General features: G+C 46.0%; 1 protein-coding gene across 3 annotated transcripts; it reads right to left on the reverse strand.

Annotated features, from left to right (window-relative positions):
* Positions 1-6429: 6429 nt before the first annotated feature.
* On the reverse strand, positions 6430-121369 carry tada1 (transcriptional adaptor 1). Of its 3 annotated transcripts, none has more exons than XM_072511570.1 (8): positions 121193-121369; positions 105509-105600; positions 94564-94629; positions 92250-92347; positions 91116-91325; positions 88868-89019; positions 84133-84292; positions 6430-7291 (listed from the first exon to the last, which is right to left on the reverse strand). In XM_072511570.1, exons 1-8 carry the CDS (start codon positions 121264-121266, stop codon positions 7142-7144), a joined length of 1002 nt encoding a protein of 333 aa, XP_072367671.1. In that variant the 5' UTR covers positions 121267-121369; the 3' UTR covers positions 6430-7141. The 3 variants fall into 3 exon arrangements, with proteins under 3 accessions (XP_072367671.1, XP_072367672.1, XP_072367673.1); XM_072511572.1 differs by lacking the exon at positions 6430-7291 and adding an exon at positions 47772-47912; XM_072511571.1 differs by lacking the exon at positions 94564-94629.
* Positions 121370-144179: the final 22810 nt, after the last annotated feature.

Genomic DNA, 144179 nt, shown 5'->3' on the forward strand with positions numbered 1-144179 from the left:
ATTAAAACAAATGCACCTCAGACCACCAGTCCCTTTGCATTCATCATCTGCTCCCTGCCTACTCTTCCCTAGTCACGCTGACTTCATGATCTAGTTCCTTACAGGCTTTAGTTACTATCTCCTTGCTGTCCACTAACCTCCTCATTTGGTTCCCATCCCCCTGCCACATTAGTTTAAACTCTCCCCAACAACATTAGCAAAAGCACCCCCAAGGACATTGGTTCCAGTCTGACCCAGGTTTAGACCGTCCAATTTGTAGTAGTCCCACCTCCCCCAGAACCGATCCCAATGTCCCAAAAATCTGAACCCCTCCTTCCTGCACCATCTCTCAAGCCACACATTCATCCTGCCTATTCTTTCATTTCTGCTCTGACTACCACGTGGCACTGGTAGCAATCCTGAGATCACTACGTCTGAGGTCCGACTTTTTAAACTTGGCTCCTAACTCCCTAAATTCTGCTTGTAGGTCCTCATCCTGTTTTTTACCTATATCATTGGTGCCTATATGCACCACAACTGGCTGTTCACCCTCCCCCTTCAGAATGTTCTGCAGCCGATCTGAGACATCCCTGACCCGTGCACATGGGAGGCAATATACCATTCGGGAGTCTCGTTTTCAACCACAGAACCGCCTATCTACTCCCCTCACAATTGAATCCCCTATGACTATAGCCCTTCCACTCTTTTCCCGCCCTTCTGTACAGCAGAGCCAGCCACGGTGCCATTAACCTGGCTACTGCTGCCTTCCCCTGGTGAGCCATCTCCCCCAACAGTATCCAAAACGGTATACCCGTTTTGGAGGGAGATGACCGCAGAGGACACCTGCACTGCCGTCCTGCTTTTTCTCTGCCTTTTGGTCACCCATTCCCTTTCTCCCTCAGCAATCCTAATCTGTGGTATGACCAATTCGCTAAACGTGCTATCCACGACCTCCTCAGCATTGCGGATGCTCCAAAGTGAGTCCATCCGCAGCTCCAGAGCCATCATGCGGTCTAACAAGAGCTGCAGCTGGACACACTTCCCGCACGTGAAGGAGCCAGGGACATCAGCCACGTCCCTGAGCTCCCACATTGAGCAAGCGGAGCATAACACAGGTCTGAGATCTCCTGCCATTTTTTATCTTAAGCTTAACTTAGTCCAACTATAATATCAAATAGTAGATAAATGAAAAAGGAAAAAGAGAAAAGTTGTTACGAATCACATGATAAAAAAAATATATAGAAAAACCCTACCTTATCAACACACCACAGGGAAAAGAAAAACTACTTACCAGTCACCACTTATCTGCTGGCTGTGATGTCACGGTTCAACTTCTTTCTACTTCTACCTGCTCTCGAGTCTCCCTCTTGATCTTTACTCGGCTTGGATCCTTAGTGATTTTTTTTTTTTGGTTAGAGGAGGTAGAGAGGGAAACACTGATACACTTTGGGATTCTCTAAACCCTGACCCATAACATACCTAAATGCGCGCAGTATACGGAACAAGGTAAATGAGCTTGTTGCGCACATTGAAATTGGCCGGTACGATGTTGTGGGCATCACAGATACGTGGCTGCAAGAGGATCAGGGCTGGGATCTAAATATCCAAGGATATTTGTCCTATCGAAAGGACAGTCAGCTGGGCAAAGGGGGTGGGGGTTGCATTGTTAGTAAGGAATGAAGTTAAATCAATAGCAAGGAGCGATATAGGATCAGAAGGCACAGAATCTCTGTGGGTAAAGTTGAGGAATCGCAAAGGTAAAAAGACCCTGATGGGAGTTATGTACAGGCCCCCTAGCAGTAGTCAGGATGTGGGGCAGAAAATAAATCAGGAGATAGAAAAGGCATGTAAAAAAGGCAATATTACAATAATCATGGGGGAATTCAATATGTAGGTGGACTGGGAAAATCAGGTTGGTAGTGGATCCCAAGAAAGGGAATTTGTGGAATGTCTAAGAGATGTTTTTTTGGAGCAGCTTGTGACAGAGCCTACTAGGGAACAGGCAATTCTGGATTTGGTGATGTGTAATGAGGCAGACTTGATTAGGGAACCTACGTTGAAGGAACCCTTAGGGGCAGTGACCATAATATGATAGAATTTACCCTGCAGTTTGAGAGGGAGAAGCTGCAATCAGATGTAACAGTATTATAATTAAATAAGGGTAACTACAAAGACATGAAAGGGGAGCTGGCCAGAGTTGATTGGAGAAGGAGCCTAGCAGGGAAGACAGTGGAACAGCAATGGCAAGAGTTTTTGGGGGTTATTAGGGAGGCACAACAGAAATTCATCCGAAGGAGGAGGAAACATGCAAAGGGGAGGACAAGACATCCATGGCTGACGAGGGATGTCAAGGACAGCATAAAGGCTAAGGAAAAAGCGTACAAAGTGGCGAGGATTAGTGGGCAGGCAGAGGATTGGGAAGTCTTTAAAAGCGAGCAGAGGACAACTAAAAAAGCAACAAGGGGGGAGAATATGAAGTATGAGTGCAAGCTAGCTAGTAATATAAAGGAAGATAGGAAGATAATTTTTCAATATATAAAAGGTAAGAGAGAGGCAAAAATAGACATTGGACCACTGGAAAATGTGGCTGGAGAAGTAATAATAGGAAACAAAAAAATGGCAGACAAACTGAATAGTTACTTTGCATCAGTCTTCACGGTGGAAGACAACAGTGGGATGCCAGAGCTCCAGGAGAACCAGGGGGGAAGAGGTGAGTGTAGTGACCATTACTAAGGAGAAGGTTCTGGGGAAACTGAAAGGTCTGAAGGTGGATAAGTAACCTGGACCGGATGCACTACATCCCAGGGTCCCAAAAGAGGTAACTGAGGAAATTGTGGAAGCAATAGTGATGATCTTTCAGGAATCACTGGAGGCAAGAAGGGTCCCAGAGGACTGGAAGAGGGCTAATGTAACACCGCTGTTTAAGAAGGGAGGGAGGCAGAAGACGAGAAATTATAGGCCGGTTAGCCTGACTTCGATCATTGGTCAGATTTTAGAGTCTGTTATTAAAGATGAGATCGCGAAGCACTTGGAAGTGCTTGGTAAAATAGGACTGAGTCAGCACAGCTTTGTCAAAGGGAGGACTAACAAATCTGTTATTCGAGTTCTTTGAGGACGTAACAAGCAAGTTAGACAAAGGAGAATCAGTGGACGTGATTTATTTAGATTTCCAGAAGGTCTTTGACAAGGTGCCGCATAGAAGACTGTTAAATACGTGAAATGCCTATTGTGTTGAGGGTAAGATCCTGGCATGGATGGAGGATTGGCTGACTGGCAGAAGGCAAAGAGTGGGGATAAAGGGGTCTTTTCCAGGATGGCAGCCGGTGACTAGTGGTGTGCCTCAGGAGTCTGTGCTGGGACCACAACTTTTTACAATACACATTAATGATCTGGAAGAAGGTATTGAAGGCACTGTTGCTAAGTTTGCAGATGATACAAAGATCTGTAGAGGGACAGGTAGTATTGAGGAAGCAAGGGGGCTGCAGAAGAACTTGGACAAGCTAGGAGAGTGGGCAATGAAGTGGCAAAGGAATACAATACAATGTGGAAAAGTGTGAGGTTATGCACTTTGGAAGGAGGAATCTAAGCATAGATTATTTTCTAAATGGGGAAATGCTTCGGAAAGCAGAAGCACAAAGGGACTTGGGAGTCCTTGTTCATGATTCTCTGAAGGTTAAGGTGCAGGTTCAGTCGGCAATTAATGCGGCAAATGCAATGTTAGCATTCATTTCAAGAGGGCTAGAATACAATAGCATCGGTGTACTTCTGAGGCTGTATAAGGCTCTGGTCAGACCCCATTTGGAGTATTATGAGCAGTTTTGGGCCCCTTATCTAAGGAAGGATGTGCTGACCTTGGAAAGGGTCCAGAGGAGGTTTACAAGAATGATCCCTGGAATGAAGAACTTGTCGTATGAGGAATGTTTGAGGACTCTGGGTCTGTACTTGTTGGGAGTTTAGAAGGAAGAGAGGGGATCTTATTGAAACGTACAAGATACTGCGAGGCCTGGATAGAATGGATGTGGAGAGGATGTTTCCACTTGTAGGAAAAACTAGAACCAGAGGACACCATCTCAGATTAATTTTTGCAGCCAGAGAGTGGTGAATCTGTGGAACTCTTTGCCGCAGAAGGCTGTGGAGGCCAATTCACTGAGTGTGTTTAAGACAGAGATAGATAGGTTTTTGATTAATAAGGGGATCAGGGGTTATGGGCAGGAGGCAGGAAAATGGGGATGAGAAAATATCAGCCATGATTGAATGGCGGAGCAGACTCAATGGGCCGAGTGGTCTAATTCTGCTCTTATGTCTTATGGTCTAAGAGGATGCAATTTTGTTTGTAATTGATCCGTATCTACAAAAAATACCATTTGCTCACAGTGGTATCTGCCTTTGGGGGCCCAGGGAGTACGAAATGGATACTTCAGTCTACATAACTCTCCATACAGACGTGGGGTGACACCACATGACCTTAATCCAATGGAAGAGGTGAATTTGGACTAGAAGAGGTGAATTTGAACTATTTCCAAATAAGGGATGACAGAATAATGAGAAGTAGGGATAAAGGTTGGAAAAAACAATGTCTTTGTTGGCAGTTTTACCACGATGGCGGTGGTATGATTGTTCTGAGACAAGGTAACATTACTTCAGGGACAGAAGAGAAATACATCACCTGGACTGACAGCATTTGAGGAATCCAAGACCTTGAAGAATGAGAATCCTCTATGTTCTCTTTACTGTTTTTGGTTAAGTATATGCAAGATCTTGCTCAACAAATTTTACTTGATTCATAAATACTAGTTATTCACACCTCGTTAGGTCAGGCACAGTGAAGGATCCTAGTGTTAAAAATGAAGAATTCAGAATTTACGAGATTTCACTCAGACCTCCCATTCCTCCTCTTCCTTGGAGGTGTTGTCACATTCCAGGACCTCAGCATCCCCACAGTCCACAACTCTCTGAAGGACTACATTACAGAGAATGCAGCAGACCATCGTAATGGGGGAGACCTTATAGGAGTGTATTGCTGACCTGACTGGTACAGCTAGAGGAACTGCATCTTCAGAAGTCCAATAGTCTGCTCATTGGTGGTCCTAGTAAGCAGATGTACGATCTCCATGCACTGTCTAGGATTCTCATAGAGAGGTGAGTAACTATCTCAAAGTGATATCCCTGTCCCTGACTGGGGCAGTCTGGACTGAAGGATGAAGAAGTCACAGTATCTGGCAGAAAAGCGAGCACACACAAGGAAGTAGACCAGCTGAATATTGAGGGAGTTCAAATCCTTCCTGTTGATGAATAAGTGGGTGGTCATTGGGTACCTTGGCAGTTAAGTGGATGCAATTGTTGATGCCCTGAATCTCGGAAAATCCAGCGGAGGTTGTGAAACTGTCAGAATGTCCAGCTCCAGCAAACATCAGTAATCTACAAAATCAGTATCTTTCAACTATTTGAGATTCCACCAAAGTTCACAGTTGATTCTTGGAAGAAGCTCGAAGTGAAAAGATCCAAAGCCACAGCGACTTTGACAGCTACTAATTGCATCCTTGTAACCACGAAGCTACCCAGTGACCATCCACTCATTCAACTGGTCTGCTTCCTCATGTGTGCTTGCTTTTCTGCCAGATCTTTAGTGATGATAGCAGAGACCCGTGAGAGAATGCATTGCTCTCTATGAGGCAACATCGATACCTCGATGGGCCCATCCATTGAAGAAAGCAATGAGGTAACTGTGGACTTGCCCGAGGAGGATTTAATGCTGGAACAGGGGAAGACCAGTAAGGCAAAACAGTATTGATGCATTGCGATCAGGGAATGCAAAGCAAGAGGGGAGAAGCAAAATGTTGCATGATTGGTTGACAAGGAGGAGTCAGAATTGAAGGTTCCAAGAAGAACCAAACCAGGGGGAAAGGAAAAGGAATAGAAGCAATGAAATGGTGATAGAAAGTACCATAACATGACAATAAAGTATGACAATAACTAATTAATCAACTGTCGGACCACAGGTTAATGCCAAACACTAAAGCACTTTCTAAGTCATAGCCAACAATCAAATACTTGTGTATCACCAAGATAAACATAGCTTTAAAAGGAGAAAGTTTAAGAAAAGCAAGCATATTATTAAGTATAATCTGTTCATCAGTAATTCAAAAGAATGAGCCAACTTGAAGTTCTTTTTCAGGAAATGACTCAGCAGAATGGAAAGGGATACATTCTGGGAAAGGAGGTCTGTTAACAATTGTATTAAACTAATTTAACGGCCAACATTGTCATAAATAAGTATTATAAATTATAAGAGATTGCATTCAAAAACAAAATACAGTGGAAAGTTACAGGCTTTGAACACTATCTCCCTTGGATTAGATTTTTAGGCAAACTGATAAGAAATCACACTTTATGGCTGTGCATTCCAAATTCAGAGATAATGTTTAGAAGCTTTTCACCAACACCTAAATGTGTGTTTTTTGTATATTTACATTTTAATGAATCAATACTTGCAGTTTTACACATAAACTACAAAATAAAAATAAAATTATAAATACACAAAAGGTAAAAAAAAGCACCTGCGCATACAAAAAAGACATACTTGCATTCTATCAATCAGTTGTTACAATTTTTTGTTGTACAAAAATAAAATGATTCCATGGTGTTCATTGCATTGGTAATCTTGAACCTGTAACCATTTTGCACATTGATAAAGAGATCTTTGTTGAGTTAGAAGAAGAACTAGCAATGGCAAGTAGGGATCTGAAACTAACTAGCAAAGTTAGTTATTGTTCGTCTCATCAATAGACTGGTATTAAACAAAATAGTCAAATAGGCCTTTAAATTATGCTGTGGGATACATTGTACAAATCTTTGCTCAACCGGTTTTGTCTGAAATTCTATCCTAGGTAACCTCAATGTAGACATTTTAGTGGATGAGATACAAACCCATTCTAATTGATTTATGAGAATATCTTATCAAAATTGTCAGACTGAAATTAAATACCAACTTCCATTTGTTTCAATTTACAGCTGTAATGACATGCTGCCAATGATGCTCATCACTATAACAGATTCTACCCAGTGATGACAGAGACAGAATGAGGTTGAGATGGTATCGCATTCATTTGAAGTGGAGGCAAAGCTCTAGCAATCTGAGCTCTAACAATTGGGACAAAATCAGTCAACAAACAAGACCCTCCTTGACCGCCAGCCTCTGACGATGGATCTTATCCTGCTCTAATTCCTCATGGCTAGGATGCCAGAGTCTAGCCAATATCCTTTCTATATTCAAGGCGTAGACTGTGTGGGCTGGTATCACTTCCCTGTGTACCTAGAAAAGAAAACAAACGGTGAGTGCAAAATAAAGGAGGGACAGATAAATTAGACAATTTCAAATTTAGAACAAATTCCTGATAACTTTGCTGATTTCCAAGTTGGATCCAAGAGTGAACTCCAATGAATGTTAATATTTACTATTGTTAAAAGCTGAAAAACCAAGGTGCAACAATATGTTCAACGGTTATGAGACCAGGTGTCAAAGTAACGGTTTGTAATGATCAAGACCCACTCTGATTGTCATCTCCAGGTTAGTTAAACTTGCACATACATCTGTCCCTCAATAGAACACGGCTCTCGACAGTCAAAGTGATACCCAGCTGCTCCATTTAGGATTTGGAAGAGACTTCCACCAGTGAACTAATTTAGTCTTTCTCTGCCAGGCCCCTATAACCAAATTCTTCAGTCAATTATTTCAAGCATTTATTATACCAGAAGTAACAAAAAACAGATTCTAGGGAGATGCGAATTAAAGTAGGCCATTCAGCCCTTGGGCCCGTTTCTCCATTCAGCTAGATGATGGCTGATCTATACCTCAATTCCATTTACCCGCCTTTGAACCACATGCTCAATGCCCTTGTCTAACAAGAATACATCAAACTTGAAAGCTCTAATTTCAGTATCTCTCCTTGCTCTTATTTCCTTATACTTTTTCCACATCGGCCCTTTCACAAGAACACAAGAACTAGGAACAGGAGTAGGCCACCTGGCCCCTCGAGCCTGCTCCACCACTTAATGAGATCATGGCTGATCTTTGTGGACTCAGCTCCACTTTCCGGCATGAACACCATAACCCTTAAACTCTTTATTCTTTAGAAAGGTATCTATCTTTTTCTTAAAAACGTTTAAAGAAGGAGCCTCAACTGCTTCACTGGGCAAGGAATTCCAGAGATTCACAACCCTTTGGGTGAAGAAGTTCCTCCTACACTCCGTCCTAAATCTACTTCCCCTTATTTTGAGGCTATGCCCCCTAGTTCTGCTTTCCCCGACCAGTGGAAACAACCTGCCCGCATCTATCCTATCTAATCCCTTCATCATTTTATATGTTTCAATAAGATCCCCCCGCATCCTTCTAAACTCCAATGAGTACAGTCCCAGTCTACTCAACCTCTCGTCATAATCTAATCCCCTCAACTCTGGGATCAACCTAGTGAATCTCCTCTGCACTCCCTCCAGTGCCAATATGTCCTTTCTCAGGTAAGGAAACCAAAACTGAACACAATACTCCAGATGCGGCCTCACCAACACCCTATACAATTGCAGCATAACCTCCCTAGTCTTGAACTCCATCCCTCTAGCAACAAAAGACAAAACTCGATTAGCCTTCTTAATCACCTGTTGCACCTGCACACCAACTTTTTGCGACTCGTGCACCAGCACACCCAGGTCCCTCTGCACAGCAGCATGTTTTAACATCTTACCGTTTAAATAATAATCCATTCTGCTGTTATTCCTCCCAAAATGGATAGCCTCACACTTGGCAACATTGAATTCCATCTGTCAGACCCTAGCCCATTCACCTAACCGATCCAAATCCTTCTGCAGACTTCCGGTATCCTTTGCACTTTTTGCTTTACCACTCACCTTAGTGTCGTCTGCAAACTTTGACACATTGCACTTGGTCCCCAACTCCAAATCGTCTGTGTAAATTGTGAACAACTGCGGGCCCAACACTGATCCTTGAGGGACCCCACTAGTTACAGGTTGCCAAACAGAGAAACACCCATTTATCCCCACTCTCTGCTTTCTGTTAGTTAACCAATCCTCTACCCATGCTACCACTTTACCATCAATGCCATGCATCTTTATTTTATGCAGCAACCTTTTGTGTGGCACCTCGTCAAAAGCTTTCTGGAAATCCAGATATACCACATCCATTGGCTCCCCGTTATCTACTGCACTGGTAACGTCGTCAAAAAATTCTACCAAATTAGTCAGACATGACCTACCCTTTGTGAACCCATGCTGCGTCTGCCCAATGGGACAATTTCCCTCCAGGTGCCCCGCTATTTCCTCCTTAATGATAGATTCCAGCATTTCCCCTACAACCGAAGTTAAGCTTACCGGCCTATAATTACCCGCTTTCTGCCGACCTCCTTTTTTAAACAGTGGTGTCACGTTTGCTACTTTCCAATCCTCTGGGACCACCCCAGAGTCTAGTGAATTTTGATAAATTATCACTAGTGCGTTTACAATTTCCCTAGCCATCTCTTTTAACACTCTGGGATGCATCCCATCAGGGCCAGGAGACTTGTCTACCTTTAGCCCCATTAGCTTGCCCAATACTGCCTCCTTAGTGATTACAATCATCTTAAGGTCCTCACCTATCATATCTTTATTTCCATCAGTCACTGGCATGTTATTTGTGTCCTCCACTGTGAAGACTGACCCAAAAAACCTGTTCAGCTCCTCAGCCATTTCCCCATCTCCTATTATTAAATCTCCCTTCTCATCTTCCAAAGGACCAATATTTACCTTAGCCACTCTTTTTTTGTCTTATATATTTGTAGAAGCTTTTACTATCTGCTTTTATGTTCTGAGCCAGTTTACTTTCATAGTCTACCTTACTCTTCTTTATAGCTTTTTTAGTAGCTTTCTGTTGTCCCCTAAAGACTTCCCAGTCCTCTAGTCTCCCACTAATTTTTGCCACTTTGTATGTTTTTTCCTTCAATCTGATACTCTCCCTCACCTCCTTAGATATCCACGGTGACTTCCGGGTGCGGCGATGACCAGCTAAGTCACACGTTTCGGCAGCTCCCGTTGGAACGGACTTTTGGGCTCTTAATAGGAGCCCCAACGGCAATTTAAACGGCCAAAAACACTGTGCGGTAAACCAGAAGGGAATCCCCCCGGACACGCATGGATAAGGGAGAGGATAGTGGCTGGATTGCGGAGGATCCTCTGGAGCAGCGGCAAGGAAGGCAAGCTCAAAGCAAGATGGCATCGGAAGGTGGCCGTTTGTTATGGGGCCCGGACCAACAAGAATTCCTGCGGCGCTGTGTGGAGGAGCTGAAAAAGGAGTTGAAGAAGGAGCTGTTGGCCCCGATATTACAGGCGATTGAAGGGCTAAAGGAGGAGCAGAAGACCCAAGAGCTGGAGCTTCGGGTCGTGAAGGCAAAGGCTGCTGAAAGTGAAGACGAAATACAGGGCCTGGTGGTGAAGACAGAGACGCACGAGGCACAGCACTAAAGGTGTGTGGAAAGGCTGGAAGTACTGGAGAATAATTCGAGGAGGAAGAATTTAAGAGTTCTGGGTCTTCCCGAAGGCGCAGAAGGGGCGGACGTCGGGATGGTTCACTCGCTAATGGGATCGGAGGCCCCGACGGGCCCTTTGAAGGTGGAGGGAACTTATCGAGTTTTGGCGCGAAGACCGAAGGCTGGAGAAATACCTCGAGCTATAGTGGTGAGGTTTCTCCGCTACAATGACAGAGAGGCGGTCCTCAGATGGGCGAAGAAAACTCGGAGCTGTAGGTGGGAGAACGCGGTGATCCGCGTATACCAGGATTGGAGTGCGGAGGTGGCGAGAAGGAGGGCAAGTTTTAATCGGGCTAAGGCGGTGCTTCACAAAAAGAAGATCCAGTTTGGAATGTTGCAACCGGCGAGATTGTGGGTCACACACCAAGGGAAGCACCACTACTTTGAGACGGCAGAAGAGGCGTGGACATTCATTGTGGACGAGAAGCTGGAATAGTCTGGCGAGTGAAAGAACTTTTGGGACAAAGTGGTGGGGTGATTATGTGGGTCGAGGAAAAAGGGGGGGGGGATGATTTTTCAATTTGTTAATCTTGCGATCCTGTAACTTTTCTCTCTCCCCCATGTTGGGGGGGGGGGGGGGGGGGGGATGAGGAACTGTGGGCGCCGGCCATTAGGGGTGGGGCGGAGTGGGAAACGCGGGCTTTGTTCCCGCGCTATGGTAATTATGGCGGGAACAGGGACGCAGGAAGGAGGGGGCCTCGCACAGTGGGGGCCGGGGATAAGGGGGGAAGCCGAGGTCAGCCAGAGTTCGCTGACTTCTGGGAGCAACATGGGGGGTGCAACTACGCTAGAGGGGGATCTAGCGGAGGGGGGGGGGGGGGAAGGGGGGGTTAACTGGGTTGCTGCTGCTAAGGAGAAGGGGGAGCTGTTATGGGATGGGGTGGTCGAGGCGGGAGGGCGCCGTCGGGGGGGATACACGGGTACGTGGGAACCGGGTGAGGAGCTGGGTTAAAAAAGGGGATGGCTAGTCGACAAGGGGGGGGGGGAAAAAAGAGGTAAAGAGCCCTCCAACCCGGCTGATCACGTAGAACGTGAGAGGGCTGAACGGGCCGATTAAAAGGGCACGGGTACTCGCACACCTAAAGAAATTAAAGGCAGATGTGGTTATGTTGCAGGAGACGCATCTGAAACTGATAGACCAGGTCAGACTACGTAAAGGATGGGTGGGGCAGGTGTTTCATTCGGGTTTAGATGCGAAGAACAGGGGGGTGGCTTTCTTAGTGGGGAAACGGGTACTGTTTGAGGCAAAGACCATAGTGGCGGATAGTGGGGGTAGATATGTGATGGTGAGTGGCAGATTGCAAGGGGGTGCGGTGGTTCTGGTGAACGTATACGCCCCGAACTGGGATGATGCAAATTTTATGAGGCGTATGTTGGGACGTATTCCGGACCTGGAGGCGGGAAAGTTGGTAATGGGGGGAGACTTCAATACGGTGCTTGATCCAGGGCTGGACCGGTCGAGGTCCAGGAGGAGGCCGGCAGCGGCCAGGGTGCTCAAGGACTTCATGGAGCAGATGGGAGAGGTAGACCCCTGGAGATTTAGTAGGCCTAGGAGTAAGGAGTTCTCATTTTTCTCCCATGTTCACAAAGTATACTCACGGATAGACTTTTTTGTCTTGGGAAGGGCACTGATCCCGAAGGTGACAGGGACGGAATATACGGCCATAGCTGTTTCGGACCACGCTCCACATTGGGTAGACCTGGAGGTAGGAGAGGAAAAAGAACAGCACCCACTCTGGAGAATGGATATGGGCTTATTGGCAGATGAGGGGGTATGTTTAAGGGTGAGGGGGTGCATCGAAAGGTACTTGGAGCTTAATGACAATGGAGAGGTTCAGGTGGGAGTGGTCTGGGAGGCGTTGAAGGCGGTGGTTAGAGGGGAACTGATATCCATAAGGGCACATAAAGGGAAGCAAGAGGGTAAAGAAAGGGAGTGATTGCTGAAAGAACTTTTGAGGGTGGACAGGCAATATGCGGAGGCACCGGAGGAGGGACTGTACAGGGAAAGACAAAGGCTACATGTGGAATTTGACCTGCTGACCACAGGTAAGGCAGAGGCACAGTGAAGGAGGGCACAGGCTGTACAGTATGAGTATGGAGAGAAGGCGAGTCGGCTACTGGCCCACCAATTGAGGAAGAGGGGAGCAGCGAGGGAGATAGGTGGGGTGAGAGATGAGGAGGGAGAGATGGAACGGGGAGCGGAGAGAGTGAACGGGGTGTTCAAGGCATTTTATGAGAGGTTATATAAGGCTCAGCCCCCGGAAGGGAAGGAGGGAATGATGTGTTTCTTGGATCAGCTGGAATTCCCTAAGGTGGAGGAGCAGGAGAGGGCGGGACTGGGAGCACAGATTGAGATGGAGGAGGTGGTAAAAGGGATTGGGAGCATGCAGGCGGGGAAGGCCCCGGGACCGGACGGATTCCCGGTGGAATTTTATAGGAAATATATGGACTTACTGGCCCCGCTTGTGACGAGAACCTTGAATGAGGCTCGGGAAAGGGGGCAGCTGCCCCCGACTATGTCGGAGGCAATGATATCGCTCCTTTTGAAGAAGGAAAAAGACCCGCTGCAGTGTGGGTCCTACAGGCCCATTTCCCTTTTAAATGTAGATGCTAAGCTCCTGGCCAAGGTGATGGCGACGAGGATAGAGGACTGTGTCCGGGGGGTGGTCCACGAGGATCAAACTGGGTTTGTTAAGGGGAGACAGCTGAACACGAACATACGGAGGTTGCTAGGGATAATGATGATGCCCCCACCAGAGGGGGAGGCGGAGATAGTGGTGGCGATGGACGCCGAGAAAGCATTCGACAGAGTGGAGTGGGATTATCTGTGGGAGGTGCTGAGGAGATCTGGTTTTGGAGAAGGGTATATCGGATGGGTACAGCTGCTGTAGAGGGCCCTGGTGGCGAGCGTGGTCACGAACAGACAGAGGTCCGATTACTTCCGACTTCATAGAGGGACGAGGCAGGGGTGTCCCCTGTCTCCGTTACTGTTTGCATTGCCGATTGAGCCCCTGGCCATAGCACTGAGGGGCTCCAGGAAGTGGAGGGGAGTACTCAGGGGAGGAGAAGAACACCGGGTATCCTTGTATGCAGATGATTTATTGCTGTATGTTGCGGACCCAGTGGAGGGGATGCCTGAGATAATGCAGACACTCAGGGAGTTTGGGGAATTTTCGGGGTACAAATTGAATATGGGTAAGAGTGAGTTGTTTGTGGTGCGTCCGGGGGAGCAGAGCAGGGGAATAGATGACTTACCGCTGAGGAAGGTAACAAGAGATTTCCGGTACTTAGGGATTCAGATAGCCAGGAGTTGGGGAACCTTACATAGGCTTAATTTAACAAGATTGGTGGAACAGATGGAGGAGGATTTTAAGAGATGGGACATGGTGCTCCTGTCACTGGTGGGTAGGGTGCAGGCGGTCAAAATGGTAGTCCTCCCGAGATTCCTCTTTGTGTTTCAGTGCCTTCCGGTGATGGTCACGAAGGCTTTTTTCAAGAGAATTGAGAAAAGTGTCATGTGTTTTGTGGGGGCCGGGAAGACCCCAAGAGTGAGGAGGGGGTTCTTGCAGCGTAGCAGGGATAGGGGGGGCTGGCACTACCGAGCCTAAGTGAATACTACTGGGCCGCCAATATCTCAATGGTGTGTAAGTGGATGGGAGAAGGGGAGGGAGCGGCGTGGAAGAGATTGGAGATGGCGTCCTGCAAGGGAACCAGCCTACAAGCAATGGTGATGGCGCCGTTGCCGTTCTCCCCGAAGAAATACACCACAAGTCCAGTGGTGGTGGCAACACTAAAATTTGGGGGCAGTGGAGACGACATAGGGGAAGGACGGGAGCCTCGGTGCGGTCCCCAATAAGAAATAACCATAGGTTTGTCCCGGGGAGAATGGATGGGGGATTTGGAGCATGGCAGAGAGCTGGGGTTGTGCAACTGAGAGATCTGTTCGTAGACGGGACGTTTGCGAGTCTGGGAGCGCTGATGGAAAAATATGGGTTGCCCCAAGGGAATTAATTTCGATATATGCAACTGAGGGCTTTTGCGAGGCAGCAGGTGAGGGAATTCCCGCAGCTCCCGATGCAGGAGATTCAAGATAGAGTGATCTCAGGGACATGGGTGGGGGATGGTAGGGTGTCGGATATATACAGGGAAATGAGGGGCGAGGGGGAGATCATGGTGGATGAGCTGAAGGGGAAATGGGAAGAAGAGCTGGGGGAAGAGATTGAGGAGGGGCTGTGGGCTGATGCCCTATGTAGGGTAAACCCATCGTCCTCGTGCGCCAGGCTAAGCCTGATACAATTCAAGGTTTTACACAGGGCGCATATGACCGGAGCAAGGCTCAGTAAATTTTTCGGGGTAGAGGATAGGTGTGGGAGATGCTCGAGAAGCCCAGCAAACCACACCCACATGTTTTGGTCATGTCCGGCACTGCAGGGGTTCTGGGTGGGGGTGGCAAAGGTGCTTTCGAAGGTGGTGAGGGTCCGGGTCGAGCCAGGCTGGGGGTTGGCTATATTTGGGGTTGCAAAAGAGCCGGGAGTGCAGGAGGCGAAAGAGGCTGATGTCTTGGCCTTTGCGTCCCTAGTAGCCCGGCGAAGGATATTGCTTATGTGGAAGGAAGCCAAACCCCCGGGCGTGGAGACCTGGATAAATGACATGGCAGGGTTTATAAAACTAGAACGGATAATGTTCGCACTAAGGGGTTCGGCTCAAGGGTTCACCAGGCGGTGGCAACCGTTCATTGACTACCTCGCAGAACGATAAAGGAAATGGGAAGGTAGCAGCAGCAACCCGGGGGGGAGGGGGGGGAGAAAGAGGGCCCGGGCGGGTCCTCAGGGATGTTTGTGTATAGATATTTGTACCAGGTTATGTATATTGGATTGCTTGATTTTATTTTTGGAGAGTTATTATTTTTGATATGGCAGTTGCCAATTAGTTTATATATTATTTGTTTATTTGTTAAAACAGCCACTGTTATTTATACTGTTTTATTGTTGTAAAAAGGAAAACCTTTGTATTGTTTTGTTTGGCCGAAAAATTTTGAATGAAATATATATTTTTTTAAAAGATATCCACGGTCGATTTTTCCCCTTTCTACCGTCTTTCTTTTTTGTCGGTATGAACCTTTTCTGAACACTGTGAAAGATCGCTCGGAAGGTTCTCCACTGTTCCTCAACTGCTTCACCATGAAGTCTTTGCTCCCAGTCTACCTTAGCTAGTTCTTCTCTCATCCGATTGTAATCGCCTTTGTTTAAGCACAAAACACTAGTGTTTGATTTTACCTTGTCATCCTCCAACTGTATTTTAAATTCCACCATATTGTGGTCGCTCCTTCCAAGAGGATCCCAAACTATGAGATCATTATAATCAATCCTGCCTCATTACACAGGACCAGATCTAGGACCGCTTGTTCCCTTGTAGGTTCCATTACATGCTGTTCCAGGAAATTATCCCGGGCACATTCTATAAACTCCTCCTCAAGGCTGCCTTTACCAACCTGGTTAAACCAATCGATATGCAGATTAAAATCTCCCATGATAACCGCTGTACCATTTCTACATGCATCCGTTATTTCTTTGCTTATTGCCTGCCCTACCATCCTGTTACTATTTGTAGCCTATAGACTACTCCTATCAGTGACCTTTTCGCCTTACTATTCCGGATTTCCACCCAAATTAATTCAACCTTGCCCTCCATAGCACCAATATCATCCCTTACTATTGCCCGGATGCCATCCTTAAACAACAAAGCTACACCACCGCCCTTACCGTCCATTCTATCCTTTCATATAGTCTGATACCCGTGGATATTTAACTCCCAGTCGTGACCATCTTGTAACCATGTTTCAGTAATGGCCACTAAATCATAGTCATTCACGATGATTTGCGCCATCAACTCATTTACCTTATTTTGTATACTACGAGCATTCAGGTAAAGTACACTTATGCTGTTTTTTATGTCTTTGTTATGAATCCTAACACCTTGATCAGTAACTTTTCGCAAACTATTTTTCCTCTTACCCTTTCTCCTAATTTTCCTTGTCTTTGAACTCATATCTCTACATAATAACCTGTCATGTAACCTGCTGCCTTGATCTCCATTAACCATTATACTGTCCATAGCTTTACACTTCCCCTTCCCCCCCCAACTTGCTAGTTTAAAGTCCTTGTGACCAACCTATTTATCCTATTCGCTGGAACACTGGTCCCAGAATGGTTCAAGTGAAGACCGTCCCAACAGTACAGGTCCCTCCTGCCCCAGTACTGATGCCAATGCCCCATGAAATGGAATCCCTCTTTCCCGCACCACTCCTTTAGCCACGTGTTAACTTCCCTAATTTTCTCAACCCTATGCCAATTGGCACGTGGCTCGGGTAGTAATCCAGCGATTATAACCCTGGAGGACCTGTTATTTAATTTAGTCTCTAGTGTTTGATAATCCCCAAACAGGTCCTCTTTCCTAGTCTTACCTATGTTGTTAGTCCCAACGTGGACCATAACAACTGGATCCTCCCCCTCCCTCTCCAAAATCCTTTCAAGCCGGTCAGAGATGTGCCTCACCCTGGCACCGGGCAGGCAACATACCATGCGGGACTCTCGATCTGGCTTACAAAGGATGCCATCAATCCCCCTAATTATAGAATCTCCTACAACTACCACTTGTCTTTTTGCTCCCCCCTCTTGAATGGCTTCCTGTACCACGGTGCAGTGGTCAGTCAACGCATCCTCCCTACAGCCCTCTTCCTCATCCACACAGGGAGCAAGTACCTCATACCTGTTGGACAAGGTCAAGGGCTGAGGCTCCTCAACTCCTAAACTCAGGATCCCCCTACCTGCCTCCCTTGCAGTCACACCACTCTGTCCCTGACCACTGTCCAAATTACCAGTACTTATTCTACCGGGTGTGACTGCCTCCTGAAACAAAACATCCAGGTAAGTTTCCCCCTCCCTGATGTGCCGCAGTGTGAGCAGCTCGGTCTCCAGCTCATCAATTCTGAGCCGAAGTTCCTCGAGCAGCCAACACTTGCTGCAGATGTGGTCATTGACGGTCTCAATGGGATCCACCAGTTCCATCATCATACAGCAACAGCACATCACCTGTCCAGCCATATTCAATTAGTTAATTAATTTAAATAATATTTTAAAAACATTTTTTTAATATAACCTCAAGGATAAACCCGAACACCAACAAAAACACAGCCCTCTCTCGCCACTCACCCAAACTCAGTCACTCACCTAAACTCAGATGCACTCTGTTCCAATCAGCACTCCGTGACTAAAGGCACTCCTGCCACACCTTTTGTGCACTCACCTCTCCCAGCACTGTGACCCTTTTAACACGTTAATGACCTTGATTAGATTTCCCTTCAATTTATTATACAAAACAGAATACAAGTTACTTTTGCGTAACATCTCTTCATAATTTAACGCTCCCAACATCATTCTAGAAAATCTTCACTGCACCTCCTTCAAGACCAAGATAATTATTTCCTGAGTTGAGGTGCGTAAGATTGAACACAGTTCTCCTGATTGGTCCAAGAGGCTATACAACTGAAATATAATCTCTTTCCCTTTGTATTCCAACCCCTTGAAATGAAGAAGCAAATCAGCAGTCTTTTCTCAATGACTTCATTAATGCAAAACTCAATATAATATCACTGTTTGCAAGTGATTCTGAATTTTCTTTCAAGATGGCAGAACCAAAAACAGAAATTATGTTGTAGCCATCTGGGATGGCCACTTCCAGAATACAAAATGGATGTTTGCAAAGATTGCAGGGAACTATAGACAATGCTAAGAAAACAAGCAGGCACAGAGCCTGAACGTGTATTGGGACGGCAGCTCCCAGACGAGACTGAAACTGTAGGTCTATTAGCATATTGGTGGCCCATCTCCGGGAACAAAGGGGAGATACTCAAGTAACCGATCTGGCTCCAGACCTCGCGGCGCCAGTTCCCCAAACCGAAAGCACAAACAAAGCCAGGCCAAAGGCCACCTAGCACATGCCCAGCCATCAGGGCACCCACCCCTTTATTGGTCAAGATCAATACGAGTGATCAAGATACGACGCAATTGATTGGGGCCAAGTTCAAGGTCCGCCCAAAAGCGCGTGAAACCCTTTCAGGTATAAGAAGAAGGCCCCAGGAGAGAATCGCTCTCTTCGACTTGGCTCTCAAAGCAGAGAGACCCGTCCACCAGCTGCACTAGAAGCAAGTACGTCCAAGGTCAACGCTCGCTACCAGACGGATGACCTTAGCTGTTCTCCTGTACCACTTCAAACCCAACAACCTCAGATCCGAACAACGGCCATTGTTCCTCTGACTGAATGGGAACCCGAAGCCAAGTATAGGCATTAGCGTTAGAGACAGCTTAGTTTGTAGTACTTTGTGCATGAGTAGATATTACTGTGTGTGTAAATAAATTGTATTGACTTTGAACTAACTAACTGGTGTATTGGCTCTTTGATCGGTATTCGGGTTGAACCTTGTGGCGGTATCGAGAGATACCTGGCGACTCTAAAGTAAACATAATTAGGATTAAGGAAGGCGACCACATTGACTGCCATATTCATAACCAGAGAAACAGAGCAACAGTGTGTGCAAAATCATTGATTAATGGCTCTGCAACTCTTCAAAACTCATAATTACAAAGGTTTTGATGATTACTCGCTTTTGATTTTACTGATGAGACCAAAAATAGTCCAGAAATCAAGCTTTTGTTCCTTGTAAGCAGATGACCAATGGAGATAAGTGCGAATGACTTTTCGCAAATGATCATTATCATTATCAAGTCTGTGAATTGACCTTTTAGTAATGCCATCTTGGTTTCCCATTTTTGTTTCTAGGAGGAAATGGGTAAGCTAAATTCCAAAATTTGGAATTTTGTATAAATGCCAAACGCATTGTGCAAAATATATCCTGCAATGCCGGAATTCCGAAACATTACTAGCTCATATGAAATAATGAATACTGGTCCAATTAAAGAGTTTTGAGCGCTGATGTATTTGTATTACATGTCTGAACCGCAGGCAGACTTGCAATTCTTTCAGAAAGTGTGCCGAGGGAGTATTGCTGGAGCATGGAAGATACATCTACACGGAACCTGCAGCAAGATCTAGACAATATCAGGGGAGCTGATTTCAATCCGGGCGTACAGGGACAGGACAGATAAGGCAGAGACGGACCGACTGATTAAGGAAATTCTACGGATGGACAGGAGTTACGCGGAATCCCTGAGGTCAGAGTTACTCAGGAAACGACAGAGGTTGCAGGCCGAATTTGGGGTGCTGACTACAGGCAAGGCTGTAGAGCAGCTTACAAAGGTAAAAGGCGCGATTTATGAGCATGGGGAGAAGGCCAGTGGAATGCTTGCGCAACAACTAAGGAAGAGGGCAGCGGCTAGGGAAATAGGGAGCCTTATGGATGGGGAAGGTAATCTAGTGGGTGACCTGGCAGGGCTGAACAAGGTCTTTAGGGACTTTTATAGGAAGCTGTACACTTCAGAACCACCCGGGGGACATGAGGCAATTCCTGGATGGACTGACCTCCCCAAGAGTGGGGAGGGGGTTGGTGGACGGACTGGGGGCCCTGGTCAGGATCGAATAAGTATTGGGGGGGGCCTGAAGTTCATGCAGTCGGGTAAAGCCCCGGGGCCGGACGGGTATCCAGTGGAGTTTTACAAAACATTTGTCGGGATAGTGGGGCCAGGGTCTTTAACGAGGCAAGAGACAGAGGGAGTTTACCCCCGACGATGTCGCAGACCACCATCTCACTCATTCTGAAACGGGATAAGGATCCGGAGGCTTGTGGGTTATACAGGCCGATCTCTTTGATCAACGCAGACGCCAAGTTACTGGCCAAGATCTTGGCGACTAGAATTGAGGACTGTGTACCGGATGTAATTGTGGAGGATCAAACCGAGTTTGTAAAGAGGAGGCAGCTGGTGGCCAACCTAAGAAGGCTGCTCAACGTGATTATGATGCCCCGGGAGAGTAGGGAGGTAGAGATAGTGGTAGCCATGGATGCTGAAAAGGCTTTTGACCGGGTCGAGTGGGATTATCTGTGGGAGGTACTAGGACGGTTCGGGGCGGGGTTCATCGACTGGGTTAGGCTATTATATCAGGCCCCGGAGAAGAGTGTAAGGACGAACAGGACGACATCGGACTACTTTAGACTGCACCATGGGACAAGACAGGGCTGCCCTCTCTCCCCACTGCTGTTTGCGCTAGGGGCTGGAAAGGGCTGGTCCGGGGGCATGGGGGGGGGGGGGGGGGGGACGACGACATAGAGTCTCGTTATACGCAGATGATCTGCTGTTATATGTATCGGACCCAATGGTGGGGATGGACAGTATTATGGCAACCCTGAAGGAATTTGGCCGGTTCTCCGGATACAAACTGAACATGGCTAAGAGCGAGTGGTTTGTAATTCAGGCGAGGGGGCAGGAGAGTAGGCTGAAGGGGTTGCCGTTCAGGCTAGTGGGGGAGAGTTTCCGATATTTGGCGATTCAGGTGGCACAGGACTGGGGCAAGTTGCATAAGCTCAACCTGTCCCGACTAGTGGAACGAGTGAGAGAGGAGGTCCGGAGGTGGGATGCGCTCCCGCTGTCATTGGCGGGGAGGGTGCAGACTGTTAAGATGACGATTCTCCCACGGTTCTTGTTTGTTTTTCAGGGCCTCCCCATCTTTATCCCGCGGTCCTTCTTTAAGAGGTTGAATAAAATTATTCTGGAATTTGTATGGGCAGGGAAGTCCCCGTGGGTGAAGAGGGTGATGCTTGAAAGGAACAGAGGAGAAGGGGGGCTGGCATTGCCGCCGAACTTCAGCAGCTATTACTGGGCGGCCAACATAGCGATGATAAGGAAATGGATGGTGGGTGCGGGGTCGGTTTGGGAGCGGCTGGAGGCTGCTTCGTGCAGGGACACTAGCTTAGCAGCCCTGGTCACGGCGCCTCTGCCGCTTCCGCCGGCACGGTACACCACTAGCCCGATAGTGGTGGCGGCTCTTCGGATCTGGGGCCAGTGGAGGAGGCATGTAGGGGAGGTAAGAGCATCGGTGTGGACGCCAATCGGCGGCAACCACCGATTTGCCCCGGGGAACATGGACGGGGGGTATCGGCCGTGGAGGAAGGCGGGTATTGTGAGGATGGGGGATTTGTTCCTGGAAGGGAGCTTTCCGAGCATGAGGGCGCTGGAAGAGAAGTTTGGGCTGGCGAGAGGGAACGCCTTTAGATACTTACAGGTGCGGGATTTTGTACGCAGTCTGGTGCCGTCCTTCCCACGCCTCCCGCCGAAGGGGAGGCAGGACAGGGTAGTTTCCGGGGGAGAGGTGGGAGAGGGTAGAGTCTCAGACGTCTACAAGGAGCTAATGGGAGCTGAGGATTACGCAGACCGAGGACCTGAAGCTTAAGTGGGAAGAGGAGCTCGGGGGGGGGAGGGGGGGGGATGAGCAGATTCATCGGGCTGGAGGACAAGTGTGCTAAATGCGCCGGAGGGCCGGCTAACCATGTACACATGTTCTGGTCGTGCCCTAAACTCAGTGGGTATTGGCAGGGGTTTGCAGATGTCATGTCCCGGGTATTGAAAACTGGGGTGGTAATGAGCCCTGAGGTGGCAATCTTTGGGGTTTCAGAGGACCCGGAAGTCCAGGAAGAGAGAGAGGCCGACGTTCTGGCCTTTGCTTCCCTGGTAGCCCGGCGACGAATACTGTTAGCATGGAGGGACTCAAAGCCCCCCCCCCCCCCCCCCGAGGGATGGCTCTCGGACATGGCGAGCTTTCTTGGCCTAGAGAAAGTCAAGTTCGCCTTGAGAGGTTCGCTACTAGGGTTCGCCCGAAGGTGGCAGCCATTTATTGACTTCTTCGCAGAGGAGTAAGCGTCGGGGGGGAGGGGGGGAGGGGGGGGTCTAGGGTAGAGTAGAGTTGAGTAGGGGGATATTGAGGCAGGTCCTTGCGTGAACAGATCCGTGGTTTGCACTATGTTTAATGTGTGTCTTGACTTCTTTTTTTTTGTACTGTACAATGTCACTTTTTCTATATGCCTAAAGTACCTCAATAAAATTGTTTGTTAAAAAAAAAGATCTGGACAATATAGAGGGTTGGGCTGACAAGTGGCAAGTTACATTCACGCCACACGAGTGCCAGACAATGACCATCTCCTACAGGGGAGGATCTAACCATCGCCCCATGACATTCAATGGCAGTACCATCGCTGAATCCCCCACAATCAACACCCTGGGGGTTACCATTGATCAGAAACTGATCTGGACTAGCCACATTAATACTGTTGCTACCAGGGCAGGTCAAATACTAGGAATCCTACGGCGAGTAACTCATCTCCTGACCCCCCAAAGCCTGTCCACTGTCTACAAGGCACAAGTCAGGAGTGTGATGGAATACTCTCCATTTTCCTGGGTGAGTGCAGCTCCAACAACACTCAAGAAGCTCAACACCATCCAGGACAAAGCAGCCCACTTGATTGCTCTTACTTCCACAAACATTCAAACCCGCCACCACCGACGAACAGTGGCAGCCTTGTGTGCCATCTACAAGATGTACTGCAGTAATTCACCAAGGTTTCTTAGACAGCACCTTCCAAACCCATGACCACTACCATCTAGAAGAACAAGACCAGCAGATACCTGGGAACCCCACCACCTGAAGGTTCCCCTCCAAGTCACTCACCATCCTGGCTTAGAAATATATCGCCGTTCCTTCGCTGTTGCATGGAAAAAATCTTTGAACTCCCTCCACAACAGCACAGTGGGTGTACTTACACCTCAAGGACTGCAGCGGTTCAAGAAGGCAACTCACCTACACCTAGGGCAACTAGGGATGCACAATAAATGCTGGCTTAAACTAGCAACGCCCACATCCCAAAAATGAATTTAAAAAGCTTTTTGTCACTTATGAAATCTGATTTTCTATTTCGTCAAACAATCCCCCAGATACTTATGGATGAGTGGCTCTTCCTTCTCCCTGCTGTGGGATACAGTTCATAGCACTGTGGCTCAACACTCTTCAATGTACTGCCATCAAATTGTCTGTTTTATTTATAAGCACATAGACATGAATCAACTGGCCCTTGAATATTCTATTTTTCTCAACCCAAAACATCAAATTTGTGGTTAATATTTCATGTTGTTTCATAATATTTCAAGATGACAAATAGCTCCACACTTCAGGAAGCATCTGTAATAGGTTAGTATTAGATCACTGCTGATGGCATTCACAGTAAAAAAAAAACACTATTAACCCCTATAACAATTAAAATGGGTCCAATTAAAGAGTCTTGTGAGTTTATGTAATTGTAGGGCAGGGTTTTTCAAACTGCGGGTCGCGGTCTGCGGGTGGGTCGTGGGCAGGTGTCGGGAGGGTCACGGAGCGATCGGTCGTGGCTTTACCAATCGTGACAGAAGCACCCAGCGGCCGCGACCGGCTTTTAAATTGAGAATGCTGGCCGCGACCTGCCTTTAGATAGGAAGGATGGAGTCTTCCCGCCTGAACCGGCGGCAAAGAGCAGGTCACGCACACGGCACGTACACTGACATCATGTGCCCTGTCGGTCTGTGCTTTGGGCGCAAAATCATGGAGGAGAAATTCCTCCATATTGTAGTTGCCAGAAGCAACAGGACTGTGAAGAACTGAATGTGGATCATTTTGTAAAAAGGAAGAGAGGGCCAGAGATGCAAACAGGTCAAGATCTCACAACTGATTCTGCTGGAGAGAGCTGCACAGGAGAGTCCACAGCAGGATAAAGCAGTGCTGGTGTGAGCTGTGTACAGAGCACAGGGCATCTGGTGAACAACCCATTAAGAAACTGAAATTGGCCACGGACTTACGGTGGCGGCCATGGAGCAGGAGGTTGCACATTTGGTAGTTCCCGCTTGTGACAAGACTTTTGGACCTTTTCTCCCATTGTTTTCGGAATTTTATTGGCTAAATCAGTGGACAGTGAGGAGAAATCCCCCAGTGTATGGAGCAGTGGACGAGAAGTGGCCGTGTAAGGAGACATAGTCAAGCAAGGAAGACGCGTGCAGAGTCGGCAGCGCAGGAAAACATGGCGGAGGTGCAGGATCCTGGGGTGGTGGCACAGTGGTCAACGGTACAGCTGGTGAAGTTCTTTGAGGAGGCTTCGTCAAGCTAAAGAAAGATACGCTGGACCTGATTAAGGCACCGATTGATTGGGTGGAACAGGGTCTAGAAACCCACGGATGGGCGATTCAGAAGGTGGAGGAAATGGTGTCCGAGCAAGAGGACCATTTAACTGCTTTGGAGGCCGAGGTGGGGCTGATGAAGGACCACCTGAAAAGGTTGCAGGAGAAGTTGGAAGACATGGAGAACAGGTCCAGGAGACAGAACCTAAGGTTCGTCGGCCTCCCTGAGGGCAGTGACAGTTCGGAGGCGAGGGCATATGTAGCAAGTATGCTGGAAAGGTTGATGGGAGATGGAGCATTTACGCGGCCCTTGGAAGTGGACAGAGTGCATAGAGCTCTTGCAAGGAAGCCGCAAGTGAATGAACCGCTGACAGTGATGGTGGTGCGAATGCACCGGTTCCTGGGCAAGGAACAGATTTTGCGGTGGGCCAAGCAGGTACGGAGCTGCGTGTAGAAGAACTGTGAGTTGCACATCTACCAGGTCGTGGACGCGGAACTGGCCAAAAGGTGAGCGGATTTAATAGGGCATAATCAGCTCTCATCAAGAAGGGGGTGAAGATCGGGATGTTATACCCAGCACGTCTTTGGGTCACGTTTGAGGGCCAGGAACTTTATTTTGAATCACCGGATGAAGTTGTGAACTTTATCAAGGACAAAGGGCTAGCAGGGGATTAAGGTCACTGAACCCTGGGGGAGGGCATTGCGGTGGCGATATGGTCAAAATCACTTCCGTGTTGTTTTGAATATGCAGTGCTCTCTGTAACAAGGAATTATTGTGGTTTCTTGTTCCCTTTTTTCTTTTCCTTGGTTGCTTTTGCCCCTTCCTTTTTCTTTCCTTTAATTTTCGTTGTGATAAGATGTTTGAGCAGCTGCTCAGAAATGTAAAGATAACTCTGTTCCATTGGAAGTTGGGTGGAGGGATTTTTTCTACTGTTTGTTTACTGGGGACTGTGATGCTTTGAATATGTATGTCCAAACCGGGGGGGGGGGGGGGGGCTGCTCTGCTGACAGGGGAGGAACTGTTGCTAGGGAACAAAGGGGAAGTTGAGGACGGCGGATGCCCGAGGGCGGACCCGAGGAGGCGAGGGACGCAGGCTGGCAGCTGGCCTAAGAAGGGTGATGGCTAATAGGCAGGGGGGAGGCCCGACTTGGCTGATTACTTGGAACTTCAGAGAGCTAAATGGGCAGGTTAAAAGGGCTCGTGTGTTCCTGCATCTGAGGGGGCTGAAGGCGGATGTGGCAATGTTACAAGAGACACACCTAAAGGTTATAAACCAGACCAGATTGAGGAAAGGGTGGGTAGGCCAGGTATTTTATTCAGGGCTGGACTCGAAGACCAGGGGGGTCGCGATCTTGATTAACAAACGGATGGCATTTGAAGCAGGGAGAATCGTGTCAGACGCAGGGGGCAGGTACATTATGGTGAGTGGGAAACTTGAGGGGATGCGGGTGGTACTCGTGAATGTATATGCACCAAACTGGGATGATGTGGAATTTATGAGGCCGGTGTTAGGTAAGATCCCGGACCTAAAGTCACACAATCTGATCATGGGGGAGATTTCAATACAGTCGTTGATCCAGGGTTGGACCGGTCAAAATCTAGGACAGGGAGGGTGCCAGCCATAGAAAGGATTTAAAGGGGTTTATGGAGCAGATGGGGGGGGGGGGGGGATTAGACCCATGGAGGTTTGGACGGCCAAGAGTGAAGTTTTCTTTTTTCTCCTATGTCCACAAGGTAAACCCTCAGCGGCTGTTTTATCCTGAGCAGGGCTCTACTGCCGGGGGTGGTTGATACAGAGTACTCTGCAATCGCGGTGTCGGATCATGCCCCACATTGGGTGGATCTACGGGCTAGTATGGAAAGAGAGCAGTGCCCGTTATGGAGGTTGGATGTGGGATTATTAGCAGATGAGGCTGTGTGTGGGTGGGTGAGCAAGTCCATCCAGAACTATTTGGAAATAAATGATGCGGGGGAGGTCTCGGCAGCAACGGTGTGGGTAGCTCTGAAGGCAGTGGTTAGAGGAGAGTTAATTTCGATATGGGTCCATAGGGAAAAGGTGGAACGAGCAGAGAGGGATAGGTTGGTTGGGGAGATACTCCAGGTGGATAGGAGATATTCGGAAGCCCCGGATGCGGGGCTACTGAAGGAGCAGCGGAGGTTACAGTTGGAGTTTGGGCTGCTATCTACAGGGAAGGCCATGTAACTAGGCCATGTAAAGTCTAGGCCATGTAAAGTCACAGTGTTGGTGGTTGAAGAAAAGCACTGGGAAGGCTGATGTGGTAAAACAGGATAAGACTGTCGGGTTTGTTAAAGTGGTAAAGGAAAACCCAGGTGAAGCGAAGAAGGTGTAAAAGATTGATCAAGAGTTGATTGATAAGAAGGTGCCAGATCTTTTGAAATAATTTATTTGTGTGGGTAAAGTTTACTCATGTGTATCAGGAGGAGCAGGTAATGAAGTCACAATTTTAAGAGATACGGGAGCTAGTCAATCCTTGATGGTTGGAGATGAGGAGTTATGTAGTCTAGGAAGAATGTTGCCAGAAAAGGTGGTAATATGTGGAATTCAGAGTGAGAGGAGTAGTGTTCCATTATATAAGGTAAGGTTGGAAAGTCCAGCGGAAAGTGGTGAAGTGGTAGTAGGAGTAACAGAGAAACTATCTTGTCCAGGAATACAGTTTACCTTGGGTAATGATATAGCTGGATCGCAGGTGGGAGTGATGCCTACTGTGGTTGATAAGCCAGTGGAAAATCAGACAACTGAAGTATTGAAGGACGAATATCCTGGGATTGTGATACCAATGGGTATTAACAGTGACAGGGGAACTCATTTCACTAGCAAATTGACCAAAGCCCGAACAGAAGCCATGGGATTTGATTGGAAGTTGCATATCCCATATCAGCCACAATCCTCAGGAATGGTGGAAGGGGCAGATGGAATAATTAAAACTGCAGTTACAAAAGTGTGTCAACAAAATGGGCTGCTATGGCCAGATGCCATACCATAGTAATGTATGTCCTGAGAAATCAGAGAAATCGTAATACGGGTTTAACCCCGTATGAGAAAATAATTGGAACGTCCCATGACAACTGGAACTAAACCCCCAATGACTCCAGCGGCAGTAGCCATAATATGGGCAGACGAGGCATCACTAAAGTATGCCCAGGCCATGTGTGAAACCGCTGAAAAAAAAACAATGAAAAAAAAAACATGAAAAGGTGCAAAAGGGTCAGATGCATCCAAAAGAGGGAAATACACAGCCTTTAAGCCTGGAGATCAAGTATATGTGAAAGCACTAAACAAAGATTATTTTTCTCCTAGGTGGAATGGACCCTACCAAGTGCTGCTAACAACCCGAACAGCCGTTAAAGTAAACGAAAAGCCAGATGGGATCCACGCAATTCGGTGTAAACTACATCATACGGAACTTTGAGAGTACTAGCGAAACGCTGACCTGAAGAGAATGATGGCGTTGATGTTTTTATATTATCATATTAATCCAACATCGTAGAGGGTAAATTGCATACTGACACCTTAATATACATGTCTCACTCATACGCAGAGAGGGTAAATAAATTCAGTTGTTGGGTTTGTACACAAATTCCCAGATGCTTGGAGGAGGGCTTCCCTGTGCGACCTATCCCATTCGGCAGTAAAGAGATAGCAGAATGGGCTATAGCAGATAGTACAGGACGCGGAGAAGATACACAGAATATGTTAGATTGGAGATTAGCTGGATACGATATGAATAGGTTTAAAGGATGTTGGTGGCCTAGATTTAATGTGACACGCCAGCCGCCCTGTTTGATCCTTCCCAATTATACCGGAGTCCCAAAAGGTAGCACATGCTTTAGTAAACATAAAACATATGGGACCTACCCAGTCGGCACAAGTCAGTGCGACCAGACCTTGAATTGGCAACCCCCTATGCCCCGCCTTACAGTTAAAGGACTATTCATCTTTGACTGGTCAGCGGTTGAAAATCGTACTAATGGAGGCCCCTGGAGAGGGAATCTGATTAGACTAATGATGACTGATAGTAAAGGAAACCTGACCGCATATAACGGCACATACTTTATCTGTGGACGCAAGGCGTACCCATGGTTACCAGAAAATTGGGAGGGCTCCTGCTATTTGGGATACGTAGTCCCTCATGTACATCACGTCCAACAACTAAAGGACCATCCCCATCACAGGACGACACGCAGTGTTATGACATAGGCACAAATGCTGGGAATAACGATGCCACCATTAGGAATAGCCGCTAACGCATACGAACTACGCAAATTAAGAGACATCCTTGAGCAGGTAGCTAATGACACTGCGGAAGCGGTTCACCAAATAGAGACTGAGATGGTTGCGATAAGAGCAGTTGCCCTACAGAATAGGATGGCCCTTGATTTCTTGTTAGCAGCGAAGGGAGGTACTTGTGCCCTGATTGGCAGTGACTGCTGCACATACATCCCTGATAACTCAGAGAAAATTGATAACCTGGTGGATCACATTCGTCGAGAGGTGGCACAGTTGCATGAGGTTGAGGGATGGGACTTTGGCTTTAGATGGTTGGGAACATTAGGACAGAGGATTCTGATTTGGATTATATTCATTATTGTAATCCTGATTGTCGTATGGTTACTGTTTAAATGTTGCTCGGGATGTTGTCAGGGCATGGGGGCGCGGATGTCAGCTTTGTCTCCATGGTCCCAGCCACTTAACAAACAGGTGTCTATCATACGCCCATTCCCCGTACATTATAACCCACCCTTTGCTGCTGAGGACACTGTGATGTACTAACAATATGATCAACAAGGAGGGAATTGTAGAAGGAACTTTAGTTGTCGGATTAGTTGCCTTAATACCCTGTACTCCTTCTTACCTGGCTGCTTGACTATATTTCATGGCAATAGGCATTTGGCAAAGCATTATGGATATATTAGCTTTATTTCAGTCAAGAAGTTCTGCATGTAATAGGCAGAAGGCCAGACTGTGTAAACAAGTGCACAGCTGCACATTTTGTTGAGAGTAGGCGATTATTATTGTCCTTGGGCTGGGAATTCAAGGCCTGTTGTTTAAATCTGCTCGCTTGTCTGTGTCTGGGCTTATCAAAGGAATGCCTCGTTTTTCCATAATATTGCTTATTAAACCATATAAAGTACTGCTATACTCTTGTAAGGGGGGGACAATTAGAAGGACGGTGGTCACTCTAACTCCCTCCACAAACTTCGTGTTATAATAAAAGACCTTTGCGAAACCTCGAAGTTTTGGCTAGTTTTTTCCGTGACAGCCGTGGATCAACTGAGGAAGGCAAGGGGAACGGTGTATGTGTATGGGGAAAAGGCCAGTAGAATGCTAGCACACCAGCTGAGGAAAAGGGAGGCGGCCAGGGAGATAGGGAGAGTAAAGAACAGAGGTGGGAATGTGGTCCTGGACCCTGTGGGGGTGAATGAGGTGTTTAAGGACTTTTATAACAAGTTATGCGAATCGGCTGATGTCGGTCTATTTTACACTGCACCGAGGTATAAGGCATGGGTATCCCCTCTCCCCGCTGTTGTTTGCTCTGGCCATAGAGCTATGGCTATGGCGTTGGGAGCATCCAGGAACTGGAATGGTCTGGTCGGGGGGGGGGGGTGGAGCATCGGGTCTCACTTTGCGCGGATGACCTACTTCTGTACATTTCGGACCCTTTAGAGGGGATGGGGAGATTATGCGGATCTTAGGGGAATTGGGCAGATTTTCAGGATATAAATTGAATATGGGAAAAGCGAGATGTTTGCGATCTAGGCGAGGGGGCAGGAGAAGAGGCTGGGAGAGCTGCCATTTAGAATCGTAGGAAGGAGCTTTCGCTATCTGGGAATTCAGGTGGCCTGGGAATGGGAGATATTGCACAGGTTAAACTTGTCCCGGCTTGTAGAACAAATGGAGGACTTTAGGAGATGGGACATGCTCCCGCTATCACTGGCGGGGAGGGTACAGACTGTGAAAATGACGGTCCTCCCCAGATTTCTATTTGCCTTTCATTATCTCCACATCTTTATCCCAAGGGCCTTTTTTAAACGGGTGAATAAGGTGATTTTGGGCTTTGTGTGGGCGGGTAAAACCCCTCGAGTGAAGAAAGTGTTGTTGGAGCGTGGTCGGGGGGACGGTGGGTTGGCGCTGCCGAACTTTTGTAACTAATACTGGGCGGCTAACATAGCCATGATTAGGAAGTGGGTAGTGGGTGGGAGCATGTAGGGGTGGCATCGTGCAAGAACTCATGTTTGGGGGCACTGATAGCGGCACCTCTGCCATTCTCACCGGCCGGTACTCCACAGGCCCGGTGGTAGTGGCGGCTCTGAGAGCGGAGGGAGCATCAGTCTGGACCCCGATTTACAACAACCATCAGTTTGTGCCAGGAAACTGGATAGAGGGTTTCGGAGATGGCAGAGAGTAGGAATTGAGACGATGGGAGATTTATTTATAGATGGGAGCTTCCCTAGCTTGAAGGATTTGGAAGAGAAATTTGAATTGCCAGCAGGGAATGGGTTTAGATATCTGCAGATACAGGATTTTCTGAGAAGGCAGGTTCCAACCTTCCCACTCCTGCCACCACAGGGGTACAGGACAGGGTAGTTTCCAGAACATGGGTGGGAGAGGGGAAGGTATCAGATATCTGCAAAGAACTTATGGAGTCGGAGGAAACTCAGATAGAGGAATTAAAGGGCAAGTGAGCCCTTTAATGAGCTAGGGGGAGAGATAAGAGGCGGGTCTCTTGGCGGATGCCTTAAGCAGGGTTAACACATCCTCATCATGTGCCAAGCTTAGCCTGATACAATTTAACGTAGTCCACCAGGCACACATGACGGTGGCCCGGATGAGCAAGTTCTTTGGGGTAGAGGAGAGGTGTGCGAGGTGCACGGGAGGTCCAGCAAACCATGTCCATATGTTTTGGGCATGCCCGAAGCTTAAAGGGTTTTGGCAGGGTTTTGCTAAGGTTATGTCCACGATACTTAAAACACGGGTGGCGCCGAGTCCAGAGGTGGCAATCTTGGGAGTGTTGGAAGAGCCGGGAGTCCAGGGGGCAAAAGAGGCCGACGTCTTGGCCTTTGCCTCCCTGGTAACCCGGAAACGGATCTTATTAATATGGAGGGACTCAAAGTCCCCGAAATTAGAGACCTGGGTTAGTGACATGGCTGGGTTTCTCAGTCCTCGGCGAAAATGCGGGGAGGTACTGGCAAATGAGAGTTGGATGCTAACTATGTCTTACCTTGCAGACATCCTTTCAATTCTAAACAAACTGAGCCTCAAATTGCAAGGGAAGGATGATGATTGCTTTCGGCACTGTGAAGAAATAGATGCTTTCTTTCCTAAAGTCATTGAAAGTTTGGCAAGTGCAAGTAAAAAGCCAGAACTACTATATGTACTGCTATGATACATTGAAAAAAAACAGTGTTAGTAAGGGAACTGTCAGTAAGGGAACTGTCAATAGACTGGCAAGCCTTATTCAGTCGCATCTGGCTGCACTGATCAACAGTTTTTGTCGCTACTTTCCAGAGGAGAAGTTTCAGACATTGAAAGTGGTGGGTGAACAATCCTTTTGAGTTTGAGACCCAAGAGTCAATTATTAACTTTCAGCTGACTCCAAATGAAGAGACTGAACTTTTGCGCTTCACCTGTGACAGGACATTTAAAACATGCCACATGTCCACGAGGTTGCCTGCATTCTGGAGTAGTGTCTCTGAGGAGTATCCAGTGCTGAGTAGAGTCATAGACGTTTACAACCCTTTCTGCATTGGTCAAATATAACCACGTAACTATTCGAATCCCATTTTATAGCATTTGGCCCATTGCTTTGTATGTCTTGTGTCATGGGAGTGTCCTTTAAGAAATGTTTTTGTCTTATCACATGGCTTCAGTGATATCATTGTATGGGTGGACCTGGGCTGTGGCTCTGGGAGTTGGTTTTACTTTCATTTTGGTTTGGGGCTTCTTTGTGGCTCTGAGTTTTGGCTTTTGTTTTCACATTTGGCTGCTGTACTCAGAAAGAGAAGTATCTTGGCATGTCTCTCTATCTTCAGTTTAAAAGCTGTTTCCAGTGTACTTGACAACTTAAAAAGTGATAACTGTTGTCTGGACAGGATTTAAACCTGCTGTTCTGGAAAGGAAACAGGTGTATCCATACCAAGTCTTAAAGATAGAAAGGTGCCGTGTGTTGGGCCACACCTTTGAAAAGGGGTTTCTGGCTTATGGGAGCTTGTTATTAAATTGGAACAGCAAAGGGGGGATTTATTAAGGGTGATACATAGATTACTATAGTTGTGTGGGGTATTTATGTTGGTAGTTGATAAAAATGCTTACTGTGTGTGTTTATAAAAATGTTAACTAAATTCATAGAATAAAGCTTGTTTTTGATTAAAAGTGCTTAAGGCCTCTGTTGAATAACACCTGAAAGGCAGGCCCTTGTGCTCCTCATAACCAAAATAAATAAACAGTTGTAGGTCAGGTGAACTCCATGATATAACAGCTGGCCCATAACAAATGGCATTGCAAGTGCACATCTAAATACTTCTTAAATGTTATGAGGGTCTCTGCCTTCACCATTCTTCCAGACTCCCACCACCCTCTGGGTGAAAATGTTTTTCCTCATATTGATTCTAAACCTCCTGCCCCTTATCTTAAATCTATGCCCTCTGGTCATTGATCCCTCGACTCTATGCTCTTAAACTCTATGCCTTGGCTACTAAAGGCAAGTATCCCACGTGCCAGATCGTGAGGACCAAGCAGGCTCACCTATCGCATTAAAGTTAAGTGAAAATAATGAGTCGCAAAGGTCGGAAGGCGCAGGTCGCAAAGGTCGGCCGGCGCGGGTCGCAAACGTCGCCCGGCACAGTTCGCAAAGGTCAGCCGGTGCTGAGGCACTGATGATACAACTCTGTTGACCATGTTTTAAGATAGAGTCTATTTCGCTAAAGCTAAGGAACAAAACAAGTACAATTACAATGTTCAGTGTAGTCTACAGGCCGTCAACTAGTGGGAAGGATGTAGAAGAACAAATTTGCCACAAAATCACAGAAAGGTGCAAAAATTACAAAATACTTATAATGGGGGATTTTAGTTATCCAAATATAGACCGTGATAGTAGTGCAAGGGCAGAAAGGGATGGAAGTTCCCACAGTGCACTCAGGAAATATTATTATTCATTCATGGGATGCCGGTATCGCTAGCTAGGCCAATGTTTCTTCCCTATCCCTACTTGCCCTTGAGAAGGAGGTGGTGAGTTGCCTTCTTGAACCGCTGCAATTCAGTTGCTGCAGATACACCCACAGAGCTGTTAGGGAGGGAATTCCAGGGTTTTGACCCAGCGGTATGTTTCCAGTCCGACGAGGATGGAGGCATTGTTAGACCTGGTTCTTGGAATGAGGTGGATAAAATAGAAGTGTCAGTAGGAGAACATTTAAGGGGTGGTTCACTGTATCATACATTTTAGGGAACTATGGAAAAAGACAAAAGAACAATGCAGAGTTAAAAAAAATAACTTGGGGAAAGCCAACTTCAATGGGGCAAGGACGGATCTGGAATGGAAAAATGAAGTCCAAGGTTAGCAGAAAAAATGGTAACTGAATAATGGGCCTTCTTCAAAGAGGAAATGATTCAGGCAGAGTCAAGGTATATTCCATCGAAAGGGAGAGGTGGAGGAAACAAATCCAGAGCTCCTTGGATGACAAAGGAGTAGATTATTAAGATGAAGAAAAAGTGTGCTGATGGCAGATGTCAGGTTGAAAGCACAATTGAAAACCAAGTTGGATGGAGAAGGTTCAGAGGAGAGAGGAAGAAGCAAGCAAGAAAACCAAGAATAGAGATGGGCAGCTAAAATAAAAGGGAATCTCAAAGTCTACTAGGCATATAAATTGTAAAAGGGTGATAAAAGGAGTAAGGTCTATAAGGGACCAAAAAGAGGATTTACACAAGTAGCAGAGAGCATAGCAGAGGTATTAAATTAATATATTTTTCCTTACCAAGGAAGAAGATATCACCCAGTCCATGGTAAAAGCGGAGATAATTCAGACAGTAGATGGATTTAAAATTGATAAGGGGAAGTATTGGATTGGTTATCTGTACTTAAAGCTGGTCAGGTGTCAGGGCCAGATGAGATGCATCCAAGGATAGTTAGGGAAGTGAGGGTGGAAATTGCAGACACTGGTCAAATTTTTCAGTGTTCCTTAGACTCAGGGGTGGTCCTGGAAGAACCTGGAGGACTGGAGAAGTGAAAACATTATGCCCTTGTTCAGAAAATGGGTAAAGATAAGCCCAGTTCAGTCAGTTAACTTCAGTGGTGGGGAAACTTCTAGAAACAATAATCCAGGACAAGATTAATAGCCACATGGACAAATGTGTTTAATTAAGGGAAGCCAGCATAGATTTCTTGCAGAAAAATCATGTAACAAATTTACTAGAGCTTTTTCCAAGTGGTAACAGAGAGGGTTGACGAGGGCAATGCTGTTGATATTGTTTACATGAACCTCTAAAAGGTGTTTTAGTGGTCGATGGATGTTTTTCAAGCTCGAGCAAGGTTTTGTAATGAATCGCTTCAGGTGCTGGATCAGTGTTGGGACCCTTGCTTTTTATGTTTTTGAAGTATAATCATTTGTTGCAGACGTTTGGTAGTACAGAACTTGACTATTGCTGAAAGTAGTGACATGTCAAATTTTTTCATCTTGCACTCATCAGGACAATTTGAAAGAATAGCAGTATAAATATTTATCAGAACAGCAGGTACAACCCTCCTGATCAGCTACAAAATTGTACTGGGGGATTCTTTTACATCCACCTGGTGGCCAGGGCCTCAGCTTAAAGTCTTATCTGAAAGGCAACACGCCCTCATTATTGCTTTGGAGTGTCAGCCTAGACGTTATTGCCCAAGTCCTGGAATAGGATTTAAACGCACAACCTTCTGACTTAAAAGCTGAGAATGCTATCAATTGGACCACGGTTGATATTTAATACCAGTATAAGGGGTAAACAATTTATACTGTTTCAGAAGAGAACGCGGATTGTGTAGCCTCCTTCTGCACTGTAGGAATTCAATGGTTCTAAGAGGACTCTCCCCAAATTTTCGGAGTTCTCTGAAGAACTCCTGCAGAAGGAGTTCAGGGAATTAGGCAGTAAGATAAAAAGCAGGACCTCTGGGGTTGTATTCTCAGGATTACTTCCTGTGCCACGTGCCAGTAAGGCTAGAAATAGGAGGATAGTGCAGCTAAACATGTGCCTAAACTGTTGGCGTAGGAGGGAGGATTTTATATTTCCAGATCATTGGGATCTCTTCCGGAGCAGGTGGGACCTGTACAAGGACGGGTTGCATCTAAACTGGAGGGGCACCGATATCCTGGCTGGGAAGTTTGCTCGAGTCACTCGGGAGGACTTAAAATTAGTATGGCAGGGGGGTGGGGACCAGAATGGTAGCTTAGAAGGTGTAGTAATTGAAGGAGAAATAGAGAACCAAAGTAAAAGAACAACATCACCCTCAGGCAGAGCACAAAAGGTGATAAGTTTGAGAAGGGAGGTGGTCGATGCAGGACTGAGGGTGTTGTACCTAAATGTGCGTAGTATATGGAACAAGGTAAATGAGCTTGTTGCGCACATTGAAATTGGCCGGTACGATGCTGTGGGCATCACAGAGACGTGGCTGCAAGGGGATCAGGGCTGGGATCTAAATATACAAGGATATGTGTCCTATTGAAAGGACAGGCAGATGGGCAAAGGGGGCGGGGTTGCATTGTTAATAAGGAAAGAAGTAAAATCGATAGCAAGGAGCGATACAGGATCAGAAGGCAGAGAATCTCTATGAGTAGAGTTGAGGAATCGCAAAAGTAAAAAAGACCCTGATGGAGTTATGTACAGGCCCCCTAGCAGTAGTCAGGATGTGGGGCAGAAAATAAATCAGGAGATAGAAACGGCATGGAAAAAAGACAATATTACAATAATCATGGGGGACATCAATATGCAGGTGTACTGGAAAATCAGGTTGGTAGTGGATCCCAAGAAAAGGAATTTGGGGAATGTCGAGATGTTTTTTTGGAGCAGCTTGTGACAGCCTACCAGGGAACAGGCAATTCTGGATTTGGTGATGTGTAATGAGGTAGACTTGATGAGGGAACTTAAGGTGAAGGAACCCTTAGGGAGCAGTAACCATAATATGATAGAATTTACCCTGCAGTTTGAGAGGTAGAAGCTGCAATCAGATGTAACAGTATTACAATTAATTGTCGCGATTGTCACGTGATGTCCGTTCATCCGTTGTCATAGTGTCTGCATGGTCTCGCCAATGTACCACACTTCGGGACGTCCTTTCCTGCAGCGTATGAGGTAGACAAAGTTGGCCGAGTCGCACGAGTATGTACCACGTACCTAGTGGGTGGTGTTCTCACGTGTAATGGTGATACCCATATCGATGAGCTAGCACATCTTGCAGAGATTGCCATGACAGGGTTGTGTGGAGTCGTGGTCGCTGTTCTGAAGGCTGGGTGGTTTCCTGCAAACAATGGTTTGTTTGAGGTTGCACGGGTGTTTGAAGGCAAGTAGTGGGGGTGTAGGGATAACCTTGGCAAGATGTTAATTTTCATCGATGACGTGTTGAAGGCTGCGAAGATGATGTCGTAGTTTCTCCGCTCCGGGGTAATACTGGACGACGAAGGGTAGTCTGTCAGTTGTGCCCAGTGTTTGTCTTCTGAGGAGGAAAGGATGTCCCGAAGCGTGGTACATTGGCGAGACCATGCAGACACTACGACAACGGATATCGCGCGAGGCAGGAATGTTCCCTTCCAGTCGGGGAACACTTCAGCAGTCAAGGGCATTCAGGCTCTGACCTTCGGGTAAGCGTTCTCCAAGGCAGCCTTCAGGACGTGCGCCAACGCAGAATCGCCGAGCAGAAACTTATAGCCAAGTTCCGCACACGAGTACGGCCTCAATCGGGACCTTGGATTCATGTTGCATTACATTCATCCCCCCACCTGGGCTTGTGAAATCCTACCAACTGTCCTGGCTTGGGACAATTCACACCTCTTTAACCTGGGGTTACCCCTCTCTCTGGATCTGTAGACTTAATTACCTGCAAATGCTCGCATTCAAAGTATCGTCTTGCATCTTTGACGTTATTTATATATATGTTTCTGGAACCTATCTCTTCATTCATCTGAGGAAGGAGCAGTGCTCCGAAAGCTAGTGATTTGAAACAAACCTGTTGGACTTTAACCTGGTGTTGTAAGACTTCTTCCTGTGCTCACCTCAGTCCACCGCCGGCATCTCCACATCATGGCTACAAAGACATGAGGGAGGAACTGGTCAGAGTTGATTGGAAAAGGAGCCGAGCATGGAAGACAGTGGAACAGCAAGGGTTTGGGGGGAATATTCAGGAGGCACAACAGGAATTCATCCCAAGGGGAAGGAAACATGCTAAGGGGAGGACAAGGCATCCATGGCTGATGAGGGAAGTCAAGGACAGCATAAAAGCAAAAGAAAAAGCATATAAAGTGGCGAGGATTAGTGGGAAGGCAGAGGATTGGGAAGCCTTTAAAAGCAAGCAGAGGCCAACTAAAAAAGCAATAAGGGGTGGAGAAGATGATGACGAATGTGATATAAAATAGTTACTTTAGAGATATTAGTTAATATAATGTAGAAATAAGCCACTTTGATTCTGGCAGATAGAGACAAAGGGATTTGAGACCGCATGGAAAAAGCAGGAAGAGGTGTGTCTATGAGAGTGATGCTGCATTGATAGGGGCCAGAGAAAGGGATTGGAAGTGAGCCAATCAGAATAGATCAAACAGGTCAGGAGGGATATAGGCTGACCTATGGGCATCGAGTATGTGAAACTTGATACCATTTGAATTGATTTGCAGAGATCCCTTTGTCTCTTTGTTCATTCGCTTTCTGGGATGTAGGAGACTGGATGTCTCTTATGTTTCTGTGAGATGAATTAAGCTTGCAAGCTAAATAAAATAACTTCTTTTTACGTGCAAATCCATCTCGACTTTTCTAGAGGTCAGACTGACGGAGAAAGAAATTTGGGAATCAACATTTGGTGCCGAAAACCGGGATTTCTCAGGGCGATCCTGATCCAACTGCGAAATCAGAATTAGACTGATTATGAACAGGAGGATGGGGAACAAAGGGCCCTCAATGTAGAACTGGAAAACGACCGCGCATTGATTGTTCCCCTCTTCTTATCGTCTGATTAGTCTGGTCACTCGCGGTTGGCACAGAAAGACCGCCTCGACGAAATCACAGGTCAGTCTGGGGATTAGCAATTTAATTGATGGGATTTCATATTGTTGTTTCGGCTTGGGTTAGGGGTTTGGGTTGATGTGACATCGCAAATGATGATTCAATTCCAAGTATAAGGGTTCAGAGGCTGATGGGACTTCAGTAATGAAGGTTCAGTCTATTATATGGGGTTCAGGGGCTGATGGGACTTCAGTAATGAAGGTTCAGTCTAGTATAACTGTTTTTAAATCTGAAGATGGTTCAACTCTATGTGTGAGTGTTTTAAATATATAGTTGATTAAGCTAAAATTGTCTCCTTGGACTGTATTGGCGAAAAACGCAGTTCCGAGGGCTAGTTGAGATTGTGGGGAATGCTGCATATTGGTTGAAGCAGAAGTCTCTCAAAGGGTTAACAGCAGCAGGCAAAGTCATGCCAGACAGTGCTTCTCACTCAGGCCTTGAGATAACAGCGCCAGTCGCGAGTGTAATCGGATACCTTTCCTTTGAGTCAGTGAACTCCAGCAAAGTTACGTTTTGAATTAATTAAAGGAAACCAGTGGGTTTCTCCACCTCTTTGATAAAAGTTATTATTTTCGAAAGCAATTGATTGAAATTGCCAGAATCTTAAGTTTTACTTACTTGAAATAAGGTTTATCTCATTTTATCTGGAGATTAATAGAAACTTAAAGAAGATCATGGACACCATTTTAAAAAGTGTCAATCTGGAGATGATAGTTGATTTTGCTAATACTTATGTGTATGTAAAAGAAAAAAAAAACTTGTTAAAAGAAAAATTGTTAAGATAAAGAAATAATTAAGTTGTAAATGTCATACAAGTTTGTGTTAAGCAAATTGTAAATTTAGTTCTGAGTTGAGATCAGAGCTAAGCTTGCAAGTTGCAGTAATTCAATTTGAATTTTCAAACATTTTTAAGTTTAAAAAAAAAAGAGCAAATAGAGAAAAGGACACAGATCTTGAATGCGTTGAATAGCACATTTCAAAGGCCCATAAATCTTTCTGTTATCTTAGACCTAAAACCTAGGAAGACTGAAGAGCCAGAGGAATTTCTGGAGCGTTTTAATGAAATCTACCGGGGGCAGTCAGGTGATTTGCTGTATCAAAATGGTCAGAATTCCCCTCAATACTGTGCTATGTTAATGCATTGCCTACCACCTTCTGTGGTTACTGCTGTGAAATGTAATAACATGAATTGGACAGAGAACGACCCTTCCCAGATGGCAAGGGCAGTCAGATTTTACTGGAAGGAGGGTGTAGGCCAAGAAGGAGGCTCAGTTACAAAGGTTAAGACTGAGTATGTAATGAAAAAGGATGATCTGCGACCCCAACAAGCGGCAGAAATGGTAGTTTACCAGCAGGAGCCCCAATATAGTGACTTTGGGTGGGTGGATCAGCGAAGAGGAGGATGAGACAACAGTGCTATATTTCTATCACCCCCCCAATGGTGGACGTTAGACGTTGAACAGTCACTGCATCACATTACCCTGGCCTATGACAGAACTGGACGAAACAGGGAGTTGGAGGACAAATACCGGCCATTACTTGAGACCGAATGGCCAGTCAAGGTTACAGCCACAGTCACGGGAAAAGAAGGTACAGCCGATTTTGTTACAATATCACCACATTTATGGCCACAGTCAGCTTCGGTAAGCCCTCATATTACACGTCAGGTCCATGACCAGTACCATGCCAGGGATATGGGGCGAATGGTCAGGAGGGCAGTGGATCATTCGGATCCAACAGACTACGCACTTCAAGTCATGCCGGACGGCACTACCATAAAATATTTTGAGGTCCCTGAAACGATTAACACTCGACTGCAGCATCACAGGGGACATGTGTTGGAATATGTCAATCCACAGGTCTGGGCGGAATACCCATCACAAGTGGGAAAGACAAATGTTACACCTATTAAGGTGATGATTAAGGATCATGTAAAGCTACCTTCCATTCGACAATACCCCCTGAAATCTCAAGCTGCTCCATCAATAGATAAATTAATTCAAGAGCTGTTGAAACAGGGTATTTTGGTCCCTTGCCAATCAGAATGTAACACCCCCATACTTGCTGTGCCTAAACCAGCCAAACCAGACCAGTACCGATTAGTACAAGATTTACGTTCAATCAATGCCATCGCATAGCCATTACATGCTCTCACCCTCCAACAGGATATTACGGTGTATAGCTCCCACTCGGTCATCGCACTACTGAGGCAACTGTAGACTCAGCATCTTACCGCAGCTCGTCAGAATAGGTATGAGATATACCTTTTGAACAATCCACGTCTGACATTTAAATACTGTACCACTATCAATCCAGCCTGTTTTCTTAGCGGTCCCCCTGTCCATGAGGACGCGCCTGGTCACGACTGTTTAGCCTTGATTCAGGAAACTACCACAATAAGGTGCGATTTGAGTGACATTTCGTCAGAACAACCTGACATGATTATGTGTGGTCAAATATCCCACCGGGGTTTAGTTAATGACCTACTGCAGGCCCTCCTTATGCCCGCGCAGATTTGCGTTATTAAATGCGCTGCCCACACGAATAGTACAACCCCAGTTGACGTTGGTAATGAACGAGCAGATCGTGCAGCGCGAACAGCCGCGCAAATTCAGCAAGTGATGGTGCCTAAGATGTTAAGTCAGACTAAACGATCTACTAGAAATATGTCTGCTTCTGACAAGTCAATGCCAACCATCCAAGACATCATAAGGTTACAGGAGGACGCTCCTGAGAGTGATAAACAAATGTGGAAACGGTTAGGTTGTACATATGATTCTGTTTCCTCTTTATGGACCACACCTGCACATCAGACTTGTATGTCTGATGTGCTGGCTTTATGGGTGAATGTGTACACTTTCCAACTCATTGTGGGGCTCGAGGGACTAGTGATTTGTTGCTGGACACTTGGTGGCACCCTAAAATGCAGGGGTTGGCCCAAAGTATCAGTAATCGGTGTTTGATTTGTCAGCAATATAACACCGGAAAAGGTATCCCTTGTGGGAAGGGGCAAACCCTGTTGCCCAGTGGTCCCTTTGAGACGCTCCAAATGGATTACATTGAGTTGGAAAGGTGTCAATGTTACAAATATGTTTTGGTCATTGTGGATGTGTTCAGCAGATGGGTTGAGGTGTATCAGACTATCGATAATAAAGCTGCTACTGTGGTTAAAGTCTTGATGAGGGAAATCATTCCCCGGTACGGTATACCAGCTCAGTTAAGTTCTGATAATGGGCCTCATTTTATTGGACAAATTAACAAGGAGTTTTGCTCCCAGTTGGGCAGACGCCAGCAGTTACACTGTGCTTACAGACCGCAGGCGGCCGGGTTGGTTGAGAGACACAATCAGACCCTCAAAACTAAATTGGCTAAATTAAGAGCAGACATGGGACTGACATGGCTGAAGTTGCTCCCCGTTGCCCTCTTCCAGCTGCGGGTTACACCTGCGGGACCGGCCCGGCTCTCTCCCGCCGAGATTCTTTATGGCAGGCCTCTTAGAACTCCTTGGAGCCTGCAGGTTCCCAGACGGGTTCAGTTTCATCAGATGACTGAAGAAATGACCACCTATGTTCTAGCCCTTACGCAAGTGCTCAAGGAACTCCATGGCCAAGTCCGCGCGGCTCACCAGCCATTGCCCCCAGTACCTAGCTCACTTTCAGTCCAGCCCGGTAGTTATGTCATGGTCAAAAATTGGACTAGGAAGGGGTCGGAGCCGCGATGGGACGGGCCCTTCCAAGTTCTCCTTACCACCCCCACAGCAGTTAAAGTGGAGGGGCGAAGTGCTTGGGTCCACCTACATCACTGTAAATTGAGTCCATCTCCACTACTGTAAAAGGTCGGATACTAACCTGCCTCCCTTCTCCAGTGCTATTTTACAGGTGTGGAGCATGATGGAGTGGTTACGCATCGTCTGTCTGATATTTGGCCTCACTTCGCTTGGCGTGTTATTGGCGATGGACATGGAAAAGGGGAATATTATGTATCTGTGTAGCCCCAACCAATCTACAAGGTTACATCACCTCTGCAAAGGTGATGTTCTTCGCTGCCCCCATATACGAGGACATGGTATCGACTCATGGAAGGTCATCAAAGTTAAGGAGAATGCAGGAGTCATGAAGCAGTTGCACCGGTCCCGGCGATGGGAAGGGAACATTATATGGACATTGCCTTGTTTTTGGAATACATGTAAATTTGATTTTGGATGTGTTAGGAGTGGTACAATAAAGGTAAAATCAGGCTGTCAGAAGAGTGTAGGCAGAGGCTATGAGAAAGAGAAAGGGACTAGAGAGAGGACGGGGCGTATGAGAAGGGAAGTACAGCTGGAACGTAGGTTACCGGGAGATACACTTAAGTTAATTAAAGGCCAAACTGAGGAAAACCCGGGTAGTATGAATCTCTTCTCCCAGATTTACCACCGCTTGTATGGCCAGGGACGGGTTGTCTGCTACCCAAACCCCGCAGCGGTGTCTAGGTTATTTTCTGTTTCACCGCTTTGGGGCACTCCCCAAACGGTGGTTCATTGTCAGCATTCCGAACCACTGCCCGATCAGGTCACTCTTCCTTACGATCCGGGTTCAGCACCACCGGCTATTTGCCTTCCCCTTCCTCGGGATAATTCCCATTCACAGTACGATAGGCTGCGACGGTGGAGGGCGTACATACCTAGCCACTTCACTCCCAATAGGGATTCCCGGTCGTACGAGAATTGCTTCAGCAGTGAAGGATATGGCTGTTTGCTGGTAGAGGTGGACACAAATATAACATGTCTGTTTCCCACCTGTACGGACAGGAGGTGCCATATCACCCAGGCGTCTGGCCAATGCGTTTGTTACAACACCACTTGCGTTCCATTGAACGCCGGCCTCCAGCTCCTCTGTGGCTGGGCGAATATCTCTCATATCACTGTTGGGACTAGGGCTTTCCGCATTGCTGGGCGGCCCGAATGGGCATTTCAAAGTTGGATAAACTGGGATGTGTGGGGGGTTCCTTGGCTGTCAGTGATCGGAATTATTTTATTTGCGGCCTTACCATCTTGGGAAATGAAACCTTGGGAGCCCTCGAGGCAATAACCAAGGAGTTGTCTCAGCTATGGTTGTTTGCAATGCAGAACCGATATGCTCTTGACTATCTTCTGGCCCGTGAGGGTGGGGTATGCGCCATAGTACAGGGCAAGTGTATCATGGGAGTTCAGGACTTGACCGCTAACATCACTAAATTTATGGATCGCATACGGGATCACTTGGACGGGATGCAGGATCCTGGCTCTTGGGGTAACTGGGGATTTGGAGGATGGAAGGACTGGTTGATAAATATGGTCATGTATCTAGTGGTAGCTATCGGCTGCATCTTTGTGGGCCTGGCCATCCTTAAATGTGTGATGGGTAGAATGCGGGGTGCACTGGATCAGATCACCGCCCCAATCACGGAAAAAAAAAATTTAACTGTTAAAATCCATGAGGGTGAGGCAGATGAGGGCGGGCTAAGACAGGAATTGGAAATGCAGCGACGGATCTTTTTAGATGAGGAACCGTAGCTATGGATTGGATAGTTCGGTTATCATGGAATGATAAAAGGAGGGAATGACGAATGTGATATAAAATAGTTACTTTAGAGATATTAGTTAATGTAATGTAGAAATAAGCCACTTTGATTCTGGCAGATAGAGACAAAGGGATTTGAGACCGCATGGAAAAAGCAGGAAGAGGTGTGTCTATGAGAGTGATGCTGCATTGATAGGGGCCAGAGAAAGGGATTGGAAGTGAGCCAATCAGAATAGATCAAACAGGTCAGGAGGGATATAGGCTGACCTATGGGCGTCGAGTATGTGAAACTTGATACCATTTGAATTGATTTGCAGAGATCCCTTTGTCTCTTTGTTCATTCGCTTTCTGGGATGTAGGAGACTGGATGTCTCTTATGTTTCTGTGAGATGAATTAAGCTTGCAAGCTAAATAAAATAACTTCTTTTTACGTGCAAATCCATCTCGACTTTTCTAGAGGTCAGACTGACGGAGAAAGAAATTTGGGAATCAACAATGAAATATGAGTGCAAGCTAGCTAGTAATATAAAGAAAGATAGGAAGAGTTTTTTCAATGTATAAAAGGTAAGAGAGAGGCAAAAATAGACATTGGACCACTGGACAATGTGGCTGGAGAAGTAATAATAGGAAACAAAGAAATGGCAGAGGAACTGAATAGTTACTTTACATCAGTCTTCATGGTGGATGACACCAGTGGGATGCCAGAGCACCAGGAGAATCAGGGGGCACAGGTGAGTGCAGTGACCATCACTAAGGAGGTGGTTCTGGAGAAACTGAAAGGTCTGTAGATGGATAAATCACCTGGACTGGAGGGACTACACCCCATGGTTCTAAAAGAGATAACTGAGGAGATTGTGGAAGCATTGCTGGTGATATTTCAGGAATCACTGGAGGCAGGAAGGGTCCCAGAGGACTGGAAAGTGGCTAATGTAACACCGCTATTTAAGAAGGGAGGCAGAAGACGGGAAATTATAGGCCGGTTAGCTTGACTTCAGTCATTGGTAAGATTTTAGAGTTCATTATTAAAGATGAAATTGCGGAGTACTTGGAATTGCATGATAAAATAGGACTGAGTCAGCACGGCTTCGTCAAGGGGAGGTCATGTCTGACAAATATGTTAGAGTTCTTTGAGGAAGTAACAAGGAAGTTAGACAAAGGAGAACCAGTGGACGTGATTTATTTAGATTTCCAGAAGGCCTTTGACAAGGTGCTGGATAGGAGACTGTTAAATAAGTTAAGAGCCCATGGTGTTAAGGGTAAGATCCTCTCATGGATATAGGATTGGCTGACTGGCAGAAGGCAGAGAGTGGGGATAAAGGGATCTTTTTCAAGATGGCAGCCTGTGACTAGTGGTGTGCCTCAGGGGTCAGTGCTGGGACCATAACTTTTCACAATATACATTAATGATCTGGAAGGAGGAACTGTAGGCCCTGTTAAGTTTTCAGATGATAAGATCTGTAGAGGGACAGGTAGTATTGAGGAAGCAGGCGGGCTGCAAAGAAGGACTTGGGACAGGCTAGGAGAGTGGGCAAAGAAGTGGCAGATGGAATACAATGTGGAAAAGTGTGAGGTTATGCACTTTGGAAGGAGAAATGGAGGCATAGACTATTTTCTAAATGGGGAGATGCTTCGGAAATCAGAAGCACAAAGGGACTTGAGAGTCCTTGTTCACGATTCTCTTAAGGTTAGCGTGCAGGTTCAGTCATCAGTTCGGAAGGCAAATGCAATGTCAGCATTCATGTCGAGAGGGCTAGAATACAAGACCAGGGATGTATTTCTGAGGCTACATAAGGCTCTGGTCAGACCCCATTTGGAGTATTGTGAGCAATATTGGGCCCCTTATCTAAGAAAGGATGTGCTGGCCTTGGAAATGGTCCAGAGGAGGTTCACAAGAATGATCCCTGGAATGAAGAGCTTGTCCTAAGAGGAATGGTTGAGGATTCTGGGTCTGTACTTGTTGAAATTTAGACGGATGAGAGGGGACCTTATTGAAACTTATAGGATACTGCGTGGCCTGGATAGAGTGGACATGGAGAGGATATTTTCACTTGTCGGAAAAACTAGAAGCAGAGGACACAATCTCAGACTAAAGGGACGATCCTTTAAAACGGAGATGAGGAGGAATTTCTTCAGCCAGAGGGTGGTTAATCTGTGGAACTCTTTGCCGCAGAAGGCTGTGGAGGCCAAATCACTGAGTGTCTTTAAGACAGAGATAGATAGGTTCTTGATTAATAAGGGGATCAGGGGTTATGGGAGAAAGTAGGAGAATGGGGATCAGAAAGATATTAGCCATGATTGAATGGCGGAGCATACTCCTATGTCTTATGATCTGATTGGGAGAGGCGTTGCCATGGGGAATGCACCAGTTGATGACGACTGACTGCCAAACAGACATTCTGCCTACCACAGAAATGATTAATGTAGGATATGAATTTCAGTGCCAGTGTGATGCTATGTATGTATCCCAAAGACTGGCAGATCGTATCAAACAGCATATCCAGCTGCTGTTTGCAATGGGAAAGTACAGGCAGTACCCAACCAGCGCCTGCTGGTAAAACTCAAAAAACAGTGCCCAGCGCCCCAGTGGCACAGTGGTTAACACTGTTTCCTCACAGCACCAGAGTTCAATTCCGACTTTGGCTGACGGTCTGTGTGGAGTTTGCACTTTCTTCCTATCTGCTTGGGTTTCTTCTGGGTGCTCCGGTTTTCTCCCAGAGTCCAAAGATGAGTAGGTTAGGTGGATTGGCCCTTAAATTGCCCCTTACTGCCCAAAGGTTATGTGGGATTACAGGGATAAGATGGGGGAGTGGGCCTGGTCAGTTTGCTCTTTCAGAGGGTGGGACTCAATGGGCAAAATGGCCTCCTTCTGCACTGAGAGATTCTATGATATGACTATGATTAGATGTGATCCTGTAATTGGACAGCATTTGCCAAATTACTCTCAGCGTGCTAAGAATTACACTGACAACCAATTTAACATTGTCAGTCGGGCTTAGTGTGATCCATTTGTGTACTGGAAGCTGCATATATTAATACACTGAGCCATGCTCTTTGGAGACAGAAAGAACACATGCACACATTGTGCCTGTTTGTGCTAAACAAAATAAGTGGCAGGCATTCGCCAATTCATTCCCCAGATCAATACCTTGACCAATCAGGGTCCACTTGTCAACCAATCAGCATTCTCTTCTGATAGTGCAAATTGTTCTTTTCCCCTTATACTGCTATTCTTGCAAAGTGTCCTGACGAGTGCAAGACTAAAACACCTGACGTGTCTCTTTTTTCAGCAATATTCATTTTTGTAACATAGTAATGAACACAGGTACAAAAATGTTTTGAGTCTGTACTGTCAATCTCCAATTCCAAATTCACCCCATGCTGAGCCATGATTTATCTCTTGGACGAATTTGGTTGAGAGGCTTCCTGTGTAAAAAAAATGGAGAGACAATGTAATTATCTCAAAAGGGGGACCTCATCCAAACTATTTAATTAACAGACAAACTTCAAAGGGGAAACATTTCACACACATTCCTACAAAAAACTTCAATATTCCCAGTGCTTTTTATTGTGATGTGGGCGGCATGGTAGCACAGTGGTTAGCACTGTTGCTTCGCAGCTCTGGTTCTTTTTCAAATTGGCAGGCGGTAACTAGTGGAGTACCACAGGGATCAGTGCTAGGACCCCAGCTATTCACAATATATATTATTGATTTAGATGAGGGAACAAAATGTAATATCTCCAAATTTGCAGATGACACCAAGTTGGGTGGGAGGTTGAGCTGTGAGGAGGATGCAGAGAATCCTTCAGTGTGATTTGGACAAGTTGAGTGAGTGGGCAAATGAATGGCAGATGCAGCATAATTCGGAGAAATGCAAGGTTTCTGGTCGCAAAAACAAGGCAGACTATTATCTAAATGGCCATTAGTTAGGAAAGGGGAGTGTGCAATGAGACCTTGGTGCCCTCGTACACCAGTTACTGAAGCAGGCGGTAAAGAAGACAAATGGTTGTTGACCTTCATTGTAAGAGGATTCAAGTACAGGAGCAGAGATGTCTTGATGAAATTATGTAGGGCCTTGGGGAGGCCACACCTGGAATAGTGTGTATTTTTGGTCTCCTTATCTGAGGAAGGATGTTCTTGCTCTAGAGATAATGTACAGAAGGTTTACAAGACTGATTCCTGGATGAAGGGATCAGTGTATAAGGAGAGATTGGTTCGGATTGTATGCGCTGCAGTTCAGAAGAATAAGGGGGATCTCATAGAAACCTAAACAATTCTAACAGGACTAGACAGGGTAGATGCAAGAAGGATGTGCCTGATTATTTTTTTTTTGGGGGGGGGGGGGGGGTCCAGAGCCACACTATAGGAAGGATGTGGTTGCACAAGATGGGATGAAGAGATTCACCAAAATGATGCCTGGGCTGGAGGATTTCAGCTATGAAGAAAGGCTGGTTCGGCTGGGATATTCTCCTTAGAGCAGAGAAGGCTGAAGAGGAATCTGATTAAGGTGTACAAAATTATGAAGGACATAGATAGGGGTACAGGAGGAAACTCCCCTTAGTAAGGGAGTCAATAACCAGGGGCATAGATTTAAGGTAATGACAGGAGATTTGGAGGGGATTTAAGGAAAATCTTTTCACCCAAAGGGTGGTGTATATCTGGAACTCACTATTTTAAAGGGTGGTAGAGGTGAGAGCCCTCACAACATTTAAGACGAGTGCTTGATATGCCATAGCATACAAGGCTAAATGCTGGAAAATGAGATTAGAATAGATAGATGCCCGATGGTTGACGCAGACACAATGGGCCAATATCTTTAATGTCTTAATTGCTAGCAAGAATTGGTTTCTTCCTTGCTGCCGGTCTATTAAGTGTATGGTTTAGATTAGATTATTCTTGTCTGTGTGATAATTCCACCCTCTCCATTTCTTCATACAGGAAGCCTCTCAGCCAAGAAATATCTTTATTCTGCCAATTGTTAATGCCAAGTCTCTTTAGTCCAAAAATGGCAGCCCCCGAGAAGTATTAATTAGTTGCAGTGCCCAACTGTCTGACTTTGTATAGACATCCGCTAACTCATTAACTACTTTCTGCTGAATTGAGAAACTGCTGTGTCATGGAGAAACACAGCAGCCAGAAAAAAATTCAAAACACATTTTTAAAAACACAGTTAATCTGTTTTAAGGACGTCGACGGAGGCATCAATATGTCGGGGCAACAGAATTTCCCTTTTCTTCTTTGAAAGTCTTACCTCAGTGGTAGCACACCTGCCCCAAGTCACGTGAGAAACATGCAGCTCTAAACGTAAATTAAAAACAAGTGGAATGGCATTACAACTGTGACTGCTACTCCTTGGAAGCCCTGGCCCAATATACTGAAGGCCGAGGTAGGCAGATTTTTTAATTTCCAAGGAGTCAAAGGTTATGGAGGCAGGCAGGAAAGTAAAGTTCAGGCCACAATCAGATCAGCCATGATCTAACCGAATGGTGGAGCAGGCTCAATGGGCCTACAACTGCTTCTCACTCTCATATTCTTATAGTAAGAAGTCTTACAACACCAGGTTAAAGTCCAACAGGTTTGTTTCGATGTCACTAGCTTTCGGAGCGCTGCTCCTTCCTCATTCACCTGAGGAAGGAGCAGCGCTCCGAAAGCTAGTGACATCGAAACAAACCTGTTGGACTTTAACCTGGTGTTGTAAGACTTCTTACTGTGCTCACCCCAGTCCAATGCCGGCATCTCCACATCATATTCTTATGTCCAACATTTCAGTGTAGTCCAACAATTTGCCTTTATAAATATATAATAAATTTAACAAAGTATTCTAAGGTGCTTTACAAGCAATATGTGATGGCAGATCATTTGAGGAGTGAATTCCAATAGTGCACGTATTTTTGTGACCAGACTTCCACATGGAGATATGTCAATCACTGGTGCCTGTGGATCATTTTCTCAGGAATCACAGTCAGAGAATATAAAAGTTGCAGAAGCAGAATGGCACTGTTCACTAGGTCAAAGCAGCACTGGGAAGTCACCATTAGAAATTCCAGATACTGGGGTAGTTACAGGCAGTACAGTCTTTGACAAGCTTCAAATTGATTTAGGATGCTGAAACTGATCCCTGTGAGCGCCAATTGATATTGTTTCCTTTTGCTGAAATCCAATAAGTGAAAATCAGGTCTGCCCTATTAAGTCAAATTCTGCAGCTGAAAATTATTTCCCCATGCACACAAACAGACTTTTCTTTCAATTCTATTATTCAATAGTCCTCTCTTCAATAGCTAGGATTAGTAATGTAATTTCCTCAGAACACCGCCATACTTAAAATCATTTCTTTACCCCCCTTTACAGCAGCTATTTTAGAGATACCGAGAGAGGGAGGCATTGTCTGAGGTTCCGGCTCATCAGCTGAGGTGTTAAACAGAGACTCTGTCTGAACTCTCTTGTTATAAAAACAAGCAATTTGTCAGCCTCTCGAGCAATCTGTAAAGTTCTCTCACACATTTAAAACATTACTGGTCCCAAGTGACAGGCCTTTCGCTCTGGTTCTGAACACAGGATGTTTAGATTGGGTGGTAGCTATTAAAAATGTCTTCAACGGACTTCCGGTTGCGGCGATGACCAGCTAAGCCGCACGTTTCGGCACCTCCCGTTTCAACGGACGTTTGGGCTCTTATCGGGAGCCCCAACGGAAATTTTTTACGGCCAAACCCAGTGTGAGGCGACAAAGGAAGGAGTCCCCCAGGTGTGGATGGAAAGAAGCGATAGTAGTGGCCAGATTGCGGAGGATCCTCTGGAGCAGCGGCAGAGAAGAGAAGGGAGAAGCAAGATGGCGGCTCAGGGAGCCCAGATGGTATGGGGCCCGGAACAGCAGGAGTTCCTCCAACGATGTGTGGAGGAGCTCAAGAAGGAGGTGCTGGCGCCGATGTTGCTGGCGATTGAGGGATTGAATGAGACACAAAAGACCCAGGCGATGGAGCTCCGTGGAGCGAAGGCAAAGGCAGCCGAGAATGAAGACGAGATACAGGGCTTGGTGGTGAAGACGGAGACGCACAAGGCTACATAAGAGGTGCATAGAAAGGCTGGAAGCCCTGGAAAATAGCTCGAGGAGGAAGAATCGAAGGATTCTGGGTCTTCCCGAAGGGACAGAGGGAGCTGATGTTGGGGCGTATGTGAGTGCGATGCTCCATACTTTAATGGGAGCTGAGGCCCCGACGGGCCCCCTGGAAGTGGAGGGAGCATACCGAAGACCAAAGGCAGGGGAAATACCGCGAGCTGCTGCTGAGGGTAAGGGGAAGCTGATACAGGATGGGATGGTCGGGACGGGAGGGCGCCGTCTGGGGGACAAACGGGTGCGTGGGTCCCGGGTGAGGAGCTGGTTTAAAAAAGGGGATGGCTAGTCGACGATGGGGGGGGGTAAAGGGCCCCCCAACCCGGTTGATCACATGGAACGTGAGAGGGCTGAATGGGCCGATTAAGAGGGCAAGGGTATTTGCGCACCTAAAGAGACTGAAGGCGGATGTGGTTATGCTTCAGGAGACGCACCTGAAATTGGCGGATCAGGTCAGATTAAGGAAAGGATGGGTGGGACAGGTATTCCACTCAGGCTTAGATACGAAAAATAGAGGGGTGGCAATACTGGTGGGGAAACGGGTATCGTTTGAGGCTAAGACCATAGTGGTGGACAGTGGGGGCAGGTACGTGATGGTGAGTGGCATATTGCAAGGTGAGGCGGTGGTGCTGGTGAACGTATATGCCCCGAACTGGGATGACACGGGTTTTATGAAGCGTATGTTGGGGCGCATCCCAGACCTAGAGATGGGAAATTTGGTAATGGGGGGGGGGACTTCAACACGGTGCTGGACCCAGGGCTGGACCGGTCCAGATCTAGGACCGGGAGGAGGCCATTAGCGGCCAAGGTGCTTAAGGGGTTTATGGAGCAGATGGGAGGAGTAGATCACTGGAGATTTGCTAGACCGAGGAGTAAAGAGTTTTCCTTCTTCTCCCACGTCCATAAAGTATACTCCCGGATAGACTTTTTTGTCCTAGGAAGGGCGCTGATCCCGAAAGTGGTAGGAACGGAATATTCGGCTAGAGCCGTTTCAGATCACGCCCCACATTGGGTGGATCTGGATCTAGGAGAGGAGAAGGAGCAGCGCCCACTTTGGAGATTAGACATGGGACTGTTGGCGGACGAGGGGGTATGTGGAAGGGTGAGGGGATGTATTGAAAGATACCTAGAGGTCAATGATGATGGAGCGGTCCAGGTGGGAGTAGTATGGGAGGCGCTGAAGGCGGTGGTTAGGGGGGAGCTGATTTCCATAAGAGCCCACAGGGGGAAACAAGAGGGTAAAGAAAGGGAGAGACTGATTGGGGAGATTCTGAGGGTGGATAGGCAATATGCGGAGGCCCCGGATGAAGGGCTATACAGGGAAAGACAGAGACTACAGACGGAGTTTGACCTGCTGACCACGGGTAAGGCGGAGACGCAGTGGAGGAGGGCACAGGGAATACAGTACCAATATGGGGAAAAGGCGAGCCGATTGCTGGCCCAACAACTTAGGAAGAGGGGGGCGGCGAGAGAGATCGGAGGAGTTAGGGACGGGGAGGGAAGGGTGGAGCAGAGAGCGGGGAGGATGAACGGGGTGTTTAAGTCATTTTATGAGAGGCTGTATAAGTCCCAACCCCCGGAGGGGAAAGAGGGAATGATACACTTCCTGGACCAGCTGGAGTTCCCGAGGGTTGAGGAGCAGTAGGTGGCAGGTTTGGGAGCGCAGATTGAAGTGGAGGAGGTGATTAAAGGAATTGGGAACATGCAGGCAGGAAAGGCCCCAGGACCAGATGGGTTCCTGGTGGAGATTTACAGGAAATATGTGGACCTACTGGCCCCACTCCTGACGAGAACCTTCAATGAGGCTAAGGAAAGGAGGAGACTACCCCCGACAATGTCGGAGGCGACGATATCGTTGATCCTGAAACGAGACAAAGACCCGCTGCAGTGCGGGTCATACAGGCCCATCTCCCTCCTAAATGTAGATGCCAAGTTACTGGCCAAAGTGATGGCGACAAGGATAGAGGACTGTGTCCCAGAGGTGGTACATGACGACCAGACAGGGTTTGTTAAAGGGAGGCAATTGAATGCCAATATACGAAGGTTGCTGGGGGTGATGATGATGCCCCCACCAGAGGGGGAGGTGGAGATAGTGGTGGCGATGGATGCAGAGAAGGCATTTGATAGAGTGGAGTGGGACTACCTGTGGGAGGTACTGAAGAGATTTGGATTTGGAGAGGGGTTCAGCTCCTGTACGGGGCCCCAGTGGCAAGCGTGGTGACAAACAGGCAACGATCCGACTATTTCCGATTACATAGGGGCACAAGACAGGGGTGCCCCTTGTCCCCGTTACTGTTCGCATTGGCAATCGAGCCATTGGCCATAGCGCTGAGGGGCTCTAAGAAGTGGAGGGGGGTGCGCAGAGGAGGAGAGGAACATCGGGTGTCATTATATGCGGATGATTTACTGCTATATGTGGCGGACCCAGTGGAGGGGATGCCTGAGATAATGCAGACACTCAGGGAGTTTGGAGAGTTCTCGGGATATAAATTGAATATGGGAAAGAGTGAACTTTTTGTGATGCACCCCGGGGAACAGGGCAGGGGGATAGACGATCTGCCGCTGAGGAGAGTAGCAAGGGATTTTTGATATCTAGGGATCCAGGTGGCCAGGAACTGGGGAACCTTGCATAAACTTAACTTGACGCGAGTGGTAGAGCAGATGGAGGAGGACTTTAAGAGGTGGGACATGGTGCCCCTGTCATTGGCGGGCAGAGTACAGGCGGTTAAAATGGTGGTCCTCCCGAGGTTTCTTTTCGTGTTTCAGTGCCTCCCCATACTGATTACAAAGGCCTTTTTCAAGAAAGTGGACAGGAGTATTATGAGCTTTGTGTGGGCTGGAAAGACCCCGAGGGTAAAGAGGGGGTTCCTGCAAAGCAGTAGGGACAGAGGGGGACTGGCACTGCCGTGTCTGAGTGACTATTATTGGGCCGCCAACATGTCTATGATGTGTAAGTGGACGAGGGAAGAAGAAGGGGCGGCGTGGAAAAGGCTGGAGATGGCGTCCTGTAAGGGGACAAGTTTAAAAGCACTGGCGACGGCGCCGTTACCGTTCCCCCCGAAAAAATACACCACAAACCCAGTAGTGGTGGCGACTTTGAAGATTTGGGGGCAGTGGAGAAGACAGGGGAGTGACGGGTGCCTCGGTGTGGTCCCCGATAAGGAACAATCACAGGTTCGGCCCGGGGAGGATAGATGGGGGATTCCAATCTTGGCAGCGAGCAGGAATTGGGAAGTTGAAGGACTTGTTCTTGGACGGGATGTTCGCGGGTTTGGGAGCATTGGTAGAAAAATACGGGTTGCCACCTGGGACTGCCTTCCGATATATGCGAGTGAGGGCATTTGCGAGGCAACAGGTGAGGGAATTTCCGCAGCTCCCGGCGCAAGGGATCCAGGACAGAGTGATTTCGGGGGCATGGGTCAGTGAAGGTAAAGTGTCCAATATATACAGGGAAATGAGAGACGAGGGGGAGACGATGGTAGAGGAGCTGAAGGGTAAATGGGAGGATGAGCTGGGGGAAGAGATTGAGGAGGAGCTGTGACCAGATGCCCTAAGTAGGGTAAATTCCTCGTCCTCGTGTGCCAGGCTTAGCCTGATCCAATTCAAGGTTCTACACAGGGCGCATATGACGGGAGCAAGGCTGAGTAGATTTTTTGGAGTGGAGGATAGGTGCGGGAGGTGCACGGGAAGCCCGGCGAACCACACCCACATGTTTTGGTCATGTCCAGTATTGCATGGGTTCTGGGTGGGTGTGGCAAGAGTGATCTCAAAGGTGGTGGGGGTCCGGGTCGAACCGAGCTGGGGGTTAGCTATATTTGGGGTTGCAGAAGAGCCGGGAGTGCAGGAGGCGAGAGAGGCCGATGTTTTGGCCTTTGCGTCCCTAGTAGCCCGGCGAAGGATTCTACTTATGTGGAAAGAAGCCAAACCCCCGGGCGTGGAGGCCTGGATAAACGACATGGCAGGGTTTATAAAATTGGAGCGAATAAAATATGCACCAAGAGGTTCGGCTCAAGGGTTCAGCAGGCGGTGGCAACCGTTCCTTGACTATCTCGCAGAGTGATAAGGGAAAACAGGAAAGACAGCAGCAGCAACCCAGGGGGGAGGGGGAGGGGGGGGGGGGGGGGGGGGCTTGTATTCGGTGTTTGTTTTTTTGGGGTTTTTTTTTTGTTCTTTTCTTTCTTTCCATGCTAGTTGTTTATATTTATTTTTTCAGTATTATTATTTCTCTTTTCTTGTTCTTTTTCTGCACTTGTTGTTAGTTTAATTTATTGTTTAAATAACGGTCAATGTGCATTTTGTTACAAAGTTGTAAAGATGGAAAATTCTTTTTGATCGAAAAACTTTAATAAAATATATTTTCCAAAAAAAAATGTCTTCAACATAATTAAGTCAGACAATTAAAGAGGAAGAAAGTCAGACAATCCATTAGTCTTCCCACTGACTGAAGAAAATTTAAACTTAGATTGACATCATCCCTACAGGTTATTTTGCCAAAAAATTCTGACTGCTCAGAAGCCATTTATTGAATTAACTAATAGACTGTAGAGCTTCAAAAAGAGACAGCTCGAAATCTGGCCTGCCAGTGGATCAGTCAGTTTTTTGCCGCACAAGAACAAATAAGAGCAGGAGCAGGCCACAGGGCTCCCGCCAAAACCAAAATTATGATTCAATTTGGACCTGGTCTTCACTTTCCCGTCCAATTCCCAAACCCCTCAATTTCTTTCAAATGCAAAAAAGCTATCAATCTCAGCCTTGTAGATATTCATCAGCTGAACATGCACAGCCCGCTAGGATAGGAAATTCCATAGATTCACATCACCGAGTGAAAAAAAGTCTCCTCATCTCAGTCTGTAATGGTCAACTTATCCTGAGAATATTCCCTCGGCTCCCTAGCCAGGGTTACACCTACTCAGTCAAGACCTCTCAGAATCTTGTTGCGTTTCATGGAGATTACCTCTCATTCTTCTCATCCAGAGGGCAAAAGACTATGCTACTCGATCTCTCTTCACATAGGGCAATCCTCACATCGCAAGAAGCAATCTAGTGAATGCTTGTTGCACCCCAAAGCACGTACACAGTCCCTTATTTGTCAAATACTGTAATTGTATTCCAGATCTGGCCAAAAGTGCCGTACAATTGCAGCAAGACTGCCTTACTTTGTACTCCAACCCCTTTGCAATAAAGTCCAACATGTCATTTGCTTTCTTAATTTCTTGGTCCATCTGCACACTAACTCTGTTATTGGTGTACAAAGAAATGCAAATCCCTCAGAACATGAGCATTTAATAGTTTTGCAACCTTTAAATAGTATTCAGCTTTTCTCTTCTTTCTACCGAAGTGAATAACTTCACATTTCCCCACATTATACTCAGTATTTCATCTTTCTGCCTACTCATTTAACACATTTATATCCCTTTGTGGACCTGCAACATACTTTCCCAACTAGCTTTGTATCAATAATGAAGTACATTAAACTTGGGATCCCCTCATCCAAGTCATCAACAACATTTGTAAAAAACGGAGACTTCAGCAATGATCCTCGCAAAACCTCATCGGTAACCAGAAACTGACTTGCTCATTCTTACTGTTATCAGTCCATTGACCAAATCCGCTAGCTATATTAACATATTACACCCAACCCCATAACACCTCACCTTATGCAACAACTTATTTCGTGCCACCTATTAAATGCCTTTTGAAAATTCCAATTTACTACATCCACTGGTTCCTGCCATTTACACCTTCAAAAAAACCCTAATATTTGTAAAACACAATTTCCTTTTCATAAAAATACTACTGACCTCCACCTAATATTATGATTTGTTTAAGTGCCCTATCACTTTCTTAATATGGGTTCCAGTATTTTCATGATAATCTATGTCAGGCTAACTGGCATATGGTTTCCAATTTTCTCTCACATTTCTCGAATAGCATTTACTCCCTTTCAATCCACTGGGAATTTTGGAAGATTACACCCAGAGGAGGCAGGCCCCCCGCTCGGTCAAGGGGATCTTTTGGCTTTCAATCTCATTAATTTCTCCAGTACTTTCTCTTTATTAATATTCGCTCTCATTATGCTACTGGTTTGCTATTTCTGGTATGCCTTTTCCGTTTTCCACTGCGAAGACTGAAACCATTTACTTATTCCCCAATTTAATTTCTCCTGTTTTACCTCTAATGGACCAATGTTTACTTCTGCAACTCTGCCTTTTTACCTACTTACAATGTGATTTTTATATTACTCTCTTTCTATTTTCTCCCTCCATGTTTTGTTCACTTTTTTCTGAAATCTAAAGTTCTTCCAATTGACATTATTTTTTTGGCATTAAAAGACTATGTGGTGACAAAACATTTAAGTGCTGGATATCAAGGGGAAAAGATTATTTATTTATACTTTTAAAAACTTTTTTACAAAATTATTTTTATGAAGGCATTGATAAAAAAAACATCAAACACAACCAAGATCAAAAAGATAACCAAAAGATAACAAACAGGAGTTCACATCGTAACTCAATGAGTAACCAGCAACCGCAGCCCGCCCTCCCTACCATACCCCCACCCTCTCTGCATCCACTTTTTCCTGTTAACCTTAAACCCACCCCACCCTTCCTATCCCTGCTGACTTATCCCTGCTGACTTAACTGTCCTGGAAGAAGTCAATGAACGGTTTCCATCTCAGGGCGAACCCTTCCAGCAGCCCCACCAGGCAAACTTAATTTTCTCCTGCCGAAGGAAATCTGCGAGGTCGCTCACCCACACCCCTTGTTTCGGCGGCTCAGATCCACCCCAACAGGATCGGTCACCGGGCTACCAGAGAGGCAAAGGCCAGAACATTGGCCTCTCTCACCCCATGGACTCCCGGGTCTTCCGACATTCGAAACACTGCCAATTCTGGACTCGGAACCACCTTCACCCTTGGTACCTCTGACATCACGTCAGCGAACCCCCGCCAAAATCCTTGCAGCTTCGGGGAAAACATGAGAACATGATTCGCGGCACCCCCCGCACACCGGCCACACCTATCCTCCACCCCTTCAAAGAGCCTATTCATTCTAGCCACCGCCATATGTGCCCTATGGACTACCTTAAATTGAATGAGATTCAGCCTGGCACACGAAGAGGAGCCATTCACCCTCCTCAAAGCTTCCTCCCATAGCCCAGCCTCCATCTCTCACCCCCCCCAGCTCCTCCTCCCACTTTCGCTTAACTACTCCTATCGGGGTGCCCTCCCAGTCCATCAATTCCTTATATACCTCTGACACCCTGCACTCTCCAACCTCTGTTGTTGACAACACCTTGTCCTGCAACCCCGTGGGTGGCAGATCAGGGAAGGACGACACCTGTTTTCTCACTTAGTTCTACACCTGTAAGTATCGGAACCCATTTCCACTGGGCAACTCATACTCCTCTACCAGTCCTTCCAAGCTCTGGAAGCTGCCCCCACGAATAAAACCCCAAACCTCTCGATCCCACCCGCCACCAACCCTGAAACCCCCCCTGTCCAGGCCCCCGGAGCAAACTATGATTCCCACGGATCGGAGCCAAACCGAGGCCCCATCAAGCATCAAGTGCTGTTGCCACTGTCCCCACATCCTGAGAGCGCCTCTGCTACCGGACTTGTGGAGTGCCTGGCATGCGAGATCGGCAGAGGCGCCGTTAACAGCGCTGCCAAACTAGTACCCTTACAAGAGGCTGCCTCCATCCGCTCCCATACCGAACCCTCCCCCACTACCCCCTTCCTTACCATGGCTATATTTGCTGCCCTATAATGGTTCGTTAAATTTGGCATGGCCAACTCTCCCCTCCCTCGCCCCACTCCAAAAGCGCCTTCCTTACCCGAGGGACCTTCCCGCCCACACAAATCCCGATATCAACGAGTTAACCTTCTTGAAAAAGGCCTTGGAGATAAAATTTGTGAGGTTCTGGAATACAAACAAAAACTTCCGGAGCACATTTATCTTTACGGACTGCTCCCATCCCGCCAATGATAACGGAAGCACATCACACCTTTAAAATTCACTCTTCATTTGCCCCACCAACCTAGCCAGATTCAACTTGTGCAATTGCTCCCACTCCCGCGCCACCTGGATGCCCAGATACCTAAAACACGCCTGCACTACCTTAAACGGCACCCAGCGTTCTCTCCTGTCCCCTCGATCGGGAAGACCTCACACTTTCCCATGTTTAATTTATACCCCCAAAAACGGCCACATTCCACCAAATTCTCCATAATATCCTCTATGCTTTCCAGTGGGTCCGATATATACAACAGGTCATCCGCATATAGGGACACCCTATGCTCCACCTCCACCCCGCACAATCCCTTTCCAACCCCTAAACGCTCTAAGCGCCATCGCCAATGGCTCTACCTCCAAGATGAAAAGCAACGGGGAGAGTGGGCATCCCTGCCTCGTCCCCGGTATAACCTAAAGAACCCAAGCTCACCCGATTCGTTCTTACACTCGCCACCGGCGCCCGGTATAGCAATCGGATGCAATCCTCAAACCCCTGCCCAAAGCTGAACCGCCCCAATACCTCCCACAAATACTCCCACTCTACCCGATCAAAGGTCTTCTCTGTGTTCATCGTGACCGCCACATCCACATTCCATTCCTCCGGAGGTATCATTATGATATTTAATGCCTCCCTTTTACAAATCCCGCTTGGCCCCCCAATCACCTCCGACACGCAATCCTCAATCCCCGAGGTCAGAATCTTAGCCAACAACATGGCATCCACATTCATTAGTGACATTGGGCGGTAGGACCCACAATGCTCCTGGTCTTTATTGTTCTTAAGGATCAGAGATATTGAGGCCTGCGATAACATAGGGGGAGCGCACCCTTCTCCCTCGCCTCATTAAATGTCCTCCCCAGCAAGGGCCCCAGGTCTCCCAAAAACTTTTTATAAAATTCTATTGGGAAGCCATCCAGGCCCTTCCCTGCCTGCATTGTCCCCATACTCGCCAGCATCTCCACCAATCCAATGGAAGCTCCCAGCCACTCTACCAGACCCTCCTCCACCCTGGCGAATTCCAACCTGTCCAAAAGATCCCCCATTCCCTCTCCCGGCCGGCCGCGGGCTGCGATTCATAAAGCCTCCTATAGAACTCCTCAAACACCCCATTCACCCCTACCGGATCCAATACCACTTCACCTTTGCCGTCCTTCACCCTGCCAATTTCCCTCGCCGCCTCCTGCTTCCTGAGCTGGTGGGCCAGCATCCTGCTAGCCTTCTCCCCATACTCGTACACTGCCCCTCTGACCTTCCGCAACTGCCCCACTGCCTTCCTCGTAGACACCACCGAAACTCCATCTGGAGCTTCTGTCGCTCTTTCAATAATCTCGACTCCGGGGCCTCCGCGCACCCTCTGAATCTCGTCCACCAACCTTGACATCTCTGCTCGCTCCTCCCACTCTGTCAGCCTGAATTGATATAAACTCCCCACTGACCACTGCCTTGAGAGCCTACCATAACGTGGCGGCCGAGACCTCACCTGTGTCATTTACTTCCACGTACCCCCGGATGGCGGCCCTCACCGCTCACACATCTCCTCCTCTGCTAGGAGCCCCACATCCAACCGCCACTGCGGGCGTTAAGCTCACCCCCGTCCACTCAAGTCCACCCAACGCGGCGCATGGTCCAAGATCACAATCGCCAAATATCTCGAGTCCACCACCTCCGCCAGCAACGACTAAAAAAAATCAATCCATGAGTAGATCTTATGCACATGGGAGAAGTATGAAAACTCCTTCACCCTCAGTCTGCCAAACCTCCACAGGTCTACACGCCGCCGCCACCGCCCCCCCCCCCCCACCCCAATAATCAGCCGGTGAGTCCAGGTCCAGAATATTCCCTAGTACTCGCCTCATAAACTCCATATCATCCCAATTTGGGGCTTAAAAATTAACTAGGACCACAGGCATCCTCTCCAATTTCCCACTTTCCATCATGAACCGTCTCCCCGAATCCGCTACAATATTCCCCACCTCAAATGCCACACACTTATTGACCAGCACTGCCACCCCACGCATCTTCATATCCAACCCCGAATGGAAAACTTGCCCTACCCACTCTTTACTTAGCCTTGTCTGGTGCCCAATCTTCAGATGAGTCTTTTGCAAAAAAGACCACATATCCGCCTTCAAACTCCTCAGATGCGAAAATACGTGGCCGTTTGACTGGCCCATTCAGCCCCCTCATGTTCCATGTGACCAGCCTGGTCGGAGGGCATCCCCCCCATCCCCGATTAACTATACCCCTTCTTAGGCCAGCACCCCCACCCGCCCCCCCCCCGACCCTCCAGGCCTACCTCCGCACGACCACCGTCACCACTCCCGTCCATATAACGCCACAGCAGCAACACCTTCGTCAGCAGCCCCCCCCCCCCCCCCACCCCTCCGACCCCCACCCCGTCTTCCCCTAAAGAAACAACAACCCCATCCCCCTCTACTTCACTAACCACCTGCTCACCCCCCCCAGTGCTCCCATTAACTAGCCCACCCAGCTAGCTTGGCAGCCCCTGCCCAAGGTGCCACAGCCTCCAACCCCCCACTGATTCCTCTCCCCCCGGCTTGCTCACCTCGCAGCCAACAGTGCAACAATAAACAGAAGAAAATGTTAAAAAGCTACAAGCACTTGCCCCCTCATCCCTCGAAACATCTCGGAGGAGAAGAGTTCCCCAAACACCAACTAAACAAAAAATACAAGAATTACCAAAGACCAGAGAGAAAAAAAAAGGAAAACCACATTCACTTCCACACCCCTCCTCCACAGTTCAATGTCCTCCTTCACCTGCCAGTCCATTGTCTCTCAGAAATTCCATGGCCTCCATCGTGTTCCAAAATAGTGCTCTTTATTATTAAAGGTCACCCAGAGAGGAGCAGTGTACAGCATCCCAAACTTCACCCCCTTTTTAAAGAGGGCATCCTTCACCCAATTAAATCCGGCCCTCCACTTCGCCAGATCCGGGTCCAGGTCCTGATACACTCACAGCTCACTCCCCTCCCATGTGCATCTCCTCGTTTGCCTCGTCCATCTCAGGATCTACTCCTTATCTAGCAACCAGTGAAGACGCACCACCATTGCCCTCGATGGCTCATTCACCTGCGGCCTCCTCATTAGAGCCCTGTGCACTCGGTCAACCTCCAGCGACCGGTCAAAGGCCCCCTCTCCCATCAGCTTTTCCAGCATTCCAGCCACATACGAGGCAGCGGCCGCTCCCTCAATGCCTTAAGGCATCGCTACAATTCTCAAGTTCTGCCTCCGGGAGCGGTTCGCAAGGTCCTCTGCCTTCTCCTGCAGCCGCTTCTGGGTCTCATGCATTACTCCCATCTCGACCGCCAATGAAGCCAGCTGCTCCCCCACTGCCTCCTCCACTTTCTGGGTAGCCTGGCCCTGAGACTCCAGCATCTGCTCCACTCGGTCAATTCCCGACTTCAGCAGGTCTACAGCCTTGGCTAGGGCCTCATGGGCCTGTTTCCTCTGCTGGCTGTACTTCTTATTTAAGAAGTCCACCAGTTGGTCCATCGACCATTGGGTAGGCAGCGCAAGCCCTGTACCCTTCGTCATCTTAAGCTGTGGCGCACAAGAATTCCCCTGCTCCAGCTGCTCCCTTCTTCTTGACCCACTTCTGGTCCATGGATCCATCCACCAGTCCCACCAGTGGAGTCAGACTTCCCTCTAGTAAGCCCTACACATTTTTCAGCCACACATCCACCCTCCAAACAGGGAAAAGGTCCACAAAAAAAATGCCTCGAATGGGAGCGACAGCTACATGTTTGCTGACGATACGACCATAGTGGGCCGGATCTCGAATAACGATGAGTCAGAATACAGGAGGGAGATGGAGAACCTAGTGGAGTGGTGCAGCGGCAACAATCTATCCCTCAATGCTAGCAAAGTTAAAGAGCTGGTCATTGACATCAGGAAGCAAAGTACTGTACACAGCCCTGTCAGCATCAACAGAGCTGAGGTGGAGATGGTTAGCAGTTACAAATTTCTAGGGGTACACATCACCAAAAATCTGTCCTGGTCCACGCTACCACCAAGAAAGCACAACAGCGCCTATACTTCCTCAGGAAACTAAGGAAATTCGACATGTCCACATTAACTCTTACCAACTTTTACAGATGCGCCATAGAAAGCATCCTATCTGGCTGCATCACAGCCTGGTATGGCAACTGCGTGGCCCAGGACCTCAAGAAACTTCAGAGTCGTGAACACAGCCCACTCCATCACACGAGCCTGCCTCCCATCCATTGACTCCATCTACACCTCCCGCTGCCTGGGGAAAGCGGGCAGTATAATCAAAGACCCCTCCCACCCAGCTTACTCACTCTTCCAACTTCTTCCATCGGGCAGGAGATACAGACGTCTGAGAACACGCACAAACAGACTCGAACAGCTTCTTCCCCGCTGTTAGGAGACGCCTAAACGACCCTCTATGGACTGACCTCATTAGCCCTACACCTGTGTATGCTTCATCCGATGCCGGTGCATTTTTTTGTGTTTTTGAAGAATAAAGGGATTAAGGGTTATGGTGTTCGGGCCGGAAAGTGGAGCTGAGTCCACAAAAGATCAGCCATGATCTCACTGAATGGCGGAGCAGGCTCGAGTGGCCAGATGGCCTACTCCTGCTCCTAGTTCTTATGTTCTTATGTAGTTGCATTGTGTAACTTGTGTTGCCCTATTATGTATTTTCTTTTATTTCCTTTTCTTTTCACATACTTAATGATCTGTTGAACTACTCACAGAAAAATACTTTTCACTGTACCTTGGTACACGTGACAATAAACAAATCCCATCCAATCCAATCCAAGCTGCCAAATGTGCGACCATTCACACCATGGCCGCCACCGGAAGTCTCTCAACTTTTATGAAATAAAATATTTTTATTCAAATGTTTCCATTTCATATATAACACAAAATAATACAAAACAACAAAACAGAATAAAACCAATACAAACATAGAACCCCCAAAACATAACCTAACCCCTCTCAAAAAGAAGTATTACGGGTAAGGCAGATGAACTTAGAGCTTGGATTAGTGCTTGGAGCTATGATATTGTTGCCATTACAGAGACCTGGTTGAGGGAAGGACAGGATTGGCAGCTAAACATTCCAGGATTTAGATGTTTCAGGCGGGATAGAGGGAGATGTAAAAGAGGTGACGGAGTTGCCCTACTGGTTAGGGAGAATATCACAGCTGTACTACGGAAGGACACCTCAGAGGGCAGTGAAGCTATATGGGTAGAGATCAGGAATAAGAAGGGTGCAGTCACAATGTTGGGGGTTTACTATAGGCCTCCCAACAGCCAGCGGGAGATAGAGGAGCAGATAGGTAGACAGATTTTGGAAAAGAGTAAAAACAACAGTGTTGTTGTGATGGGAGACTTCAACTTCCCCAATGTTGACTGGGACTCACTTAGTGCCAGGGGCTTAGACGGGGCAGAGTTTGTAAGGAGCATCCAGGAGGGCTTCCTAAAACAATATGTAGACAGTCCAACTAGAGAAGAGGCTGTACTAGACCTGGTATTGGGGAATGAGCCCGGTCAGGTGGTAGACATTTCAGTAGGGGAGCATTTCGGGAACAGTGACACAATTCAGTAAGTTTTAAAGTGCTGGTGGACAAGGATAAGAGTGGTCCTAGGGTGAATGTGCTAAATTGGGGGAAGGCTAATTATAACAATATTAGGCGGGAACTGAAGAACCTAGATTGGGGGCAGATGTTTGAGGGTAAATCAACATCGGACATGTGGGATGCTTTCAAGTGTCAGTTGAAAGGAATTCAGGACCAGCATGTTCCTGTGAGGAAGAAGGATAAATATGGCAAATTTCAGGAACCTTGGATAACGAGAGATATTGTAGTCCTCGTCAAAAAGAAAAAGGAGGCATTTGTCAGGGCTAGAAGGCTGGGAACAGATGACACCTGTGTGGAATACAAGGAAAGTAGGAAGGAACTTAAGCAAGGAGTCAAGAGGGCTAGAATGGGTCATGAAAAGTCATTGGCAAATAGGGTTAAGGAAAATCCCAAGGCTTTTTACATGTACATAAAAAGCAAGAGGGTAGCTAGGGAAAGGGTTAGCCCACTGAAGGATAGGCAAGGGAATCTATGTGAGGAGCCAGAGGAAATGGGCGAGGTACTAAATGAATACTTTGCATGAGTATTCACCAAAGAGAAGGAATTGGTGGATGTTGAGTCTGGAGAAGGGTGTGTAGATAGCCTGGGTCAAATTGAGATCCAAAAAGACGAGGTGTTGGGCGTCTTGAAAAATATTAAGTTAGATAAGTCCCCAAGGCCTGATGGGATCTATCCCAGAATACTGAAGGAGGCTAGAGGAAATTGCTGAGGCCTTGACAGAAATCTTTGGATCCTCACTGGCTTCAGGTGTTGTCCCGGAGGACTGGAGAATAGCCAATGTTGTTCCTTTGTTTGAGAAGGGTAGCAAGGATAATCTAGGGAACTACAGGCCGGTGAGCCTTACATCAGTGGTTGGGAAATTACTGGAGAGAATTCTTCGAGACAGGATCTACTCCCATTTGGAAGCAAATGTACGTATTAGTGAGAGGCAGCACGGTTTTGTGAAGGGGAGGTCGTGTCTCACTAACTTGATAAGAGTTTTTCGAAGAGGTCACAAAGATGATTGATGCAGGTAGGGCAGTGGATGTTGTCTATATGGACTTCAGTAAGGCCTTTGACAAGGTCCCTCATGGTAGACTGGTACAAAAGGTGAAGTCACACGGGACCAGGGGTGAGCTGGCAAGGTGGATACAGAATTGGCTAGGTCATAGAAGGCAGAGAGTAGCAATGGAAGGGTGCTTTTCTAATTGGAGGGCTGTGACTAGTGGTGTTCCGCAGGGATCAGTGCTGGGACCTTTGCTGTTCGTAGTATATATAAATGATTTGGAGGAAAATGTAACTGGTCTGATTAGCAAGTTTGCAGATGACACAAAGGTTGGTGGAATTGCAGATAGCGATGAGGACTGTCAGAGGATACAGTAGGATTTGATCGTTTGGAGACTTGGGCGGAGAGATGGCAGATGGGAGTTTAATCCGGACAAATGTGAGGTAATGCATTTTGGAAGGTCTAATGCAGGTAGGGAATATACAGTGAATGGTAGAACCCTCAAGAGTATTGACAGTCAGAGAGATCTAGGTGTACAGATCCACAGGTCACTGAAAGGGGCAACACAGGTGGAGAAGGTAGTCAAGAAGGCATACGGCATGCTTGCCTTCATTGGCCGGGGTATTGAGTATAAGATTTGGCAAGTCATGTTGCAGCTGTATAGAACCTTAGTTAGGCCACACTTGGAGTATAGTGTTCCATTCTGGTCGCCACAATACCAGAAGGATGTGGAGGCTTTAGAGAGGGTGCAGAAGAGATTTACCAGGATGTTGCCTGGTATGGAGGGCATTAGCTATGAGGAGCGGTTGAATAAACTTGGGTTGTTCTCACTGGAACGACGGAGGTTGAGGGGCAACCTGATAGAGGTCTACAAGATTATGAGGGGCATAGACAGAGTGGATAGTCAGAGGCTTTTCCCCAGGGTAGAGGGGTCAATTACTAGGGGGCATAGGTTTAAGGTGTGAGAGGCAAGGTTTCGAGTAGATGTACGAGGCAAGTTTTTTTTTTTTTTTTTTTTTTACAGAGGGTAGTGGGTGCCTGGAACTCGCTGCCGGAGGAGGTGGTGCAAGCTGGGACGATAGTGACATTTAAGGGGCATCTTGACAAATATATGAATAGGATGGGAATAGAGGGATATGGACCCAGGAAGTGTAGAAGATTGTAGTTTAGTCAGGCAGCATCGTCGGCACGGGCTTGGAGGGCAGAAGGGCCTGTTCCTGTGCTGTACGTTTCTTTGTTCTTTTGTTCTTAAAACTTCACCCCTCCTCCACTCTCATTCCCCCTGCAGGCAAAATTCCCCTCGGCATTAGAGAGGCTGGTGGCGCCACAGGAAATGTTGGGAAAATCTGTTTTGCAAAGTTGTAAATATCTAAATAAGTCAGGTTGCAAGAGACCAAATTACTCCGACAGTTCCTCCAAACTGGCAAACCACCCCTCCAGGAACAGATAACCCCCCTCTCTGCAGCCTTTTCCCCTCCCTACCTACCCTCCCCCCCCCCCCCTCCAAAAGTGGCATCCAGTCTCACAGGCTCAAGCAAACGATTTGCACAAATTGGAGCCAGCTTCGATGCTGACTCCAATTTAAAATTCTGACAATATTGTCTCCATATCTTCAGAGTGGAGACAACCATTGGATTTGCCAAATACTTTGCTGGTGAAAACGGGAGCGAGGCCGTGGCTTTTGCCCTCAGACCAGGCTCTCTACACGACATCGATTCCATCTGCACGCATGTAGCTCCCAGATAACTACACCAACCCAACACCTTCTCCACATTCTTTGCCAGTAATAAAATATCAGGTTCGGCAATACCAAGCCCGTCTGTCTATCCCTTTGAAGGACTGACGTTAGAATCATCATGGTTTGTCCCGCCCATATAAAAGACAATCAACTTTTCGACTCCCCAAAAAGGATTTTGGGAGAAAGACTGGCAAACACTGGAACGGAAACAAAAATCTTGGCAAAATGTTCATCTTGACTAATTGAAGCCTGCCTGCCATGGACAGGGGAAGGTTATCCCACCTTTGTCTATCAGTCCCGACCATGCTTACCAAACTCATATAGTTCAGTTTACGGAGACTAGCTCAATCCCGGACTAGTTGAACCCCCAAATACCTAAATCTGGAACTAGTCACACAAAACGGTAGCACCCGCAGATTAACTGGAAAGCACTCACGTTTAGCTTGTACCCTGAAAAAGAGCCAAAGTGCCTCAGCAGCTCCATTATATCGCCCATGGTGGGATCAGGTCTGTCACAAAGTAAGAGATCATCAGCGTACAGGGACACCCAATGCTCCACCCCTACCCTCACTATACCTCTCCACTTATCTGAAGTCCTCAAGGCAATGGCCAAAGGCGGCACAGTAGCACAGTGGTTAGCACTGTTGCTACACAGCGCCTGGGTCCCACGTTCGATTCCCGGCATGGGTCACTGTCTGTGCAGTGTCTGCACGTTCTCCCTGTGTCTGTGGGTTTCCTCCGGGTGCTTCAGTTTCCTCCCACAAGTCCTGAAAGATGTGCTGTTAGGTAATTTGGACATCTGAATTCTCCCTCAGTGTACCCGAACCAGGCGCCGGAATGTGACGACGAGGGGCTTTTCATAGTAACTTCCTTGCAGTGTTGGTGTAAGCCTACTTGTGACAATAAAGATTATTATTGCCAATGCAAACAAGAAGGGGGACATAGAGCACCGTTGCCTCGTTCCCCTATTTAATTGTAAATACCCCAATCTCATGTTATTGGTGTAGACACTAGCTGTTGGGGCCTTGTACAACAAGTCGTATCCAATACTCAAACTTGGGCCCCAACCCAAAGTCTCCAAGACTGCAAAAAGACACCCCCATTCTACCCTATCAAATGCCTTCTTGGCATCTAATGCTACGATTACGTCTGGATCTGACCCCTCAGATGGGGAAAGTACCACTTTTAGAATTGCCGCACATTAGACGACAGTGGCTGGCTTTTAACAAAACCCATCTGATCTTCCCTAATAACCCGTCTGATCTTCCCCAATAACTTGAGGAAGATATGCTTCCAGCCTCAGTTCTAACACCTTGGTCAATATCTTGGGACCACATTAAGTAAAGAAATAGGGTGGTACGACCCACATTCCACAGGACCCTTATCATTTTTTAAAAGAAGTGAAATTGATGCTTGGATCGGCATCTCGGACAGGGAACCCCGTGTTACCGAGTCCTCAAACATCCCCACTAATAATGGCACCAGCTGTTCAGCAAACTCCTTCTTGTAAAATTCCACCAGGAACCTGTCCTGCCCCGGGGCCTTACTTGTCTGCATCCGCCCAATTGCAGTCAAGACCTCCTCTGCACCCAATGGCCTCCCTAACTATGATTTAGTGGCCATTACTGAAACACGGTTAAAGGATGGTCACGACTGGGAGTTAAATATGCAAGGGTATCAAACTATTCGGAAGGACAGAGTGGATGGTAAGGGAGGTGGTGTAGCTCTGATATTTAAGGATGACATCCGGGCAATAGTAAGGGATGACATCGGTGCTATGGAGGATAAGGTTGAATCCATTTGGGTGGAAATCAGGAATAGTAAGGCAAAAAAGTTACTGATAGGAGTAGTCTATAGGCCACCAAATAGTAACATTATGGTTGGGCAGGCAATAAACAAAGAAATAACAGATGCATGTAGAAATGGTACAGCAGTTATCATGGGGGATTTTAATCTTCATGTCGATTGGTTTAACCAGGTCGGTCAAGGCAGCCTTGAGGAGGAGTTTATAGAATGTATTCGCGATAGTTTCCTTGAACAGTATGTAATGGAACCTACGAGGGAACAAGCAGTCCTAGATCTGGACCTGTGTAACGAGACAGGATTGATTCATGATCTCATAGTTAGAGATCCTCTCGGAAGGAGCGATCACAATATGGTGGAATTTAAAATACAGATGGAGGGTGAGAAGGTAAAATCAAACACTAGTGTTTTATGCTTAAACAAAGGAGATTACAATGGGATGAGAGAAGAACTAGCTTAGGTAGACTGGGAGCAAAGACTTTATGGTGAAACAGTTGAGTAACAGTGGAGAACCTTCCAAGCGATTTTTCACAGTGCTCAGCAAAGGTTTATACCAACAAAAAGGAAGGACGTAGAAAGAGGGAAAATCGCCCGTGGATATCGAAGGAAGTAAGGGAGAGTATCAAATTGAAGGAAAAAACATACAAAGTGGCAAAAATTAGTGGGAGACTAGAGGACTGGGAACTCTTTAGGGGGCAACAGAAAGCTACTAAAAAAGCTATAAAGAAGGGTAAGATAGATTATGAGAGTAAACTTTCTCAGAATATAAAAATAGATAGTAAAAGTTTCCACAAATATATAAAACAAAAAAGAGAGGCTAAGGTAAATATTGGTCCTTTAGAGGATGAGAAGGGAGATTTAATAATGGGAGATGAGGAAATGGCTGAGGAACTGAACAGGTTTTCAGTCTTCACAGTGGAAGACACAAATAACATGCCAGTGACTGATAGAAATGAGGCTATGACAGGTGAGGACCTTGAGAGGATTGTTATCACTAAGGAGGTAGTGATGGGCAAGCTAACGGGGCTAAAGGTAGACAAGTCTCCTGGCCCTGATGGAATGCATCCCAGAGTGCTAAAAGAGATGGGTAGGGAAATTGCAAACGCAGTGCTAATTTACCAAAATTCACTAGACTCTGGGGTGGTCCCGGCAGATTGGAAATTAGCAAACATGACACTGCTGTTTAAAAAAGGAGGTAGGCAGAAAGCGGGTAATTATAGGCCAGTGAGCTTAACTTCGGTAGTAGGGAAGATGCTGGAAAATATCATCAAGGAAGAAATAGCGAGGCATCTGGATGGAAATTGTCATATTGGGCAGATGCAGCATGGGTTCATAAAGGGCAGGTCGTGCCTAACTAATTTAATGGAATTTTTTGAGGAAATTACCAGTGCGGTAGATAACGGGGAGCCAATGGATGTGGTATATCTGGATTTCCAGAAAGCCTTTGACAAGTTGCCACAAAAAAGGTTGCTGCATAAGATAAAGATGCATGGCATTAAGGGGAAAGTAGTAGCATGGATAGAGGATTGGTTAATTACTAGAAAGCAAAGAGTGGGGATTAATGGGTGTTTCTCTGGATGGCAATCAGTAGCTAGTGGTGTCCCTCAGGGATCAGTGACGGGCCCGCAATTGTTCACAATTTACATAGATGATTTGGAGTTGGGGACCAAGGGCAATGTATCCAAGTTTGCAGACGGCACTAAGATGAGTGGTAAACAAAAAGTGCAGAGGATACTGGAAGTCTGCAGAGGGATTTGGATAGGCTAAGTGAATGGGCTAGGGTCTGGCAGATGGAATACAATTTTGACAAATGTGAGGTTATCCATTTTGGTAGGAATAACAGCAAAAGGGATTATTATTTAAATGATAAAATATTAAAACATGCTGCTGTGCAGAGAGACCTGGGTGTGCTAGTGCATGAGTCGCAAAAAGTTGGTTTACAGGTGCAACAGGTGATTACGGTGGCAAATGGAATTTTGTCCTTCATTGCTAGAGGGATGGAGTTTAAGACTAGGGAGGTTATGCTGCAATTGCATAAGGTGTTAGTGAGGCCACACCTGGAGTATTGTGTTCAGTTTTGGTCTCCTTGCTTGACAAAGGACGTACTGGCACCAGAGGGTGTGCAGAGAAGATTCACTAGGTTAATCCCAGAGCTGAAGGGGTTGGATTACGAGGAGAGGTTGAGTAGACTGGGACTGTACTCGTTGGAATTTAGAAGGATGAGGGGGATCTTATAGAAACATATAAAATTATGAAGGGAATAGATAGGATAGATGCGGGCTGGTTGTTTCCACTGGCGGGTGAAAGCAGAAGTAGGGGGCATAGCCTCAAAATAAGGGGAAGTAGATTTAGGACTGAGTTTAGGAGGAACTTCTTCACCCAAAGGGTTGTGAATCTATGGAATTCCTTGCCCAGTGAAGCAGTAGAGGCTCCTTCATTAAATGTTTTTAAGATAAAGATAGATAATTTTTTGAAGAATAAAGGGATTAAGGGTTATGGTGTTCGGGCCGGAAGGTGGAGCTGAGTCCACAAAAGATCAGCCATGATCTCATTGAATGGCGGAGCAGGCTCGAGGGGCCAGATGGCATACTCCTGCTCCTAGTTCTTATGTTCTTATGTTCTAACCATTCATGCTCTTCCTCCTCCACCTCGGGAAACTCTTGAGCCCTCCAGGAACTTCAACATACCTTATCTCCTCCCTGCCGACAGCTCCAACCTATAAAGGTTATCATAAAATGTTTCAAATGCCCCATTAACTTTGTGCGGCACGGACACCAGCCTGCCACCCGAGTTTCTGATGTGGATGATCTCTCATCACCTGCCCTGAACTGGCAAGCCAAGAAATGATGGCCTTCTCCCCATACACATACATACATCCCCTGGAGCAACTGGCACACCGCCTTGTCTGTAGGCAACAGGTCAAACTGCATCTGCAGCTTCTTCCTGCTAGCCAGGAGCTCTGAGGTTGGGTCATTCCAGTACCTGCGGTCTACATCCAAGATATCCTCTCCCAACTTTTGGCATGGCTCCCTTGACTCCCTATCCATATGTGCCTTTTGTGAAATGATCGCCCCTCTAATCACTGCTTTCAGGCCCTCCCATAGAACCAAAGAGTGTGATGACCCATTTGTCTATTGCCCTCGTTAATCATTCACAGAACCCCAAGTCTGCCAATAACCCATGCTGGATGCTGAACCGGAACTATTTCTAACACCAATCAAGCAGGTGTGGAGCATGGCCTGAAATGACTATTCAGCTTTCCTCATCCCAGGCTAAGAGACTTTCCCATCATAAAAAAAACTATTTTCAAATATACTTTACTGGGGAGAAGAGGAGAATTCCTTACCCCCATTGTGCATAAACCGCCATGGATCTGCCCCCATCTCCTCCATAAATGCCAACAGCACGTTGCTACCCCAGAGGGGCCAACTTCTTCAGTTTAGACCAATCTAGTTTTGGATTCAACTCACAATTCAAGTCTCCCCCCAACACTAACTGATGCGTATCCAAGTCTGGTATTGCGGCCAACAATCTCATGAATGTTATATCGTCCCAATTTGGAGCATATATATTCACCAACACCATTAACTTACTTTGCAGTGTTCCAGTGACTATAGGTATCTACCTCCCTGATTTGCCACAACACTAGTGACTATACCTATCTACCTCCCTGATATGCCACAACACTGCAAAGTTAGTGGTGTTGGTGAATGTATATGCTCCAAATTGGGACGATGTAACATTCATGAGGAGATTGTTGCCACGACCCTTCCCGCCAGAAAACTGACTCTTATTTATTAAGATGGCCACCCTCCAGGCCCTGCTAACAAAGCCCGAGTGAAACACCTGGCTCATCCAGCCCTTCGAAAGCCTAGTCTGATCCCCACCCACATGTGGGTCTCCTTCAAAAGCATCACATCGGTCCTTAAATTCTTCAGATGAGAGAAAATTCTCAATCGTTTCACTGGCCCCCCAAAAGCCCCAACGTTCCACTTAACTGGTCTGACCAGGGGTGTCTCATGCCTCTCCTCTCAAGTCAGCTATTCCCACCACGAGGGATTATCCCCACCCACTCGTAAGTTCTTGGGGCCAACGCCCACCAAGATGGCCACCAGCCCCACCCAAAAGATGAGACAAAGAAAAAAACCTATGTCACCGTCAGCAATCTAACTTACCATCCCCCTCCCACGAAACACACCTAGGCTCATCAAAATCTGTCTGAACAGGTCCAACAGGCCGCAGCCCCACCCCCCACCTCACTTCCATTCACTAGCTGAGCTCCAACTGCTAGTAAGGTAGGACCCCCGTTCCACTACAAAGGAAGGCCTAAACACTTCTTAATCTACCATCTTGGGCCACATATTATCCCCATTACTGCCTTCATCCTTCCCCAACTTCTTTGCCCCCTCCCCCCAATCACTCCCCCAACAACATATAGACTCCAAACATATATGCAAACATATTTAACCCCAAACAATCCGTCCTGTCAACATCCATTAAAATTCCATTCAAACCCACTCATTTCAGTCCCAAGTTCCTGTTTTTTGATGAAAGCCTCCATCTCCTCTGAGATCTTGAAAAAGTGATCCTTTGAGTTGCGAGTGCCTTTCAATCTCGCTGAGTACACCAAACTAACACGCACACCACTTCTTATACAACGCCGACTTCACTTTATTTTATTTTTGAAATTTAAAGTATCCAATTCTTTTTTTACAATTAAGGGCCAATTTAGCGTGACCAATTCACCTACCCTACACATCTTTTTGGATTGTGGGGGTTAGACCCACGCAGACACAGGGAGAATGTGCAAACTCCACATGGGTGATCCAGAGCCGCAATTGAACCAGTGTCCTCGGTGCCGTGAGGTAGCAGGGCTAACCTCGTCCTGTTCTCCGGGTCCTCGACCGTAAGCCTCAGACCCTTATTCCTCTCCTCCATCACCAGCAGCTCAGCTTTCAGTGAGGCTAATTGGTTGTTGTGCCGTGACAAGGTCTCCTCCAACCCCTTCAGCACCTCTCCATGCCCCCGCACCGCCTGCAAAGTTGTTCCCAATGTCTCATCGGGCTCAGTACGTCCTCCACAGACTTTGAGGGTCCCAGCATCACCCTTCCTAGCCTTTCTAAGTACTTGGCAATCGGTCTCAAATTCGATTGCCATTGGTGTATCCACTGTGATAGGTGCGGCCCCACCCGACGAGGACGCCTCTGCCATCTTTGCTCCAACGAGCTTTGCACCTTCTCCATCTCCGATCAAGGGCTACAACTCGCCCCCTTCTTTCCAATATTCTTTTTCACGGCTTTCAACATCTTCTTAAAGTACTGTTAGATGGGTCAGATTTGACAACCAATTTCAAGCTTAAAATGGTAACTAAATTGCTTCAAAATCTTTAGAGAGGACACAACCGCAGAGCTCGGAGAATACCTCGCCGGCGAAAGTGGAAGCGAGGTCATTACAAATGCACCTAAGCAAGGAGCCCTACACGCACCCACCTCCATCTATCCCTCATATGGAGCCCGGGTCAATATTGACTGTCCAGTAATAGAAGAGCAAATTAGACAACGTGGTTCCCCCCCCCCCCCCCCCCCCCCCTCCAAGGGTTGGCTGTCCCTCTGAAGAACTGCCCTATGGATCTTTGGGCTCGTGCTTACCCATATAAAGGATGTTATCAATTCATTAACTTTAACAAAAAAAGGGGGGGGGAAAGGATGTATAGGATGCTGTTAAGCTGAGGAAGCAGGCAGCGGCAAGGGAGATTGGTTGGGAAAGGGACAAGAGGGGTAAAGTGGTGAGTGGGGTATTTGAGGCCTTCTATAGGAGGCTGTATAAGTTGGAGCCCTTGCCTGGGGAGGAGGGGATGAGATGGTTCATGGATGGGTTGGACACAATTCACCCGGATCTGGAGATTTGTCCAATATTAAACCTGCCTACACCTCCAATACCTTGTCACTCCCAATGACAATTTCTTCAAGCACCTCACAGTCTCTCTCCTGGAGTTCCATCCCTACATCCTCATTCTCTTGGGTGAAGACAGATATAAAGTATTAACACTGTCATGTGAGAGTACCTTTAAGACATGGATGTTTAAGCAATGTACCTTTAAGAAAACAGTGATGTCAGAGAGTGGGTGGAGCTGAGGTCAGGTCAGCCATTTTGCAGTTTTTAGTTTTGCAGTTTGAAAAGCAGCTTGTGTGCGTCTGTGTTTGCAGTGAGCTGGATCTCTGCCATAAAAGACCATCTCTGGATCATTTGGGTGATTTAAACACATAATAGTAAAGCCTTTAACCTGAAGTGATTTTGTTTAAAAGGTGTTAAGTCTCTTGGAAATTTGAAGGAACATTTTAAGAAATTATTTACTGTTGCAATATTTTCTGAGGTATCTTTGAATTAAGGGGTATAAAGAGATCAAATGTTTATTTAAGATGTTAAGTTGAGTTCATGGAATAAACAGTGTTCTGTGTTTGAAAGCCCACATGTCCATAATTGTAATACCACACCTAGGGAACAAGCCGTGTGCTAGGAAAAGCAACAAATACATGAAATGGGGAAGTTGGTTGAACTCCATGATACATTTTGGGGTTCTGAAAACTCCTCGCCCATAACAATTGGGGACTTGAGGGGGATAAAAGTCTATCTATTGGATTGGCTTTTGTGAACATAAAGACAGTGAAGGATTGTTGCTTTTCCGGTGTGGTATTTTAGTTTAAGTGGGGAGAGTGTTGTGAACAATGGCTCTTTCAGAGGCTCAGAAGTTTTTGTGGGTGGAGAATGTCACACGTAGTACTTTACGGACAGAAACGAAAGGCAGACTGTTAGATTTGGCAAGAACATTGCAGTTAACATTACCTGTCAAAATGCGAAAAGATGAGGTAATTATGGCGTTAGTTAAGCATTTAAAGTTGTCTGAGATAGAGTTTGACTCATTGGAAGTGGCAAAAATTCAGTTGCAAATTAAACAAATGGAACATGAGAAAGAAGTCAAGAGGCTTGCATACGGGAGTGAGAGAGAGGAAAAAGAAAGAGAGAGAGAGAGAGAGAGAGAGGAAAAAGAAAAGGAGAGAGAAGAAAGGAGAAAAGAAAGAATAGCCCTAGCAGAACAAAAAGTGAAAGAAAGGGAGATACAGATCAGGGAAAAAGATAAAGAGAGGGAGTTTGAACTTCAGAAAATGGCCATGAAACATGACAATCAGTTAAAATTGGCAGACGTAAAGGGAAACGTACAGTTGGATGATAATGATGAGGATAGTGAGAAAGAGCATCATAGTCGAAGGCTTGGTTGGAATCTATTTAAATATGTCCAAGCATTGCCAGGGTTTGACGAGGAGGAAGTGGAAGCCTTTTTCATTTCATTTGAGAAGGTAGCTAAACAAATGAAATGGCCACAGGACATGTGGGTGTTACTGATTCAAACAAAGCTGGTAGGTTAGAGTTAGTGAAGTCATTGCATCACTACTGGAGGAGGTATCTGGAACGTATGAGGAGGTAAAGAAATCCATCTTAAGTGCATATGAGCTAGTGCCTGACAAAGGTTTAGAAATTTAAGGAAAGAATTTGGTCAAACATACATGGAGTTTGAAAGGATCAAACAGAGTAATTTTGATAGGTAGCTAAGGGCTTTGAAAATAGACCAAACGTATGAAGCTCTCAAGAGAAATTATACTTTTGGAGGAGTTTAAAAATTCTATTCCTGATGTAGTGAGAACTCATGTGGAAGAACAGAGGGTTAAAACTGCGAGATTAGCAGCGGAAATGGCAGACGATTATGAATTAGTTCATAAATCAAAGATTGGTTTCCAACATTAGTTTCAGCCGGTGAGGGATAGAAACTGGGGACATGAGAAATACTCAAGTGGTAAAGGTAAAGGTGATCTGATGGGAGACAATAAAGAGAGTGTATCTCAGATTAAAAAAGAAATCCAGGAAGGTGGAAAAGAAATGAAAAGTTTCAGATGTTTTCACTGTAATAAACTAGGTCATGTAAAGTCACAGTGTTGGTGATTGAAGAAAAGCACTGGGAAGGCTGATGTCGTAAAACAGGATAAGACAGTGCACGGGTTTGTTAGAGTGGTAAAGAAAAGCCCAAGGGAAGCGAAGGAGGTGAAAACGATTGTACAGCCTGTTCAAGAAGTAATTGTTAAGAGGGTGCCAGATGTCTTTAAAGAATTTACTTGTGTGGGTAAAGTTTACTCATGTGTATCAGGAGGAGCAGGTAAAGAAGTCACAATTTTAAGAGATACAGGGGCTAGTCAATCTTTAATGGTAAGAGATGAGGAATTATGTAGTTTGGGAAGAATATTGCCAGAAAAGGTGGTGATATGTGGAATTCAGGGTGAGAGGAGTAGCGTTCCATTATATAAGGTAAGTTTGGAAAGTCCAGTGAAGAGTGGTGACGTGGTAGTAGGAGTAATAGAGAAACTATCTTGTCCAGGAATACAGTTTATCTTGGGTAATGATATAGCTGGATCGCAGGTGGGAGTGATGCCTACTGTGGTTGATAAGCCATTGGAAAATCAGTCACGTGTTGAAGGACGAATATCCTGGGATTTTTCCGGATTGTGTAGTAACAAGGTCACAAAGTCACAGGTTAAGACAAGAGGAGAAATCAAAGAGTTAAGATGAAGTTGAAGTGTAATTATCAGAAACGATTTTTGATCAGATGGTTTTAAAAGAACAAGAACAGGTGGAGGATGAGGCGGACATTTTTAGTTCAGGAAAATTGGCGGAGTTACAACAGAAAGATGTAGAAATAAAACGGATATATCAGAAAGCATATACGGAAGAGGAATCTGAGAGTATACCAGAGTGTTATTACCGTAAAAATTATATCTTGATGAGAAAATGGAGACCTGTACATATACAGGCGGATGAAAAGTGGGCAGAAGTTCATCAAGTAGTATTGCTGGTAGGGTATAGAAACGAGGTGTTGCGAGTTGCACATGAGGTACCAATGGGAGGTCATTTGGGAATAAGGAAAACTCAAGCTAAAATACAGAAACATTTTTATTGGCCTGAACTACATAAAGATGTAGTTAAATTTTGTCAATCATGTCACACATGTCAAGTGATAGGGAAACCTCAAGCAGTGATAAAACCAGCGCCCTTAATACCCATTCCAGCATTTGAGGAACCATTTACAAGGGTCCTAATCGATTGTGTAGGACCGCTTCCTGAAACAAAAAGTGGGAATCAATATCTTTTGACTGTAATGGATGTGTCTACTAGGTTTCCAGAGGCCATTCCAGTACGTAATATTACAGCTAAAAGGATTGTGGAGGAGTTACTTAAATTCTTTACTAGATATGGACTATCCACAGAAATTCAATCGGATCAAGGAACAAATTTTACTTCAAAGTTATTCAAAGAAGTTATAGATAGCTTAGGAATAAAACAATTTAAATCAACTGCGTACCATCCAGAATCGCAGGGAGCATTAGAAAGGTGGCATCAGACATTAAAGACAAAGTTGAGGGTGTATTGTCAAAATTATCCAGAGGGTTGGGATAAAGGAATTCCATTCGTACTGTTTGCAATTAGGGATGTACCTAATGAGTCTACCAAATTTAGTCCTTTTGAACTAATTTTTGGTCATGAGGTAAGAGGACCACTTAAATTAAGGAAAAATTGGTGGGTGAGAAATCGGAAATTACACTATTGGATTACGTGTCAAATTTTAGGGAACGATTAAATCGAGCAGGTGAATTGGCTAGACAACATTTGAAAGTGGCACAAAATGTGATGAAACAGGTAGCTGACAAGAAATCCAAAGTTCGTAGTTTTCCCAGTGGGGATAAAGTTTTAGTGTTGTTACCAGTGGTAGGGGAGCCTTTAAAAGCAAGGTTTTGTGGACCGTATCAGATTGAAAGGAAATTAAGTGAGGTGAATTATGTGGTAAAAACACCAGGTAGAAGGAAGACTCACCGAGTGTGTCATGTGAATATGCTTAAAAGGTACTTTGAAAGGGAAGGAGAGAAAAAGGAGGTTTTAATGACGAACCAAATCCAGATGACTGTGAATTTGACATACCTCAAATTAAATTGGAAAATGAGGATGTTCTTAAAAATTGGGATGAATTGTTAAGTTACCTTCCAGAGGAAAACCAAACTGACCTGAAAGAGTTATTGATATCACATGGGCAGGTTTGTAGAGATAAATTGGGAAGTACTAAAATGGCTATACATGATGTAGATGTGGGAAATGCTGTTCCAATCAAACAACATCCATCCAGACTTAACCCTTTAAAATTGGCACAGGTTAACAAAGAGATTGAGAGTATGCTTAAAAATGGCATAATTGAAGTGGGTTGCAGCCAATGGAGCTCATCCATAATGATAGTACCTAAACCAGACAGTACCCAACGGTTGTATGTGAACTATCGAAAGGTGAATGCAGTTACAAGAACGGACTCTTATCCTATCCCACATTTGGAGGATTGCATTGACTTCCAAATTGGATTTACTGAAAGGTTACTGGCAAGTACCTTTATCTGAAAGGGTGAAGGAGATTTCACCTTTTGTGACTCCAGATGGTATATTAGTTCAAATTTATGCCATTTGGCATGAAAAACGCCCCAACAACATTTCAATGGTTAACTAATACAGTCGTTTCAGGATTACCCAATTGTGCGGTATACATCGACGATCTGGTAGTTTTCAGCCAGACATGGAAAGAACATTTAAAACATCTGAGGGAGTTATTCGATCGACTTCAGGAGGCGGGTTTGGTGATAAACCTAGCCAAAAGTGAATTTGGAAAAGCCCAAGTCACTTTCCTTGGCCATACAATCGGCCAGGGTCGACTGGTCCCAGGGATGTGAAAACGAACGTTATTGGGGAGTTTCCGATACCCTCGACACAACGGGAAATAATGCGATTTCTTGGTCTGAATGGATTTTACCAGAAATTTGTACCAAATTTTAGCAGTGTGGTCGCTCCACTGACGGACTTGCTCAAGAAGCGTAACAAATTCCAGTGGACAGCGGAGTGTCAACAGGCATTTGGCAGCCTGAAGGCTGAGTTAACCACTGCTCCTGTGTTAGTCATCCCAGATTATACCAAACCCTTCAAAGTGGCTGTTGATGCGAGCGATGTGGGCATAGGTGCCACTTTGTGCATGACTCTTCCTACATGCCACCACTGGAAGTCCCCTGGTTATTTATATATTCAACAAGATTAATGGATGGGAATTACTCGCTGCAGAATTCCAGCCTCTGGCTTGTAGCCACAGTATTTATATGGTTGGTTCAGTTCACTTTCTTGTCAACAGCAACTTCTAGCATGTCTCAAATGCTGCGGTGCATTGTGCAATCATCACTGAACATCCCCACTTCTGAACTTACAATGGATGGAAGGTCATTGATGAAGCAGCTGAAGGTGGGTAAGGTAGGACACTACCCTGAGGAACTCCTGCAGTGATGTCCTGGAACTGAGATGACTGGCCTCCAAATGATTGCCAAGGTACATCTCCACAAATGCTTGCTGCTCTTCAAGTTGAAATTCTCCATCAATGAGCCTAACAGGCTGCCTCAACCCTTCAGGACACCTTGGTTAACCCAGACTTGATCTGGTGTCTACGTACCAATGCTTTCTAGCAGGGGCACAAGACCTGGACAGGAATGTGAAAACTAGTTCATTTGCTCCTATCCCATTTTTAAAGACAGCAACGTCAACTGTAGTATCTTAACATACACCCCAGCCAAGGGGAGTTAACATAATTCAGACCTGACCTTCTAGATTTGCAGGAATTAATTCCACATTAACCATACCACAAGAAATGTTAATGTTATGGGAACTCAATATTATGAGCAGCATAACTTCAGAAATTAAATCTCTTCATTTTGTGCTATTCCTATAAAATGTCAAAAATCAGCAGGGATTGGGACAGAGGAAGAGATCGGGAAGAAAACAACAGGAGGAAGAGAAGGAAGTGGGGCCGGGAGACGGTATGCAAGAAAAAAAAAATCTGGCAAAGGAAGAGGCCTAGCCAACTCTCTCAATAGGATGTTTTGGGCAGTGCAGAAAGTAAGGAACCTCTCAGTTATTTCTCCAGGCTCTAAGTGGAACAAGGTTCCTGTTCACATTCACTGCTCAGTTGGGAGATGAAAAAAAAGGAACCAATAATACAATGTTTCTTGGCATCCGAGGCAAGTCCTGCTATTGTGTCAGGGACAGTATTTTGTACTGCACGATTGAGCCAACGGTCAATGTTGCACGACAGAATGAAGTGTACTACTGTGTCCAGATCAGTTTGCCATCCCTAATTTTGAGGAAAGCCTTTGCTGCTGTGGGGTCAGCATGTGCATGTTTAGTTCGTGTTAACGTTCAATGCAGAGTCTTTGAGGAAATTCAAGAGGCATGATCAACAGGAATGGATGGGGGCACGGTAGCACAGTGGTTAGCACAGTTGCTTCAAAGGCAAGATAATTAAAATGCTGAGCTTTAGAGATTGACAGAAAATCTCAAGAAATGACAGCTCAAAAGATGACCCATGTTGTTTAGTTAAGTCAGAAGGCATAGAGCTATGAAACAGCAGGTGGGCTGAATAAAGAGCTGTAGACGTGAGCCGGGGTTCTCCGACCCCCCGCTGGGTCGGAGAATCCCCAGGGGAGGCACGAATCCCGCCCCCCCCGCCTTGATGCCGGCTGCCCTATTCTCCGGCGTGGGAGATCCGACCCTGGGGGGGGGGGCCCCCAAGGTGGCCTGGCCCGCGATCAGGGCTTACCAATCTGCAGGCGGGCTGGTTCCATTGGGGCCCTTCTTTCCTCCGTGCCGGATCCCTGTAGGGCTCCACCATATTGCCCAGGGGGCCGGCGCGGAGAAGAGAACCCCCGCACATGCGCGGAAATACGCCGGCCGTTCCGCGCATGCGTGAACCCGCGCCAGCCCTTTGGCGCCAGCTAGAGCGGCGGCAACCACTCTGGCGTCAACCGAGCCCCCGAGAAACTAGAGAATTCCTCACTTTCGGGGAGTGGTTGGCGCCGGTTATCCCGCCGGCGTGGGGACATAGCCCCATTTTTAGAGAACCCCGCCCGTGATGTCTGCAAAACTTGCATAAAGTGATCCTTTTGTTTTGGCAGTTAGACCTATACTAGCTTAAAAGCATTTATTTAATTCTGAAAGGTTGTAAAATCCATTTATTTCTTCATACCAAAAAGCTAATTGCAAATGACGTGATAATTAATCCAAGGTCAATTTCAGGGCAATCCAGAGCAGGTTACCTCATTCAGACATTAGTATATGAAAATCTCTATCGTAGAGTAACCTAGAGATACAACTGTGCCCTCGTAAGGGCACATTAACCATGAAGTTTTAAATAAAATATAAACCTCACTTAATGTTATGCAATTGATAAGATTGTACGGTGATCCCTCTATTTCGCAAAAATGATTTTACAATGTTCCCAATTCCCAAATTTCAGCACCACAAATAGATGGATAAAGGAAAAATACTGCTAATGCTGAAAATTTAACCAAAACACTGGAAATAAATCTGCTTCTAGCTCCTGAGATGCTGCCGAGTTAATGTTCCAAATTAAATATGGCTGTGAGATGGATAGTTAGCTACCAGATTGTCTGTTTGATTGTAGACTGGGAAAGCTGTCCTTTCTTTGCCATTGATCATTTACTTACAGACTTAAATGCTAACGGCTTACTGTACTACACTATGCCCAACTTATGAACTTTGACACAATATGTGCCCCCCAATATCAAGACAATGAAACACGTTGCAATGGCACCTTCAAGTTGTTCATGGAATAAACATTTTCTGGAAAACTACCAAACACAGATTACGGGCAAGTTCTTTTGGAAATGGCAAAGTTTTAAAATAGTGGCTGAATATCCAAGTATTGGAGGATGAATAGATTTAGATTCAATTGTAAAGGTAAAGTCGCCATAGTCCCAGATGAGCATAGGTTGCTTTCCCTTTTGAGGGAGAGCTGACTGGTGGCAATTTAACCTGAGGATCACCACACCTCAGGCGAGTGGCAAGGTTGAGAAGACGGGTCTTCATGAATAACCTCAGCCGGTACGGGAATTGAACCCACACTGCTGGCCTTGCTCTGCGTCACGAACAGCTGTCTAGCCAAGTGAGCTAAACCAGCCCCCAAACAGTGGAAAATGCGCCCTTGAATGGGCTCAAACCAGCAAACACCCAGTTAACAGCCAAACCCGTTAACCAATTGCACCACAAAGACTGATAAGATTCAAGTGAAAGAGCAACGGTAACAGACAGATATAGTTCAAGTACAAAGCAGCAGTATACAGCGTTTATACTTGCTCACTCCATACAGTTTCTTATGGCTGGTTATTTATTGATTGAAAGGAGGAGAAAACCATATACAAAAAACTGGTGATGGTTTTATTAAGTACAATTTACCTGGAGGGCTCCAAGAAGGTCATACATGTTGACAGGTGGTAAGGAAGCTAGCATATCTTCACCAGAACAGGCTAGAAGAAGAGCTGCCTGTTGCTCTACATCATCTGGTGAGAGATGGGAACCTGGATTCAGTCCAACAGTGAAGGGCATCCCAGTAGGACTATTTCAGGGGAAAGAAAAAAATTAAAACCATATTCTTTGGCTCAAAAATACTTTCATTACCACAGAGAACACAAGTTGGGTTGGCAAAACGTTAACATATTAGTGACAGACCTTACAATATGCACTGTGTCATATAAAGAGTTGCTTCTTTGGGAGTTAGAATGTTTTGGGGCAGAACGCTCAAGTGAAAATTATTCCAAACACTTTACATTGTGTAAAGTTAGAGCACAGGACGCCCACCACTAAGGGCACGATCCACCAGCCATTTTGTGATCTAGCTCGAGCACTGTGCGGCCAGTGAATGCCGGGAGAGGCCTCCCACGAGTTTCCCGACAGCCTTCATACCTCGCGGGATCTACCCAAGTCACGTGAGGTGTTGAACATAGAAGCACGTCCAAAAGGCGCGGGACCAAATGGCATACGCTGAAGTCGGTTTTAAACTGACTTTGGCGAACATTCTCGGGTTCTACCAGCCTCCCGGGATCTACAGGCCATCCCAGTGAGGCTGTAGCCGGGCGCCGTTCAACACTGCTGCACATAAACGTGGCCAGGCGAAACGGCACCCGGGGTGTCTATCGGAAATCCCTAGGTGGTCAGGGCCAGTGCAGGGTGCCTCCCTGGTCCACCCCCTGGAACATGGTGCCTTGGCCCAGCTGGCACCTTGGCACTGCCACCTGCACTGCCAAGGTGCCTTGATGACACTGCCAAGCTGGCAGGAGCACTGCCTGGGTGCCAGTGCAAGGGTGCCTGAGTGCCAGCGTGACTCTGTCAAAGCTCAGGGACCGAGGGGGCCATGCCCATGAAAGGAGGGGAATATGAAGGGTGGTGGTTGTGCATGGTAGGTAAGTAGGGGATGTTGGGTTGGGGGGGTGGCAGGGAGGGTCTAGAAGGGGGTGCGGGGGGCCTGAAGAGTGGGCCTCCGGAGACCCCAAAGTGGGGTGTCCTCACTTGGGCACTACTCCACCCCGCACCCCTCCCTGTCTCCCAGGGCACAGACCAGGGCACCCTTTCAAAATGGCGGCCCGATCTCAGAGTTCAGCTTCCCAATGCTGAAAAAAATTCTACGTGTGGGCTAAACTGGTGAGAAACTCCTAAGTGTCTAAAAAGTTAACGCAAGTGTCATTGGATAGCGATATGAAACTCGTTGACAGAGCCAGTGGGAAAATCCCAAAAAAAACTGCCACAAATGCGTTGTCACTCAAAACCAGAAAATACTGGACAACCTCAGCATGTCTGGCAGCATCTGTGGAGAGAAAAGTGAGCTAACATTTTGAGTCTGGGTGACTCTTTGTCAAAGCTCCTGTTGAATCGTGCCATATGTTTGCAGGGAAAAATCACAGCAGAATTGACGAACACTCAGTGGCAGAGGATAAATCGAATTACAATATTTTCCATCAGATTTTATAGGAATGGTTCAACATTTGAAATGACATCATTATGATGAAATATCATCACACATCTGGAAGTCACTCAGCAATTTCATGATTGGAACTCTGTTACTTCAGCTCCCTCATATGGTCAAACGCAATAATGCTCTAAGTCAATTGAATTACCCAGCAATAAATAGCAACAAAATGCATAACCTGTATTTACGCAGAATAAGAATGTAGAAACATGTCCCAAAAAGTATATAAAGAAATGGACATCAAGCCAAAGAAACGGAATGACCAACAGCTAGGTCAAAGAGTTGAATTTAAAGTACGGTCTTAAAGGAACGGGGGGAGGAGGAAGCAAAAGGGAGTATTCCAGAGCATAGAACCTAGGAGGCTGAAAATACACCACTAATATAGAGCGAAGGGGAAGAATGCATGAGACTGGTGAGAGGGGAATGGAGGGTTGAGTTTTGTAGTGCTCCAGGAGGCTATAGATTTGTGCTTAAATCCTCTGCGGCAATAGAGGAAAATATGAATTAGGAGGCTGGGAGCCAATGCAGCTTAGCAACTCAATAGGATTTGATGTGGGCAAAATGGAGATAGAGTTTAGGATGAGCAGAATTTTGTGGAAAATAGAGGATGTTAAATTGGCCAAGAGAGCAGTGAAGTAATTGAGTCAAATCAAAAATAAAATGTGAAAGAATGAAATAAACTGAAAAATGATAACACAACAGATATTTTTCTACATTTGATAAGCGGCGAAATGAGTCAACAAAAAAAGGGTAAAATCCAGTTCGAAATGGAAAACTGATTGTGGGCAGTTTTGCAGAGAGCCATAAGAAAAAACCTGAGCTCTTTTGCAAGACCTAACCTAGCTCACTTCCCATTACTGACCTACTTTGGCTCTCATTCCAAACTGCCACTGCTGAATTGCATCATGTACAGTGGAATATATAAAGATCACAGAATCTAAATGTGCACCGCAGTCTCTATTTCTCCAAGTACTGGAGTGAGTGCGCATATTAAATCAATTCTGTTACAAATACAGCAGGGGTGCAAACTCCTTGTAGTTTATAGCGCCATTTCAGAAAGCATTCTGGCACAATATGACAATAATACCAGGGGGCGATAGCAATAGAGGTAGTGTTACCAGACAATTAATCCTCAGGATGCACATGAATTTTATCTTGCAAACTTACTCCTGTGGAATTAATATGGTATTTTCCAGCTCGATAATGGAATTTTGTCTTGCAAACCATTTGGATCTGGCAGAGGGGAGAATTAGCCTCCTCAATTAGTTTTTTTTTGGCGAGTTTCAAATACATTTGATTTCTACTTTTACTTTTTAATAATAATCTTTATTGTCACAAGTAGGCTTACATTAACACTGCAATGAAGTTACTGTGAAAAGCCCCTAGTCGCCACATTCCAGCGCCTGTTCGGGTACACAGAGGGAGAATTCAGAATGTCCAAATTACCCAATAGCACATCTTTCGGGACTTGTGGGAGGAAACCGGAGCACCTGGAGGTATCCCATGCAGACACGGGGAGAACGTGCAGACTCCACACAGACAGTGACCCAAGCCGGCAATCGAATCTGGGACCCTGGAGCTGTGAAGCAACAGGGTTAGCCACTGTGCTGCCCACTTCTATACTTTGACCAGATTTACGAGGTTATTCAGAAGAATTTTAAAAATCTGAAGCGCTGCAGGAAACATGGCAACAAAAAGTCTTTATCTTGAAAAACACTGGAAAAGCTTGAAGCTTTGGCTTATGCAAAAGGTAAGATGAATTTGATCTGGAAGCAAGGAGACTGAAATCTAGCTGGCTGCCTACTTGTTTGCAAGGCATGTTAATGTAGACTAACAAGTTTCAGTCCTACAGTCTAAATATTTACTATGGGATAAATATTCAACTTGCCACCCAACTGTAAACCTGGTGCTGCAGATCGGCATGTCCAACTTTCATCCATCAGTTTTGCATTCAGGTAGCAACTTGAAAATCTACCTCTAATGTTCTTTTAAGAGCAAAAGAGACTCTCAATGTTTTGAATGCTTGCTTCAAATTGGATCCTGCAAGTGAATATACATTTAAAAATGAAAGCGGTTGTGTAAACTACAAATTTTAGTACCGTAATTATTAGTTTAATATTGTGGGAGACGGTGAGCACGACGGTCATCAAGAGGTAGCGAGCTGGAGGGGAGAGGCAGGAAGCAGGAGGGTCATCAAGCAGGATCAGGAGTGTCCGAAAGAAAGCCACAGGAAAAACAAGTGAGGGCTGAGTATTAAATATCATTGGTATAGATATTCTTCACACAAAACTGTTTTCAGAAAACGGTTTTAAGAAAAGTCACTGTTGCTTTGAGTGCGAGGAGAGGTCTCTCCTTGCACTTGCTCCAAAATGGAAATACCTGGGTCATGCATGTCGGCCCCAATGTGAAACAACTCTAAAAGTGGAAGTCCTGATGCAAAGTGTTCCTACATCCGCAACATTAAAGCGGAAAATGCTGAAAGAGGCAACTTAAAACTGGGCCTTGCTTTACTCTGTCCAGGAGTTACCATTTGATTTTAACAAACTCTGTTCTCCTATTGAGGCTTTAAGTCTCATTCAGCCCAATTCTGATGATTTATTCTCTTTCAGATGAGATGATAAACCAATGTCTGCCCTCTCAGGATGTATGCACTTTTCAACGAGGAGCAAAGGAAACCTCCTGGTATTTTGATCAATAATTATCCCTCAACAACACTAAAACAAATAATCTAGTCATTTGCCTCAGTGCTATTTGCAGGGCCTTGCTTTGCACAAATTGGCTGCAGCATTTCTGACATCAGAAGAGTGACTAAATTTCAAAGTAGTTAATTGGATGTAAAGCCAAAGCATTAGCTTTCGAACATCCCACGGTTATGAAAAATGCTGTACAAATGCAAATCTTTCTTTTGTCTCACCCAGCAGAACAAAACTTTGGTTCTGCGGGATCAGCAGTAGTTTACTGCAATACTATTACGCAGAGGAATGCATTACGCTCACAATTTTAAAAAAAAACACATGAAAAGATCAAAGTAGCTGCAGAGATTAATGGGAATGATAAAGTCTTCCTATTTGTAAAACTTAATGTTATTTTCAGGTTTTCCCTTTCACTTCCTTATTTATCCTGCTTTCTTAAAAAGGAAAATCTACATATACTTGAGATTGTACTTACCAGTCAATAATGTTGTTGTAGGCAATAATGCTGTTTTTTAAATATGGCTGGGGGTTAATACTACTCCCGAAAGCATACTTAAAATGGCCATCACGTAAACGGTATGATCTCCTCCTAGATATGACAGCTGTCAGAATGTCCTTCAGATGATTCTATTGGAAGAAGCACATAGTCACAAGGTGGAGCTGTATAGTAAACTGGTTCATTTATGGATATGGAGGTTTCTTTCTCCTATTTTCTTCAAATTATTTTTGGCTTCCGTTTTAGACTACTCCCATGGTGAAGACCAATAATGTTCCTGAGAGTGTTTCTCACTTTCCTATACAAGATCTATTGTATGCTTAATTAACAGTTGATCCTTTAGGAATTCAGCTATGAATTCTACTCTACATCTCCGTTGGATTATTCTTGGATTCACAAAGATTTTGCTTTAGGTTTTATTTACCAAACAAATGAATTAGGCAGATTTTTCTTATAAACAAAGATTAGCTTTTCACAGAATTAAAATTAGCCAGCTCCTTGTAGAGTTTCAAGTGACAAATAGTGCACATCTGCTGTGCTATGATGCCAGTAATTTTGTAATAAAAAACTGTTCCTTTTCCATTTTTGGTTTAAGGAAACTTCCTGGTCTAACGCTCCAACAAGCCCATACTCACCAACCTGAAAGAATCAGGGTAAGAAATACGCCTTCAAAACAGTGAATTGAAATAATTATTACATTTAAAAGCAGCTGCCAATTACATATATGTTTGAACAAACCATTCAAGATACTTGTCTTTGACCTTGTCTCATTTGTATTTGGCTCTCTTGTTGGACATATCTTGTCTTGTTACACTAAGAAGTCATGCAAAATCAGCGAAGAAACTCTGCCATCAAGAGAGCTGATTTATTGAAGTATAGTCTTTTTACCTGTTGGTGATTGTACAAATAATGTGGTGTCAGTTGCTCAATGACACTTGCATTTTTACCACACCTAGTACACTTTGTTGAACTCTAAGCTAGTGTCTAATAAAGTGCTGTGCATGTGACTCAATGGCTAGCACATCTGCCTGAGTGGCAAAATCTAGACTAACACCTCACTGCAGAACCGGGAGGGGGGGGGGGCAAATGTTATGAGCAACTGATGCAACTAATAGACATATAAGCGGTGTATATCAACCCATTAAAGTCACAGAAATCCAGTCTTTACACCCCTTCACTCAGAGGAAGGGAGAAACGCGGTGACTAGAACAAACTAATCAAAGGTAAACTGGCCAAATCATGACAAAATCTATGTGTTACAAATATTTCTAATGGTGCTACAGCATGGAGTGTATTTACCACTCCATTCTATGAGTAATATAGGATCAGGCCATAATTTCCCCACAGGTCAGTTCCTATTCTCGCTCGGGTTGTCTTAGATGAACATCTCGCACATCAGTAACACCTTTAATAACACAGTAAAATATCCCAAGCACGTCATAGGAGCATCATCAAACAAAATTTGACACCGAGCCACATAAGACGACATTTGGACTGATGACCAAACATTATTTTAAGGCATGTCTTAAAAGTGGAAAGTCAAGTTGAGAGGCGGAAAGATGGAATTTGAGAGGTTAGGGCCTTGGGAGCTTAAAACACAGCCCCCAATAGTTCGGAATTGAAATTGGGTTGTGCATAGGCTAGAATTGGAAGAATGCAGATATCTCAGGGAGTTAAAAGGCTGAAGGAGGTTACAGAGATGGAGGAGTGAACCCACAGAGGATTTGAAAACAAGGCTAAAAAGTTTAAAATGAAGTTTCACCTGGGAGCCAATATAGGTCATCAAGCATGGAGGTCTTGGCTGAAGGGACTTGGTGCGAGTTAGCACATGGGCAGCAGAGGTTAAGTTTATGGAAGGTAGGAGTGCATTGGAATAGTCAAATTTAAAAGGTAACATGGATGAGTGCTTCAGCAGCAGATGAGCTGGGACAGGGACACAGCCAGGCAATATTACAGAATTAGACGTAGGCGACTTTCGTGATTGCATGGATATAATGGTCAGGAAATTCATTTTGCAGTCAAATGCCTGATCTCATCGGTAGAGGGTGATGTGGGTGCAGTGAGACCCACACCAGAGAGATATTAAGGTTTAAGGTAGAAGAGAAAAAGGAAAAAATATATAGAATTATTTGAATCAACCATTATTAAAAACACAAATTATATATTTTTTAATGATGTAAACCTAATTTTATTTGTAAGCAAATAAAAGGCAAATTCATTATAGTACCTCCACTGCATGCACCACCGCTGTCACTGCATCTTCAGATACATTGTCCAGTTCACATTCATAAGCGGTTACTATCATCCGACCTTCTAGCTGGCCTCTGGTGGGAAGCACCATTGTATGAGTGCAAAATTTCACATCATCCTCTTCTTGAGGATCCTTTGCCGGAAAGTGTTGTGCTCCCAATAAAGGATTCTGCGCTTGAAAACGATGCTGGAGAAAAATACATTGATAACTTATTAAGCACAATGCCTAAGATGTTTTATGCATATACACAAAAACAAAAGACAGTCTCTTTTGAGTACTACGGTTCCAGAATTTGTTTTCAGATTTATCCATGGCCTTATTTTTGAAAAATCTTAATAACACAAGTCTTTATGATCCCCTCCTCAGACAGATCCACTGATAAGAAATGAAGTCTGAACCTTCCACTGTTACATTAATAATAGAGTGTATTTAACAGTTACATGGGCAGGGTAGGTATAGAGGGATATGGGCCAAATGCGGGCAAGTGGGACTAGCTTAGTGAGAGAAACTGGGCAGCATGGACAAGCTGGGCCAAAGGGTCTGTTTCCATGCCGTAAACATCTATGACTCTGTGACTCTAAACAAATGCTTCTTCAAGCAGTGCATGATTAAGTTCAATATAATTTTAGATCTGCTGTTTTGCTTCTGAACTTTCAAAATCCATTAAAAAATTAACTCAATTGGAGAAGGAAAAATAGAATTCAGGAGAATAGATGCATTAAAGGCTTGTAGCTTTACTAGAGGCCAGAGATCTTTTTTTAATAATCAATTTATAAAACTAACAAGTTAAAAAAAAAACATTTTACATCATAAAGGTCACCCAAAAAGCGGCAAAGCTGCACACAAGATAAATCATGGTTCATAGAAACAAATGTGACAACAAAACTCCAGTCAAGACTTCAGCTCTCCCCACATCTTGTTGCCGTTTTCCCTTGGGCCTAACTGTTGTATGGCCATTGCCCTTAATAAGCAATTGAATTGCCTTGTGCTGGCTCATTTTCAAACAGATGAAGAATAAGTAAAAAAAGATAAACTATACAAAGTAAGGGGCGGGGAGGGAGAGAGAGAGAGAGAGAGAAAGAGAGATTATTATGGTCGAAAATAACTCACTTCAAATTTTGCCCGTAGAGATGGAAACTTTTTTTTGCTTTTAGGTTTGCCAGATTTAGCATTGGATGGACTGGTCCACAGTAACGAAGTACATCCATCTGTAACAGGAACAGTACAAAAAGCATTATAAATACACTGTTTTGCAAGAAAGATAGCTGATAGCATTGAATGCAAATGACAACTTGTCTTGCAGGTCACACAGGAAATTTTATAAAAGTTCCTGCCAACCAATGGCAATTTGAAGAGTAAGAGTGTATGAAATAAGAACTTTCACCACATTATTTAATACACTGCAGGAAAACTACTGCTGCACCTTCTTTAGAAAAACATCTTAAGTGTGGAGCTGAAGTTGTTCCAGGTGTGGATGTGTGTTGCTAAGCATGCTTCCTCGTGGCACAATAACGAGTGACTTCAAAAAGATCACGATTTCGACCCTGTAAATCAATGTTAGGAAATCTGTGGCCTAGGGGACACATGCGACCCACAAGACATTTTGTTGACTTTTGCCCACGTGCAGAGTTGCCACATTACGTGTTTCCACCCATGTAGCTTTTTTTCCTACTGAAGTCACATGCACGTAAAGCAAGTGCAAGTGAGGTGAATGCTGATTGCGCACAACATTGACTGTTAGAGCAGTGTACGCCCTCTGCTTCCAGTGTAAATATTTATTTTGTTTTTATCATTTTGAAGTTGATGATAGCTCTATTAATATATAAGCGATTAAGCATTTTTTCTAAATAGTCATGAAATATTTGGCGTGTACTCAATCTTATTCGACATGCCCTAAGCCTGATTTCCATCTTGCGGCCCACTGAAATGAACTAGGGCCACTCCTTTTCAAAATAAATTTGGAGTCCCCAATTATTTTTTTCCAATTAAGGGGCAATTTAGTGTGGCCAATCCGCCAAACCTGCACATCTTTGGGTTGTGGGGGTAAAACCCACGCAGGAACAGGGAGAACGTGCAAACTCCACAAAGACAGTGACCCGGGGCCAGGATTGAACCCGGGTCCTCAGTGTCGTAGGCAGAAGTACTAACCACTGCGCCACCATGCCACCCAGGAGGGCCACTCCTGTGGCCCATTCACTCGCCTAGGTTTCCTATCACTGCTGCAAATAATGCTCACACGGTCAAAGATTCATCATAAATTAGGAGCCAAAAAGATTGGGAATAGATTTAGTTCCAGTTGCATATCTCTCTTTCATAAAGTACTCTGAAAGGGGCTAGATTTCCAGAGATCAGGGTTTCTTTGCAAAGTTTTGCACCTCTCTCCAGTTCAATGGTCCTTAAGCCTCAAGCTGTTTTCAAGCACGATAGGTATTCAGCACACCCAGCCTATCAGGAATTCTATCTGGAAAGGGAAAGGGGAGCAGAAGCAGAAACTTTAAGTAAAACCATTGGCCACAAAATTGACTCATGACATTGAATATTTTCAATAGTTTTGATTACCAGATTCATTTCTGATTCCACTGCTTGATCCTCAATTACCTTCCTCCTAAACATGGAATCAAACTCTCAAACTGGCAACAAAGCAAAAGGGTACATCCTAATACAAAGACTTCAGGAGGAGCAACCTGGAATACTGTATTTATATACAGGAGTACTTTTTCATTGTAAGTGCAACTTTCAGTTTCATCTTGATAACACAGTCCCCTATCTGAATTCAGATATTTCTAATATCGCATGGATGAGTAATTTCAATTCTCTTTAATCTGAAAGTGTGGGTTGAATTGAGCACCAGCTTTGATTTTTCTGTTTTGAAGCCAAGCTGAACTTTGTATTTAGTACATTCCAGCTAAGTTCAATCCTGCATTCAGTGTATTTTTCTTTTGTTTCTCAGAATCAATCTATTTGGCTGGATTTTAATGTCAAAGGTACAAAATTTATGAAGTCTAGAATAATTCAACTTGGCATTGGCACTTGATAAAATTCAAAGATGAAATAGAAAACAGAAATTAGCAACAGATTGGAAAAAAACAATTTGGCTGTGCATCAATGAGTAAAAAGTCTCGACAACGGGCGGCATGGTGGTGCAGTGGTTAGCACTGCTGTCTCACGGCGCTGAGGACCAGGGTTCAATCCCAGCCCCAGGTCAGTGTCTGTGTGGAGCTTGCACATTCTCCCCGTATCTGAGTGGGTCTCAACCCCACAACCAAAAATTTGCAGGTTAGGTGGATTGACAACACTCAATTGTCCCTTAATTGGGGGGAAAAAAATTGGATACTCAACTTAGTTTCGACAACATGAAATAAAAGAGAAAGCCTTTGGTTTCTTTAAATTCTTACCCTATTCAAATGTTTACATTCCCACTTACCTGGAGTAGACACCATGATCTGACATCTGGTGAGGATGGCGAGCAAGAAATCATTATGAGAATGTACTGGAAAACAAAATCAATTTTCCAGTAGTATTAGCATTTAATCGTGGCCAATTCTGTGTGGTAAGTGATCAGAGAGAAAATCTTAAGTGGTTACAGAAGCTTCATTATTATCTAAACTAGGTGTCGTTGAGCATGGGCTCGTCCAAGAGCTTGGAAGCAGTTTAAATTTCTATTATGGTTCTAGCACATCTTAAAAACAACATTTGTTTACCTGTTCAATGGGGAAGTGTACTGAAACACTGCATCATCACATGACTGACTTGAAAGAATGAAGAGGTCCCACAGATCTATGTAAAACTATTTGCTAAGTACTTCACTACCATGTCAGTTTTAATAAAATTATCTTGTGTGTTTTATCATTAAAAACTTCAGCTCTTTGCGTATTGTACTTCCCACAGCAAATTTTGATATTTTCTCCGGAAATCCTTCCTCCTCCTTCTCAGTTACTTCAATGATTCGGATTAATAATTTTCCCTTCTGCTTTCCGTCATTGGATATTCCTAACACTGCTAATGGCATAGCACAGCCCTGAGAACTTATTACTTACTGGGGAGTTTCCAATAAATGGAATCTGGTCATGAACCAAGTCCATGCCTAACTGATTACTGATTCAAGCCTAAGTCAGCTTCAAACACCTCGAATGTCCTTGCCCCATTACGTACCACATACTGGTTTAGCACACTGGGCTAAATAGCTGGCTTTTAAAGCAGACCAAGGCAGGCCAGCAGCACAGTTCAATTCCCGTACCAGCCTCCCCGAACAGGCGCCGGAATGTGGCAACCAGGGGCTTTTCACAGTAACTTCATTGAAGCCTACTTGTGACAATAAACGATTTTCATTTTTCATTTCACATACCATTCAGACAAGCAAATTACTGTTTGATCAGAATTTAACTTTTCCTAGGATATTCTGGGAAAATTGAAACCAGAAGTCAATCTTGCTGGAAAAATAATGACATATCAGTGACGCAGACTTTTATAAACACACAAATCAGCAAGCTCTGAGAATTAAGAGGTATACTTCGATTTGCAAATCCCCAAAACTTGATGCATTTCACAAATGACATCACCTGTACTTTCCCTGTTATTTTTAAGAATTCATTGGTTGTGCACATTAGTTGCTCATCACACTCACTGCAAAATGTTACGCTTGTAACTAAGACCCTAAATACCCTTTCAACAACATGATCAGTGATAATTCAATGGCAATTAATCTCTCTGGCCCAGAAAGAGAATAATTTAAACTGCTGGGTACCATTTCTGCTGATAGTAAATTCTCAGATTTTGAATTTTTTTTTCCTGCTTTTTCCTTCAGTCTCCTTTCCTTAACCATTCGTTCCTTTGCTATTTCTCTTTCGGCACCTGATGCCACTCTAATTCACCCTCCTATTCAATTTCTCTTTCTTTCTCAATCTTTAAATCTAATTGGTTAAAAAGATAAATGTCCCATCATTCACAGAGGCCCCAGTTGCTCAGTTACCTTCACCGTGCCATTATCAGCTTACACGTCCAGCAACTTGGGCGGCACGATAGCACAGTGGTCAGCATAGTTGCTTCACAGCTCCAGGGTCCCAGGTTCGATTCCCGGCTTGGGTCTGTGCAGGGTCTGCACATTCTCCCCGTGTCTTCGTGGGTGTCCTCTGGGTGCTCCGGCTTCCTCCCACAGTCCAAAGGTGTGCAGGTTAGGTGGAGTGGCCTTGCTAAATTGCCTTTAGGTTAGGTGGGGTTATGGGGAAAGGGTGGAGGTGTGGGCTTAAGTAGGGTGCTCTTTCCAAGAGCCGGTGCAGACTCGATGGACCGAGTGGCCTCCTTCTGCACTGTTGATTGTATTCTATTTTATTCTTACAATAGTTTTCCAAATTGAAGAGCATGGGGAAAAAAAATCAATGGGAGACCACAATAAGATGCCCTATCCAATCAAGGTTCGCTGCCTAGTTTTTGATTTCATTTGCACCATCCAGAAATCTCAATTGTTGTATGCATAGTGCGTGTCTGGATGCTACAATGCAATATTGAGTCATTTGCGTTCCAATGGAAGTTATAACTATTCACTATTTTTCCTTGCTGGTTGACATGTAAAGCGCATTGTCATTGTGCATCAAGTACTGCATTTCCAAAAAGCAGGATTTTTAAAAAAAATCTAATTGCGCGCACAGAATTTGCTCATAGCAGCAAGTAGTTCCCAGCACCCAAAGCCCAGGAAAAATGTCCAACTCAAGCCTCAGGCTCCAGTCAGAAGGCCAGGCTAATGTTGAGGCGGCCATGGGGCATGGGAAAAACGGTGACTCTTTTTTTTCAGCATTTCGAAAATTCAAGTCTAAATTTATGGTAGAGTTAATTTTTTGTCAGAATTGTGCAATTTACTAATCTGTTCCAAGTGTAATTTCAAGCTCTACAATGTAACCTGAATATGGGAAGAAATAGTATTCCAAATTAACTTTAAGAAATTATCTGCCAATTAGATTAGTCAGTTTTGTATTTGTTGATACAGGAATGGTAATTATTTTTAAAATCAAGGAATTTGATTAGTGTATCGTGTCAAGAGACTTGCCATCACCCTAGAAATACATGGAATAGCATCAACTTGTACTTATGAACAACATCCACTAAACCTGCCAAAATTTTGGGTCTTGTAATAATAATCTTTATTATTGTCACAAGTAGGCTTACATTTACTCTGCAATGACGTTACTGTGAAAATCAAAGTCAATGTTTAAAAGCATGCTAATTCTTACTTACTCCCAAACAACCTCTCTGGTATTGAAAATTAATTTTCACAGAGACATTATTGACACCCTACAAGTTTTAATCATTGCTGGAGACTTAAGAGAAATTTTAATGTTTATTTTTTTGACCTCTTTTTTTCCCCCTTTCTCTATTTCACTTCCTGATTTGGCATTGAATTTGACACATCCCGGTTCACAGTCTGCCCCGCTTCTAATAATACTTCAATCTGGCTGGTTAAGAAAACACACCATTGCTTGCTGTGTTCACACAGGTGGACTTCTAATCAATCACAAACCCCAGAGAACATCTGTGGCCAAGTGTTAAGAGTGATGAATGAATTACATCATTAGTTCACTGCTGATTGCACAATCCAGGCCATTTAACCTTTGTTTGATATCAGACTGTGATTAATTGAGCGAATCCCAATTTTCTATCTGCAATGTTATGTCCTGAGAAGTGATGAATCGGAGACCAAAATTTGATGTGATAAGGGCAACACGTGCCAAAGTGGTTAGCATTGGGGCTACAGCACTGAGGACTCGGGTTCGAATCCCCGCCCAGGGTCACTGTCCTTGTGGAGTTTGCACATTCTCCCAGTATCTGCGTGGGTTTCACCCCTACAACCCAAAGATATGCAGGTTAGGTGGATTGACCACGCTAAATTGCCCCTTAATTGCAAAAAAATTGGGTACTCTAAATTTATTTAAAAAAAGATTTGATGTGATATAATAGACATAAATTTGAGCACCTTCCACTGTGCTTCTTTCCTTCAATTTTCTCCATATCTAGCCCCAAGGTCATGATTGACATTAGACTACAGCTCTCAGGCCTTACACGCAAATGACCAATTTCCACATTGTGCCGAATGAGGATTGGTCCACCTAAATCCCGGCCAGGCTTTCCCCCATCATACCTCTCCAGCATTCTCCAGCACCACATCTCAGCTGATTCATGTCTTGTACACTTCATAGATTTGCTGACTGTGTGCTCCCCCTCCAAACCATGTTTGCGATATTGCCCTGAGCCATTCTTATTCTTAACTCCTCTATCATGCCAATCTCCAAAGATTTGTCTTCACCACCCAAAAGTGATCAAACAAAATCCATGAGACTACAGTGACCAGAAGTTACAGCACCCGCACCCCAATGCATTTTATGTACAACAATTGTTGTCAGTTAGGAACTCATCCAGTTCCTCTTCATCAATTCCACACTTACGGAAAGGGCGGCATGTGACGCAGTGGTTAGCACTGGGACTGCGGCGTTGAAGACTCGGGTTCGAATCTCGGCCCTGGGTCACTGTCCATGTGGAGTTTGCACATTCTCCCCATGTCTGCGTGGGTTTGACCCCCACAACCCAAAGATGTGCTGGTTAGGTGGATTGGTCACGCTAAATTGCCCCTTAATTGGAAAAGAAAAATAATTGGCTACTTCTAAATTTTTTTTTAAATTCCACACTTACTCCACAAGCCAGAAAATCATCCACGAGATCTAAATTCTCAGAAATAAGAAATTGGCCTAGTTTTATGATTAGTCAATGCTAACACCAACACCAGTCTTATCTATCAGTTTTCTTACAAATTTGCTCAACCTTAATCATGCATTCAATCGATAGTCCCAGTACAGTGAAAAAGGACGTATGTCGTACTTATTCCAAAGCAGTCACCTGCCAGCATTGACAACTAGTGTTCAATTCCTCTAATTGACCACTCCTCCAAAAATTACAGAAAGCTTTATAGCGCAACGAACGATAGAAGCAAAGCAACACAGCCTTGACCCAAGCAGTTTGCAAACATCAACGGCATGCCAACTTCCAATTGCGAGATCAATATTCTGTAAATACTGTATGAGCACGCTGAAAGGTCAGGGTCAATTTCTTAATTCATGTTCATGGACTTCTCCAAAGCACTCAATTACCACTGGTCATATGATCGCCTTCTCAAAACTGATAAAAACATGAGTAGATTCACCCCACTTTCTTGGAAAAATTACTTAATTTCAAATCGCAAAGTATGCCAAGTTCACCAATAAAGTGTCCAGGTGGATGTGCATACATGCTGGAATCTCCAGGGAACTAAGATGGGATCCTCTGTGTTCCTGGTCATGATCAATGAGGCCTACTGCAGTGATGTTGACACTGGCATTCACCATTTTAGATATATCAACAACCTGACAGTTATCAAAATGTGTAGCATTCATATCAAATCTCATAAGCCAGCTGTCCTTAAGTACACAATTGATCTGTAGAGAATGGAATACACCTCAACCCTTAAGTGTGAGATTTTTGACATCTGCTTCGCTTAAAACAAACTTGCCCCTCCCAAGACTGTCACTAAATAATGTCACAATACATCATAACACGGTTAAACTGTATATTTATCCAGGCAGATCTTCCATTCTTCAGAAGCTGAAATATAATTCTCTCTAAAGAGATGATCTTATAACCATTTTTGCGTGGTTTTGTTTGCTCCTTTTTGGAAAATGTGGTTGCGCAGCATTACAAAAACAGCAATGCAAGGCCATTGAAAATGTTCAGAAAGAGGCTTGCAAAGTCTCAATAGCCCCAAATGCCATTGTTATTCTGATGCTGTACACAATTACGGTATAGAGACACTCGAGAATAGACCCCATCAACCTGTCGTTCTTTCATGGCATTACCGCCGAGCTCCAAACAGATCTCACAGCAGCTACCAACTATCGAACGTGGAACAACTATCAGAATAAAGATTATAGTCCCATATCTCAACTGCCCAATGAATAAATTCTAATACTGGTAAAGTTTGAACTCTGATAATGTAAATGCCCTCATCTAATGATCAGTATTAATTTGTTCTATCACATTTTTACTTTTACATTTTACTTGGAATGATTTATTGTACAAATTACCTCAATTCAGTCCTTGGCCATGGCAGAAGCTGATGTAAAAACAGATTTTGTTTTCACCGAGTGCTGAATTTGGTGCATTTGAGTGCTATAGTGAGAGTTTGGTGACTGAGGGAGTATAAGGCTTCATTTTTATCTAAAGTCTAGTCTTTCTTTTATTTAGTTAATTAACTTAAAAGTTGCTGTTTGGTTTAGAAGGTGAATTTTCAATCAGCTTTAAACAAAGGTTCTACTTGTAGGTACTTGCAGCTGGAGCTTGTTAATTCGTTAATTGGATTAGGCCAGTTTTCAGAGGCTAGATTCACAGTATAAAAGTGATCCCCTACAGTGTAGACTTTGTTTGCACTGAGTGCTGCATTTGAGTGCTATAGTGAGAGTTTGGTGACTGAGGGAGTGCTGAATTTGGTGCATTTGAGTGCTATAGTGAGAGTTTGGTGACTGAGGGAGTGCTGAATTTGGTGCATTTGAGTGCTATAGTGAGAGTTTGGTGACTGAGGGAGTGCTGAATTTGGTGCATTTGAGTGCTATAGTGAGAGTTTGATGACTGAGGGAGTTAGGTGAGGAGGGAGCAAGGCGCTCCTTTCATTTTGTTTCCTACATTTCCGCAAAGAGCGAGAAGGGAGCCAGGAGTTTACAGAGAGTGCAGCTGACTGGGAGCAGAGTCGGGGGGCAGAGGTCCAGTTGGTCCACAGGGCAGCTATATTCTGTAAGGTAAGAGGGGATGGAGGCTAGGCCAGTTGCATGCTCCTCCTATAGGATGTGGGTGGTGAGGGATACCATCGGTGTCCCCACTGACTATACCTGCGGGAAGTGCACCCAACTCCAGCTCCTCAAAGACTGTGTTAGGGAACTGGAGCTGGAGCTGGATGAACTTCGGATCATCCGGGAGGCAGAGGGGGTGATAGAGAAGAGTTACAGGGAGGTAACCACACCCAAGGTACAGGACAAGAGTAGCTGGGTTACAGTCAGGGGAAAGAAAACAAACAGGCAGACAGTGCAGGGATCCCTCGTGGCTGTTCCCCTTCAAAACAAGTATACCGTTTTGGATGCTGTTGGGGGGGATGACCTACCCGGGGGAAGGCCCTAGCGGCCAGGTCTCTGGCACCGAGTCTGGCTCTGGGGCTCAGAAGGGAAGGGGGGAAAATAGAAAAGCAATAGTAGTAGGAGATTCAATGGTTAGGGGAATAGATAGGAGATTCTGTGGTCGCGAGCGAGACTCCCGGAAAGTATGTTGCCTCCCGGGTGCCAGGGCCAGGGATGTCTCGGATCGTGTCTTCAGGATCGTTAAGGGGGAGGGGGAGCAGCCAGAAGTCATGGTGCACATTGGTACCAATGACGTAGGTAGGAAAAGGGGTGTGGAGGTAATAAACGAGTTTAGGGAGTTAGGCTGGAAGTTAAAAGCCAGGACAGACAGAGTTGTCATCTCTGGTTTGTTGCCGGTGCCACATGATAGCGAGGCTAGGAATAGGGAGAGAGTGCAGCTGAACACGTGGCTGCAGGAATGGTGTAGGAGGGAGGGCTTCAGGTATTTGGATAATTGGAGCGCATTCTGGGGAAGGTGGGACCTGTACAAGCAGGACGGGTTGCATCTGAACCAGAGAGGCACCAATATCCTGGGAGGGAGGTTTTCTAGTACTCTTCGGGAGGGTTTAAACTAATTTGGCAGGGGAATGGGAACCGGATTTGTAGTCCAGCAACTAAGGTAGCCGATATTCAGGACGCCAAAGTGTGTAATGAGGCAGTGGGGAAGGGAACACTGACAAAGGCGAGTACTTGCAGGCACGGAGATGGGTTGAAGTGTGTATACTTCAACGCAAGAAGCATCAGGAATAAGGTGAGTGAACTTAAGGCATGGATCGGTACTTGGGACGATGATGTGGTGGCCATCACGGAAACTTGGATAGAAGAGGGGCAGAAATGGTTGTTGGAGGTCCCTGGTTATAGATGTTTCAATAAGATTAGGGAGGGTGGTAAAAGAGGTGGGGGGGTGGCATTGTTAATTAGAGATAGTATAACAGCTGCAGAAAGGCAGTTCGAGGAGTATCTGCCTACTGAGGTAGTATGGGTTGAAGTCAGAAATAGGAAAGGAGCAGTCACCTTGTTAGGAGTTTTCTATAGGCCCCCCAATAGTAGCAGAGATGTGGAGGAACAGATTGGGAAACAGATTTTGGAAAGGTGCAGAAGTCACAGGGTAGTAGTCATGGGTAAACTTCCCAAACATTGAGTGGAAACTCTTTAGATCAAATAGTTTGGATGGGGTGATGTTTGTGCAGTATGTCCAGGAAGCTTTTCTAACACAGTATGTAGATTGTCCGACCAGAGGGGAGGCAATATTGGATTTGGTACTTGGTAATGAACCAGGGCAAGTGATAGATTTGTTAGTGGGGGAGCATTTTGGAGAGAGTGACCACAATTCTGTGATTTTCACTTTAGTAATGGAGGGGGATAGGTACGTGCAACAGGGCAAGGTTTACAATTGGGGGAAGGGTAAATACGATGTTGTCAGACAAGAATTGGAGTGCATAAGTTGGGAACATAGGCTGTCAGGGAAGGACACAAGTGAAATGTGGAACTTGTTCAAGGAACAGGTACTACTTGTCCTTGATATGTATGTCCCTGTCAGGCAGGGAAGAGATGGTCGAGTGAGGGAACCATGGTTGACAAGAGAGGTTGAATGTCTTGTTAAGAGGAAAAAGGAGACTTATGTAAGGCTGAGGAAACAAGGTTCAAACAGGGCGCTGGAGGGATACAAGATAGCCAGGAGGGAACTGAAGAAAGGGATTAGGAGAGCTAAGAGAGGGCATGAACAATCTTTGGCAGGTAGGATTAAGGAAAACCCCAAAGCCTTTTACACATATGTGAGAAATATGAGAATGACTAGAGCGAGGGTAGGTCCGATCAAGGACAGTAGCGGGAGATTGTGTATTGAGTCTGAAGAGATAGGAGAGGTCTTGAACGAGTACTTTTCTTCTGTATTTACAAATGAGAGGGGCCATATTGTTGGAGTGGACAGTGTGAAACAGACTGGCAAGCTCGAGGAAATACTTATTAGGAAGGAAGATGTGTTGGGCATTTTGAAAAACTTGTGGATAGACAAGTCCCCCAGGCCTGACGGGATATATCCAAGGATTCTATGGGAAGCAAGAGATGAAATTGCAGAGCCGTTGGCAATGATCTTTTCGTCCTCACTGTGAACAGGGGTGGTACCAGGGGATTGGGGAGTGGCAAATGTCGTGCCCCTGTTCAAAAAAGGGACTAGGGATAACCCTGGGAATTACAGGCCAGTTAGTCTTACTTCAGTGGTAGGCAAAGTAATGGAAAGAGTATTGAAGGATAGGATTTCTGAGCATCTGGCAAGACACTGCTTGATTAGGGATAGTCAGCACGGATTTGTGAGGGGTAGGTCTTACCTTACAAGTCTTATTGAATTCTTTGAGGAGGTGACCAAGCATGTGGATGAAGGTAAAGCAGTGGACGTAGTGTACATGGATTTTAGTAAGGCATTTGATAAGGTCCCCCATGGTAGGCTTATGCAGAAAGTAAGGAGGCATGGGATAGTGGGAAATTTGGCCAGTCGGATAACGAACTGGCTAACCGATAGAAGTCAAAGAGTGGTGGTGGATGGCAAATATTCAGCCTGGATCCCAGTTACCAGTGGCGTACCGCAGGGATCAGTTCTGGGTCCTCTGCTGTTTGTGATTTTCATTAATGACTTGGATGAGGGAGTTGAAGGGTGGGTCAGTAAATTTGCAGACGATACAAAGATTGGTGGAGTTGTGGATAGTGAAGAGGGCTGTTGTCGGCTGCAAAGAGACATAGATAGGATGCAGAGCTGGGCTGAGAAGTGGCAGATGGAGTTTAACCCTGAAAAGTGTGAGGTTGTCCATTTTGGAAGGACAAATATGAATGCGGAATACAGGGTTAACGGTAGAGTTCTTGGCAATGTGAAGGAGCAGAGAGATCTTGGGGTCTATGTTCATACATCTTTGAAAGTTGCCACTCAAGTGGATAGAGCTGTGAAGAAGGCCTATGGTGTGCTAGCGTTCATTAACAGAGGGATTGAATTTAAGAGCCGTGAGGTGATGATGCAGCTGTACAAAACTTTGGTAAGGCCACATTTGGAGTACGGTGTACAGTTCTGGTCACCTCATTTTAGGAAGGATGTGGAAGCTTTGGAAAAGGTGCAAAGGAGATTTACCAGGATGTTGCCTGGAATGGAGAGTAGGTCTTAAGAGGAAAGGTTGAGGGTGCTAGGCCTTTTCTCATTAGAACGGAGAAGGATGAGGGGGTGACTTGATAGAGGTTTATAAGATGATCAGGGGAATAGATAGAGTATACAGTCAGAGACTTTTTCCCCAGGTGGAACAAAGCATTACAAGGGGACATAAATTTAAGGTGAATGGTGGAAGATATAGGGGGGGGGGGGGGGGGGGGGGATGTCAGAGGTAGGTCCTTTACCCAGAGAGTAGTGGGGGCATGGAATGCACTGCCTGTGCAAGTAGTTGAGTCGGAAACATTAGGGACCTTCAAGCAGCTATTGGATAGGTACATGGATTAGGTAGAATGAGATAGTGTAGATTAATTTGTTCTTAAGGGCAGCACGGTAGCATTGTGGATAGCACAATTGCTTCACAGCTCCAGGGTCCCAAGTTCGATTCCAGCTTGGGTCACTGTCTGTGCGGAGTCTGCACATCCTCCCCGTGTGTGCGTGGGTTTCCTCCGGGTGCTCCGGTTTCCTCCCACAGTCCAAAGATGTGCAGGTTAGGTGGATTGGCCATGTTAAATTGCCCTTAGTGTCCAAAATTGCCCTTAGTGTTGGGTGGAGGTGTTGACCTTGGGTAGGGTGCTCTTTCCAAGAGCCGGTGCAGACTCAATGGGTCGAATGGCCTCCTTCTGAACTGTAAATTCAATGATAATCTATGATTAATCTAGGGCAAAGGTTCAGCACAACATCGTGGGCCGAAGGGCTTGTTCTGTGCTGTATTTTTCTATGTTCTATAAACCTTTGATGAAATTAAATGCAACCTTTACTCTCAGATTTTGCACTTGATAGATCAGATTCCTTGGGGGAATAATTTGAAAATGCTATGTTTTCATTAAGCAACATCGCCATTATATTAATCTGCATGCTTTGACTACAAAGAGAAAGGAATTAGGATAGAGGTAAATCTTGAATTGGTTCACAGCACCTCCTCATGTCAGCAGATTTCCACTTCCTTTTCCTTTCTATTGGAGCATGGGTTTTTGTTCTTAAAATGCACATGTTCTTACCATTATCGTGAGTAAGGAGTCTCCTCGCTTCCACATCAAACTCCTCTTTGCTTATCTTTTGCTTGAACCAAAGCTTCAAGTTTGCCCAATATCTGAGAAAGAAAAAGGAGACAAAGAATTTGTTTTTTTCTCAGCTCGTGGTTAGGATCTGGAGTGCACTGTCTGAGACTGTGGTGGAGGCAAATTTAGTTTAGCTTCCAAAAAGGAACTGAATAAGAACTTGAACAAAGAACACTGCAGGCAGGGAAACTACAACCAAAACAGCAATTTCATACAGAAGAGGAAAGCAGTATTGTTTAAGGAAAATATTACTGTGCTAGAGATAGGATGTTCTGGAAAACAGAATCCATTTGGTTCAAGTCAAGAAACAGCAGAGTGCCAAGACACTATGGGTGTATTATATATATATATATATATCATTTATTAATGGGGACCAGTTTAGCTCAATTGGCTAGACAGTTGGTTTGTGATGCAGAGCAAGGCCAGCAGCGCGGGTTCAATTCCTGTCCCAGCTAAGGTTATTCTCGACCTTGCCCCTCTCCTAAGGGATGGTGATCCTCAGGTTAAATCACCACCAGTCAGTTCTCCCCTTCAAAGGAGAAACCAATCTATGGTCATTTGGGACTATGGCGACTTTACCTTTACTGATTTGGAAGAGGTAGAGGAATTCATTTGCAGGGTAATTACAGAGAATTACAACTATATGCTCTTTTGAATTGAAAAAATGAGCAATAAAATAAACAAATTAAAGACGAACGACAGACCTCTGGTGGGACACTGCAACAAAAATCAACATGTCCAAGGACACGTAACCGATCAAACTAAAATATCATTACCGGAGCTGATGATGCACCTCAGCCCCTGCAGCACCCACAAGTGCGGAAAGCCTGAACAACGATAATCTTAATAAACCCAATAAATTAAACAAAACTTACATGGGTGACAGCCCCTGGTGGAGCACTGTAACTAAAACACCAAAAGCAAACTTAACTAAAGCAAATGACATTCCTGGAAATGATGGTGCACCCAGCCCCATGACACACCCAGTCGGGAAGGTCTGAAGAAATTATATGTGTGGGATTTAAATTACTCTACCAAAGGATGGAATACTAAAAATTGTGATAAACTGTAATGGACAGTAGCAGTTTAGGAGAATTTTCTTCATCAGTGTGATTCAGGCACAATGAGAAAGGAGTTATTGATGGTTCTGGTGAAGAAGACGAGTCAAGTTGATTAGCGTTACTCGGGGGATATTTGTGAAACAATAATGATTATATCATTAGTTTTAGGCTCAGTTTAAAAAAAATAAATTTAGAGTACCGGCAATTTAGCATGGCAAATCCACATACCCTGCACATCTTTGGGTTGTGGAGATGAAACCCACGCAAACACAGGGAGAATGTGCAAACTCATCATGGGCAGTGACCCAGAGTCAGGATCGAACCTGGGACCTTGGCGCCGTGAGGAAGCAGTGCTCATCACTGCACCACCGTGCTGCCCTGTTTTAGGCTCATTGCTGAATAGGAGGAGCCATGTAGAGTAGAATTACTTAATTGGAAGAGGTCCGATTTCAGTGGGGATGAGAACAGATCTGTCCCAGGTGAACTAAAATCAAGGTTTGGCCAATAAAACTCTAACGGAACAATGGGCTGCCTTTAAAGAGGTGATGGTTCGGGTACAGTCAATGTCTATTCCCAGGAGGGGAAAGATAGGACAACCAAAGCCAGAACTATATGGATGAAATGAGAGAGAGAATAATGAAGCAGAGATATACAACAGATCTATGTCAGGTTGCTAATGCAAGCGAGAACCAGGCTGAATACAAGAAGTTCAGAGGGTAAGTGCACGGTAGCACAGTGGTTAGCACTGTTGCTTCATAGCACCAGGGACCCGGGTTCGATTCCCTTGGGTCACTGTCTGTGTGGAGTCTGTACGTGCTCCCCTTGTCTGCGTGGGTTTCCTCCGGGTGCTCCAGTTTCCTCCCACAAGTCCCAAAAGACATGCTTGTTAGGTGAATAGGACATTCTGAATTCTCCCTCTGTGTACCCGAACAGGCGCCGTAGTGTGGCAACTAGGGGAATTGCACAGTAACTTCATTGCAGTGTTAATGTAAGCCTACTTGTGACACTAGTAAAGATAATTAACAGAAATTAGAAAGGCAAAGAGAGAGTATGTGAACAGACTGGCAGCTCACACAAATGAGAATCCAGAAGGCATCTATGAGCATTTAAATAGTAAAAAGGTAGTAAGAGGAGGGGTGAGGCAGATTAGGAATCAAAACGATATGGAAGCAGAGGACGTAACGGAGGTACTAAATGGGTACTTTTCATCTGCCCTTACCACGGAAGATTATGCTGCTAATGTCGTAGCAAAAACAGGACGCGGCTGAGACACTGGATATAAGAACGCTCTGGCTGGTAAAAGTAGGGAAAATCCCAAGATATTCTAAAAGTATATCAATGGAAGATGATAAATAGGGAAAGAGTAGGGCCCATTTGGGACCAAGGAGTAATCTGTGGGTAGAGCCAGAGGACATTGGTAGGGTGTTTAACAAATTCTTCACATCTGTCTTCACCCAAGAGAATGAGAAGATCGATATAGAACTCGGGGAAAGAGACTGTGAAGTTCTTGAGCAAATTGTCATAGGGAGTGACAAGATACTGGAGGAGTTGGCAGGCTTAAAAGCGGGCAAATCTCCAGGTCTGGATGAATTGTGCCGCAGGATGCTGTGGGAAGCGAAGAAGGAGATTGCAGGGGCTCTGACCCAAATTTTTAATTCCTCTCTGGCCACGGTGGAGGTGCCAGAGGATGGAGAACAGCTAATGTGGTCCCACTCTTTAAGAAAGGATGTCGAAATAAGCCAGGGAATTACAGACCAGTGAGTCTCACGTCAGTGGTAGGGAAGCTATTGGAGAATTCTGAAGGAAAGAATCTACCTCCACTTGGAGAAGAAAGGTTTGATCAGGAATAGACAGCATGGCTTTGTCAGAGGGAGGTCATGCGTCACAAATTTGACTGAATTTTTGAGCAGGTCAAGTCAGGTGTTTTTCATACGTCAGTGCAGACTCGTTGGGCTGAAGGGCCTTTTCCACACTGTATTATTACACAGAACACAGCACAGTACAGGCCCTTCGGCCCAGAATGTTGTGCCGACCATTTATCCTAATCTAAGATCAACCTAACCTACACCCCTTCAATTTACTGCTGTCCATGTGCCTGTCCAAGAGTCGCTTAGATGTCCCTAATGACTCTAACTGCCACCTCCGCTGGCAGTGCATCCCACGCACCCACCACTGTCTGACATCTGCCCCATACCTTCCTCCAATCACCTTAAAATTATATCCCCTCGTGACAGCTATTTCCCCCCTGGGGAAAAGTTTCTGGCTATCCACTCTATCCATGCCTCTCATCACATGGTACACCTCTATCATGTCACCTCTCTTCCTTCTTCGCTCCAGTGAGAAAAGCCCTAGCTCCCTCAACCTTTCTTCATAAGACATGCCCTCCAGTCCAGGCAGCATCCTGGTAAATCTCCTCTGCACCCTCTCCAAAGCATCCACATCCTTCCGATAATGAGGCGACCAGACTGGACACAATATTCCAAGTGTAGTCTAACCAGGGTTTTATAAAGCTGCAGCAAAACCTCGCGGCTCTTAAACTCAATCCCCCTGTTAATGAAAGCCAACGCACCATATGTCTTCGGAACAACCTTATCAACCTGGGTGGCAACTTTGAGAGATCTACGTACGTGGACCCCAAGATTCCTCTGTTCCTCCACACTTCCAAGAATCCTGCCTTTAACCCTGTATCAGCATTCAAATTCGACCTTCCAAAATGAATCAATTCACATTTACCTAGGTTAAACTCCACCTGCCACTTCTCAGCCCAGCTCTGCAATCTGCAACAGCCCTCGACACTATCTACAACCCCACCAACCTTTATGCCATCGGCAAACTTACTAACCCCACCCCCTTCCACTTCCTCATCCAAGTCATTTATAAAAACCACAAAGAGCAGATGTCCCAGAACAGATCTCTGAGGGACACTACTGGTCACCGAACTCCAGGCAGAATATTTTCGATCCACTACCACTCGCTGTCTTCTTTCGGCCAGCCAATTCTGTATCCAGACAGCCACATTTCCCTGTAACCCATGTCCCTTGACTTTCTGAATGAGCCTACCATGGGGACCCTGATCAAATGCCTTACTGAAAACCATATGTACCACATCCACTGCTCGACCTTCGTCAATGTGTCTCATCACAACCGCAAAGAATTCAATGAGGCCTGTGAGGCATGACCTGCCCCTCACAAAGCCATGTTGGCGGATTTAATCAAACTATGTTTTTCTAAATAATCATAAATCCTATCTCTCAGAATCCTTTCCAGTATTTTGCTCACCACAGACGCAAGACTGACTTCTGTAATTCCCAGGGATTTTCCTATTCCCTTTCTTGAACAGGGAACATTTGCCTCTCTCCAATCATTCGGTACTACTCCAGTGGAGAGTGAAGACGCAAAGATCATGGCCAATGGCACAGCAACCTCCTCCCTCGCTTCCCATAGTAACCTTGGGTATATCGAGTCTGGCCCAGGGGACTTATCTATCCTGATGCTTTTCAAAATTTCCAGCACATCCTCCTTCTTAATAGCAACCTGTTTGAGTCTATTAACCTGGTTCGCGCTGTTCTCATGAGCAACAATGTCCCTCGTGAATACTGAAGCAAAATATTCATTTAGGGCATCCCCTACCTCCTCAGACTCCAGGGACAAGTTCCCTCCACTATCCCTGATCGGCCCTACTCTCACACTGATCATCCTCTTATTTCTCACACAAGTGTAGAACACCTTGGGGTTTTCCCTAATGCTTCCCGCCAGGGCATTTTCATGCCCCCTTCTAGCTCTCCCAAGTCCATTTTTCAGTTCTTTCCTGGCTACCTTGTAACTCTCTAGAGCCGTGCCAGATCCTTGCTTCCTCAACCTTACGTAAGCTTCCTTCTTCCTCCTGACTAGAAGCTCCACTTCTCTTGTCATCCAAGGATCCTTCACCTTACCATTCCTTCTTTGTTTCAGTGGGACAAAACTATCTAGCACTCGCAGCAAGTGCGCCTTAAACAACTCCCACATTACTGTGGTGCATTTCCCGGAGAACAACTGTTCCCAATTTATGCTCCTCAGCTCCTGTCTAATAGCAGTATAATTTCCCCATCCAAATTAAATACCTTCCCATACTGTCTGTTCCTATCCCTCTCCATGACTATGGTAAAGGTCAAGGACTTGTGGTCACTGTCACCGAAATGCTCTCCCACCGAGACATCTGACGCCTGGCCTGGTTTGTTGCCAAGCACCAAATCCAATATGGCCTTCCACCGTTGGCTTTTCTACATATTAAGTCAGGAATCCTTCCTGGACACACCTGACAAGATCTGCTCCATCCAAACCATTTGCACTAAGGAGGTTCCAGTCAATATTAGGGAAGTTGAATTCACCCATGACAACAACTCCGTTACTTCTGCACCTTTCCAAGATCTGTTCCTCCATCTCTCTGCTGCTATTGGGGGGTCTATGTAAAACTCCCAATAAAGTAGCTGCTTCTTTCTTGTTTCTGACTTCCACCCATACTGACTCAGTAGACAAACCCTCCTCGACTACCTCCTTTTCTGCAGCTATGATGCACTCCCTAATTAACAGTGCCACTCCCCTCCTCTTTTACCTCCCTCCCTATTCTTCTTAAAACATCTAAACCCAGGAACATCTAACCATTCCTGCCCCTGTGAAATCCATGTCTCCGTAATGTCCACAACATCGTAGTTCCAAATACAGATCCATGCTTTAAATTCATCTCCCTTATTCCTGACACTCCTTGCATTGAAACAGACACACTTTAACCCATCTCATTGAGTGCAACTTTGCCCTATCAACTGTCTATCCTTCCTCACAGACTTGCTGCATACTATTTCTGCCTGTTCAACAGCTACCCTATCCTCCGATCCGTAGCTCTGTTTCCCATCCCTCTGCCAAATTAGTTTAAACCCTCCCGAAGAGCTCTAGCAAACCTCCCGCCCAGGATATGGGGGCCCCTCCAGTTTAGGTACAAAGCGTCCTTCATGTCCCACCTCCCCAATGATCTACATATCAGAAGCCTTCCCTCCTGCACCAGCCCTGTAGCCACGTGTTCAGCTGCAGTCACTCTCTGTTCCTTGCGTCACTTGCACGTGGCACCGGTAGCAATCCTGATATTACTACTCTGCTTGTCCTGCTCTTTAGCTTCCAACCTAACTCCCTAAAATCACTTTTTAGATCCTCATCCCTTTTCTTAGCTATGTCGTTGGTGCCTATTTGCGCCACGACTTCTGGTTGCTCCTCCTCCCCCTTAAGAATCCTGTAGACGTCCCTGACCCTTGCACCCGGGAGACAACATACCTTCCGGGAGTCTCATTCGCGACCACAGAATCTGCTATCCATTCCCCTAACCATTGAGTCTCCTATCACTATCGCTTTTTTATTCTCCCACCTTCCCTTCTGAGCCACAGATCCAGGCTCAGTGCCAGAGACCTGGTTGCTATGGCCTTCCCCTGGTAGGTCCCCCCCACCAATGGCATCCAAAAGGTATACTTGTTTTGAAGGGGAACGGCCATGGAGGATCCCTGGACTGTCTGCCTGTTCCATTTCCTTCCCCTGACTGTAACCCAGCGACTCTTGTCCTGAACCTTGGGTGTGGCTACCTCCCTATAACTCCTCTCTATCACCCCCTCTACCTCCCGGATGATCCAAAGTTCATCCAGCTCCAGTTCCCTAATGCAATCTCCGAGGAGCTGGAGTTGGGTGCACGTCCCGCAGGTGTAGTCAGCGGGGACACTAGTGGTGTCCCTCACCACCCACATTCTACAGGAGGAGCATGCATCTGCCCTAGCTGCCATCCCCTCTGATCTGAATTCCCAAAGAGATTTAAAAGGAGAAAACATAAATAAAACATTAAAGATTAAACACCCATTAGGCCTTTAAAAATATATATATATATATACTGCTGCTACTCTCTCAAGTGAACCCTCTAAAATTGATGATTCTGCTGAATGATGCAAATATAGCTTGCCGCCCCCTAAAAAAAACAAAGAAAAAACAACTGTTACGTTACAGAATGTGGCTGAGATTCTGCCCTGTGAACCAGCTGGAACTTCGCCCTCCGACTCTGCTCCAGGTCAGCTGCACTCTTTGTAAGCTTCCGACTCCCCTCACACTCTTTGAGGAAATGCAGGTAATAAAAGGAGCACCTTGCTCCCTCCTCCCCTAACTCCCCCAGTCACTGAACTCCCAATTTAGCACTCTAATGCAGCCCAGTCAGCACTCCAGTGCAAAGTCAGCACTGTAAAATTGTCCACCTTCATATAGTCTCACTCTAGCCTCTGAAAACTGGCTTAATCCAATTAACTAATTAACAAGCTGCAGCTGCAAGTAAAGCCTGAGTAAACTCTGTTTGAAGCTGGTTTACAGCTGGGTTAAAACTCACCTTCTTCTAACCCAGTCTGGTGCGGAGGGGGTTGGGGAAGGCAGAGGACCTCCTCGTGAACCTGCTCCTGGGCCTGGCCAAACTTGCCATTTATAGGTCCAGGCAGCGGGCAACCAAGAGTGTTGTCCAGCCTGTCTGCCCATCTTCCGCGGCCTCGTTCGCGGCCAGGTGTCCCTGGAGAGGGAGCATGTGGTGTCCACGGGCACACTCGAGGCCTTCCGTGCTCGGTGGGCACCACAGTGGTTGGATTGCCTTACCTACCCCGATTTTCACACTTTAATTTGACGGGTTTGTGATAAGTTTTTGTCTCCTTTCTCGTTCCTTTTGAGCTGTGCTCCACTCGTTGTTTTGGGGCACTCCCCTCTTTTGTTTTATCCATCAGTTCCTTTATGTTCTTTTGCTTGGTTTTCACACCCAGCATCACGCCAGTTTTAGTGGCGGATGCTGGCCTAATCCTGCACGTGTAGATAAACATGCAGGTCATAAACTCACAGAAAACACAAAAAAAAACAAAAATAATAAAAAAGAAAACCAAAACACATAAAAATTAGAGTAGTGAGACCCCATAAAAGGTCTAACCCAAACAGCAACTTTTAAGTTAATTTACTAAATAAAAGACTAGACTTTAGATAAAAATTAACCCTCAATATCCCTCAGTCACCGAACTCTCAATTTAGCACTCTAATGCAACCCAGTCAGCACTCCAGTGCAAACAAAAACAATTCTTGTGATTTAGGTCAGAGGAATTAGAAAGGCTGCTTGTCCTTAAAATTGAGAAATCACCAGGCCTGGATGGGATGCTCCAAAGATGCTGAGCAAAGTAAGGGCAGAAATCTTTTTTTTAAGGCAGCAATGGATACAATACACTGACTTAAAGACTAGCGGAGATAGATTCAATCATGGCATTTAAATGGGAAATGGACAAGCACCTGAAGATGTTCGGAAAACAAAGGTAATTTTAAAGGATTTATATTTGTATTGGTAAACATTAGAAATAAGGTATGGTGTTAAGTGAGTTTAATTTAATCTGTCTGTGCCTGGAAGGGTAAACGCCTATATTTAGATTCATGCTGGACAAAGGTGTTTGCCTGCGTGGTAGTTGGTTCCAATTCCAACTGTGATTCTATTGTGCTTGAGAGGGCTACGGCATTTAGAGTAAATAACCAGGCAATTGGGGCCTTGCAAGGTAGAGAAGCTTTAGTTTAGATAATTTGATTGCAGTTGGAGATAGGTGGTGAGAGAGAAGGCAGAAATGTTCTCCCCGTGTTTGTGAGTTTCCTCTGGGTGCTCCGGTCTCCTCCCACAAGTCCCGAAAGACGTGCTGTTAGGTCATTTGGACATTCTGAATTCTCCCTCCGTGTACCCGAACAGGCGCTGGAAAGTGGCGATTAGCGGCTTTTCACAGTAACTTCATTAGTGTTAATGTATGCCTACTTGTGACAATAAAGATTATTATTAAACAGTTGGTTTTACAAGGCTAAAGAGGGAACATCACTCTCAGCCTTGCTAGTAAAGCCATACATAGAATCCCTACAATGCAGGAGGCCCTTTGGTTCATCGAGTCTGCACCAACCCTCTGAAAGAGTACCCTTCCGAGGCCCACTCCCCTATCCCTGTAGCCCTACCGAACCTGCACATTTTTGGACACTAAGAGCAATTTAGCATGGCCAATCCATCTAATCTAAGGAGTAATGGTTAAGAAAACAGATGACAGAAACCTAAAGTCCAGCTAGTTACGGAAACTGGAAAAATTAAGGGAATTTTCCAAGTCTGGAGCTAATGGAATAGGGGAACTGGGAACCAGAAAAAATTACTGTTCGGTAAGGTCACTAAGAGTTGAAAAGGCATTTGATCATGACAGGCCAGAAAGATATCTACAGTAGTGCTAAGGTTTGGGCGATATTATGTGAAATAATTGTAGAAATTGGTGGCTGGACCTCAAAGTTTGTACAAAAGTCTTTAAGCCAAAGGAAACCTGAAGGGGGGAGGTGTAAAACCCAAAAGCGAAACCTTGATGGGAGCAGCAGAGGTGTGAACTTTAAAATCGGAATTTGAAATCACTCGGGTGGAAGCCGGAGTTCAGTGAGACAAAGTAGCTCAGGGTATAAGAATCATCTGGGGAGATATTGAGGAGAAATCCACATTCACTTGGGTTCAGAGAGGAGTGTCTTACCACAGTCACCTTGCGTGTTAACGAGACCGTTGTAGCTTACAATGTACTTTGTAATCCATGTTGATCTTAAAATCTATGTGTATTTCTTAAGATAATAGGGAGCAAATTTTTTCATGTTTAATAAAAATAATTTATTGTATTAATAATAATCATTATTAATGTCACAAGTAGGCTTACATCAACACTGCAATGAAGTTACTGTGAAAATTCCCTAGTCACCTGTTCGGTACACTGAGGGAGAATTCAGAATGTCCAATTCACCTAACAAGCACAACTTCGAGACTTATGAGAGGAAATCGGAGCACCCGGAGGAAACCCACCCAGACACGGGGAGAACGTGCAGACTCCGCACAGACAGTGACCCAAGCCGGGTATCGAACCTGGCACTCTGGCACTGTGAAGCAACAGTGCTAACCACTGTGCTACTGTGCCGCTTTTGTTGTTCAATATGCTGCTCAAACTAATTAACGGTCCCGTGACACATTTCCTCCACATTTTACAAATAAAATAAAAGTTACGGTCTTTTGAGCAAGGGTTCCATTCTGGGATCTTCCCGTCCAGTTATAACATCAACTAGAATCGTAACAAGGGAAAATAAATGTAGAACTACAGGGGGTGAAACTAGCCAGGACCAGGACTCTTACACTGAGCCGCCAGTGAGGGTCAAGTGGCCTCAGTCTGTGCTGCAGCAATTCTAGAATTCTAATGTTGAAAAATGTTGCAAGGTGAATCTTAGAGGCTCAATCAAAAACAATAGATACCAAGCTAAAGAAGAATAAATTGGGAAGGATGACTGAACGATTTGCAGGGGGAGATATTTTAAGGATCTTAAACAAAGCAAAGCATAGGGTTTAGGGAGGACGTGCAGCTTGCACACCTTAAGTAGCTGTCAGTTGTGGAGCAAAGTGAAGGGGGTGAGAGTACCAAACATGGTCATGGTCAGAAAAACAGAAATTTGAGTGCAGTCGTGGGCTTGTAAGGCTAAAGAATGTTACAGTGATAGGGAATAGTGAGGTAATGAAGGTCCTTGAAGATATTCAATGTAAAAATTAGAAGTTTAAATTCAAAAGATAAGCAGGGAGACAGCCAAAGATGAGTGGAGCTTTGTGCAAGATAGAAACTAGTCAATGAAATTCGGATGAACAGAGGTTTATGGAAATTATCGGATGGGGCAGGATTGGAATAGTGGAGCACAGGGGTGACAAAGACATGGATGAGGGTTTCAATGGTGGTTGGGCTAAGGTGAGGAGGAGTAGTGGAGAGGAAGTCAGAAGCTCAGTTGAGAGTCAGGTGGAAGGCTGATACAGTGGGCCAGGGAGAATAATGGGAGCCATTGACAAGGATACAAGGTTTGTGGCGAGGTTAGCAGATAGTGGATTCAGTCTTCACTAAGTTTAGCTGGAGAAATTTGTAGTCCATCAAGACTGAATATTAGACAACCAGTCTGACAAATGAAGGAAGCTAGAGAGGTGATGGAGTGTTGGAGCTAGGTATCACCATCATACATGTGGACGGTAACCTTATGTCTGCAGAGTACGTCATCAAGGAACAATGTATGGATAAGGAAAAGGAGATGGTGAAGGATAAACCCTTGGGGTAATCGGAGGAAATGGGCAGGAAGAGCGGAATTATTGGAGCCACCCCTGATCAGAAGGAAAGCATGACTGTCCCACTAAGTTAGACAATGAAGCAAAGGCATTGGAGGAAGATAGAGTGGCTAGTTATGCCAAAGGCTTCACTGGAATCGAGGAGGATGTGAAAGGATAATGCACCACCAGAGAATGCCATCTGTGACTTTGGTTAAGTCGTGAACTCACAGATCACCAAAGGCAAACAATCATATTTTAACAAAATCTTGGGAATCAAACAATTTTATCTCTCTAGCTGAAGGTAGATGATACTTTTTGACTACAGCCAACTTCTCTTCACTTAAAGTTCTCGATTTAGCACAACATTTCCACAGCTTAGTTCAAATTATTGGATAAATCATGTTTGTTAGCACACCTAAAAATCTTCAAAACAATCAGGAATAAACTATTACAATTTGGAACTTAATGTGTTAGAATGCGCGCTCTCATCTTTGGGACCTCAGTCTGGAATCAGCACAGATTGGTAAAGGTTTGACTCCAGGAAGCTAAACGGGTCACCACTGAAGTGAAATCTATCCATGATATGTTGTTGTTCAAGGACAGAGTATTTTTCCTTAGATTTTTATGTATTCTAAATAACTGTGTTCCTGTATAATTTATGGAGTGTAAATGATAAATTAGCAATGAACACCAGAAAAGTAAGAAGAAAGAGAAATGCAATAGAAAACCATTGACTTTAACTACAGAGTCACACAGTGGTGAAATAAAGCTGATGAATTAACTACAAGCAACATGAGGAGCAGGGGTTTGAATTTCCTTTTCCAGTGCACTGGTTAACACACCCACATTAAATTCTTGCATAATGCAGACATGGTAAGGGTGTTGGGGGCGAAGATTCCAAATGAGTTGGAGTTTGTACAAGATAGAAGCAGGTGGTCAGTGCGAAGGGTATTACATACTTCGGACCAGGAGATGACTGTGTTTGGAGAGGGTGAGCCTGGAACAGTAATGAGCAATAAAATAATTAATAGAAAAACTTTACACAAACATGTGACATGGAGCAACATGGTGGCACAGTGGTTAGCACTGCTGCCTCACGGCGCTGAGGACCCGAGTTCGATCCTGGCCACGGGTCACTGTTCGTGTGGAGTTTGCACATTCTTCACGTGTCTGCGTGGGTCTCACCCCCAGAACCCAAAAAGATGTGCAGGGTAAGATAGGTTGGCCATGCTAAATTGCTCATTAATTGGAAATAAAGAATCGGGTAGTCTAAATTTATAGAATAAAATATTTTTTTTAAACATGTGATGACGTAAAGAAATATAATTTTTCCAATATCACTTAGGGTATACCGTGAAATAGGGAGTATGTGTATATGCGTGACTAATTTAATTAAATTGAAAACAGTTAGACTGTAAAACTCTGATTGAAAGGGGTTATGTGTAAAAGTAAGCATTTGAAGTGGAGATGCACAAAGATAAGATACAGCACCAAGCAACATAAAAAAATAAAATTAAAATAAATAAATCATCTTTGTCACAAGTAGGCTTACATTAACACTACAATGAAGTTACTGTGAAAAGCCCCTAGTCGCCACATTCCGTTGCCTATTCGGGTACACAGAGGAAGAATTCAGAATTCTCAGCTGTTATGGGAATTGGACCCGCGTTGCTGGCCTGGTTCTCCATTACAAACCAGCTGTCTAGCCCACTGAGCTAAACCAGCCCCCTTACATGAATAGAAATTTGCATTCGGAGACAAGGGGGTGAGATGAAGATTATCTGTTGTATTTCGAAAGAAAAATTTACAACTGGCAAAGATCATAAATGAATGTAGAAAAGTATTAAGCTTATTTTTACCCAAAGGTAGAAGCCATAAACAACATGAAAGATTTTTATATTCTGGGAAAGGTGACAGCCAAAGAAGTTGGCAGTACAGTAGCACTGTGGCTTCACCGCACCAGGGTCCCAGGTTCAATTCCCGGCTGGGTCACTGTTTGTGCGGAGTCTGTACGTTCTCCCAGTGTCTGCGTGGGTTTCCTCCGTGTGCTCCGGTTTCCTCCCACTAGTCCTGAAAAGGCGTGCTGTTTTCTCCCTGTGTACCCGAACAGGCGCCGGAATGTGGTGACTAGGGGCTTTTCACAATAACTTCATTGCAATGTAAACCTACTTGTGACAATAAAAATTATTAAGAAAGTTAGGAAGAATGGGGTTTAAAAACATACTTAAGGAAGGATTGTAGGCTTTATGGGTAGAGAGTGGGCATGTAATGTGCTGTGTTGAGAGAGAGCTGTGAAAGAAACAAAGTGAGCTCTGGCCATTCTCAGGAAAGTGCTTGTCTGCTCCTGAAAGCAAAGTAAGAGAGGGAGAAGTCTTATGAAATACCTCTCCTTTGGCAACATTGGATGTCTCGTAGCATTCCTGGATTTTTTTATGAATTAAGAATCTAAGTGGACTGTTGCCTTCAATAGGGTGTTTGGCTGTGAAGTGAACTAGGCAGAAATCTTTTGTGAAATACTTCTAACTGTGTAATTGTAATCTGTTTTAAGTTTTATTTTTGTTCATAAATGTATTAATTTAATATTTTATTTTTGTTCATAAATGTATTAATTTAATAGTTAAAATCTCCAAAAGTGGTATTGGAATTCTTGCTTCTGGCTTCAGTGAACATCCCTTGTCATAATAAAATACAAATTGCAAATAGTATTCAAAGATGGAACTTCCACAATCCTCTGAGGTAGAGAATTCCAAAGATTCACAACTCTTAGAGTGAAGTAACTTTTCCACATCTCAGTCCTAAATGATTGGCCCCCATATCCTGAGACTGTGCCCATGTTTTAGTCTCCCCCTACAGTGGAAACAGTCTCTTAACATCTACCCTATCAAGCTGCTTCATAATTTTGTATGTTTCAATGAGATTGCCCCTCATTCTTACTCCAGAGAATATTAGCCCAATTTCCTTAGCCTCCCATCATAGGACAACCCCACTCATCCGAGGGGGCAAGTTAGTGAACCTTCACTATACCATCAATGCAAGTATATCCTTCCCTTAATAAGGAGACCAAAAAAGCATGCAGCGCTCCAAATGTGGTCTCACCAAAACTCAGTACAAGTGTAAAAAGACTTCCTTATTCCCGGACTCCAATTGCTATAAAGGCCAGCTTTCCATTTGCCTTCATAATTGCTTGCTGTACTTGCATGCAAACTTTCAGTGATCCTTGTATGAACACACCCAAATTTCTTTGAACAACAACATTATAAGTTTTACAACTTTAAAATAAATATTCTGCTTCTCTATTCTTGCGACCAAAGTGAATGACTTCACATGTCCTACATTATACCCCATCTGCCATCTTGTTGCCCATTGACTAAATCTGTCTTCATCTTTGCAGCCTCCCCACAGTTTACCTTTCCATCTAGTTTTGTACAATCAGCAAATATTGATACATTACTCTCTTGTCTAATTCATGCATATAGATTGTAAATATCATCATTTTTGCAGCATTCCACTAGTCAGTCTGCCACTTTGAAAAAATCCAGTTTAAGGTCTCTCCCTGCTTCCTTTCTATTAACCAATCCTTTAACCATGCCAATATATTACCCCTAGCTCCATGAGCACTTATCTTTCTTATTACCCTTTTGTGCAGCATCTCATCAAATGCCATTTGGAAATCTGGCTCCTCTTTATTTACCCGATGAGCTAGATCCTCAAAACGCAAATACATTTATCAAACAAGATTTCCCTTTTGTAAAAAACCTTGTTGAATTGTTCTAATATTTAGGATGTTATATTCTAATGGACACGCTCTTTGATTTTCTTTCAATTTAAAGCTATTAAATGAGAGTTTGATGGAAAACTCTATGAGGTGTCAGTGAACTGTCATTTAGCTTGACTAACATTTATCGGGGGGAAAATAAAGACCCTTCCCCGTCTTGAGTTTGCGATGTTGAAAACTGAAACTTTTTTAATTGATGTCACCAAATCCACTCAAGCATTGTATAATGTGATCTATTGTTTCCTAATTATTTGAGTATTTTTTAAAATAAAAACTATCGGTGCACATTCGACCCATTCAGTGCCTAAACCTCTGGTCTATATCAAAAAAATAAATCAGCGCTGATGCAAAAAAAAAGATAGTGGAGGGTCAGATCTGTGCCTTTTGAACTCGAGAGAGCAGCGGCAGCTGTCTGCAGACAGAGGTGTCAGCTCCAGGACACACACCTTCCAGGCCTTGGCTCGCTCTACTGCTGGATTTAAATTGAAAGCCCCCCACCCAGTGGATGGCCGCAGGGCCCAGGTAGTGATAGTGAAGCCGGCCAGCAGATAGCCACAAAAGGGTTCATGTTAATGGCGCCTTTGAGTGGCCCCAGGCTCCAGTAGCAGCAGCAGCACCGCCCCCGTCCCGGCCACACTCACTGCTTCACATTCTCGCCTAACGCCTCCGTCAGGGTCTTTTTCGCGGCCTCCAGCTCGTTGATGTGAGTCGCCATGTCCAGGAAGGGATTGACGGAACAGTTACTGCTTCTCCTCACCGCCTGAAGGCGTTTACACAAAGTCGCTGGAGGACCCGCTCAATCCTGCCCCTTTGCCGGCTTGGAGGACCCGCTCAATCCCGCCCCCTGCCGGTCTGGAGGACCTGTTCAATCCCGCCCCCTCCTTTACTGGTTTGGATGACCCGCTCAATCCCGCCCCCTGCCGGTCTGGAGGACCTGTTCAATCCCGCCCCCTCCTTTACCGGTTTGGATGACCCGCTCAATCCCGCCCCCTGCCGGTCTGGAGGACCCGCTTAATGTCGGCCTGGAGGACCCGCTCAACCCCCACTCCCTGTCGGCCTGGAGGACTAGCCCCCGGCCTGGAGGATTCACTCAGTCCCGCCCTTCCTGCCGACCTGGAGGACCGGCTCAATCCCGTCACTGTCGGCCTGAAGTACCTGCTCAATCCCGTCCCCTGCCGGCTTGGAGGACCCGCCCATTCCCCCGCCCGCCTGCAGGACCCGTTCAATTCCCGTCCTGGACGACCCGCTCAATCCCGCCCCCTACTGATTTGGAGGACCGGCTCAATCTCACTCCTTGCCGGCCTGGAGGAACTGTTCAATCCCGCCCCAAACGGCCTGGAGGACCCGCTCAAACCCAACCCCTGCCGGCTTGCAGAACTGTTCAATCCCGCCCCATGCCGGCCTGGAGGCCACGCTCTGCCTAGCCCCCTGCCGGCCTGGAGGACCAGCTCAGGGACGGACCCTTGGAGCCAGGCACCACCAACTGGAGCAGAATAGGACATTGTAACCCTGTCACTAACCTCCCGACGAAGGCACCAAAGGCTCTGGATGGGATTATTGACCATTCTGAAAGTATCCAGCCAGAGTTTTAAAAAACTGAGACTTTCATGTTTTTACGACGTCCCCAAAATCCTTCCCAACCAAAGCACTTTTGAAGCAGTTACTCCCAGATCTAATATTAGGCAGCTGCAATCTGTACCAAACAAGCTCCCTCAAAGAATAATGGGATAGATGGGTAGACATCCCTTTGAGTGGTATTAGTTTCAGGATAAATGTTGGACAGGATACTGGGGGAAACTTCATTTGCCCCTTTTGAACATTGGCGGGGGGCCGTTCACATTCATCCAAAAGATCAAATGGGACCTATGTTTACTGCCACATTTGAAAGACATTTGGCTCTTCAAGGCTGCTCTGCCATTCCAGATGATCATGTCTGATCTTTCACCTCAGCTCTGCAATCAGAGTACATGCCTGATGTTTCTCCCAGGTTTACTGGCAGCATGAGTTGTAGTGAGAGAGGATGAATGTTGAATGGTCACCGTATGCTGGCTGGAGGGTTGTGAAGCAAATGGAGTTGGACTTGTAGCTGGGAGGCTGAGAAGGAAGCTGGGAAGGGTTGCGAGGTAGGGGGAAGAAAAGAACCTTGCGTAAAGGATCAGCAATTGGACTCTCTACCTTAAAGTAGCGAGAAAGCCAGGTTGAGGGTGACATATAAAGCAGCAGCTGCCTCCACCTGAGTGATGCTGGTGACCCAGATATGTGAAACATGACATGCACAGATTAGACCTGATAAGAGTAGGTCTGAACTTTCTGGCAGCCTTTGGAGATGGTAATTTTGGATAGGGCCCCAGAGGAGATCAGGTGTCCCTTTGGATTGTTAAAAGTAGACAAGAATGTGTGTAAAAAGTGCAGACATGCATTAACTGCCAAGCTCATTGGAAATGTCACAAGTGTCAAGTGGAAGTGTCAAAATGAACTGCCAAAGGCAACTGTCATGCTGTGAAGGCGTTTAAAATTCCTGCACTTTAAATCTTTGAGAAAAATATCTGGAGAGTTTAAAAGATCATTGCTGCTATTTTGCTTTGTCTGTTTCCCTAAGCCTGAGGGCTACCATTATTCGGTTAGTGCTGTATGATTGATTTCACGACCTACCATTATCACAATGGGGTGCCTTCCATCACACAGTTATATCGACAGCTCCAAAAGTATTTGAAGTGGAACTATGAATTTAGTGCTTGTTTTTATAAAGGATCCAACAGTTGAATGAAACATTTGTTTTAAAGGAATGTGGTTGAAGGAATGTAAGTGTTGTGAATGTTTTTGTGAATAATTTATTTTAAAAATAAAGTCTGTAATAAACATTTAGAGCTTTTTAAAATTTTATCTCAGCATGGACCTGATGTAAGCCCATTGTGAAAACTGGGAGAGTTGACATGGTAGATGTAAGGGCAAAGGGTGATAGCTAGGGGGTATTGGTTGGCTTGAATCGGCATAGGAACTATAAATGGTTATGGGGTTGGTAGAGGGGCACAAATTGGATGAAGAGTATAACGGGCCAGGGGAGTGGTAGAAGGTCATAGGTTGGCATGAAGGGTATCATAGAATCATAGAATTTTACAGTGCAGAAGGAGGCCATTCGGCCCATCACCGGCTCTTGGAAAGAGCACCCTACCCAAGGTCCACAGCTCCACCCTATCCCCATAACCCAGTAACCCCACCCAACACTAAGGGCAATTTTGGACACTATGGGCAATTTAGCATGGCCAATCCACCTAACCCGCACATCTTTGGACTGTGGGAGGAAACCAGAGCACCCGGAGGAAACCCACGCACACACGCCATTCGGCCCATCGAGTGCACCGGCCCTTACAAAGAGCACCCCACTCAAGCCCACGTCTCTACCCTATCCCTATAACCTAGTAACCCCCACTTAACCTTTTTTGGACACTAAGGGCAATTTAGCATGGCCAATCCAACTATCCCGCACATCTTTGAACTGTGGGAGGAAACCGGAGCACCCTGGGGAAACCCACGCTGACACCGGGAGAATGTGCAGACTCTGTACAGACAATGACCCAAGCCGGGAATCGAACCTGGGACCCTGGAGCTGTGAAGCAACTTGTGCTAACCACTGTGCTACCGTGCTGCTGGTTGGCATGGATGGGATGAGAACTGTTGCTTGTCTATTGACTTTTTAAAAATCTTGCACACAATGCTAGAGCACACAGGCATCTTCCATCCTGCCAGCCTCCCTATCCGGCTAGATGCCAGGCCCACAGGTTCACAACCCTATGAACCATAGAATCATACAGTACAGAAGAGGCCTTTGGCACATCAAGCCTGCACCGACAAAAAAATAATCTAAATCTGCACTAATGCCACTTCCGAGCACTTGGCCCATAGCCTTGAATGTTATTTGATTTCAAGTGCTCATCCAAGAACATTTTAAAGATTGTGAGGTTTCCTGACTCAACCACACTCCCACGCAGTGCATTCCAGATACCCACCATCCTCTGGGTGGTGTTTACTTTCCTCAAATCCCCTCTAAATCTCCTGCCTTTCACCTTAAAATTATGCCCCCTTGCTATTGACTCTTCAGCTAAGTGGAACAGCTGCTTTCTATCCACCCTGTCCATGCCCCTCATAATCTTATACACCTCAATCAGGTCCCCTCTGAGCCTCCTCACCTCCAAAGAAAACAACCCAAGCTTATGCAGCCTCTCTTCATAGCTAAAATGCTCCATCTCAGGCAACATCCTGGTGAATCTCCTCTGCAACCTCTCTAGTGCAATCACAGGGGCTGTTTAGCACAGGGCTAAATCGCTGGCTTTGAAAGCAGACCAAGGTAGGCCAGCATCACGGTTCAATTCCCGTACCAGCCTCCCCGAACAGGCGCCGGAATGTGGCGACTAGGGGCTTTTCACAGTAACTTCATTTGAAGCCTACTTGTGACAATAAGCGATTTTCATTTCACATCCTTCCTATCGTGCAGTGACTAGAGCTGAACACAGTATTCCAGCTGTGTCGCAACCAATCAACATAACCTCGCTGCTCTTATAATCTATGGTATGACTGAAAAAGGCAAGTGTCCCCTATGCCTTTTTAATTACCCTATTCACCTGTTCTGCTGCCTTCAGGAATTTGTGGACAAGTACCCCAAGATCCCTCTGTTTCTCTGAGCTTCCTAGTGTCCTGCCATTCATTGAATACTAACTTGTCGTGTTACTCCTTCCAAAGTGCATCATCTCAAACGTTTCATGGTTAAATTCCATCTGCCACTGATCTGCCCATCTGACCAATCCGTCTATATCACCCTGAAACCTCATGCCTTCTTCTTCACTGCCAGTGACCCAGGCAATCTCCGTGTCACCTGCAAACTTACTTATCATTCCCTCCACATTTTCTTCTATATCGTTTATATATAACACAAACAACAAGGGACCCAATACTGATTCCTGTGGTATGCCACTGGACATCGGCCTTCTACCACCACTACCTGTCTCCTATCATTAAGCCAATCTTTGATCCAACTTGCCACATTATCCTGGATCGCATGTACATTTACCTCCTTTTCAGCCTCCCATGGGGGACCTTGTCAAAGGCTTTGCTGAAATCCATATAAACTACATCAACTGCATGACCCTCATCTACACACCTGGTCACCTCCTCAAAACGTGTAATCAAATTTGTTAGGCGTGACCTCCCTCTGACAAAGCCATGATGACAATCCCTGGTCAAACCATGCCTCTCCAAGTGGAGATTGATTCTGTCCTTCAGAATTTTTTCCAATAGTTTCCTGACCACCGATGTGAGACTCACTGGTCTGTAATTCCCTGGTTTATCTCTACCAGCCATCTTGAAAAGTGGAACCACATTAGCCATTCTCCAGTCCCATGGAAGCTCCCCTGTGGCCTGAGAGAAATTGAAAACTTGGGTCAGAGCCCCTGTAATTTCTTCCTTCATCTCCCACAGCATTCTAATGTCATGAGAATGGCACTTTAAGAAATGTTTGGCTGCTCATGTTACTGCAGTGATGTCAGAGTGTGGGTGGAGCTGAGCTCTGGCTCTTTTTTAGTTTCACTTTGAGAAAAGCTTAGGTGTGTTTGTGTTTTTTTGGTTTCGTTTTCAGTGTTGGAGCTGAAGCCAGACAAAGCAGTTGTACTGCTGTTCTCTCTGCCATGAAAAGACTATCTCTTGATCATTTGGTGAATTCAGAATTATAAATGTTCTCAGCAGTGAATGTAAACCTGATGTGCTTCTGTTAATAGGTATTTCTTTTGTCTTCTGGATGTTGTTTGGGAAGTTATTAAGGATTAATTAGTGTTTTATTCTTTGGGGGTTGTATTTCAATTGATGGTTGCTAAAATGTTCACTGTATGTTTTAAAAAGGTTAACTTGAGTTCATAGAATAAACATTGTTTTGCTTTAAAAAATATTTTTCGATTTCTGCTGTACCACACCTGTAGAGCGGGCCGTGTGCTCCCCATACCACAATCTATTAAAAGTTGTGGGTCAGGTGAACTCCATGATACACTTTGGGGTTCTCTAAACCCTGGCCCATAACACTAGGATACAACTCATCTGGACGTCGGGAGTTATCCACTTTCAAGCCCACCAAATCTTCCAGTGCCTCCTCACTCCCTACCTCAGACTGCTCAAGAACCTCACAGTCCCCCTGTCTGAATTCTGTGCCTACATCTCCTTCTTCAAAGTGAAAACAGATGTGAAGTAGTTGTTTAACACCCTAACAATGTCACCCGGCTCAACGCACAGATTACCCACTTGGTCCCTAATGGATCCTATTCTTTCCTGGTTATCCCCTTCCCATTGATATACTTACAGAATATCTCGGGATTTTCCCTAATCTTACCCGCCAGTGTTTTTCATGCCCCCTCTTTGCTCTCCTAAATGCTTTTTTGAGTTCCCCGCCTCACCGTTTATATTTCACGAGGACTTCTGTAGATTTGCTTCCTTTGTACCTGTTAAAAGCCTTTCTTTTCCTTCCTATCCTAGGGGCTTTTCACAGTAACTTTATTTGAAGCCTACTTGTGATTTTCATTCATTTCTATCCAGCCCTGAATATTCCTAGATGTCCTGGACTTGTTGCTCCTATATTTCACCCTAAAGGGAACATGTTGGACCTATACTCTCACTAATTCCATTTTGAATGCCCCCCTCACCTCCCGTTCTGCTGCAGATTTATCAGAAGTAGCTGTTCCCAGTGTACTTTGTCCAGTATCCTGCCTTACTTCAATAAAAACAGCCTCCCCACAATCCAAAACCCTTTTTTTCGAGACCATCTTTTTCTTTTTCCATGATAAATTTAAAATGTACGGTGTTGCGGTCACTACCATTAAAATTCTCCCCCACTGCTACCTTGCATACCTGTCCGGCTTCATTCCCCAGAACTAGGTCCAGCATTGCACAATTCCCTGTTGGACCTTCGACATATTGATATAAAAAGCTCTCTTGGGTACATTTCAAGAAATCTGCCCCCCCTAAACCCTTTACAAGGCGACTATCCCAATTAATGTTGGGGAAGTTATATTTTTGTTTTTACACACCTTAGTGAATTGTTTACATATCTGATCCCCTATTGCCCGCTGTCTATTTGGTGGGATAATACATTCCTAGCAATGTGACTGACCCCTTTTTATTCCTAAACTCTACCCACAAAGTTGCATTAGAAGACCTTCAAAGATATCGTCCATCCTTATTGCAATATCAGACTCCTTAATTAACAATGCAACACCATCTCCTCTTTTACACCCTCCCCTGTGGTGTCTGAAGATCCTACGCCTTGGAATGTTGAGCTGCCAGTTCTGCCTCTCCCTCAACCACATCTCTGTGATGGCAACAACATCATAACTCCACATGTCAATACACACCCTTAACTCATCTATCTTGCCTGTGATACACCTAGCATTAAAGTAGAGGCCACCCAGCCTCTCCTTACTCCCTTGAAACTCAACATGCTGTATCCCTATTGCAATAACACTATGTGTTCCCTCCCCCTGCTGAACTAGATTGAATCCCTCCCAACAGCACTCGTAAATCTACCTGCAAGGATGTTGGTCCCATTCTAGTTCAGGTGCAGACCATCCCGCATGTACAGGTCCCACCTTCCCCAGAAACAATCCCAGTGGGGGACTTCCGGTGGCGGCTATGAGGGAGTAGGTCGCACATTTGGTGGCTCCCATTTCGGTCGGACTTTTGGAGCTTTTCCCCCGACTTTTTTGCGCTTTTGAGCGCGGAACTGGAAAGCAATAATACTCAGGCACAGGACCCATACAGAATTGTATGGACCTAAGAAGCCGGAGGGACCGTAAAGTGCAGAAGAAGTGAGGAGGTCATGGGTGGAGCCGGTCAGGAGGCGGGCCAGATGAAGCGCAACACATGGCTGGGGGCTGGCCAAGGAAAGGGGATGGCTGATTGGCAAAGGGGGGGCAAATTGCCCCCCACCCAGACTGATTATCTGGAATGTTAGAGGGTTAAATGGGCGTGTGTTTGCGCAACTGCGGGTTCTGAAGGCAGACATAGTCATGCTGCAGGAGACGTACCTGAAAGTGGCAGACCAGGTTAGGTTAAGGAAGGGCTGGGTCAGTCAGGTCTTTCATTCGGGGCTTGATTCTAAGACGAGGGGGGTAGCGATCCTGATTAATAAAAGGGTACAATTTGAGGCGGAGGGCACAGTCGTGGATGGGGTGGCAGGTTTGTTATGGTGAGGGGTAAGTTCGAAGGGGTAAGAGTAGTCCTGGTCAGTGTGTATGCCCCTAATTGGGACGACGTGGATTTTATTAGGAGGTTGCTAGGGAAGATCCCCGACTTGGACTCGCATAAGCTGATCATGGGCGGGGACTCTAATACAGTCCTGGAACCGAGCCTGGACCGGTCATGTTCAAGAATGGGCAGGTTGCCAGCGATGGCAAAGGAACTGAGAGGGTTCATGGAGCAAACGGGGGGAGCAGATCCGTGGAGATTTTGCCGGCCGACGGCGAGGGAGTTCTCGTACTACTCCCACGTCCACAAGGTGTATTCCTGAATTGACTACTTTGTTGTGAGTAGGGACCTGCTGGCCGGAATGGTGGGGGCAGAATATTCGGCAATTGCCATATCAGACCATGCTCCGCACTGGGTAGACCTGCAGTTTTGTAGGACAGCTTTCAGCACCCACCATGGAGGCTGGAAGTTGGATTACTCGCAGATGAGGCGGTGTGTGAGAGGCTGAGGAAATGCATGCAGAATTACCTGTAGGTGAACGATACTGGAGACGTCGCGGCAGCGGTGCTCTGGGAGGCACTGAAGGCAGTGGTGAGAGGGGAGCTGATTTCAATCTGGGCGTACAGGGACAGGACAAACAGGGCAGAGATGGACCAACTGATTAAGGAAATTCTGTGGATGAACGGGAGTTACGCGGAATCCCCGAGGCCAGAGTTACTCAGGAAATTACAGAGGCTGCAAGCCGAATTTGGGGTGCTGTAGAGCAGCTTATAAAGGTAAAAGGCGTGATTTATGAGCATGGGGAGAAGGCCAGTAGAATGCTTGCGCAACAACGAAGGAAGAGGGAAGCGGCCAGGGAAATAGGGCAGGTAGTGGATGGGGAGGGTAATCTAGTGGGTGATCTGGCAGGGCTGAACAAGGTCTTTAGGGACATTTATAGGAAGCTGTACACTTCGGAACCCCCCCCGGGAGACAGGGGGGATGAGGCGATTCCTGGACGGACTGACCTTCCCAAGAGTGGGGAGGGGGTTGGTGGACGGACTGGGGGCCCTGGTCAGGATCAAAGAGGTATTGGGGGGCCTGACGGTCATGCAGTCAGGTAAAGCCAAGGGGCCGGACAGGTATCCGGGGGAGTTTTACAAAAAATTTGCCGGGATAGTGGGGCCGGTGCTGGTCAGGGTCTTTAACGAGGCAAGAGACAGAGGGAGTTTACCCCCGACGATGTCGCAGGCCACCATCTCCGGAGGCTTGTGGGCAGGGGCGGATCTACTATGAAACTAATGAAGCCTAAGCTTCAGGGCCCCTAATCCCGGAGGGGCCCCAGAAGCGACTTTAGTCCACATTGCTTAAAAATTTTGGGTCTATTGTATGAGAAGGGGTTTAAAAAAATTAATAATATTAATAATATAGTGTAATTCAATACAAAATAATAGTTAAAATAAAAATTAAAAGGTTATTAAAATATCATGTTGGCTAGCCGTAAACGAAAAAAACGTTCAAATTAAGGATGTTTCATTCAAAATATATTTAATATAAAATAATTATAGATAATTTAAAACACTATTAACATTTATGACAGAAATACAAACAGTAGATGACGTGTCGTAACAAAAAAAAGGGAGCCGTTGAAAAGACAATCACAATGCTAACGTGAATTTTCAACGTGATAGCACTCGTGATAGCGATCTAGACAAGAATTTTTTTCAATAAAGTGTTCATAAGGATACAATATTTTAATTACCCCTACTCAAAAATAAATGTTATATTTAGAAAAGTAAGGTAAGTAATAAAGGTGAAGTAGTGTTAGATTAGCCTATGCCTATTGTTTTTATGAAGAGGTGAACGGAAGATAGGCTATGACCGCATAGCCTAAGCTAATACTATATTACAAGTATTTATGAAAAAGTAATAAAAGGGTGAATTTGTTAAATTACAGGTGTTTATTATGAAAAGTGTTCAAATAATGGTAAAATTGTGTTACATTACCTTAGCCTATGAGGTTTGGTGGCCTAGTCTTGCCTAACTTAGTCTAGCCGAGCGTAGGCGAGCTTGAACATAGCCTAGTTTAGCCTATTCAGCGTATTTATTATAAATCTTTAAAAATGGCGCTTTACTTTCTGAGAAGGTTTTTTTTTAAAAACCCTTTCTCAGAAAGTAGACCTAATTTTTTTTCCTTTCAAAGCATGCGACAATAGTCGCACGCCTCAAATTGATTAATTTTTTGGTGTATGTATTTCAACAATCCCAAAGTTTGAGAGTCAGTAGCACAAATGTTGTAACGGTGGAGTGTCGCGGTAAGTTGGCTGTTCTGCTGTGGCTAATGTAATTTTTTTCCCTTTTTAACAGAGGTCAAGACCCTAGAGGAATAACAATGAGTTCACGAAAGTACTTAAGTGGATACCAAAAACGCAAACTCAATGAAAAGCGATCTGATCAAATTTCTAAATGTCAAAAACTAACAAACTATTTTGCAATGTCAAGTTTGTCAACACCTACAGTTGAAACAAGCCAAGCAAACACCATTGAAGCCAATGATAGTGCACAAACCGTGGGAGCTCTTTCTAGCAATATTCAACCCACTGTTGCCACTTTTGATACAGATAACGATCACAGTGGTCAACATGAAAGTACTGCGGAACAAGCAGAGACTGAGCAGAAACATGAAAAAGGAAGAAAATTCAGTGATTTCAAAGAATACAGTGACCTCGAAAACTGGCCCATAACAGTTGATAATGATTTCATACAGAATTGTTTATTGCAAGACATAGGTTTTTTTCAAAATAAAAAAACAGATGATGTATATACCGAATCAAGCAGTGTTTACAAGGAGCAAATCGGAAGTTTCTCAAACAAATATTTTGAAAAAAGATTGAAAAATGGTCAGACTGTAAAGAGATCCTGGTTAGTTTACTCAAAGAGCAAAGGCTGTTTATACTGTTTTGTTTGCAAACTCTTTTCTAAATGCCAAACATCACTTACAACAGGTGGGTTTTCTGACTGGATGAATGTACTCAGAACTCTGGAGAATCATGAAAACAGCATGGAACATAAGAGGGTGATGTTGTGTTGGATAACAAGAAAGTCAAATAAAAATACTGTGGATCAGCAACTTGAAGAACAGATGAGAAAAACCATACAGTACTATTTTGAAGTACTGAAAAGAGTTGTAGCTGTTATAAAGTTTTTAAATGAAAGAGGTTTGGCATTTAGAGGTCATGAGGAGAAGTGGGGCTCACCAAATAATGAACACTTCATGGGGGCCATTGAACTTATTGCAGAGTTCGACCCATTTTTACATGGACATCTCGAGAAATGTAAAAATGAAAATGTAACTGCTACTTACCTATCCAAACCCGTGTATGAAGAATTGATAGAAATCATGGGAAAACATGTGCAAGATGAAATTGTGAATCAAATCAACAATCTAGACACCAAATACTACTCTATTATTGTTGACTCGACACCTGACCTGACACATGTTGACCAGCTGGCAATTGTGGTTCGATATTAATAAGTTATAATGGAAAACCCTGTGAGAGATTTTTAACATTTTTACTGATAGATCGTGTTCAACAACATACAACAAGTCCTGGGTGAACATAAGCTTTCACTTGAAAATATCCGTGGTCAGTCCGACGATAATGCATCTAACATGAAGGGCTCGGAGAAAGGGCTGCAAGCACTCTTTAAAAACATTAACAGGTACGCAGACTATGTACCATGTGCAGCCCATTCACTTAACCTTGTTGGAGAAAAGGCAGTGTCTACTGTACCTGAAGTTGTTGACAATTTTGGCATTTTGCAGGAGCTGTATGTTTTCTTTTCTGGATCTCTACGAAGATGGGGGATTTTAAACACACAGGGAAATCTACATTTTTCTCTAAAGAGCTTAAGTGTAACTAGATGGTCTGCACACTATGAAGCAGTCCGGGCAATTAAAAATGGATATATGGGTATTTTACAAACTCTCAAACATATTTTTGAAGACTCAGAAGAGAAGCCTGAATGTAAATGAGATGCAAAGAATTTATACCACAAGTTGGTAAAGCTGGAATATGCTATTTTAACAGTCGTTTGGGAAGAAGTGCTGGAGCGTTTCAACAAAACAAGTAAGAAACTCCAAACCCCTGGTTTTGATGTATTTGAAGGTTATCTTCTGCTATCATCTTTACTCTTGTTTGTTAAAGAACTCAGAGAAAATTCAACCGATAGGACTGCACACTATGAATCAGAAGCAAAAGGCTTATGTGAAGCAGCACGATAGCCTTGTGGATAGCACAATTGCTTCACAGCTCCAGGGTCCCAGGTTCGATTCCGGCTTGGGTCACTGGCTGTGCGGAGTCTGCACATCCTTCCCGTGTGTGCGTGGGTTTCCTCCGGGTGCTCCGGTTTCCTCCCACAGTCCAAAGATGTGCAGGTTAGGTGGATTGGCCATGATAAATTGCCCTTAGTGTCTAAAATTGCCCTCAGTGTTGGGTGGGGTTACTGGGTTATGGGGATAGGGTGGAGGTGTTGACCTTGGGTAGGGTGCTCTTTCCAAGAGCCGGTGCAGACTCGATGGGCTGAATGGCCTCCTTCTGCACTGTAAAAAAAAAAAACTTTTAAAAAAAAAGATCACCTCAAGTTATTCTGATGCTTCCAAACGCATTGTTACAAGGAAATTTTCAGATGGAACAAGTGGTATTGCTTCTTTGAGAGGAGCTGACAAATTTAGGATAGAAGTTCTATATCAACTCTATGACTGCTTGATAGTCCAGTTACGCAAGAGGATTGACCCATATGAGCAGAGTGCGAAAAGGTTCAAGTTCCTCTCAGAATTGGTGAACAATTCTGAAATTGATGAGGACAGTATTAAACTTATAATATCGTATTACAAAGATGATATTGACCACAAATTAGTAAACGAGTGTTATCAGTTCAAAGAATATTTGCACTTTAGGAAATCCCAGGACACAGAAGAAAACACGCCATCTAAAATGCAATGCGCAGAGACGTTCTTCAGCTTATTTGTGAGCAACACCTAATCGTAGTGTTCCCCAATATGACTACTGCGCTTAAGCTGTACTTGACGATGCCTATCACGAGCTGTGAAGCAGAAAGGAATTTTTCAAAGCTATCCTTTATAAAGAACAAATTTTTAAAAAATTTGTGGTGACCTGTCAGTGGTTACCCAGACCTCGTTGCTGGTTGCAAAGGGGCCCCCATAACAGTTCAAGCTTCAGGGCCCCAAAAATGTAGGTCCGCCACTGCTTGTGGGTCATACAGGCCGATCTCTTTGATCAACGTTGACGCCATGTTACTGGCCAAGATCTTGGCGACCAGAATTGGGGACTGTGTACCGGATGTAATTGTGGAGGACCAAACCGAGTTTGTAAAGAGGAGGCAGCTGGTGGCCAACTTAAGAAGGCTGCTCAACGTGATTATGATGCCCCGGGAGAGTAGGGAGGTAGAGATAGTGGTAGCCATGGATGCTGAAAAGGCTTTTGACCGGGTCGAGTGGGATTATCTGTGGGAGGTACTAGGACGGTTCGGGTTTCGGGCGGGGTTCATCGACTGGGTTAGGCTATTATATCAGGCTCTGGAGGTGAGTGTAAGGACAAACAGGACGACATTGGACTACTTTAGACTGCACCGTGGGACAAGACAGGGCTGCCCTCTCTCCCCACTGCTGTTTGCGCTGGCCATAGAGCCGCTGGCAATTGCACTGAGAGCTTCTCGGGGCTGGAAAGGGCTGGTCCGGAGGGGAGTGGAACATAGAGTCTCGTTATACGCAAACGATCTGCTGCTATATGTATTGGATCCAATGGTGGGGATGGATGGTATTATGGCAACCCTGAGGGAATTTGGCCGGTTCTCCGGATATAAACTGAACATGGCTAAGAGCGAGTCGTTAGTAATTCAGGCGAGGGGGCAGGAGAGTAAGCTGAAGGGATTGCCGTTCAGGCTAGTGGGGGACAGTTTCCGATATTTGGGGATTCAAGTGGCACGGGACTGGGGCAAGTTGCATAAGCTCAACCTGTCCCGACTGGTGGAACGAGTGAGGGAGGAGGTCCGGAGGTGGGATGCACTCCAGCTGTCATTGGCGGGGAGGGTGCAGACTGTTAAGATGACGATTCTCCCACGCTTCTTGTTTGTTTTTCAGTGTCTCCCCATCTTTATCCAGCGGTCCTTCTTTAAGAGGCTGAATAAAATTATTCTGGGATTTGTATGGGCAGGGATGTCCCCACGGGTGAAGACGGTGATGCTTGAAAGGAACAGAGGAGAAGGGAGGCTGGCGTTGCCGAACTTCAACAACTATTACTGGGCGGCCAACATAGCGATGATAAGGAAATGGATGGTGGGTGCAGGATCGGTTTGGGAGCGGATGAAGGCTGCTTCGTGCAGGGACACTAGCCTAGCAGCCCTGGTCATGGCACCTCTGCCGCTTCCGCTGGCACGGTACTCCACCAGCCCGATAGTGGTGACGGCTCCTCGAATCTGGGGCCAGTGGAGGAGGCATGTAGGGGAGGTAAGAGCATCGGTGTGGACCCCAATCTGCGGCAACCACCGATTTGCCCCGGTGAACATGGACGGGGGGTATCGACTGTGGGGAGGGCGGGGATTGTGAGGATGAGGGATCTGTTCCTGGAAGGGAGCTTTCCGAGCATGAGGACGCTGGAGGAGAAGTTTGGGCTGGCGAGAGGGAACGACTTTAGATACTTACAGGTGCGGGATTTTGTACGCAGACTGGTGCAGTCCTTCCCACGTCTCCCGCCGAAGGGGAGGCAGGACAGGGTAGAGTTCTTCTAGGGGAGAGGTGGGAGAGGATAGAGTCTCAGACGTCTACAAGGAACTAATGGGAGCTGAGGATTACGCAGACCGAGGACCTGAAGAGGAGCTCGGGGTGGGGGGGGGGGGGGGAATGGAGGACGGTATCTGGGCAGAAGCCTTGAGCAAAGTAAACACGATCGCAACATGCGCCATGCTCAGCCTGATCCAGTTTAAGGTCGTGCACCGGGCCCACATGACGGTGGCCCGGATGAGCAGATTCTTCGGGCTGGAGGATAAGTGTGCTAGATGCGCCGAAGAGCCGGCTAACCATGTACACAAGGTATTGGCAGGGATTTGCAGATGTCATGTCCCGGGTATTGAAAACTGGGGTGGTAATGAGCCCTGAGGTGGCAATCTTTGGGGATTTGGAGGACCCGGGAGTCCAGGAAGAGAGAGAGGCCGACGTTCTGGCCTTTGCTTCCCTGGTAACCCGGCGACGAATACTGTGAGCATGGAGGGACTCAAAGCCCCCAAGGGCTAAGATATGGCTATCGGACATGGCGAGCTTTCTTGGCCTAGAGAAAGTGAAGTTCGCCTTGAGAGGTTCGCTACTAGGGTTCGCCCGAAGGTGGCAGCCATTTATTGAATTCTTCGCAGCGGAGTAAGCGTAAGCAGGGGGGAGGGGGGGGGGGGCTAGGGTAGAGTAGGGGATATTGAGACAGGTCCTTGCGCGAACAGAGCCGTGGTTTGCACTATGTTTAATTTGTGTCTTGACTTCTTTCTTTTGTACTGTACAATGTCACTTTTTCTATATGCCTAAAATACCTCAATAAAATTGGTTGTTAAAAAAAAAAGAAACAGTCCCAATGATCCAGGAATCTAAAGCCATTTTGTCAGCTGCTGTAGGAGGCCACACTTCAGATACTAATAAAGCCTCAGTTTGAATTCAACTTCGTCTCCAGCCAAATTGATCGTGCCTCAATTTATTGGTATCTGATTCAGAAGATGAACCTCCGGATTAAACCAGATCGACTGCAGCTGGATCCACACACAAGCGATGCCAGAAAGGACTTTCAGCACTGGCTAGCTTGTTTTGAAGCGTATATCAACCCGGTGCCGACCCCTGTTCCAGAGGCTCAGAAGATTCAAATCTTGTACTCCAGACTCAACTCTAAAATCTTCCCGCTGATCCAGGATGCGCCCAATTACGTTGACGCCATGACTCGACTCAAAGAGAGTTATGAGCAGAAGACGAACCCGCTCTTCGCCAGACACGCGCTCGCAACGCATACTCAACTACCTGGTGAGTCAATCGAGGACTTCTGGAGGGCCTTGATCCCACTAGTTCAGGACTGTGACTGCCAGGACGTTACAGCTAAGGAATACTCATATCTCCTTATGAGAGACGCTTTTGTAACTGGGATTGGGTCAGTCGTTATCAGGCAGCGGCTCCTAGAAGGGGCCACGCATGACCTCGCAGAGACTAAAACACTAGCGTTTTCCATGACGGTCGCCCTGCGCAATGTGCAGTCCTACGCCCCCCAACCGCGTGGCCCACTCCTCCTACTCTTCATGGGCCCCACAGGCAGCCGCCCAGCGGGGGCGCTACCCACCCAGTACGCCTGCGCTACGCGCCAGCCGGTGATCGTCTGGGGGCCCCGATGCTATTTTTGCGGCCAACAAAGACACCCTCGCCAACGCTGCCCGACCCGCGCTGCCCTTTGTAAGGCCTGCGGGAAGAAGGGCCACTACGCAGCAGTGTGCCAGGCCTGCTCAGCGGCAGCGGTCGCCGCCCACCCCCCACCCCCCACCCCCCCCCCCCACCCCCCCCCCCCCCCACCCCCCCGGTCATGGACAATGGGCGCCGCTATCCTCCCCTCGTCCCCAGGCCATGTGAGAGCAATGGGCGCCGCCATCTTCTCCCCCGCACCAGGCCCGCTCAGCGGTAGCGGTCCCCCCCCATCCCCCCCCCCCCCCCCGGACAATGGGCGCCGCTATCCTCTCCTCCTCCCCAGACCATGTGAGAGCAATGGGCGCCGCCATCTTCTCCCCCACACAGCCCATGCGTTTCATGGGCGCCGCTATCTTGCTCCACCCTCGCAACGTGCAGTCCATGGGCGCCGCCATTTTGTGACTCCCAGGACCTCCGGGCGCCGCCATCTTGTCCACCCCGCAGCACATGGAGACCAACGCCGTTTCAGGACCCCGATGCAGCGGCCGCCTCACTACCCGATGATCAACCACGACTCGCATCCATGGTAATCGACCAGTCCAGACCACACACTCTGACCAACGCATCCACCAGCGTGAAAGTCAACGGCCACGTGACCTCCTGCCTACTGGACTCCGAGAGCACCGAGAGCTTTGTACATCCAAATACGGTAAGTCACTGCTCCCTTAAGGTACAGCCTACCAATCAAAGTATCTCCCTGGCCTCCGGATCCCATCGCGTAGCAATCCGGGGGTACTGCACGGTCACGCTCACAGTCCAAGGCGCAGAGTTCCACGGTTTTCGCCTCTACGTCCTCCCTAACCTCTGCGCTGCACTTATCCTTGGCCTGGATTTTCAGTGCAACCTCCAGAGCCTGACCCTTAAATTCGGCGGACCCTTACCACCCCTCACTGTGTGCGACCTCGCAACCCTAAAGGTCGATCCTCCTTCCCTCTTTGTCAATCTAACTCCAGATTGCAAACCCATCGCCACCAGGAGCAGACGGTACAGCACCCAGGATAAGGCCTTCATCAGGTCCGAGGTCCAGCGGTTGCTTCAGGAAGGAGTCATCGAGGCCAGCAACAGCCCCTGGAGAGCTCAAGTGGTAGTGGTTAAGTCTGGGGAGAAAAATCGAATGGTCGTGGACTACAGCCAGACCATCAACAGGTACACGCAGCTCAACGCGTACCCCCTCCCATGCATATCTGACATGGTTAACCAGATTTCACAGTACCAGACCTTCTCAACGGTGGACCTGAAATCCGCTTACCACCAGCTCCCCATCCATAAATCAAACTGGCCATATACCGCCTTCGAGGCAGACGGCCGGCTATATCACTTCCTTCGGGTCCCCTTCGGCGTCACCAATGGGGTTTCGGTCTTCCAAAGGGAGATGGACCGAATGGTCGACCGGTACGGCTTGCGGGCCACGTTTCCGTACCTAGACAATGTGACCATCTGCGGCCATGATCAGCAGGACCACGACGCCAACCTCGCTAAATTTCTCCGCACCGCCACTCTCCTCAACCTCACGTACAACAAGGAGAAGTGTGTGTTCCGTACAAACTGCTTAGCCATCCTCGGCTACGTGGTCCAGAACAGAGTTCTGGGGCCCGATCCTGACCGCATGCACCCCCTCATGGAGCTCTCCTCCCCCACTGCCCCAAGGCCCTCATAAACGCTGCTTGGGGTTCTTCTCCTATTACGCTCAGTGGGTCCCAAACTATGCGGACAAGGCCCGCTCACTCATACAGTCCACTCATTTCCCCCTGATGGCAGAGGCCCAACAGGTCTTCGCCCGGATCAGAGCTGATATTGCCCAAGGCCACAATGCACGCTGTAGACAAAACACTTCCTTTCCAAGTAGAAAGCAATGCATCGGACGTCGCCCTTGCCGCCATCCTCAACCAGGCAGGCAGGCCCGTGGCATTCTTTTCCCGCACCCTCCATGCCTCCAAAATTCGGCACTCATCCGTCGAAAAGGAGGCCCAGGCTATCGTTGAGGCTGTGCGACATTGGAGACATTACCTGGCCGGCAGGAGATTCACACTCCTCACTGACCAATGGTCGGTAGCCTTCATGTACAACAACACGCAGCGGGGCAAGAGAAAAATGACAAAATCTTGCGGTGGAGAATCGAGCTCTCCACCTATATCTACGAGATTAAGTATCGCCCTGGCAAACTCAACGAGCCCCCAGACGCCCTATCCCGAGGTATATGTGCCAGCGCACAGGTGGACCGACTCCGGACCCTGCACGACAGCCTTTGTCACCCAGGGGTCACTCAGTTGTACCACTACATTAAGGCACAAAATTTGCCCTACTCCGTCGTGGAAGTAAGGACAATCACCAGGAACTGCCAGGTCTGTGCGGAGTGCAAACCGCACTTCTACCGGCCGGACCGCGCGCACCTGGTGAAGGCCTCCCTTTGAGCACCTCAGCGTGGATTTCAAAGGCCCCCTCCCCTCCTCCGACCGACACACGTATTTCCTCAGTGTGATCGATGAATACTCCCATTATCCCTTCGCCATCCCATGCCCCGACATGACGTCTGCACCGTCATTTAAGCCCTTAATTCTATTTTCACTCTGTTCGGCTTCCCCGCCTACGTACACAGTGACAGGGGATCCTCATTCATGAGTGATGAATAGCTATGCCAGTTCCTGCTCAGCAGGGGTATCGCCTCCAGCAGAACGATGAACGACAACCCCCGGGGAAACGGACGGTATGGAGGGCCGTCCAGCTGCCCTACGGTCCAGCAATCTCCCGGCCTCCCGCTGGCAAGATTGGTCCTCCCTGATGCACTGCGTTCCATTCACTCATTACTTTGCACTGCTACTAACAGTACACCGCATGAACGCCTTTTTGCCTTTCCCAGGAAGTCCACATCCGGGGTATCACTCCTTTTGTAAGGGCCACGAAGAATCCAGCACGAGTTTTAAGGATACAAAGTAATAACATTTATTTACTATAATATATATACATAACAGTAGCAGTAACTTCCCTTGCTACATACTTCTTCCTGCTGGTTCCTGAACTGGCCAGCTTTATTTATACTAGGAGTTTACTAGTGGTTTCTCCGCCCCCCCTCATTGGGGAAGCTCATACTCCCACAGGATTGTGGGATAGTCATTAGTCCCCAGCCAATGGTAAGTAGGCAGGTTATAACATCCCTCCCCCCCAAAGTCCAAGGAATCCACCGAAGACCCTGGCGAAGGAGGGCGTCGGACTCGTTTGCCCGCAGGCCGCCGGACACCATTTGCACGTGGCGCTGGATCAGGCGGCGTGTAACGAGACGGAGACCGGCGCTTCCGTGATGAATGGCGCAACGGTTGTACATCCACGGCCCGTGGACCCGAGGAATCCCCCTCTGATGCATCCCGTGACTCCATCTCGGAGTCAGAGTCTGCTGCCTCCATCATGTCAGCGTCTCTATCTCCATTCAGTCCCGTAACGACCTGCGCAGGCTTCGAGTGAGGCACCAGTGGAAGATTGTGAGGACTACCTTCCCTTGTCTCTGGTCTCTGCGGCTGTAGAAATGAGCTCCGGGGACGGGGAATCTTTTGAGGGGATAGTCTTCTGGACCGAACGTGGTCTACATGTTTTCGCTGGAGAAGACCCTGGGCTTGCACTTGGTAAGATATAGGGCCTGTTTGGCGAAAGATTACACCAGGAACCCATTGGGCACCACCAGCAAAATTCCGAACAAACACTGGGTCACCGGGCGCAAACTGCCGAATCGGCCGATGCCGAGAAAATCCCTGTCCCTGCCGTTCTTGTGTGCGGCGTACTTTTGCGCCAATGTCCGGGAAAACCATACTAAGGCGGGTGCGAAGTCTCCGGCCCATTAGGAGTTCTGCGGGAGCTACCCCAGTCACTGCATGGGGGGTGGTCCTGCAGGTAAACAAAAAGCGAGCCAGTCTCGTGTCCATTGATCCGGAAGACTGCTTCTTTAGGCCTCTTTTGAATGTCTACACTGCGCGCTCTGCCAACCCATTTGAAGCCGGGTGGTAAGGGGCAGTGCGGATATGGCGGATGCCGTTCATCTTCGTGAACCTCGCAAACTCCTCACTCGTGAATGGAGTGCCGTTATCCATGACCAGCACCTCGGGGAGGCCATGCGTACTAAACGATAAACGCATCTTTTCAATTGTTGCGCAGGACGTTGTCCCCTGCATCTTATGCACCTCTAGCCATTTGGACTGGGCGTCCATTAGTAGAAGGAACATGGATCCTTGAAAAGGGCCTGCGAAATCTGCATGCAAGCGTGCCCAAGGCCGCCCTGGCCATTCCCAGTGATGTAGGGGCGCGGCCGGCGGAAGCTTCTGATGCTCCTGGCAAATGGAGCAGTTTTGGGCCACCTTCTCAATGTCGGTGTCGAGGCCTGGCCACCAGACATAACTCCGGGCCAACATTTTCATTTTGGTCACGCCTTGATGCCCATTGTGCAAGTCTGTTAGTATCAGCTCCTGGCCTTTTTCCGGGACAATCACACGCGTCCCCTACAAGAGGATGCCGTCTTCCACGCTTGGAGGAAAATGCCCACAACTCGCCTGGGAGCTGTCTATGCTGCCCACCATACAGGACTATGTGCCGAACCTTTGACAGGACTGGCTCCGTCTGGGTCCACTCACGGATCTGTGATGCCGTGACAGGCAAGGTATCCATAAAATTTAGGGTTGCAACCACCTCACCGGTCGTGGGGGTCGACATGGGGTCAGTCGATAAAGGCAATCAGCTCAGTGCGTCGGCATTTGCTATCTGCGTACCTGGTTTGTGCTCCAGAGAATACTCGTATGCAGCAAGCAACAAAGCCCAGCGCTGGATCCGTGCAGAAGCAATGGGCGGTATTGGCTTATCCTCTCTGAAAAGTCCCAGCAGAGGCTTATGATCAATCACAATAGTGAAATGGCCGTACACGTACTGGTGGAAGCGTTTCACCGCAAAAACCACTGCCAGGCCCTCCTTCTCGATCTGCGCGTACTTTTTCTCCGCTGCAGTCAATGTGCGGGAGGCGAAAGCTATCGGTCGCACGGCCCCGTTCTCCATCTTGTGGGACAGGACGGCCCCAATACCATACGGGGATGCATCACATGTGACAAGCAAAGGCTTTCCAGGATCATAGTGGGTTAGTAACCCAGATGACGACAATTGTTGCTTTACCCGCCGGAAAGGGGTTTCTTGCGGCTGACCCCAAACCCAGGTGTGATTTTTCTTTAGCAGAAGGTGCAAAGGGGCCAGCGTAGTTGCCAGATTGGGGAGGAACTTCCCGTAATAGTTTACGAGACCGAGGAAAGAACGAAGATGCAAAGTGTCAGTCGGGGCGGGGGCATGTTGAATTGCACGCACCTTCTCTGCGACGGGGTGCAGACCTTCGCGGTCCACCCGGTAACCTAGGTAGACTACTTCCTTTGCCTGAAATACGCACTTTGTGCGACGTAAACGGACTCCAGCCTCCGAAAGGCATCTAAGGACAGCCTCCAGATTTTCCAAATGTTCCTGCTCCGACGTCCCTGTAATCAAAACGTCATCTAGGTAGACAGCCACACATGGTAAACCTCTCAAAATACCCTCCATAACACGTTGAAAAATTGCGCAGGCAGAGGATACTCCAAAGGGCAACCGTGTATATTCATACAGGCCCCGGTGTGTATTAATCGTTACATATGGTCGGGAGGCAGGGTCCAGCTCCAACTGTAGGTAGGCGTGACTCATATCTAATTTTGTGAACGAGAGTCCACCTGTAAGTTTCGCATAGAGATCCTCTATGCGACGCATTGGATATCGGTCGAATCGGGAAACCGTATTCACTGTAAGTTTATAGTCGCCACACAAGCGAACTGTGGCATCTGGCTTCATTACAGGTACAATTGGTGCTGCCCAGTCAGCAAAGCGGACGGGCCTGATAATACCCAAACTCTCCAAACGAGTGAGCTCCCCTTCTACCTTCTCGAGCAAGGCGTAAGGCACTGGGCGCGCCCGGAAATAGCACGGCGTGGCTCCTGGTTCAACTTGGATACGGGCTACGGCCCCTTTTATTTTCCCCAAACCAGGCTGGAATACATCTGGGTATCATCCTAGCACCTCAGTCAACCCTTCAGAAACTGTTTGGAGAATGTGCTGCCATTGCAACCGCAAATGGCGCAACCAGTCCCGACCCAACAGGCTGGGCCCATGGCCACGCACTACGATAAGTGGGAAACACCCCTCCTAGCGTCCATAGACAACAGGGGTCATTGTAGTTCCTGCAATGTCCAGTGGTTCCCCCATGTAGGTGGCCAACCTGGCCTGTGAATCGGTTAATGTAAGGGTCTGTATACCCTGCTTGATGCGGTCGAATGTCCTCTGGGCGATCACGGAGACCGCTGCGCCAGTATCCAACTCCATCTCAAGCGGGTGGCCATTGACCCGTACTGTCACCTTAATGGGGGCCACATGGGGAGCTGCCACACAATGCAGCTGCAGGCAGTCGTCCTCCGTCTCCATGTCCTCAGGAGTAGTCGCCGCAGGTTCATCCACATGGAAGATATGGCCTCTGAGCTGGTCCCAGTTATGGCCCCTGGGCTGGTCCCAGTTTCGGTCGGAACAACGGTGCCTTTGGCGCCCCCAGGACCGCTGTCCGCGACGGGGTCGGCGCCTACAAGTCTGACACGGACATGGCTCCTCATCCATTGGCTCTGGAGAAGGCTCCCTTCGGGGAGGAATGTCCGATGGCCACTGGCGTCGGTCCGGACGTTGCCTCGCCCAAGGTACCGCAGGAGTGCGGGGGGACGTTTTCGGACGGAAGGGGTTGCGCCCCAAGGCATGCACTTCCATTCCCTGTATCTCCTGTACTACTCGCTCTGCGCTCTCTCGGGACAATACTATTTGACTGGCCTGTTGAAAAGTCAATGTTGGCTCCGCTAACAACTTTCTCTGGGTGGCCGCATTGTTAATACCGCAAACCA

The sequence above is a fragment of the Scyliorhinus torazame genome, chromosome 7 (assembly GCF_047496885.1).
Source record: "Scyliorhinus torazame isolate Kashiwa2021f chromosome 7, sScyTor2.1, whole genome shotgun sequence".
Classification (NCBI taxonomy): domain Eukaryota; kingdom Metazoa; phylum Chordata; class Chondrichthyes; order Carcharhiniformes; family Scyliorhinidae; genus Scyliorhinus; species Scyliorhinus torazame.

Bases quoted from the DNA above. Each gene is read 5' to 3' on its own strand.
- tada1 (XM_072511570.1), bottom strand. From the start codon at position 121,266: ATGGCGACTCACATCAACGAGCTGGAGGCCGCGAAAAAGACCCTGACG. The intron at 94,630-105,508 runs GTAAGAACATGT...TTTGTTTTCCAG, and splicing joins ACTCCTTACTCACGATAATG to TACATTCTCATAATGATTTC. The intron at 89,020-91,115 runs GTACTATAATGA...TTCTTCCAATAG, and splicing joins CGGTGGTGCATGCAGTGGAG to AATCATCTGAAGGACATTCT.